The 143,104-nt window shown below is 37.0% G+C and overlaps 4 protein-coding genes, 6 long non-coding RNA genes and 1 pseudogene across 11 annotated transcripts; 6 read left to right on the top strand and 5 right to left on the bottom strand.

Moving 5' to 3' along the window:
* The first annotated feature begins 42,522 nt into the window (after window positions 1–42,522).
* Window positions 42,523–44,484, top strand: LOC141644003 (uncharacterized). The gene is made up of 4 exons (XR_012543820.1): window positions 42,523–42,537; window positions 42,684–42,769; window positions 43,017–43,931; window positions 44,309–44,484. It is a non-coding gene; the product is annotated as an uncharacterized LOC141644003 (long non-coding RNA).
* A 1,758-nt stretch (window positions 44,485–46,242) lies between these two features.
* LOC141644002 (uncharacterized) lies at window positions 46,243–47,841 on the top strand. Its single transcript, XR_012543819.1, has 2 exons — window positions 46,243–47,492; window positions 47,703–47,841. It is a non-coding gene; the product is annotated as an uncharacterized LOC141644002 (long non-coding RNA).
* A 46-nt stretch (window positions 47,842–47,887) lies between these two features.
* LOC141644001 (ceramide synthase 1 LOH3-like) lies at window positions 47,888–52,087 on the bottom strand (annotated as a pseudogene).
* On the top strand, window positions 52,087–55,484 carry LOC141644000 (3-hydroxyisobutyryl-CoA hydrolase-like protein 1, mitochondrial). The gene is made up of 9 exons (XM_074453417.1): window positions 52,087–52,182; window positions 52,322–52,407; window positions 52,650–52,774; window positions 52,882–52,942; window positions 53,143–53,241; window positions 53,349–53,450; window positions 53,775–53,816; window positions 54,549–54,670; window positions 54,846–55,484. Exons 4-9 carry the CDS (start codon window positions 52,883–52,885, stop codon window positions 54,901–54,903), a joined length of 483 nt encoding a protein of 160 aa, XP_074309518.1. The 5' UTR covers window positions 52,087–52,182; window positions 52,322–52,407; window positions 52,650–52,774; window position 52,882; the 3' UTR covers window positions 54,904–55,484.
* A 9,229-nt stretch (window positions 55,485–64,713) lies between these two features.
* On the bottom strand, window positions 64,714–65,903 carry LOC141631946 (uncharacterized). 2 transcript variants are annotated; one of them, XR_012537734.1, is made up of 4 exons: window positions 65,594–65,903; window positions 65,256–65,448; window positions 65,049–65,153; window positions 64,714–64,958 (listed from the first exon to the last, which is right to left on the bottom strand). It is a non-coding gene; the product is annotated as an uncharacterized LOC141631946 (long non-coding RNA). The 2 variants fall into 2 exon arrangements; XR_012537735.1 differs by having other exon boundaries at window positions 65,256–65,369.
* A 6,289-nt stretch (window positions 65,904–72,192) lies between these two features.
* LOC141641820 (uncharacterized) lies at window positions 72,193–75,982 on the bottom strand. Its single transcript, XM_074450466.1, has 3 exons — window positions 75,865–75,982; window positions 75,133–75,340; window positions 72,193–74,218 (listed from the first exon to the last, which is right to left on the bottom strand). Exons 1-3 carry the CDS (start codon window positions 75,980–75,982, stop codon window positions 72,193–72,195), a joined length of 2,352 nt encoding a protein of 783 aa, XP_074306567.1.
* A 6,291-nt stretch (window positions 75,983–82,273) lies between these two features.
* LOC141641819 (3-hydroxyisobutyryl-CoA hydrolase-like protein 1, mitochondrial) lies at window positions 82,274–87,055 on the top strand. The gene is made up of 6 exons (XM_074450465.1): window positions 82,274–82,392; window positions 85,857–85,917; window positions 86,117–86,215; window positions 86,346–86,447; window positions 86,761–86,802; window positions 87,032–87,055. Exons 2-6 carry the CDS (start codon window positions 85,858–85,860, stop codon window positions 87,053–87,055), a joined length of 327 nt encoding a protein of 108 aa, XP_074306566.1. The 5' UTR covers window positions 82,274–82,392; window position 85,857.
* A 623-nt stretch (window positions 87,056–87,678) lies between these two features.
* LOC141631943 (uncharacterized) lies at window positions 87,679–88,115 on the top strand. The gene is made up of 2 exons (XR_012537733.1): window positions 87,679–87,765; window positions 88,015–88,115. It is a non-coding gene; the product is annotated as an uncharacterized LOC141631943 (long non-coding RNA).
* Window positions 88,116–90,866: 2,751 nt separating this feature from the next.
* Window positions 90,867–91,640, top strand: LOC141641817 (uncharacterized). Its single transcript, XM_074450464.1, has one exon. The coding sequence runs from the start codon at window positions 90,867–90,869 to the stop codon at window positions 91,638–91,640; it is 774 nt and encodes a 257-aa protein (XP_074306565.1).
* A 6,562-nt stretch (window positions 91,641–98,202) lies between these two features.
* Window positions 98,203–98,894, bottom strand: LOC141631939 (uncharacterized). Its single transcript, XR_012537732.1, has 3 exons — window positions 98,814–98,894; window positions 98,575–98,625; window positions 98,203–98,454 (listed from the first exon to the last, which is right to left on the bottom strand). It is a non-coding gene; the product is annotated as an uncharacterized LOC141631939 (long non-coding RNA).
* A 328-nt stretch (window positions 98,895–99,222) lies between these two features.
* LOC141631934 (uncharacterized) lies at window positions 99,223–101,782 on the bottom strand. The gene is made up of 7 exons (XR_012537731.1): window positions 101,584–101,782; window positions 101,226–101,390; window positions 100,852–100,933; window positions 100,537–100,761; window positions 100,041–100,130; window positions 99,587–99,627; window positions 99,223–99,475 (listed from the first exon to the last, which is right to left on the bottom strand). It is a non-coding gene; the product is annotated as an uncharacterized LOC141631934 (long non-coding RNA).
* Between the last annotated feature and the right edge of the window lie 41,322 nt (window positions 101,783–143,104).

Genomic DNA, 143,104 nt, shown 5'->3' with positions numbered 1-143,104 from the left:
AGTGTACCAAGTTCACATATATATTTAGTAAGACATCAAATCAAATATACTCCGTATCATTTTTCGTCAAATTTCGAATTTCATAGTTTACTTTTTTCTATTTCAAATAAAAAATGGTAAAAAGGTGACATGATTCTATTTTAATGCAAAATCCTATTACAAATTAAAGGAAATAAGTCTAAATGTGTAACCAATCTCATGTATAACCTTAAAAAAAATAACTTGTCTGATTCGATTAGTTCGTTGAATTTTTTTTTTCCTCTTAATTGACAAAATAATTCGAAAGACTTAGATGCCAATTCTTGTGGTCTTATGTTGGTATTAATGTATTATAGGTGTTGTTGGACCTTTAGTCCTAATTAACCTGGCTGCTAAAGGTCGTCGACAAATTACTAAATATCGTCGACAATTTTAATGAACTTCCAAATTTGCCCCTCCCTCACACTCCCCCTTATATTTTCCTTTTTATTCAATAACAACCTTTAAAATTCGAAATTTTGAAAACAAAAAAAACCCGACTCAAATTTCAACAAAAAAACGTATCGACCGCATAATTTCCGTCACGAATTCAAACATTCAACAAGGTATGTGATTACTATTAAAATTTTTTTTGAAGTATTTTGTTAAGGTTGTAATTTTGTGACGGAATTAGGATAGATGCCAAATTAGTGACGGAATTAGGATAGGTGCTACGATTTCAATCGGATTTAGTCGTGTTTAGCGAAAATCAAACGCAATTATCGTAATCGAAAAACAAAAAAAAAAAAAAAAAGGAATCGTGAAATCGGGCTTGGACGAGAGTTCTTCGTCAACACCGGCCCGACGAAGGATTCTCTCGTCTGTTATGGGCTTTGGACGAAATTTTCTTTCGTCTGGGCTTGGTGATGGACGAAGAAATCCTTCGTCTGGCCCAATTTTCACGTTTTTTTTTTTTTTTTTTTTTTTTTGTTTTTGTTTTAGAAATTGTCGATACTTTTTTTTTTTTTTTTTACAAAATAAATTTTATTCCGTCTTGTTTTGTTATCGTTATAAAGTAATAAATTATTAATAATAAATGTCGTTCGTGGCGAAGTCGTTGTAAATATATATTTTTTCCGTCTCGTTTTGTCGATGTAAAATATAAATTAATTATTACTAATAAACTTCTTTTGGGGATATTTTGTTTTTATATTTATTTTTTAATTTACATAAACTTATATTTGTAAATTCTTTGTTTTATTAATTTAAGTAATCAAGTTGTTGTAAAATAATTTTTGTTGCGTCTCGTTTAGTTTACGTAAAATATTAATTAATTATTATTAATAAACCCCGTTCCGGGTTATTTTGTTTTTTTTTTTAAATTTTTAATTTACTTAAACTTATATTTATAAATTCTTTGTTTTATTTTTTCGAATAGATGGCCGGTGGAGGAAATGACCGTCACGTTCGAGCTCGAAAGGGGCTCCAGTTTGAGTCTGAGGTTGGAGATGGTAGTACCGATTCGTGGACTGATGAGCGGGTGGAGGAGTTGGTTCGGTCTGGTGATGTGATAGGTGAGGAGGAGGCGGGTATTGAGCGAGTGCGTAGGGTGCCACGTAGACGGAATGAGGAGGGGCGTTTCCAGCGGAGGTCGGATGGTAGTTCTAGTAGTGTGGTGGCTCCGAAGAAGAAGTCGGGTAAGGATGTCTCTTGGTTGATCGATCATCGTGTTCCTGGTGGTCCTGACTTTCCCCACGTGATTCCTAGCTTTGGGGGCCACATTGCCAACACCTTATGGTCGACTCCTAATGAGGTCGGTCGACCAGTTTTGACGGGTTACCACCGGTTTGGTAAGACGAGGTTGTTGAGTTGTTGGCAACTCCCTCCGGCCGTTAAGACTATTTATGATGGTACTGGTCTTTCTCACCTATTAGATTCCATGGCCGAGAATTATAACATGCCCTTTATTTCTGCTTTTGTTGAGAGATGGCAACCCGACACCAACAGTTTTCACATGCCTTTTGGGGAGATGTCCATACTCCTTCACGATGTTGCGCAGATCTTAGGCGTTCGGGTTGATGGTAACTGTTGTAAGGTGGAGAGTAATGACGGGACGTTGGCGGATCCCCTTATGTATGTTTGTGGCTTTTTTGGGATTTCATCAGAGCAGTTGAGGTTGCCGTTAAACTCTAAGAAGAAGGTCCCTATTTACAAGAGTGGGGGTATATTGGTAGATGCAGTTTGTGAAACGGCGAGAGCTAATTGTGATGTTGTTTTTGCTCGGGGTTTTTGGTCAGGTGTTGGGGTCGACACTTTTTGTCGACAAATCGGTGATAGGTTACGTCCTCGCTTGTTTCCTTTTGTGTATGATGCTGATGGTGTACACGACTACGCTTGGGGAGCCGGTGTACTTGCCTTCATGTACCGACAGTTGGGGTGGCTTCACGTGCTTGTGTGAAGACTATTGGTGGTTGCTTGACTTTGTTGCAATCGTGGATCTATGAGTATTTTCCTATGTTCAGACCCGGTCCACCTTCGGCAATTGACCCTACTCAGCCTCGGTCGTGTTCTTGGAGATCCGTTGGTCCCTTCGCTCAAAATGCGGAGAAATTGTTGGAGTATCGGAGGTTGTTAGATGGGCTTACTTGTGCTTCCATTAGGTGGGATCCGTACGGGCCGCGTCAGGAGGAGTATCATCCTCGTACTTTGTATACCGGTTGTATTCGTTTCATGGACATAGCGGAGCCGTACCAGCCTGATCGGTGTTTACGACAGTTTGGGTATGTGCAGATCATACCCAATCCCATTATGAGATTGACAGCGCATCGTCCAGCTTCGGGGATAGGGTACGAGGTTAGGGTTGGGGTTGCGGAGACTGATCATCTTTGGGATTGCTGGGAGGATCACGTGGTTCAGCTTTCTCGTAAATCGAGACCAGTTAGTTTCCCGGGTGAGACGGAGCCAGATTATGTGACTTGGTATAATGAGAATTCTCACCCGTTGATCATTGATCCCGACCACCGTGATGCCCCCGCGCCACAGGATGATTTTGATATTCCTGCTGAGGTAATAATATTACTTACAGTTCTTGTAATTATTGTTTAACTTTCTTACTGTTCCTCGATAATGTTTATAATGTTTTAGTTGTTCTTGTCAATTTGCGGATCGCACGTGCTTTAATGTTTCGTTTTTTTTACGAGGCCAAAAAAATTAAGGATGACAAGAAACAGCTTGCCTTCCTCCGCAAGATGATGAAGAACGTCGACCCATTGATTGAGAGGGTGGGGATATCATACGTCGGCGAGACCTCGTCAAACACCCGGTGATGTTGTTCGGCGTAGATCGATGGTGTGTACACTGATAGCGATGAAGAGGATGATAAGTAGTCGGGAGACTAGTTTGTGTTTGTTTTCATTTATGTTGTACGGTTTTGAAGACATTTTTTATGTTGGATGATTATGTTAGTTGACTATTTGAACGTTGTTTATTTCAAAAACATGACGGTTTTAAATTAAAATTTCTTAAATTTTTTAAATTTCTTGAATACATAGCAACTGATGCAAATTCATACATTTCTGGAAATAGTAACTACTTCATGACAATGGCCAACATAATGAAAACAAACAAATACAAGATACACTTGAAATAAAACTTCATCATCCTTGTCATTTTCGAAATCTCCTTTTTTATACCTATCACTTGCTCTTTCATGACATTTCCACTTGATGCATCATCACCTTCATCTTGACATGCTATATTCAACTTTTTTGTTATTGTTAAATGATCTTCAGTCAACCACGACACAAAATGATCGCAAGGTACGCACTTAAAAAAAGCTTTCTTCGGATTAGTAGTCAACAAAATCTTGATAATAGCGTTTCTTTGACAACGATTGCAAATTTGATTCTTAAAATCAAGGCCTTCAATTGGTCGGGTTCCCCACATTGAGGATGATGTTGATATAAGTAAAGATTTGAAGAAGAAAATGGAAGATGATGAAGATGATTGGAAAATAGAAAAGGTTGAAGATGAGTGCAAAATTACAACATTATGTAGATGTTTATATAGGGAAAAATGTGACCGTTATAATTCAAATTTTACCGTTATAATTCAAAAATAGCCGTTATAATTCAAATGTTACCGTTATAATTCAAATGTTACCGTTATAATTCAAAATAACCGTTACAATTCAAAAACAGCCGTTATAATTCAAATGTGACCGTTATAATTCAAATTTTACCGTTATAATTCAAAATAGCCGTTACAATTCAAAAACAGCCGTTATAATTCAAATTTTACCGTTATAATTCAAAATAGCCGTTATAATTCAAAATAACCGTTGTAATTCAAAAATAACCGTTACAATTAATAGGTTATAAATAGGCCATTCTATGTCAATTTCAATCACAACATCCAAATCATCTTCACTCACTACAATACTAATTATTCACTCACAACATCCAATCCTGAAATGGTTCTCACAAATGCTCAAAAAATCAGAGTTTATCAAATAAGAATCGATTTAATTGTTCAAAATTTACCAATTCTAATTGAGCGTCTTGAATCAGTGGTTCCCAGTGACACTGTATGGCACATGCTTGAAGAACCTCCAATTGGGACCCTCTGTATATATAATTTTACAAGGAAACCCGGATCATGTTCTAACTCCAGCAGTTAGAGATGAGGTTGTTTCTGATGAAGTACTAAACGAGAAGATGTGGGAGTTTCGTAGGTTGAAAAGTGATATCTTCACATATTTTTAGCGCATTCTCACCGTGATCGATTACCCAAGACTATCAGACTTATGTGCTGGTAGAGTGCCGGGGCAAGGAATTTTTTATCTCTACTTGAATGATTTGTTGACTCAATATATGTCTACCCAACCTGAAGAAATTGAGATTCAAGATCATGAAGAAGATAAGGAATCGTCATCTTCATCATCGGAAGATAATTAAGTTCGGGGTTTGGGGTTTGGGGTTTGGGGTTTAGGGTTTGGGGTTTGGGGTTTGGGGTTTGGGGTTTAGGGTTTAGGGTTTAGGGTTTGGGATTTGGGGTTTGGGGTTTAGGGTTTAGGGTTAGCTATTTAGGGTTTGGTATTTAGGGTTTGGTATGTTTTAACTATGTTTTTATTGGTTTATGTTTTAATTATGTCAAAACGCGTTTTAAGGAATGTTTTAATTAAAATATGTCAAATTGTGTTTTAAGGATTGTTTTAATTAAATTACGTTTTAAGTCATTTAATCGGATGCAGAAGATAATAAACTACAATAATCGGATAAATAAAATAAAATATAAGGTACAATATTCGGATATATAATATAAAAGATACAATAATCGGACAAATAAAAGCTAAGATGAACTCGCGAAATCGCGCCATACACGAAACTGATGTCGATACAGGCCATTATAATGAGCTACGCTTGCATCATGTACCCAACAAGGGGCTAATGGAGGCATAGGTGACAAGGGGCGTACCCGGAGCCGCAAATAGTGGTTTCCCGCATGTAATACCCATAAGACACCATATGGGGTACGTACTCCGGGGGGGCTCGTAAAGGCAAATAAGTAAAACTACCATTCCAATGTCGCTGACTTTCTCGATCGTCAAATGCAGAAATACAACATATCACCCAATTGTACATCGTAGCATAACCATATAGATCGAAACCGTCCATCCAATGACCCGAGCCACACGGTATCTGATCCATAAATGTAATTCTAGCTACCTCCGCATCAAATCTCGCTGGGCCATAGATATGATCACGGTAATCGGGACTACGAATTTCCCTAATTAAATCTGTTCTAGCCATCGTGAAATGAGATTGGTCACCCCGAACAGCATGTGAGATAACTCGAAAACCACAATGACCGTCTCCGTAAGGATTAAACCATGCTTCTACATACTCGTGAAAAAATGAAGGCAGGAAGTCACGATAAGGAAAATACCTCAAATCACCAATGGTGTAGTCGACCTCAAGAGGTGCGCAATACGTTGTGCCGAAACTCCCCGTAGTCATGGTAGCGGTGGTAGACGGTGTCACGGGGCCCGTTTGAGTGGACCGGGGGTTCTATACGGAGTAAAACGAACCGACGGAGTAGAACGGGGAGTAGACGACGGAGTAACAGGAACCGTCGGAGTAGAACGGGGGGTACTAGACGGAGTACGTTGGGAAGACGGAGTACCTACTCGAACACGAACCCGTGCAAGCTCAACGGCGGACGGATCTCTACGAGTTCCCCTACTCGGACGTCCTCTAGGGTTCTCGTTCACCCGAGGCTCGTTTACATCCTCCTATTGCGGATGTATCTGAGAGTAAAGGGCATCGAACATGGATGATCTCATACTCGGATCTGCATTCCGAATTTCATCGAATAACTCCTCCAATCGATCATCGTCATAAGTCGGCATTGCCTCCGAACCATCGTACTCCAACTTCTTCCAAAATGCATGTAACACATCAACAGGAACCCGAGATCCGTTTCTAGCAATGCGATGAAGTGAACAAGCACATAACAAACCAAGTGTAGTAGCCTTTACACAACCGCAATCGATCATCAAGGCATCTTCCGTCATCTTGGCACCCCTTTCGTATTCTTCACGCAAATCAATGATGGCATTCTTTGATATTTTATAGGATAGTCTGGAAAATAATCTCTGAATCCCCGTCAACCGCTTCGTTCTAGATAACTCCAACAAGTGTCGGATCTCAACATGTTGCGTTTCCATCAAAGAATGAAACCGAATCCAGATGCTATCAATCGCCGGTTTCGCTATTCAGCCATCTCTTCAAATTCGCATGAGCCGACTCAACCCGGGATGTAGAAGTATTCCCAAAATGACTTATCTTGTTCGTTCTATACTTGGCCCATTTTTCCAAGTGCGGGAACCATTGCCTCTCAATATAAGTCGCCACTCCCGCCCATTCCCTTGCCAATTGACCCCACGCAACATTAAACTTTTCTTCGGTCTCCGCCTCGACAACCGCAGTAAACAAGGTAAAAGTTATGTGCTTAGCCCAACCATCTTGTTTCGTGATATCAAGTGCTTTCGTCTCCACGTTAGAATATATATGCCAAAGACATAGCAAGTGAGACGAATCTGGAAAAACAATGGGAATCGCGTTCAACAAACCACCCTCGCAATCAGTAACAATAGCATTAGGTTGAACGGCATCATTGAGCAGGGCCTTCAGTTTCCGTAGTACCCACAGATATTTCTCCTCGGACTCATGCGTCACAAGAGCATACGCGATGACAAAGCTCTTCCCGACGGGTGTGACTCCAACCATCTCAACAAGCGGAAGACGGTATTCATTTGTCTTGTACGTGGAATCGATCTGTACCACATAATAGTATGATCGAAACATCTTAACGGCTTCTGGATGAGCCATGAACACGTGGGTTAGCTCATCGGTCTCATGATCAGTGACCCAATAATGAACGTACTTATGCTGAACCGCAAGTGCTAACATCTCAGTCTTGGGTTTCTCCCTTCTCTTTCCTCGCGCTTACTTTCGAGAACGGTTGTAGATTTGTCGCCGATTAGGTCTTGACTTTTCCGGATTCCGCTGATGCAAACCCGCACTAATAATTGCCGGTCTAACGTGAGCTCTAACTTGGGCATCGATATAAGCCAACTCCTCGTCATCAAACTTTGCAAAGTATCTGTCGCCGTCACAATACAACGTTAAACCATGATTATGAAACCCGGATCTCATCACAAGCTGCCACTTATTCTCTTCTAATTCAACAACTTTCATTGAAAATTTGCAATTGCACCACGCGGTAGCGGTGTTACCCCTCATTAAAGAATCGGCATCCTTATTTACGGGACCTTTTCCACCCATCCGACAAACAAAATAACGTTGTCTCAAATTCGTGTTACGACCAACTTTCTTGTTTCTTGCTCTTTTTATACCAAACCCGAGTCGGAGCCCGATCTCATATGCCCAATTAAACGCTTCAATACTAGATGCAAAAAATCTGGTTGTCGTAAAATGATCTGAGTAATCAACACCGTCTCCATCGTTAATCACCTGCGCACGCATTTCAATAAGTTAGTTATTAATTAATTATTTGCTACGAAACGAGTCGAAGTAAATAAAAAATAATATAAAATTAATACAAACACGGTAATAAGTTATTTTTTACAAAACGAGTCGGAAATGTTAAAGATAAAAATTTCATATAAAGACGGTAATTAATTAATTCAATTGTTTTATAATACAAAAACGGTATTTAATTATTTTATACACAACGAGTCGGAAATAACGGAAATTAATTATTTGAATTGTCGGAAACTATAAAAAATAAAAAATTTTAATACAAAGACGGAAATTAATTATTTTATACAAAACGAGTTGGAAACAAAAAAAAAAAAAAAAAAAAATATACGCAATTTGGGCACGACGAAGAATTCCTTCGTCCATAATGGGCCTTGGACGAAGGAATTTTTCGTCCGGCCCAGGTCTTGACGAAAAATTCCTTCGTCCAAGGCCCATTATGGACGAAGGAATTTTTCGTCCAAGACCTGGGCTGGACGAAAAATTTCTTCGTCCAGGCCCAGTCCACGTATTTTTTTTTTTTTTCAATTGCTTTTTCATATAAATCCGTCACAAATTCTATCATAAATCCGTCTACATTCATCGCATCTATCCTAATTCGGGATTCAAACGATAATAAAACATAAATTTTTAACAAAACTAAATCGTAAACTAACCTCGTTACTAGCTTCATTGTTGGAATCGTTGTTAAAATCGTTCCCATTCATGTTGTTAATTACAAAACCCGACTTTTTTTTTTGTTTGAAATATTTTAGTGAGACGGTGACTTGTGTTTTAGTGAGACTGAAATTGCATTTCTGTTTTGAGACGGAAATTGCATTTTGGTGAGACGGATATGGAGTTATGATATGGAGGGCAAACTTGGAAATTTACGTTAATTGTCGACGATATTTAGTAATTTGTCGACGACGTATAGCAGGACCCCTAATTAATTGTTTTGATAATGACAGTAATGATTTGTATGTGGACTTAATATTATAAACATATGCGTGTAATTGTGTGCTTAAGTCTTAATATAGAAAGGAACAATTACAATGACGCAAGCTTGAAGTTTGGACCAAGGAAGTACAACTTCAAAGACACTTGATCGTTGTATTCAAGCAAGATCAAGATCAGAAATCAACCACGAGACTCAAGATGAGAGACTTGTGAAGAGACGATTCATTTACTGAAGATCTACTGAAGATTAGATAGTATAGGTCGTCATCCGGTAATGGTTTTACTTTGTTTGATTTAAAGGTTAGTGAAGTTATGACCTCATAGCCATAACTTCATTGCTAGACAAAAATGATGCGTTAATTTTTGGAAAATATATTTTTAATGTTTTATAAAAATAAGAGAGTATTTATATAATTGGAATTATTTAATAAGAATTTAAGTTGAATAAACTATTGGTTTGTAACACGATATTTATGTCGTCATGCAACCTAGGGTTTCAACTAAATTCTATCTCGATTTGTTGTGGGCTATGGAGGCCGAATGGACCGAATGGAAACCCTAGGGGCCGAAACCCTAGAGGCCGAATTCTCCACACCCTTGCCTCCTACTTGTTCGTCAAGTCATTTAGGGTTTTGCACCTTCCAGAATATTCCTAAACCCTAATTCCCTACACCTATAAATACCTCTCTTCATTCAACATTTATTTGTGACACATATCTACACTTTCAAGAGAAAAATATTTAAGCAAAAATTATTTGAGCCTTAATTCTTATTTTACAAATTGCTTATACAAAAGTTGCGCATCATATTTGTCAATCACTCAAAGAGAAATCGTTATAGGATACTAAGTACACAAAGATATTATACTCACTCGCATAACGTGAGATTAGTATTTATCGTTGTACTTTTCTTATTAACGTAAGAGCAATCTAGAGTATTTAGCGATACTCAATCTGAGTTATAATCATATAGTTGATTATACGAGTGGATTGATAATTTTTGTAATCCGTAAAAAGGTACTAAAAATTATTAATCGAGAATAGTGGACGTAGGTTTTGACTTGTGAAACTGAACCACTTCAAAAATCCTGTGTGTCTCTCTTTCTCTCTTTCTATATTTTCGTTATTTCGTTTTTGCGCTTATTAGTGAATTAATTAGTTGATTTTAATCAATAAAATCAAATAATTAATTTTACATCATATATTTCGAAAAAGTGGGCATCGTGTTTAATACTCAATTCACCCCCCCTCCCCCCTCTTTCGTATTCGATCAATAGACTCCTCAATTGGTATCAGAGCCTCGTGCTCTTGATAGCCTAACAGTTAGAGTCTAATCTTTTTTTTTTTTTGAGTCTATTTATCGTTTTTCCGCTGCATTTATTTTTTTTATCAAATGGATTCCAAACACCTTAAGTGTCCTATATTCAATGGGAAGAACTATGGTTTATGGAAAAATATGATGACCTATTTCATTAAAGGTAACGATTGGGAGTGCTGGTTGATTATCAAGAATGGTCCGAATAAGATCTTACTTGCAACCACTAATGGCACTACTGTCGAAAAGAATGAAGAGGATTATATTGAGGCGGATTATAAAAAGGCTGAGAAGAATTCAAAAGCAATAAGCTTATTGCAAAACGGTATGATTGCAACTGAATTCGATCGTTTCTCAACCAGTTCATCTGCCAAGCAAATATGGGATGGTCTAGAATTAGCCTATGAGGGAACCACTGTTGTCAAAAAGCAACGTATGGCATTACTAATGCGAAAATACGAGCTGTTTGCCATGGAGCAAAACGAGTCAGTTGACAGCATGTCCTCTCGCTTTTCTAGTATCATCAATGAGGTAAAGAATTTAGGAAGAACATTTGACTCTGAGGAAATTGCTAGAAAAATTCTTAGAAGTATGTCTCGCAGATGGAGACATAAAGTGTCTGTCATAGAGGAATCTAAGGACCTAACTTCGTTATCCTATCAGGAGCTACTCGGAACCTTAATGGCTCACGAGATTACTCTGAATCGGGATGAGGAGGAAGCTGGCACAAGCAAAAAGATGGCCTTACAAGCCGAGCAGAGACGAAGCTACGCCTGGGCCGGATGGGCCATGGCCCAGGCGATAATTCTAAGAATAAGTAATAAATAAGCAGGTTATTGTACATCAAAATACATATGGCACAGTGGTAACTGATAAAGTGGTAACTACATCTATGTGTTTTCTTCCCAAGGTCACGTGTTCGATGATGTAGCCTGCATTTTTTAAGTTTTATTTATTTTTTTGTTAACAATAGTTCTTTTGCCCAATAATTATTTACACTATTTAAAAATGGAAGGACCCATATTTAATCAAAGTACTATTTATACGACTTTGGCCCAATTTATCATAAAGCCGTCTTATAAGAGATTTATTATTGTTTATGTTAGTAATTTTATTCATCGCTTAAGCTAGTATTAAGAACGCTTTATAAATATTGAGTAAATTAATTTGTTGGAGAAAAAGCAATACATAATTCAATAATTATACAAGAATCAATACTAATTCAATAAGTATGTTTTATACTCCCGTAAAAATCCTATTAAATATAAAAAACGTTGACATAATGGTGTGAGGTCACCTTAATGAATGAGTATATATGATAAAATAAAAATCGGCCCAGGTACAAATTTTGTCCTAGCTTCGTCCCTGAAGCCGAGTCTAGCAAGATTGATGATTCTTCAGATATTGAAGATGAAACTGCGTTGCTTGTTAAACGTCTTAAGAAAAGGTCTTTCTTTCAAAATCAAAATAAGACAAATAACAAATCAAAGCAAACTCCCAAGAAAACTCCGGAGTCAAAATGGTCTTTCTCTAACCCTGGATGCTTCAAGTGTGGTGATAATGATCACATGATCAAAGATTGCCCAACATGGAAGAAAATTAAAGACAAAAATCAACGTGACAAAACAAAGAGGGAATTCAAGCAAGTTATGATGGCATATTATTGGGGAGACTTGGACTCTGAAGATGGCGAATCCGAAGATGAAGAAGAAACTGCCAATCTTTGCCTAAGCAGCGTCAGTCTTGACCTATTCTCCGACAGCGACAATGAAAGTAATGCTTCAAATGCTGAGATGTGTCTTGTTGGAAATTCAGATTCAGATTCAGAGGATGAAGAGGTAAGTTTTCTTGAACTCAAAAAGCAAGTTAAGAAACTTTCTAAGAATAATTTAATTAAGTATTTTGAACAATCCCTTGATCATTGTTATGAACAAAGTCTAGAGTTAAAAGACCTTAAGGAACAAATTCTAGACATTGGTGAGGAAAACCAACTTCTAAAAGCCAAAGCCAAAAAGCTCAAATCTAAAGTTATGGCTACCCCAGCTATGACTTCAGACATGACAAATGCTGAGAAAAACGCTCTTGAATCAAAAGTTAAGGCTAGTGATGCCATAACTTCAGAGCTCAAACTCAACATTAAGCATCTTCAAGCTAAAGTTACAGCTAGTGATGTTATAACTTTTGAGTTGAAGAAAGTCAATGAGATTTTAAAAGATGAACTTAATGGCAAAGATAGCGTGGTTTCCGAACACAAGAGAGAAATTATATTTCTCTCTAAGAAATTGAAAGACGCTAGTGACAGTATGTCTGAACTTAAGGAACAACATGAAAATGAGAAACGTGTCTTGAATGAACGTTTTGATAAATTTCGTGAAGATTTTGAGAAAGGTAACTCTTCCAAGGATTCAAGTGTAGATCATTCGAAATGTGAAAAAGAAATTGAGTCCTTGAAAGAATTACTCTTACATGCACGAAAAGTTCATGATAAATGGGAAGGAAGCACAAAAGTTTTAAACTTCCTTACTGAACAATCTGATAATAACCTGAAGATGGGACTTGGTCATGAATGCTATAGCCGTAGAGACCATGATAAATGCATATCTAATCCTTCTGATCACGATTTCAGAAAAAGAAAATATGTTAATCTTCCAGAATACTTGATTTGCAATTACTTTGGCTGGCTCTCTGGACATATTCAAGTCAATTGTGTCAAACTTGCTTTGGATAAGCAAAAGAATGTCGAAACTGTTAAGACTTGTGATTTCATAGTGGAAGATGATGTCTCAACTATAGATGAATCTAACGATAATGAAGAACGTAATAATGAGTTTAGATGGACTTATGATATGGCTTTTGATTACTCATCTGTTCCTTCAAAATCAAATAAAATAAATGAGAATCAAAAGCATACATTCAAACCTAAAGTTCATAACACTAAACCTAGAGCGTCTCATGAAGGTACTAGACCCAGAGCTACTTTTGTTAGAACAAAACCTAGAGTACCCTATGCTCCGATTGTTAGAAAAAGACCAAGACAACTCAATGTTAAAGCCAAAAGAATAATAAGACAAGTATGGGTTAGAAAGGATCAAATATACAGAGTTACTAACCATAAAGGACCCAACTTAGCTTGGGTACCTAAAAGTTGTATTTGATTCATTTGCAGGTAGTAGTGAAAGAAAATAATCTATGGTATCTCGACAGTGGATGCTCGAGACACATGACAGGAGACAGAAATCTTTTTCTTTCACTAGAACCCTTCTTTGGTGGCAAGGTTACTTTTGGAGATAACAAGAAGGGTAGGATTATTGGTGATAAGCGGGGTAGAGGTCGTCGTACCCGATCAAATAATTTAACTCAACTAGTAAGGGTAGTCGAGGTCGAACCACAAGGAGATCAAGTTTGAGTATTAGTTTTGTCTTAAATTATGAGTTAGCTACGTGAATCAATAAGTTGAGAGATATAGTAAACTAAATGACTAAACTAAATTAACTAACTTAGACTAGTTAACTAAGTAAAAAAGGTAATGAAAAGTTATTTAAACAATAAAGGAAAGCCTAGGATCCGATCTCACCTCCGACATGTTCATTTATTATCATAATCCCGTTATTTAGTTATTGAGGTAATGTGTAAGGAGGAGACGGCTTTAATTCGCCAAGCACCCCCCTCTCGGGTTCGCACTTGGACACTAGCTATCCCTACCAACCCCTCTCTCGGGTTCGAAGGTCGGTATCCTTAATTTAACACCCGACTACCCCAAAAACATGCATATTCCCAAGGTAGCCTAACATTAATTAAGGTCATTAGGCCCACATCAAATTCCGGGTCATCCCACTCCCTCTCTCGAGGGTCGATTTCAAACCCAAGACTAAAGGTGCCCTCTTTTGGCTCTCCCTCTCGGTCTCAACCAAAGTTGACAATTAGGCTTAAACAAGGTAACCAAATCCCCAACCTAATTGGTTCTCACCAATGGACAAGGGTTAAGAATTAACATTACCCACAAATAAACCATCAAAAATAGTCAATCCTCTAGTCAACCCTTACTTATTTCCCCAACAACTAATTAAAATAGGATTTAATAAAGTAACTTACACATGTTGGGGTTAAATCGAATTCTAGTGAAAATACTACTCACAAATCATTACTAATCTAACATTAAATATATTTTTAACTATACTAAACATGGTGCTAAGAATAATAGAACAATAAAGATTGAGACTTTAATCTAATTTAATAACTAATAAAAATGAATAAACTAACATTAAACAAGGTAAGACTAATAAAGACTAAAACATTAACTAATTAAAAACCTAACAAGAAAAAGAGAGATGAGAAATTAATACCAAAACTTGAATTTAAATAGAAGGGAAATGATAGATCTTCATACAATTGTTGTGAACCATAATTACTCACTAAATTAAGCTAAGAAAGGTAAAGAAATTAGGAATTCTTATTGATTTTTAGAAAACTAATCTAACTATACTACTCCTACTCTTGTTCGTGCTCTCTGCTCAGCCAAAGACGGCTGCCCAGTTGAAAAACCAAGAACAAGAAAATGAATGCCTTCCCTTGTCCCCGGTAACATTACTTACATATGGTCCTTCTATTCGAAATATTCGTCGAGCCCAACTTTCAAAACAAGGCTACATTGGTCCACTGATTTGTTCAATTGATGCCTGCATTATATCAACTCAAGGAGCATGGAAATTGAAGGCACGTGCTACTAGTTGCAACTTGTGTAAAGAATCAAAAACAAGTGACTCCAAATAAAGAACACGGTCCTCATTGTCTCGACCCGCTTCTTCTACTCGATTATAACTCGAGTTGGTACCTACACATATAAAACATCAAAAAAAAGTACCAAAACCCGACAAATAATATACATTGACACCAATTAACATAAAATTACTAATATTCTACTTTATTTCAAAATGAGTGAATTAGACAAACCAAGCTATTTATTCCGACAAAATAAGAGATAAAATATGGGTTGAAAGTACGTAAAATATTGAGTTATCAATTGGAGTAGGAAAAATTGGAATTTCAACCTCCTATTCAATCGATAACGTATATCTGGTAAAGTGGTCTTAAACATAACCTACTTAGTATCTCTCAATTATGTGACAAAGGTAAAAAAGTTGTTTTTCATGCCAATGTTTGTCGTATCATAATTGAAGGTACTATTAATGTTTTACTTGAGGGTCACCGTATGAGGAATGTGTATATGATTGACTTAAATGTTGTCAATACAAATTCCTTCTCGGGTATGAAAGCAACCTCAGATGATTCTACTTAGTATCTCTCAATTAGTTGAAGGCTTGCCCTCAATTAAATTCGAGCAAGAGACAATGTGTGACTCATGTGCCCGCTGCAAACATGTTAGATCCTCATTTAAACCTAAAAGAGTAGTCAGCACTAAACGACCAGTTGAGATGGTACACATGGATTTATGTGGACCTATGAAAGTTAGAAGCCGTGGTGGATCAAAGTATATATTTGTTCTAGTCGACGATTACTCAAGGTATGTCTGGCCAATCTTTCTTTCCTCTAAAGATGAAACTTTCGATGAATTTGTGGTATTAATGAAGCTTGCCCAAAATAAATATGATAAAAAGCTTATCTCGATTCGGACGGATCACGGCACAGAATTTGATAATCAATTGTTTATAGAATTTTGTAGGGAAAATGGTGTGGGGCATAACTTCTCCGCACCACATACCCCACAACAAAATGGTGTCGTGGAACGTATGAATCGAACCCTAGAGGATATGGCTCGTACTATGCTTTTGTGTAGTGGCCTCCTAGAAGTTTTTGGGCGGAAGTCATTAGTACCGCATGCTATGTGCATAATAGAGCTATGATCCAACCTATTTTGAAAAAGACTCCCTATGAACTCTTAAGAGGGAGAAAACCCAATATATCACATCTCCGTTGCTTCGGGAGCAAATGCTTTGTTCACAATAATGGAAAAGACAATTTAGGAAAATTTGACCCCCGAAGTGACGAAGCTGTTTTTCTGGGATATTCGGATCATAGTAAAGCTTACAAAGTGTTCAATAAAAGAACCTTGCGCATAGAAGAAAGTGTTCATGTTCGCTTTGACGAAGATAATGTGTTTGATAAAGTTGAACAGGAAGAAGAGGATCCAGATGAGCCTGATTTTTTTTTGCAAGAAATGAGCCCTTAAATGAAGATGAAGATATTCAAGGTATCAATGATGAACTAGAAAATTCTGCAAACGATCCTAAGAGAAGTGATGAGTCCGTAGTTAATGATACTATTGACCCTTCCTTAGATAAGGAAAAAGATCTTGAAGTTATACTTAATGATGTTGTAACTTCCGATCCAAATCATGATATTTCTAATGAAGTTAGTGATACTTCTGAAGAAAATCCCGAGTCCAACTCAGGGGGAACAAGTCATGATTCTTCGTCTGCAGATGATGCTAGTCCATCAAATGATAATGAGCCTAGAGTTCTCAAAAAGTGGAAACATCAAAGCTCCCACCCTTTGGACAAAATCCTAGGGGATCTAGAACAAGACATTAAAACTAGAAGGTCCTTGAATAATTTCTGCTCGTTCTTTTCTTTTCTGTCAACCATTGAACCTACCAATATTAAAGAAGCTCTTGCTAAACCTGATTGGATAACTGCTATGCAAGATGAGTTTCAACAATTCGAACGCAATAAGGTATGTCACTTAGTACCACGACCTAGTGATGGAACTGTTATTGGTACAAGATGGGTGTTCAGAAATAAACTGGACGATGTAGGACTTATTACAAGAAACAAGGCACGACTAGTTGTCCAAGGCTACAATCAACAAGAAGGGATCGATTATGACAAGACCTTTGCACCTGTAGCAAGACTTGAGGCCATTCGTCTCATTATTGCCTTTGCTGCTCATAAAGGAATGAAATTATTCCAAATGGACGTTAAGACTGCATTTCTTAATGGTTATTTGGAAGAAGAAGTTTATGTAGAACAACCTCCCGGATTTTTAGATGGCAAGTTTCAAAACCACGTTTATAAATTAGACAAAGCTTTATATAGTTTGAAACAAGCTCCACGGGCATGGTATGACAGATTATCCAAGTTTTTATTACAAAATAATTTTATAAGAGGATCTGTCGATAAAACCTTGTTCCTAAAACCCGAGGGTTCTAATTTACTTGTTGTGCAAATTTATGTAGACGATATAATATTCAGTTGTACTAATGAAAAATTGTGCAAGTATTTTTCAGATCTAATGACTTATGAGTTTGAAATGAGCATGATGGGAGAATTCAAGTACTTTCTAGGTTTACAAATTCAACAAACAAAGGATGGTATAAAGATTCACCAACAGAAATATATCAAGGAACTGATTCGAAAATTCGGTATGGAAAATGCAAAATCTTACGATACACCTATGGTACCTGAAAAGAAGATAACTATAGATGAACATGGTAAGTGTGTCGATGAGACTACATATCGAGGTATGATTGGTTCACTTTTATATTTAACTGCAAGTCGTCCGATATAATGTATAGTGTATGTGTACATGCGCGATATCAATCGTGTCCTAAAGAGTCACATATGATTGCAATTAAACGTATCTTGAGATATTTAATTGGTACATCAAATTTGTACTTATGGTATCCACTTGAGTGTAATTTCGATCTAGTAGGGTATTCGGATGCGATTATGCGGGATGCTCTTTAGATAGGAAAAGCACTTCCGGGTATGCAACGTTTGTTGGACCTTGTATCATCACATGGGGATCAAAGAAACAAAATTCATTGCAATGTCTCTTCTTTGAAGCCGAGTATGTATCTGCTGGACTGGTATGTTCTCAATTACTTTGGTTAAAGCAACAACTATGTGATTATGGTATAAATGTAAGTCGTATGCCTATTATGTGTGACAATACGAGTGCTATAGTAATTTCTAAGAACCCTGCTCAGCACTCGAGGACCAAACATATAGATATTCGACACCATTTTCTACGAGATCATGTAGAGAAAGACAACATTTCACTTGAATTTTGTAGTACCGAAAGGCAATGGGCTGATATCTTGACTAAGCCGTTAGCTAGAAAGCGCTTTGAGTTATTGAGAGTAGAGATTGGTTTAATTAGCGATAATTAAATCCGTCATAATTATGTCTGGGAACCTGAATGACTGGCTAGGAAGATGAGATTGTACGATTGTGTCCGTATATTTTTGTTGCAAGTTTAATTATGTTAAATAATGTTTATTTTACGTGTTATATCTTGCTTATGTGTGTGGTAATATTTTATATTCTGTATAATCACATATTCTTACAAAAATTCGACAAAATCTACAATAAAATGCCTAAATATAATAAAGATATTTCTATCTTATTATATTCCTTCACACTCCTACCTAAACACAAACTAGAGGATTCTTTTCTTATTCTTATCCTATAAGAAATAGGAGATAATACCAAAAATAAAAAAAAAAGTGCGAAAAAAAAAGCACGGAAAAAAAGGAAAGTGCCGAAAAAAAGGGAAGGCACCAAAAAAAAAAATAATAAGGAAATTGGTATTATTTTCTATCCTTAAGAATTCTATTGTTACCAAAACACAAACTCCTTAATACTATTTAAACCCTCTTAACCCCTCCATAATTCTCATCAATTTAATCATCTTCTTCCCTAAATACTTTTTTCTAAACCTTCAAGATTAATAATGGCAAATCAACCTACAACCCGTTTTCAATCCAAGAAACCTGTTGTTGTTAGAAAGAAGGTAACCCAATCACCCCCGAGAACCACCCGCTCCGTCACGCCGCCCGAGACACCTCGGTCCCCTCGGTCCTCCGACCTACCCGACAACCACAAGAAGAGAAGAAAATTGGTTAAGGGTAAGGGAAAATTGGTTTCGGAAATTGAGGTAAGTTCGAAAACTGAGAACTATATACTTCAAGATGGTTCTTCACGTGTTCTTTACGCACAACATATGGATGATTACACTAACAATGGACTGAATAATCTTCGATTAACTCAAGTAGAGCGAAGGAATATCAATCAAGTTGCTCAATACCGCATTCACGCAGGACGAGTATATTCGGTTGATTGGTTAAAACAATATAAAGCACTTGGGTTTTTCAGGAATTTTCTCAAAGATCAAGGATGGGAAAATATTGTTGCTGTAAGTGGTCCAGTCTTTCCTATTGAGGTATATCAATTTTATGCTACTGTTCAATTTAAGGAAGGAAATTTACTTGCTGTGGTTAATGAGACTTCTATACGTGTCTTACCTGGTGATTTCTGCGACTTGGCTCGAGTTCCTAGAGGAGGAATCGAAATTAATCCAAGCGTAGAATGGGGAAGTATGTCACCTGATGACAGGTTAATAGTGAAACGGTATTTCAAACAAGATGCGACTTAAATGCCGAGACTATTTTAACAACTAAATTGTCGCCATCTTTGAGGTTCTTTTTGAACTTTATTTGGACTACCATTGTTCCTCGAAAAGAAGGTAGAGATAAATTCGGGGTTCATGAGATGATTATTATGAAGGCTTGGCTTGAAGGAGAAAAGGTTAGTCTACCTATGCTTGTGTTTCATAAAATTATACAAGCTAGTGTAACGGCTAAGATGGATGATTTAGCTTCTACTTTAAGTTTGCCTTATGGGAATTGGATCTCTCGAATTTTAGAGAAGAAAGGAGTTATTGGGATGCATAGTTATGGAGTTATGCCAAATGATGAGATGAGCGATCTTTATTTATCTTATATGAAGCTTGTTATTAATGGCCCGGAATTATGTTTTGACATAAAAGGAGAAAAGGAGAAAAAGGAGGAAAAAGCAATGTGAGTTTTGAGATGTTGGATTCTAAGATGGAATCAAATTTTACTTCTATTCTTGGAAGGATTAATGAGCAAGACAAGAAATTAGGTGAGTTGTTTGATCTTATTAAAAAGGAAAGAAGAGTTGATTCTAGTGGACCAAGTAGTATTAGCCTGGCGCGTCTAAACACCGTGTTGTCACGGTTTGACACAAAAATCGACAATGCTCTTAAGGCCGCCGTGCGAACACACTCCGAGTCTACTCTTATGAGGGAAGGTTTGGATAGTTTGGTTAAGTTTGGTGATGAGCTATTGCAATCTGGAAAGGAGATGAGGTCTGAGATGCATACGATATATGAAGCAGTTAAAGCTATGACTTTGAGGATTGGTAACTTCGATACTCGATTGACCGCTCAAGCTGCACTCCTAGACCATTGTCACGCGCGACTCGAGGACTTGGAATTTCGGACCCGTCCTAGGTCACGACCACCGAGCCCCCATTACCCGTGACCATCTCGCCCTAACCCGTCCAAATTTCCCATCTAGCCTTATCTTTTTACTTCCTTTGCTCACAATAAAAATCCATTTTTATGAATATTAGCCTTTTCATTTCCACATTTTATTCCTTGTGTGATTGCAGTTTTATAATATTATTATGCTAATTAAGAACTAGATTGCGTTTAATATAATATGTTTTTCATGATTAATTCTTGTCTCATAATATATTATTCTAGTTGTTTTATGTTTGTTCTCATCTTTTCAATGATGCCAAGAGGGGGAATTGTTTTTATGATTTGCGACCGTCTCAAGTTAATTATCTCAAGGCGTTCTATAGTTATAACTTTGAAAAGATTATTAGTTTCTTCTGCGCTCAACTGCTCTATAATTTGGGAAGTATTATGTTGAGAGGGAACTCACTACTACAAAATAGCCAAAGAAACCGGTTAAAAAAGGCCTTAGAAACCGGTTTATAACAGGTCTCTAGCTCACAGGTGTCTTAGCCTAAAGAGACCGGTTATTAAACCGGTCTCTTTGATTTTGTGAAAGAAACCAGTTGTGTGCAGAAATCGGTCTCTTAGATTATTTAAAAGAGACCAGTTGTGTGCATAAACCGGTCTTTTTGCTTGTTTCAAAGAGACCGGTTATTGACCATAACCAGTTTCTTTGATCTTATTTTTGAAATCTGTGATTGACTAAAACCGGTTTCTTAGGTTTTTCTATACAAAAAAAAAAAAATACGATTCAATAAATTAAGACCTGGAAAAATTTAATCAAAAATTAAAATTATATTACATCGTCACCATAAACATATAATATCAATCAGTCTTATTATAACTTTCTGAAATATGGTACAAAATTCATATAAATCACAATCATTAAAAGGAATAAATCTAACAAAATAATAAGTCTATGAGTTAAACTTGTCAAAAAAATCATCTAATCTGTACCCAACTCGGAGTCTTCAAACAAGTCGTCGCTGGCCTCAATGTTGTACGGAGAAAAAAACAAGCAGTAAATTGACTGGGATTCATCAAAGGAGTCATCACTGGCCTTGCCACGGTGCTGTTAGTGCTGTACCATGAACAAGCAGTACTATGTTAATAATTAATACTGGATGTTTCCATGTAACATATAGTGAACATACACATGATATTGTTTTTAATTTTGAAAGAAAAAAGATGTAAGGCACCTTACGTGTAAGAACTCGCCATTCCGTCTGCCAAGAACACTATCAAGAGCTTCTAATCCACTTTTACTTCCACACTGACAAAACAACAGACAAACCAGACCGCACAAAGAAATTCTCAAGTTTCATAAAAATAGCAAATAACCTATTTCGAAGATGTGAGTGGTGACAGTAACACCAACCTGGCTAAGTTGTTCAGATTAACGCCACCGAGCATTAGATTCACCTCACGTTCTTCCTGAGGAGCAGCACTCTAAAGGTTAGCAAATATCATAACTATTTTACTGACTCTACGCTCTACCACAAGCTATTTCTAACATATAACTAGCTTGCTAGTACAACGTATAAGAGAACGACTTTGTCCCTATGTGAGACAAAGGGAATAGGTGTAAAAACAAAGGCAGCCTAGCACAAAGCAAAATCAAGCAAAGGAAATGATGAAACATTATGAAAATTCAAGTTCCAGGTTACATCCTTAGGACTAGCACATAACAAAATCAAGCAAATAAATGGTGAAATATTCTGCAAACTCAAAATCCCATATTACATACCAAACATCAAGACTGAGATTAAGCACCAGTGGGAGAAAAAGCAATATCTTGTTTGATACTCAAAGATAGTTCTTAAAGAGAAAGACTGTTATTAACGATGAAACACATGATGGATCAACCAAATGATATGGAATCGAAGGAGCAAATAAATTATCAAAGACGGATAGTCAGATATCACTGCCATTCTAAGGAATTCCATAGTTAGTTATCTGCACAAGTCATATGTCACACTCCTTAATCAACCACGACTAATAGTGCGACTAGCAACCATACACAATGTGTGAAATACAGTAATATTATAAAGAAGCTCACCAAAATAAAATGTTTTCGAAGCGTAATTAAAGAAAACGAAACCAATTAATGCAAACCAAGTTAACTAAAATCCAACAAGTAGGGCATTGATCAACAAGAAACAAAACGAGCACTAAAGTAATAAACTCATGTACACACACTTGCACGACTATCAAACACACTGAACTTATTAACATTAAACATGGTAAAAAAATTATGCATTAATCAATGTATATATGAAGTTAATTAAGTATAAGGGTCTGATGCAAACACTCCCCAAAGAACACAATCATTGTTAATTATTTGATCAACTAGACAACCAACCCACCAACCCACGACATAGTTATGCCTCCGCGTAGTACGCCAACCAAGCTAGCCGTGTTTGCCCATGGGAAACCCGTTTTTTTCGTACGCATAACAGAGCACCCACAAGTAGCCATTCCATATCCAAACCTCATAAGCAGCAACATGGAAGGAACGAGAATAAAGAATAAAGCAATTCTGTCCAGTTCAAAATTAATTGGAACAAATTTGATGGCCGACATATGGTAAATGAAACTTGAAACAAAAAGTTAAAAGATGATTCCTAGCATCAACAGAAGAAAACACAATCAATCAGTTCTATCCTGCTTAAAAAAACAAAATCAAGTAGAACAAGTTTCAAACATAACAACGCCGTGTTAGTAAGCAAGTGATTAACCAAGTACCAATACAAGTGGACAAATTAACAAAAAACTCTTAAGCATGATAGGCAGGAAAGAACAAAAAAAAAGAATCATGTAACGATGATTAATGTAAATGACTATATGTAAACTTATTTGAATCCAAAACCCTTAAATTGATCGACCCTATCTAATTAGCAAGTCTAACCATTTAAAGTTTGATACTTCAAACGCAATAATAATAAAGCTATATGTATCCTTCTACAACAACCCAATTAAGAATAAATCGAACAACTCATCATAAACCCTAAAAAAATTAAAATAAAATTGATAAAAAAATGAGTACCTATTATCGACGAATTGGCTGGAAGGAGGAGCAAGCAATAGTTGGCGGCACCGGTCTTGTTAGGAGTGCATTTGGTGGTGGCGATGTGCGGCGAGGCTAGGAGAGTAGTGGGGGTGCTAACTGCTAACCCATGCTATATGGTGCTATACTGCTAGGAAACGAAATGAATAAAAGAGGAATAAAAAGATTTGTAATTGAGGTTAAAAATATCTAAAAAGCTAAGAGCAAGTTCAATGGCGAGCTATAAGTTTCTAGCTTGGTAATTCCATATCATATTTCAAGCCACAATCCTTAAACCATTCCAATGATAAGCTATAAGTATCTAGCTTTGTTTTTGTTTAATAAATAAAAAATTAAGAATAAATCAAACCTAAATTTATTTAACTAAATTTCTATTGGTTGATTTGTGATAGTGGGCCCATTCAAGCTACTAGCTTCATTAAGCTAGTTGCTTAAGGTAAGTCATTCTACATGGTCATCTCCAATGGTGTAGCAACTGACTTATAATTTTAAGAAATTGCAAGCAAGTCCCTAAGCTACACCATTGGACTTGCTCTAAGAAATCGGTTAGATTCAACACGGATTGTTAGCTTATTTTAAGAAACCGGTTTTAAAAAATCAACGGTTTCTTATGTTAAGAGACCAGTTTGAGAACTTAACCGGTCTCTTATTAGTGATCTCTTTGCTATTTTTTGTAGTAGTGACTAGACTTAGACACAAATCATAGGAGACTTGTCATCATCAAAAAGGGGGAATTTGTTGGACCTTTAGTCCTAATTAATTGTTTTGATAATGACAATAATGATTTGTATGTGGACTTAATATTATAAACATATGCGTGTAATTATGTGCTTAAGTCTTAATATAGAAAGGAACAATTACAATGACGCATGCTTGAAGTTTGGACCAAGGAGGTACAACTTCAAAGACACTTGATCGTTGTATTCAAGCAAGATCAAGATCAGAAATCAACCACGAGACTCAAGATGAGAGACTTGTGAAGAGACGATTCGTTTACTGAAGATCTACTGAAGATTAGATAGTATAGGTCGTCATCCGGTAATGGTTTTACTTTGTTTGATTTAAAGGTTAGTGAAGTTATGACCTCATAGCCATAACTTCATTGCTAGACAAAAATGATGCGTTAATTTTTGGAAAATATATTTTTAATGTTTTATAAAAATAAGAGAGTATTTATATAATTGGAATTATTTAATAAGAATTTAAGTTGAATAAACTATTGGTTTGTAACACGATATTTATGTCGTCATGCAACCTAGGGTTTCACTAAATTCTATCTCGATTTGTTGTGAGCTATGGAGGCCGAATGGACCGAATGGAAACCCTAGGGGCCGAAACCCTAGAGGCCGAATTCTCCACACCCTTGCCTCCTACTTGTTCGTCAAGTCATTTAGGGTTTTGCACCTTCCAGAATATTCCTAAACCCTAATTCCCTACACCTATAAATATCTCTCTTCATTCAACATTTATTTGTGACACATATCTACACTTTCAAGAGAAAAATATTTAAGCAAAAATTATTTGAGCCTTAATTCTTATTTTACAAATTGCTTATACAAAAGTTGCGCATCATATTTGTCAATCACTCAAAGAGAAATCGTTATAGGATACTAAGTACACAAAGATATTATACTCACTCGCATAACGTGAGATTAGTATTTATCGTTGTACTTTTCTTATTAACGTAAGAGCAATCTAGAGTATTTAGCGATACTCAATCTGAGTTATAATCATATAGTTGATTATACGAGTGGATTGATAATTTTTGTAATCCGTAGAAAGGTACTAAAAATTATTAATCGAGAATAGTGGACGTAGGTTTCGACTTGTGAAACTGAACCACTTCAAAAATCCTGTGTGTCTCTCTTTCTCTCTTTCTTTATTTTCGTTATTTCGTTTTTGCGCTTATTAGTGAATTAATTAGTTGATTTTAATCAATAAAATCAAATAATTAATTTTACATCATATATTTCGAAAAAGTGGGCATCATTTTTAATACTCAGTTCACCCCCCCTCTTTCGTATTCGATCAATAAACTCCTCAGGTGTTCTATAATTATATATTAAGACGGTGTAGTATCAGTGGCGGAGCCAGGATTTATATTTAACGGGGCAATAAATTTTAGGGGGCGCAAATAAATAAATTTATAAAGTACATTAAAAAAATTTCGGAAATTTTAATTAAAAACTAAAAAAATCATGTCCGCCGGGGAGGTGATGGCCCTGCTAAACAACACCCCCCGTCCTGGTCAATTGTTGTTCTTTGATTTTGGCACAATTGCCAAGGAAAGAGGAAGGGGTCAATTATCAAATGACAAGTGAAACAAACTGAGGGTGAATGATCAAATTATTGATCAAGTTCACTCTTAAAATAGACCTCATGCGCTGATTATGGCAACGTCCTTTTCAAAATATTCTTCCTAGTAAAACACTTGACTATAATACACCTCTTCAAATACTTTACAACAAAAGTCCATCGTACTCTCACCTTCAGGTCTTCGGTTGTTTATGCTATCCCCGTCTTCCATCAACCATAATTAATAAGCTCCAAGCTAGGTCCACTCCATGTGTCTTTCTTGGTTATCCCGAACATCATCGTGGGTATAAATGTTACGATATTACTTTTAATAAAATCATTATAAATCGTCATGTCATATTTGATGAATCCCAATCCCCATTTGCTCGGATTTCTCGCCCTGACTCGCACCCATATGATTTCTTAAGCACTGACATTTCCCCATATCTAGTTCACCACACAACCAACAACTTGACACCACCCGAGCACAATCCACCCGAGACCAATCCTGAATCACCATACCAAAACACGACCCCCCTATCTCCCCTCAGTCAGCCCCTTGCGACTCCCTCTGCCCATATACCGAGCCCAACATCAGCCATATGTGACCCACATAACTCGCCCATACCACGACCTATAGCGTCTAAAGCCGTCACAAGAGATGATCATGGTATTTGGAAACCAAACCCGAGGTATAATCTCAATACTACCGTGCCCATTTCCCCTATACCTAAGACTCCCCTCTTCGCGCTTAAAGACCCGCATTGGAAATTGGTCATGGCCGACGAGTATAGTGCTCTAATTAGCAATAGGACATGGGAGTTAGTCCCGCGTCCATCTAATGTGAATGTTATACGGTCTATGTGGATTTTTCGTCACAAATTTAATTCTGATGGTTCCTTTAAAAGGTACAAGGCTCGTCTTGTAGGTGATGGCAAAACTCAAGAAGTCGGCATTGACTGTGGCGAGACTTTCAGTCCGGTCGTTAAGCCCGCTACAATTCGCACCTTTCTAAGCTTGGCTCTCTCACAAAAGTGGTCCATTCATCAACTCGATGTAAAGAATGTCTTTCTCCATGGGAATCTCAATGAAACCGTCTATATGCATCAACCCATTGGATATTGTGACCCACGGTTTCTGTCTCATGTATTTCTTTTGAAGAAGTCGTTGTTCGGTCTCAAAAAAGCTATGAGATCTCGGTATCAACGCTTTGCTGATTTTGTTTCTAGCTCGGGTTTGTTCAAAGTAAGTGTGATCATTCTCTGTTTATTTACCGTACTACCTCCAACACAATGGCTTATCTTCTTCTTTATGTTGATAACATAATATTAACCGCCTCATCAGAATCCTTTCGCAAGTCTCTTATGGCTAGCCTTAGTTCCGAGTTTGCCATGAAAGACCTTGGGTCATTAAGTTATTTCTTGGGAATTTCCGTCACCTCTTGTCGGAATGGTCTTTTCTTATCACAAAAGAAGTATGCGAAATCCATTTTAGAGCGTGCTGGCATGGCAAAGTGTAAGGCCTGCCCAACCCCGGTGGATACTAAGTCTAAGCTCAGTTCCACCTCGGACACAGCTTATGATGATCCGTCCATGTATCGTAGTCTTACAGGTGTCTTACAGTATCTCACGTTTACTAGGCTCGACATTTCCTATGCGGTTCAACATATATGTCTATTTATGCATAACCCGATGGAGTCACATATGCATGCTTTAAAACGGGTCCTTCACTATATAAAAGGAACAACCCATTTTGGTCTTTACCTCGGTGTTTCCCTTCCTATCACCTTGACATCGTACACCGATGCCGATTGGGGTGGTTGTCCGGACACTCATCGATCCACGAGTCACTATTGTGTGTTCTTAGGTGATAACCTCGTCTCGTGGGCCTCAAAACGGCATCCAACGCTTTCCCGCTCAAGCGCTGAAGTGGAATATAGGGGTGTTGCCAATGTTGTGTCAGAGTCATGTTGGCTTCGTAATCTACTTGGAGAGCAACATCATCCCTGATATGTGATTAGTTTACGCCATTTCACTTCCCGTTTCCCATGCATTTCGACCTCTTGGGCACGTTTTTAGCTCACTCTCGCTCATGTTTTGCCCTTTATTCCATGTACCTCGATATTATGACTCCCCGTGCTCTTTTGTAGGGGATTAGCCTTGAAAAAGGGAAGACGGAATGAAACCCGAGTGACGGAGCTAACCCGTGTTAGCTTGAGAAGAAAAAGAGGTGAAAAATGCTGAGAAGCGTGTTCTGCCGGCAGACCGGCAGCCGGTCTGGCCACCGGCAGAACACCCCCCAGACAATGCCAAGAGAAGAAGGAAGGGAGCTGAAGGTTGTGTTCTGCCGGCAGCCGGCCCACCGGCAGAGCACACCAGCACAAGCTATTTTGGAATTAGAAGAAATTAAGAATTTGGCCTCGCTACCGGTAGACACACCGGGAGCCGGCCAACCGGTAGAGCGCACCACAAGAAGAATTTGAAGAAGTTGAAGACTGTGTTCTGCCGGCCCTGCCGGCAGCCGGTCCACCGGCAGAACACATTTGCCAGCTATTTCCCAAAATTCCAACTTCAAAATTATTTGACCTCGCTACCAGTAGGCGGACCGGTAGCCGGTCCACCGGCAGGACGCAGCAGACTAACGGATTTGGGCTTTTCTTCTCTTCTTTTCTAAATCCAATGAAAGACTATAAATACCCCCTCCCTTAACCATTTGTACACACAACCCTAAATCTAATTTATTTCCCATTTCCATGTTTTGAACTTTACTAATTACTTTGTTAATCTTTCCTTAATTAGAGCAAGTTCTTCAATAATTAGACTATAATTAGTGTTAGAAATTGGGTTGTAAGAAGATTGAAGGCATCTCCTTTCTTATTTTCAATCCAAGTTCTTCTCTTTGCTATTGAGTTGGTATAATTTCTCCTCCCAATTTCATTTGTTTACATTTGCTTTTCTTTCAAGTTTTGTTTAATTGTTTATGTTAGAAATTCAATCTTAGTTGTTTGATTGTTGTTATTCTCTCTCTTGCTCATCTTTTCTTTGTTCACCATTGTTGTTTACACCCAAAGATTGAGTCTTTGATTTTCCTATGTTAAAGATTGGATTTTTGAGTTACTTGTGTTAAAGGTTGTGTCTTTTAGTTTAATCCTCATCATTTCTTAGATTAAATTGTCCTTCTTCATAATTGTGTTGGATTATTGCATGATTAGTAATAGAATTTATTATTCCATCATGTTTATGTAATACCCGTCCTTTTAGGGACCCGTTGACCAACGTTGACCGACCTTTGGGGGCAGGCAATAGTCCTTAGTGATGCGTGCCGGAGTTACCTTGTGCCTTGATTCCTTTTAGAAGTGAGTGGTATTCGATAGAGTAGAGGCTACTCGATCGAGTAGCTTGGGTACTCGGTCGAGTAGGGGCCACTCGATCGAGTAAGTGGGTTACTCGATCGAGTAGCGTCTTTTCAGCGGGGGTTTATAATCGTGTTTTGTTAAAATCGCAAATCATTTCCGCCTCTTTCCCAAAACCTAGATGTCGTCTCTTCCTCTTCTCTTCACCATAGAACATCTCATGGGAGCCTTTAAGGGCATTTGTGCCATAGGAGTGGATTGCTTGAGTCGGATAGCGGTCTTAACGCCGTTGTGAGATGCGTAGGTATGTCATCGTCATCATCTTTGTCTATGTTGTCCCTTGTAAGGTTGTTCTGGTAGTAATAGGCTTGATGTTGTTTGTATAGGGATTTCTTGCTTGGTTTATGTCGTATGGTTGATCGAGGAATCGCTGCTTTTGGTTAAAGGTAGGTTCGCCTACTCAGTCTCTGTTGGTTGTTAGAGTGTCGGTTGATGTTGTCGGTTGTTGTTGTCGTTGCTGTGGTTGTTGTTGTTGTTGTCGTTGTTGTGGTTGTTGTTGTTGTGATATAGCTGTTTGTGACTGATTTTCTGTGGTTCTCGAGGTGCGTCCTCGGCTGAGTGGAGTCACTTGTGGGAGTGGCTTCACGCCCTAGTTTCGCCCTCCGTGGAACCCGCCACGGAAGGGGATGTGCACATTAATGGGACAGGGTTATCGCTCGGTATGATGAGCGGGGATTTGGTGGGTACGGCTGCGATCCCCCACTGGCAGGGCTGGTCCAGTGGACAGTCGGTGACGGAGATTAATTGGTGTGGGTGTGACTGTGTGTGTGTTTGGTTGTGTTTGTATTATGCGATGGTTGATTGTTGTGTCTTACCTCAGTTACTGACCTTGTGTGGTTGTCTTGTTTGTTTTGTGTGTCTGTCGTGATCCCTTATGGTGAGCAGTCCGTCTTAGCAGGTGTTGTCTTGGATGCTAGCTGGAGTCCGGGTTGGGATGAGTCCTCACGAGTAATGGCAGAAGTAGTATATATTTATGAGTTGTATCTTCCACTTATTAGCTTAGATGTAACACTTGTAACATAACTGTAATTGTTCTTTTATCGACTTTTGATAATTACTAACCTCGGAAAACCGAGATGGTGATGCCCTTATATGCTAAGGAAGGCCTAGCTAAGGCTCCTCGGTATATGAGGGTGTCACAAAGTGGTATCAGAGCGACGATTTTGGAACCTGTAACAAATGAATCTAATGAACGTAGTGAGTCTAATAAAATGAACCTGGTGTATGTATAATAGGAGCCCCAGCTGATGCTAGATTTTGGGTGAGTAGGCGCCCTCATTTCAAAATCTTGGCCCCATTGTGCTTAAACCAGTCACTGGGTATGGGAATGATGAGTCGGTAATTAGATGCCTAATGTGTATGGCGACTATGCTAGAATTGATCGTGGTCGAGTCTCTGTTGAAGTTAGCATGTGCATAATAGTTAAGTTAGAATTATGTCTGGTGAAGTTTTGATGGAACTAATATATGTGTGCGATGATAATGAGGAACGTGAAAGGTTTATTACGATAGAAATATGTGAGAAGAGTAGAAACGTGTGACGTGATCTGCAACGTGATAACGGCTATAATTGCTTCAGCATGTTAGTAATGGTAGTTTTATACGATTTTATAAGTCCATAATAGTGCTAATGGTGGTAATTAAAATAGTTATAGGATTGTAATGAGAATTATAAACTGTTAATGGATGAATGTGATACATGTATGGCTGAAAGCTTCCGCATATGATATGATTAATTTGAGTAGATTAGTTGCTTAGGTTGAAGCGTGATCATGTTGCTAGTACACTTGAATGATGCCTGTAAATTTGATGTTAAAGGAGCGATTAGAGTAATGTGTTTATAAGTTTATTAGCGGAATGGTAGCCAAAGGTTTAATTATGAGGTAATACATTATATATATATATATATATATATATATATATATATATATATATATATATATATATATATATATATATATATATATATATATATATATATATATATATATTATATATATATACATGAACGATTTAATAATGTGGTAAACAATGTCGTGTGAAGTTCGTTATAGAATAATATGATATGAGTCCTAGTTGGTGAAACCGTTGCAATACAATTGAGTAGTAAGGGTATAATGTGAATGAATATGATAATAAGTGACGACTTCCGGACTTGGTTTGGAATCGACACGTGCTGTTGTTTTGCAGGAATCTTCAGTTAATCCGGTAACTTTAACCGTGTACCCAACCTTACTTGACCGAGTATGAGTGCCTGCTAAGACGACTCCATCTAGTTAGGAAGCTATGACGTCGAGGGTGTAGGAATTTCCTACGGATACTCGATTAAATAGCGCCTACTCGATCGAGTAGAGGGCACTCGATCGAGTACCCAACATACTCGATCGAGTAAGCTACAGTACAGGAACTTCCGCGGGATTCATAAACCCTTTTTCTTTCTCATTCTTCCTATTCTTCTTCATAATCTCGCAAACCCTAACCTCCATATCTCTCACCTTGCTCTCAATCTTGTACTTGTGGTGATTTATTGGGTGATTCCTTTTGCTTATAATTGTTCTTTTACTTCCTATTTGATCAAGGTATGAATTTTTCCTCCTATTTTAATGTTTTTCATCAATTAGAAACAATTAGGATGCTAGAAAAATCTGAAAAATCGATTTATATGTGACAAAATTCGTTTATAATTGTTGTAATAGGATTTAGATGCTTCCCTTTTATGGATATTGTTGTTTATAATACAAAACTCAAATAAAAATTGCATATGTAGATACCGAATTTTCTAGGGATTGAGAAATTGAATTGATTTTTGGTTGTCTTTTACATGTTAAAGGATGAAATTTGAGTAGTGTATGTTGTACATATCAGGTGGGGAGTTGATTTTTGTGATTTTCACCTCAAAATTTGTCTTAAAAACTCCGTCTTAAAAGTGTCTTAACCTGAAATTCGTCTCATATAATTGGAAATTTGAGTAGTACATGAATGTAATTTGAAGATTTGAGTCCTAAAAGTTGTAATAGCTGAGTTAATTTATGTTAATCATGCCAAATTTTCACAGCTGTAAAGACCGTCGGAACTTTGAAAATTGGAATTTTTACTTGGCAATTGGGAATTGTTGGTGATAGTGTGTACTTAGATGAATCTTTCATGATTTAATATGTGTACTTTGCATGTTTTGGTGAATATGTGTTGGTATATTTACGTGGTATGTTGAAACAGATGCCGAGACTAAACTTAGGGACCAGGCAAAACAAGAGGGGTAGGGCTTCTCAGCCCGAAGTTGGGGAGGGTAGTGGACCAGTAGTCCCAGCGGTACCTGAGTACCCATTAGTGGTGTTCATAGACTTTAACCAGCGAGAGAGGTTTGTGGCTTTACAGTCTCGCAAGATGAGGCCGACCCGTTGTGTTGACACGACTATCTTAGAGGACCTGGGTATTGAGACGGATGTCCGTCACACATTTGAGATTTTGGGGTTCACAGGGTTATACCGTTTACGGAAACATTCATATGCTTTTCTGACTCTTGAGTTCATGAGCTCGTTTAAATACGAGCCGGTTGAGCAGACTGTGCAGTTCCGTCTTATGAACACCAGTTTTATGCTAACCATGGACCTGTTTGCTTCCCACCTTGGTTTGGCTAAGCCTCCCAAGGATGCCCTCCGTGACATACCGTCTTAGTGCGGGGTTTGCCGCCTTATGCCCTGCATTACCGGGAAATCTGCTCCCACCGCTAGTAACATGTTGATCAACGATGTGCAACATGTTACCTTGAGGATCTTTCTTCGTGCTGTGTCGTGTCTCCTTTACGAGAGGTCTGATATGAGTAAGTTAAACTCCCACGAGTTGTTGCTTCTGATGGCTTATCTTGACCCTGAGCGGACGGAGAGAGTGGTCTTTAATGCTCCCGTTATGGTTTGTGCCAGTCTTGCTTTGATGGCCTCCTCTAGTACTAGGACCTTGAGTTGTGGTGTTATTGCTACCCGGTTAGCTGAAAAGCTAACTTCTTTTGAGGCTTCCTCCGAGTACGTTCCCTTAGCCACCCCGGTGCCTACCATGGATAGAGATTATTTCCTCGACCTGAAATGGTTGAGAATCTTGGCGGATGGTAGCCTAGCATGGAGGGTGTGGGGCATGAGCTGGATGAGGATACCGGCTCCTGAGCACCTTCCACCGACTGAGCCTGTAGCTGCGACTGTGGTAGCTGCCGACTCTGATGAGGAGGAGGATGAGGATGCACCTCCGGCGAGACAGACGTATTTCATTGACCAGACGATCCTTCAGGTTATGCCCGAGCCGAGGAAGGGGGAGAATGTGAGAGCTGCGGAGGACAGGCCCAGGATAGGGAGGGGACCACGCCGCGTGAGAGAGAGGATGACTGAGACCCAGCCACAGCCGGCAGCACCACCACAGCACCCATTTCCTTGTTACCCTTACCTTGATACCCCAAATGACGCGTGATGGCACTACAGCGGCGAGAGTGTCCTCTACCTTGACGCTCTGGAACATGCACGAGATGGCATATGCTCAGGGTATTGGGACCTCGGGACCGCATCCAGTTTGGTGGAGAGGAGTTGGGGACTACAGCGGGGTTTTCCACTCTTACAGGGTGGATGCGTCCACATGGGGAGCACCTCAGTCTTATCCTTACGGCGGTTTGACCCCATGGTACGTGAGTCCAGAGGTTGGAGCAGGGGATGATGCGGGACTTGGGAATTCAGGTGGTGGTGGAGATGAGGATTATGTCATGGATGATCAGCAGCAGCAGAAGGAGTGATACTCCTTTTCCTATCTTGTTCGTAGTTGTATCGGATGTTAGTTTGCTTTGGTTGGAACTTTTTCATTTCGTACTTGTTATGTTCGGTTTGTATTGGTGGCCATAAGGCCGTACTTGCTTTTCCTAGACTTGTTTGCAGGATTTTTGGTCGGGTTACCATTCCGGCTCGCGGTTATGCGACCGTATATATATATATATATATATATATATATATATATATATATATATATATATATATATATATATATATATATATATATATATATATATATATATATATATTGTGTTGTGTTAGGAAGGTTGTGGAGTAGCATTTGACCTGTGGCCACTCGACCGAGTGCCCCTCACTCGATCGAGCAGCTGCAGGTGTGGCAGATTGGGAGTACTCTGATTTCAGGCTACTCGATCGAGTAGCTAAGATACTCGATCGAGTAGGGCCAGCTCGACCGAGTGCCTAACCCACTCGATCGAGTGGCACTGTTACAGGAACGTTTTGAAAATCAAATTGTTTAAATGTTTCTTTTTTTTTGCATATTTTGATACTTATAATGGTTATTGAATGTTAGTGTCATGTTTGAGTCGACTTATTAATTATGCTTGGGTCCATGCTTGACTTATAAATGATATTTTGTGGGATTAGATGTGACACAAAGGTTTCTTTTATTGCTTTCACAAGCAAGCCTAACTTATTTATTATCGAAAAGACTTGTTAATTATTTCGCAGAATTTCCATAACTAAATTAGATACAATTGATATGTGCATGCTTTATGGTTCTTAGCAATTATCCTCGTAAGGTAGTATATATATATATATATATATATATATATATATATATATATATATATATATATATATATATATATATATATATATATAAGGCTATGTTAGTCGTGATTAATGAGTAATGTCGACAAGGTGCAGTTTGTGTTAGAAGATTTATTTGATGGTGAACTTCGGGGACGAAGTTCCTTTTAGAGGGGAAGAGTAATGTCGCGAAATAAAAAGGCCAATATTATAATAATTTTGTTGTATACTATACTAATTTGGTTGTTTGTTTGTAATGCTCGCTATTGTCTCTGTTATAATTCTAGCATGAAGTTATAATTGTTTTAATTGTTTTGATGAGTAATTTGTATGTTTAAGTAAAAGTTGAGTAATTTACAATGAAAATATAGTCATAAAGAGATGAGTATGTCGGGAACGAATTTAAGGGTTAGAATCATGCAGTGTAACATGATCGTTGTGTGGCATGTTTTGGTGTTAATAGTTGTGTACTAGTGAAAGTATAGTCTCATAATGCGTGGCTAAGAGTTTGGATTAGTAGTATAATCGTTGGTCGTGTTGGTACATGTCGTGTGATTGGTACTCCAAGTTGTGGGTTGTAGAAGTCGGTCTATATGGTGTGTCGGACAGTGATGATGATGACATAGTGGGGTAATACTTCTAGAGAGTAGTGACCTGTGTCGGGAGAACAGTGCTGTCAATCTTGGTTTCTTGTCGTGCGGTTGGGGAAGGGTGAGTTGAACTTCGGGGACGAAGTTCTTTTTAAGGGGGGAAGACTGTAATACCCGTCCTTTTAGGGACCCGTTGACCAACGTTGACCGACCTTTGGGGGCAGGCAATAGTCCTTAGTGATGCGTGCCGGAGTTACCTCGTGCCTTGATTGCCTTTAGAAGTGAGTGGTACTCGATAGAGTAGAGGCTACTCGATCGAGTAGCTTGGGTACTCGGTCGAGTATGGGCCACTCGATCGAGTAAGTGGGTTACTCGATCGAGTAGTGTCTTTTCAGCGGGGGTTTATAATCGTGTTTTGTTAAAACCGCAAATCAGTTCCGCCTCTTTCCCAAAACCTAGATGTCGTCTCTTCCTCTTCTCTTCACCATAGAACATCCCATGGGAGCCTTTAAGGGCATTTGTGCCATAGGAGTGGATTGCTTGAGTCGGGTAGCGGTCTTAACGCCGTTGTGAGATGCGTAGGTATGTCATCGTCATCATCTTTGTCTATGTTGTCCCTTGTAAGGTTGTTCTGGTAGTAATAGGCTTGTATGTTGTTTGTATAGGGATTGCTTGCTTGGTTGATGTCGTATGGTTGATCGAGGAATCGCTGCTTTTGGTTAAAGGTAGGTTCGCCTACTCAGTCTCTGTTGATTGTTAGAGTGTCGGTTGTTGTTGTCGTTGCTGTGGCTGTTGTTGTTGTCGTTGTTATTGTTGTGATCTAGCTGTTTGTGACTGATTGTCTGTGGTTCTCGAGGTGCGTCCTCGGCTGAGTGGAGTCACTTGCGGGAGTGGCTTCACGCCCTAGTTTCGCCCTCCGTGGAACCCGCCACGAGAGGGGATGTGCACATTAATGGGACAGGGTTATCGCTCGGTATGATGAGCGGGGATTTGGTGGGTACGGCTGCGGTCTCCCACTGGCTGGGCTGGTCCAGTGGACAGTCGGTGACGGAGATTGATTGGTGTGGGTGTGACTGTGTGTGTGTTTGGTTGTGTTTGTATTATGTGACGGTTGATTGTTGTGTCTTACCTCAGTTACTGACCTTGTGTGGTTGTCTTGTTTGTTTTGTGTGTCTGCCGTGATCCCTTATGGTGAGTAGTCCGTCTTAGCAGGTGTTGTCTTGGATGCTAGCTGGAGTCCGGGTTGGGATGAGTCCTCACGAGTAATGGCAGAAGTAGTATATATTGATGAGTTGTATCTTCCACTTATTAGCTTAGATGTAACACTTGTAACATAACTGTAATTTTTCTTTTATCGACTTTTGATAATTACTTACCTCCGGAAACCGAGATGGTGATGCCCTTATATGCTAAGGAAGGCCTAGCTAAGGCTCCTCGGTATATGAGGGTGTCACAGTTTATGCTTAAAGACTCCATCTTTGTTGTTTCTCTTGCCTTTAGAAACATGATTAGTGAGTAGTCTTCTACTAGGACTCGGTTTGACCCGACATGAGTAATTTCACTAATTGATTCTCATAAAGGCTAATTGTTTGGTGAAATTGGTGAGGGTAGTTTAGAGGAATGACATGGTTTATGGATTAATTTTGGGTAGCGTCGATTTGTAACCCTTGTCCGCCAACGAGAGTTGGTTAGGTTGTAAATTGGGTACCCGGAAATTGGTCTTATCACTAACCTAGGTTGAGACCGAAAGGGAGAACCAAGGGAGGGTACCTCTAGGCTAGCGTTTGAAATCGACCTCCGAGAGGAGGAGTGGGATGACCCGGAATACGATGAGTGCTTAGTGACCTTGACCACTTACTTGACCACCTTGGAAAAATGCATGTTTTTTGGGTAGTTGGGTGTTGAGTTAGGGATTCCGACCTTCGAACCCGAGAGGGGGGTTGGTGGGTAGAGCTAGTGTCCTATTATGAGCCCGAGAGGGAGTTAGTAGGCGAATTAGAGCATCTCCCCCTTACCTTTCTACCCCTTAAGGTTAGCCTAGAGAATTGCTATGTGAAATTACGAATAGTCGTGGGAGAACCGAGTTCTAGCCTTTCCCATCATTTGATTAACTTTTAATCTCTTTTAGCTTGATTTTACTTGTCTTGTTTAATTGCTTCTTAATTTGCTAGTTTAGTGTTAGATTACTACCATTACTCTATTATCGTTTGACTTAGCTAAACTCGGGAATTAGAACGATTAGTAGTCTACCAACTCCTTGTGGGATCGACCCTCAATAGTGTATGACAAATCGTGCACTTGCGAGGTTTAATTTGATAACCATCAATCCCCTCGACAAGGCTACCCATGTCTATATTGATAACATCAGTGCGATTTATCTCGCTGGCAACCCCGTCCAACACCAACGTACTAAACACTTTGAACTCGACATTCATTTTGTACGAGGGAAGGTTGCGTGAGGTGATGTACGAGTTCATCACGTCCCATTTCGTTCTCAAGTGGGTTTTATCTTTTTCATGTTATATGATTTGTCATAAATTATACACAAACCAATGCAATTAATTCATATATTAAGAATTTCTTTTCTTATTTAATTAGTTTCTTAAATACAACCCATTGAGTTGTATATATCAAAACGCAAGAGTGGCAATTGAAACCCTTAAGTTTAACTAAAAGTGAAATTAAGCCTCCTAACTTTCATCACAAAATCTCATTGAAGACGGCGATATCCGTCACAAGCTTGTGACGGATACCGTTTACTCTCACAAAATATCCATGAGAGGTGAGTGGGGAAGCACATGGGAGGTGCCCCACCTTGTCCCCTCTCCCTTTTTGCGAGAGGTCTTCTGTGACGGGATTAGTCCGTCACAAGCAAGATGCTTTGAACTTTCATATGTAGCAATTAACCCCCCTAAAGGTAACTAAGGGTGAAATTCAACCCCTTGCCATCTCCTCAAAATCTCATGAAAAAATTAACTACTACCCTATATACTCTTGAGTTTTATACGTATAATTTAAGTATACAATTAAATCATACACAAAGGAAGGTTTCAATTACCCAATTCAAGATGTCATGGTAAAAGAGAATGTAAAGTGATGATTACAACATTAAGTAATTTTTTTTTTTTTTTTTTTTTTTTTTTGCCAACGCATCATCAAGTAATTGAAAACTAAAGTTATGAGTTTTTTTCATATGATTTTCCCTTCTTTTATGCTACACTTCTATTGATTTAAGATTGTAGTTAAATAATCAAGCTCAAGAAATTATTTGGTGTCTTTAAGAGTGATATGTGGGAGTTAGACTCAAGGATAAAAGAGAAAAGAATTGTCAGTGTATATGCCGTATACTGAAATTATACGTATAAAAATCAAGAGTGTATAAGGTAGTAGTTGATTTTCTCGTGAAATTTTGAGAAGAAATTGGCAAGGGTTGAATTTCACCCTTAGTTAAACTTAAGGGGTTAATTGTTACGTTAAAAGTTAGAGGGCTAAATTTCACCTCTAGTTAAGCTTAAAAGTTTTAATGGCCACTTTCGCGTATATCAAAACCTTTTAAAAAAAGGTATTCCCGTATAAAATAAATTTTGCCTACGCACAAAATGCGGCTCATTTCCTTTTTATTAAAATAGGGTTCAAACTTAAACTATGTTACAAAGTAGGACGAGTTTAAGTTTGAAAGTATTTATCTATACAGATTTACATTTTTTCATCTATAAGTATATTTTTCTCCCAAGTGCATCCACACAACCAAGATTGAGACTTTCTTTCCAAAAAAGAATTAAGTAATTATAAATGATAAAATTATATGTGCATATGGCGGATCATGCAAATTGCTCGGTATGATTTATGTGTATATTGTTCCGTATAACATATATGGTTTAAATGAATGACGATAATAATAGCACTCTCTTGATGAAAACCCAGGTGTACGTGTACATAGGAATTTCACGAAAAATTTACTACCTTATTTGGTTAAACCCAAATTATGCGTTATTAACTCAATTCAAACTTGGCAAATTTCTTGGAAAATCTCTAACATTATCAAGGATGTGAAATTAGACCTTCATTTTTTTAGATGAAGTGATAATTAAACATTGTTTACGTGAAGCCAACAAGATTGCTGACTTTATGGCTTCTATTGGACATTTATGTCCAACTCTTTCGAGGTGGTTTGAAAGTCGGTAACTTCAACTTACCTCACTTATTCGAAAGGATTAGATAGGTTGGTCCTACCCCAGAGGATCAATCTAGTTTTCTTACCTTATAAAAAAAATGTGGGTCGACTCGTTCTTGCTAGTTCTGGCATACCTATCAGTTATCGGGCCTCATTTCCCTCTAACGTTTTTGTCCAAACCAAACTCTAGCCTGTTAAGGTATAAGATTACTGAGACCTCAATCATCAGACATCACCTTAAAATTTTGGTTGAAATAATCTTCTTACCTGGTATCAAAACTAGCGTGCATTATCCACAATTAAAGGATAAGATTATTGGCAATACTCTTCTAAGGGCTTGCTTGAAATAAGAGTAATTATTAAGGAAGTAATGAGAGATAAATTAAGAAGAAATGTGAGGAGATTGATGCTTTGTGTTGGTTGTGGAGGGTGGAAAGAGGAGGTTAGGATAGGTAGGGAACAATTACTCCCATAATGGAGTGATTATTACGCTATATTTCCCTATTTCTATCTCCAACCCACACTCCTTCCCTCCATTTTTTAGTTCATTTTAGCTTTATTAGTCCCTTAATAATTACTCTCATTCCAAGAAAACCCTAAGTGTTAAACCTCTGTTACATCACATTTTCACTAACTTTTATTATTTCTTTATTGTTCAAACTCACCTAGGGCTTAACTTTTCCACTTCACCTTTTTTTTACAAAAATAAAATGACACATGAGATCGGGTCGTGTGGACTTCGTGTTCCTATCACTTGTAAACAGGTCACGAACGCATCAACCCAGACCTAATTAAATCTCGTATCGTGCTCATATTGAACCACTTATATACATGAGTCATCAAGCCTCAACTATAATCTGTTAATTTTGTGTCGGGTTTGTGTCGTATTTCCGTATCATGTCAATATTTGAAAAGTATATGTATATTTATGTGACGGAGGATCAAGAACAGTTAAGATTAATTTAGTAAATATGTCATTCATATTGGGTTCGTGTCTAGAGAGCTCAACCCAAACCCGTCCCAGTTAAATCATGTGTCGTGTTCATTTCGACCCACTTAGACAATAAATAGGTCATAAAACCTCGATCTAAACCCGTAAATTCTGGATCGTGTTTTAGAGCCGTGTCGTTGTTTGTCGGGCCTACCCGAACGTGACCCGTGTTCACCCACAATTAGAGAGTCTGAAAAGTTAAACGAGACTCAGTACTACTTCCTCCATTCAACTCCACTCTACCATATTTCCTTTTTCATCCATTCAACTCCACTCTACCTATTTCCTAAAAAAGAATGACAAATGACCATTTTGTCCTCCTACCTCATTATTTATTTACAATATTTGCCACTCATACCCCACTACTTTTACATCAAACTCCACCCTTTTCCACTCATACCCCACTTATTTACACCATACCTTATTACTTATTTACAATATATTCCACCCAACCCCACCCTTCTTAATATTTATGCAAAACACAAATAGGTAAAGTGGAGTTGAATGGAGGAAGTATTTAATAATGTTATGTCGCTCTCCATGATGGGGAAAGACGGTAGGAAAGATGAATGATAAGAAATGAGAGGAGACCCACCACGTGATTGATAGATTCATAGATAAGCTTTAGCAAGATGATAAAAGACAGATAAGTGGAAAATGAAGTTTGTGGAAGAAATATAACTGACGAAATAAAAGGGCATTGAAGCATTAATTAAAATAATAATTACTCAGCTGTATGTCTGAAGTAGATGGCCAGTTGTAGGGCAGAGTACGGATCGGGTATCCGATCCAAAGTGCTAGTTCGGATCGGATATCCATATCAAAAATCCTGAAATTAGATATTCAATATCCAAACCAAATATTTTGGATATTCAATGTTCGGGTATCCAAAATAATCGGATCGGATGCGGATATCCATACTTTTGAATTTACTTTAAAATTAAGTTTGAAACACGATTATATTCATAGTCTTATATGATGATTTTCTTTAGTATTCTTACTCCAATGTTTTCGACATAAAATTTAAGTACCACTTAATTATTTCTCTAATATTTTAAACATTAATTAAGTTGTTGTATCAAATAAAATTTTATTTTCTCGAAATTATACTAGAAAAATATAGTTTCGGATCGGATCGGATATCCAATTATTTTAATTCTAATATCCATATCCAAACCAAAACCAAAGATTTCGGATCAGATATCCAAACCAAACTTAATTTTCGGATCGGATATCCAAAAGTTCGGATCAGATTCAGATCGGATATCGGATCAATTTGAATAATCGGATTTTTTGCTCAGCCCTAGCCAGTTGCCACGTCTCCATGTAAAAGATTTATCATGATACGGTTAGTCTTCTTTGGCATTCAAGCATTAATTAAAATAAGAATCTACTTTAATAATAAAATGAGTTGATATATCACAAATTCTTATTAATGACGGACAAAATCTATCACGTAGCATTCCTACTATTAGAGGTAAACATGTTTATTAGAATCGGAGAGGGAGAATTGCATAGTAGTAACTGTCGTATTATTGATATTGTTCGTTCGTACTTCTAATTATATTGTACTACCGAAGATCACATAATATCTAACCTGCAAATATATCGTTTATCTAGAAAATCACAATATTATTGTTTACCATATATCACAATACCGTATGATGTTCATCTCTCATTAACATTCATAACATTAATTTAGTGGGAGACGGTCTCCCAGGAGACCTACTGATACGTATATTGTCATGATCAAAGTTGACCTCGTTTGACCGTTAAATATATTCTTGCAGGAATTTTCACTTCCTGAAACACAAATCGGTCTGCATCCTGATTCCGGTGCATCCTATTACCTTCCCCGTTTACCCGGTTATCTTGGTGAGCTATATAACGTAACATAAATATCGTTTTAAACTTTTAATTTGTTTATCGATTATATATCGTAATTACAATTTACAAATATCTACTGATTTATTACTAACAACTTCAAAAAAATGTTCCGTTTCGGTATTGTAAAATTTCAGGGGAATATTTGGCCTTAACCGGAGACCGTCTCAATGGAACAGAATTACTTGCTTGTGGACTAGCAACTCACTTTGTTCTTGCAAATGTTAGATTCTTCTACGTTTTTTTGCTACATGTTTAATACGGAGTATGTTCTATTGAATTGTTTACGTTTTTAGAAATTTTCCTCACATATTATGGAGAACGTAAACAATACAATGGGACATTGGAAGTACTTTAATTTTGAAGTTGATTTTCATGTTTGACTAAATTCTTAAGACCGTCTTACCTAATTTTTTTTTTCTTTCGGAGATCCGTCCCCAATTTTCTATATGGTATGGTTTTCCTTTCAGAAAATTCCCTTGATTGAGGAGAAGCTTGCACAACTAGAGACTAATGATGAATCAGCTGTACGCCGTCTCCTTGACAATTACAGTGACGATCCAGCACACCTTCACGCGAAAAGTATCCTCAATAGGTATACAAATACACACAACCTGGGGCGAGGCCACTAAGGCCTTCGGTATCGCAGCCGCTACATTCTCTTAAATTAAAAATATGACTTATAGTCAAAAATTTTAAATATGCCATAATATAATACTCCCTCCAATTTCCTTATATCTTCCCTCTTTCCTTTTTCACACAAGTTTGATTATCTTCCCTCTTTCCTTTTTTGGTAAGTTTCATTCATTTTTTATTAATTTCTCTCTCCTAAAAAATCAACAACTCTCATTACTTTATCTATTCTTTATTCATCATTCATTCTTTATTATTTTCTCTCACCTATAAATTTCACAACTTACAATAATTTATTCTACTTTATTCCTTCTTTCTTCCCCTTTCTTAATTTTTGTGCCCAAAAGAAAGGGGAAGATATAAGAAACTTGGAGGGAGTACTTAATTATGGATTTTCTGACTAAACATGGCATTTGTCAACCCATATAATATGTTGGAATACTCAAACGATACGTTGAAACGTGGAAACGATACTTGTCAACCCATATAATATGCATGCATACGTGGAAACGATACGTGGAAATGCAAATAATTATATATTTGTTGATGAGACCATCTATAAATAGCGGGATGAGAAAGAAATCATAGCAAGCAGTGCACAAAATCAAGCAAAGCAAAGAAAATAGTGTTGATCATACAAGTTAAGTCCATTTAGACTTTCTGTGAAAATGACTGCTATTTCATCACTCGACTCTCTCAACCTAAGCTATACTACCCCTATCGGGACTACATTACCTTTTCCCCCATTTCAGGTAATAACTCTTTATCTTATTTTTATTGTCCTCTTCTTTCTCTAAACTTATTTCAAAATCATTGTTTCTTTCTTTCTATATTTAGTGAGAAAAATTTGTAAACCCTACATATACTGGCTATAGAGAGGGTATGGTAACCTTGTCAAGTATATTAAAATAATCATCATCTAATGGTACAAATTTATTTCAATTTTAATTTACATTTAACAATCTTTCTACTAAAAGAATAGGTGAAACTAGAAATTTCCCATCAAATCACTCTAATCTACAAACTTGGCCATTAACATAACTTTGGTTATTCTCAAATGTTGGAATTCACGCTAGTTATTGTGTCAATCAAATAATAGTGTAAATGTTGGTGGTTGGTGTACGTGCAGGAGGCGGGGAATGGCGATGAAGCTTCCGTCCCGGTGTAGCATGCGTTCCTTTCCTCTTTGGCCTTTAGATAATTCCATTGTACCTTTTGTGTGTGTTTTTTTACGCTTTTAAGTCGGTCTATGTACCTTGACATTATCATCATCAATCTTCAATAAAATCTAAAGGCTTTTTTCAACGTCTGCGTATGCTTTATATACTCCCTCCGTCCCGATCATTTGTTGTCCTTTGGTTTTGGCACAAAGACCAAGAAAAGAGGAGGGAGTCAATTATTAAAGGACATGTGGACCAAATTGAGTGTGAATGACCAAATTGTTCATCAAATCTATTCCTAAAATAGAAAGGACAACAAATGACTGAGACACCCAAAAATAGAAAAGGACAATAAATGACCGGGACGGAGGGAGTATATGTTTGTTACGGAGTATTTGTTGTTTGTTTAATTTTTAATTGTTTAATTTTTTTTGTTCGGCTTATTTACAGTCATTGGGTGGGGATGAACAAAATTGGGTAACCGATCCTCTTTGTAACTTAAACCGGAACCGAAATGTTTTAATTTGGGTTTTCGCTTTTTTTTTTTTTTTTTTTTTTTTTTTCATTTTTCAAACTGGAAAGACCATTTACATAAACCCATGCAACATTTACTTCATCTTAGTTTCGGGTCTTCCTCACCAATTATATATATACTTCGTCTACCTTACATTAAACTCGCTCATCAGTCATCACCTTCCGACTTTAGCGAGAGTAATCTGAAATCGTTTTAAGCATACAATATACAAAGTTATATTCCATCCGTCCCGGTCAATTGTTGTCCTTTTCTTTTGACACAAAGATCAATAAATGAGAAATGAGCCAATTATTAAATGACAAGTGGTTCATTGATACAAATGTATGACAACCAAAACAGGATCAAATAAACAGTCTTCCCACATAGTGGTCCATTTATTCCTATGAGACTACATGCTTATCACCATAATAGTCTTCCCAACGGAAGATACGATGTTCATTTGTACGATTAATAAATGATAATAGGTTTGTCGCACTCCCCAAATCAAACAAATAACTCAACTAATGTAGTAGGGTAGTCGAGGTCGAACCACAGGGAGATCAAGTTTGAATACTAGTTTTGTCTTACATTATAAGTTAGCTACGTGAATCAAGAAATTGGTTGATATTAAACTAATTAACTAAATTAATAACTACTAAAAAAAATTAAAGTAAGAAAGCAAGTAATAGAAATGGCAATTCAACAAGAGAAGTGAAAATGAGCAAGAAAAGATTAAGTTGTAAATCAAATGAAAAGGCCTAGAACTCGGTTCTCCCACAACAATTCGTAATTCCACATACTAATTCCCTAGGCTAATCACTCGGGTAGACAAGCAAGGAGGAGATGGCTCTAATTCGCCTAAGACCCCCCTCTCGGGTTCGAAGTAGGACACTAGTACTACCCACCAACCCCCCTCTCGGGTTCGAAGGTAGGAATCCCTAACTCAACACTCAACTACCCCAAAATCATGCACAATTCCGAGGAGGTCAAGAACTTGGTCAAGGTCATTAAGCCCCCATCGTATTCCGGGTCATCCCACTCCCTCTCTCGAGGGTCGATTTCAAACGCTAGTCTAGAGGTACCCTCCCTTGGTTCTCCCTTTCGGTCTCAACCTAGGTTAGCGATAAGACCAAATTCCGGGTACCCAATTCCCAACCTAACCAACTCTCGTTGGTGGACAAGGGTCACAAATCGACATTACCCAAAATCGGTCCATAAGTCAAGTCATTCCTCTAAACTACCCTCACCAATTTCCCCAAATAATTAGCCTTCATGAGATTCAATTAGTGAAATTACTCACGTATCGGTCAAACCGAAAGTCCTAGTAGAAGACTACTCACTAATCATGTTTTTAAAGGCAATAGAGACAATAAAGATGGAATCTTTATGCATAATCATAATGGAAGAATAAATTCTACTACTAATCATGCAATAATCCAACTTAAATTATAAGGAAAGACAATTTAATTCAAGAGACAATGAAGATTAAACTAAAGGCACAAACTTTAACTCAATAAACTCAAAGACTCAATCTTTAACATGAGAAATTCAAAGATTCAATCTTGTAAACAACAATGGTGAATAGAGAAAATATGAACAAGAGAGAGAATAACAACAATCTAACATAAACAATTAAGATAAAACTTGAAAGAAATACAAATGTAAACAAATGAAATCAAGAAGAGAAATTATACCAACTCAATAGCAAAGAAAGGAACTTGGATTGAAATATGGAAGGATTCTTCAATTCCCCAAATACAACCCAAAATTACTAATTGTAAACTAATGAAAAGAGAAGAACTTGAATGAACAAAAGAAGAATTAAACTAATAATTAAAGAAAGATAACAACTTTTTATTGAATAAAAATAAGAGAGGAAATATGAGGGTTTTACAATATTGAGAGAGAATAAGATGAACTAGTCTAATTTCAAAGGTAGTAATTGTAATGGGGTTGTGTAAAGTAATGGGTGTGTTTTTTTATATTAGTGGTCCAATGATAATTCTAATAATAATAATAATTAATAATAATATTAATAATAATAATGATACTAACAGTCATCCTAAATGACGACCAAAACCCAAAAGACAAAAGGGATTTTGGGGAATAATTATACACAAAGCAAAGAACAACTAAATCAGCGAAGTGTAAAACAAAACGAATCACGTAGCAAGGGATGCCCAGCCGGGTGGCCGTCCGTCGGTGAAGTCACCGGCTGGGAACTCTCTGGAAAACTTGAGGAATTTTGGTGGTATTCCCAGCCGGGATGTGGGGCGGCAGACGGTGCCCCGTCTGGGAGTACAATTTGATGCGAATTGATATTGCGAGCCGGTTGGCCGGCCACCGGTGCTAAGGCCGGCAGGGAGTTTTCTGCTAATGAAGGTGAAAACATATGTATTCCCAGCCGGTAGGGGAGTCGTCGGTCGGTTGACCGGCTGGGAAACAATTGTTTCCAATTAATGATGTTGATGGCGGAAATTGGGCAGCCATGGTTGACTGGGGATGATGGTGCTGCTGGTGATTTGAATTGGTGATGAGGAGTGGTGGTTTCATTGGTGAAGATGAAGAGCGACAATGGTGATATTCGAAAATGGCGGTGGTGGTGTCGGGTTGCTGATGGTGAATTGCATGTGGATATGGTGATGAATGATGGTGAAGGAAATGGCAAGTAGGATTATTGTGATTGAACTGAGCATTAATGGTGGTGGTGGCTGTTGAAGATGATACAGGTGGTGGTCGTGATGGTGATGCAGGGGATATGTGGATTGTCGGAGTTAAGCCGAGGATGGTGGTACGAATTATGGTGTGAATTGGTGAGTTGCGGTGGTGCTGAGTTAAAAATGGTGAAGGTGATGAATGAATGAAGCTTGGCTTGTTCAATTGGTAGTTTGGCAATGGTGAAACATGATGAATTAGTTGATAATTGCCATTGTCATTGAAGTTGCAGAGAAACAAAGGAGCAGTAAGAATGTATGAATATTTGGTTTTCGTAGAGTGTTGGGTCAACTTTGACTTTTGCTTTGTATACTTCCCATTTAGCTCATAGCTTTGACCCGTCTTTGACTTGTCTCAATTCCGCCTTGATTTATTGTAAATCGAATCTCCTCTTTATTACTTCGCGTTACCTACAAATTATTATAATAAAGTAATATTAATAATAATATTAAATAAATATCCGACTAATTAATAAATAAAACTAAGACGGCTAACTATTATAAATTAGTAATTAAATGAGCTTATTAGACAATTAAGCACACAAAATCGAGTCAGAATTAGGTATAAATGCGGGGCAAAATGTAACCAAAATACGACTCATCAATAAACCATTTTATATCATACGTATCCAATTTATAACATCTAATACTAGTTTTATTTTAAATCGTAACAAGTCTTTCAAGTTTCAATTAGTTAGTAAGAGACTGTTCTTTTGGAGACCTACTAAATTGCGATATTTCTTATATTTAATGGTTTTGTGAAAGTTTTAGTAACTTACAGGTTTACACAAGTACCTAACTAGGAGATGTGGGTAAATAAACAGTAAGATCGTTCTGTTAATCCAGTGTAACCGTCACTTGAACATTGTTAACACTGATTACAGTGAAACTGAACATGGTCAGTCAAGACTACTACATTTCACATATTCACCCGATAACAAATTAACTCTTATAAATAGTAGCAAAATGAGAAAGATGAATTACACAAGAACGATCACGACACGAAAGCAAATTCTCACATGGTTTCGACAATTGAGGGCTTTTAATTAGTTGTTCACTAGTTTAATTTCAAGATTAATGTTCGTTTTGTGTTATTTCCGTCTCAATTGCTCCATACGACCTGACTACACGTACAATGCCGACCTCAACAAGATCAAGCTTCATGCTTGTCTTCGCCTTCAGAGTCTGCATCGCAAAAGTAGACAGTCCGTTAATTGATGCTTGGTGGCCAATTTTCCCACTGCCTCACTTTGCGTAAAACAAAACAGGAAGTAATATGAATGTATAATAACTAGTGGCTTACCAGAACGAACATCGTCAGTAAGTTTCCCTCTTCCGCGGATTTTCTTCATCAGCATACGAAATATTAGTACTCCCCAGTATATATTCAGGACCAGCAACCAGTACAGAAGTGTGTTGAACATATAATAATAGACAGGTCCTTCCACAGGATGCTTCTTCATATCAAGTATCGATGTTGAGTTTATGGATTCAAGTACCTAAGAGGGGGAGGGGGTGAATTAGGTACTATTTTAAAAATTTATAACTTCAACTTTATTGAATTAAAGTGAGTTACAAGAACAAAAGAGATTAGAGGATACTTTGAATAATATAGAAAGATTGAACAAGTATCACGATGAATGTTTGCTGAAGTATGAAAGCAACAATCGTTCTGACTGTATCTATTTGTCTAAGTTTGTGGAATATTACTGCACACCAAATGCGACAAAGATGATGAATCACATTACTTCTAAGTTTAAAAACAAAACAAACAAACAAAGTATAAAGCAAATGGAAATAAAGTAAACACTTGAACACGAGATTTTTGAATTGGTTCGGCAAGAAACTCAAGTGCCTACGTCCAATCTACCTTTTTATTACTTTTCTTTAGTGATCTACTCCGACAACTAAAAGACCCTTGTAATAAAAGACGCCAACCTACTCCGGTTGCAAAGCTAGTACAAGAACTACTCCGTTCTTATGACAAGCTAACTCGCAATCTACTCCGATTGCCAACTCACAACCTACTCCGGTTGTCAAGAGTTAAAGACTACTCCGTCATAAACTCTACTAACACACTTAGAATGTTATAGGATCAAGTTTCCACTAACACATTCTTAACAAAGAATAGAGGTGGACAACTTTTACAAGATCAACAATTCTTAAGCAAGAGAATTTAGTATAGAAAAGCAACAGTGGCCACGACTGTAGAAACTGAAGACACTTGAAGACTTTTAAAGGATTTTGCAAAGAACACGGTTTAAAGCTTTTAAAACAATTTGCAAAACATGAAAGAATTAATTCAGAAAAGTCTTGGGAAATAATGAAGGAGGGACTCGGTATTTATAGAGGAGGTGAGTGAAGGGGTTGCTAGGGTTTTGAAGGGTCAAAGACCTCACATGTGAAGGGCAATAGCAACCACCTAAAAACTTGCACCAAAAGGGAGTCTTTTGCAATGGTAAGAATAGAGAAAGAAGGTTTGAAAGATAATCTTAAATGCTCATGCAAAATCAGAAAACAAAGGATGTGAGACAAGTCACATGATGACAAGTTAACACAAATATGGCAAAAAGCATTTTTTGTTTTCTTAAAGACCAAAGGATTGAATTTGCACAAAGAGAAATATTTTGAATAATTCAAACCACTCTTTATTGGATACTACCTCCTTAATAAAAATCTGAATTTTTATCTTTGAAAAATATGAGTCACGTGAAAGCATTTGAAAGATAAAAAGGAAGCTTCAAGTTTTTACGAGTTGTGGCATAGTCCACTCAGCTGTTTACTTGTTGAAGCAACATCATCCGGATTTTTTCTATTACTCTACTATACTTAACTTTCTTGCTTGTACATTAGATGACACACGACTAATTACAATGGGATAATAAACAACTTCAACACTTCTTAATCCAAGCTTGATTACATCATTAATCCTGAAAAGGTAAACTAAGATAACACAAATCAAATGGGCATGTTATCATCAACATAAGGAACCCAACAATCGATATAACTTCGTAGCTGCCATACAAAAGAGGAAGTACGAATCAGACAAAGGTATATCAGAAACCAAGAGGAACGAGTAGAAATGAGTAGAAGGTCGGGAATTGCGAACCTTGTACTCTAGAGGATCCAAAAAGGGTAATATGTTAGGCGAAGCACAACCCACGATATTACAAAGAGACCGAAGGAGATGCTGGCAATTGTTTCAGCACCACTATAAGTGGCCATCTTCGCAACCTCAAGAAACACGTCATTGGCATCATGGATAGCTAACACCACGGAACCAACACGAGAAAATTTGCATGAATGAAACAACATAAGAGTCCAATTATGTGTCGATATTCTTCAAGTCTGTCTGTAAACCGAAATTTGACAGAAAATAGAAGACTGAGACTGAAAACGCAACAACTAGTTCAGTATAAAGGATTACAATTGAAATTTTGGCCTTTATTTATGCGCAGCAGTAAGAAAATCGGTTAATGAAGAAAGACTCGAATATCTTACTTCATTTTCTGATCAGGCCAAACCTGATCTCCAGGCCCTTGCCAAAAGTACACAGTGTTACTGAACCACGGTTCATTATAAGTTACTGATAGAACAAGAATTTCTGCTGACAGATGGTATACGCATTTCCACGCTGATTCCTTAAACTTTCTTCACTTCTTTTTTCTCTCGACCAATCTTTTTCCTATTTTCTAGAAACAACAACAACAACATCAGAGCCTCTCAATTCAGCAAGCTCGTAAGAATTCAGGAAGGATGAAAACTAAAAATTACCTCAAACACAAATCTATCCAAGATTAAACGAACCAAGGGGAAGAACAGCGCGGACAATGGAAGAACAGCAAAATCATTAGATGTCGGGTAGGATTGGTGTTGCCAGTCGAGAGAGTGCAGCACATCCCTGAAACCCATATAAACCATATTGAAATTTTATGAACCAACAACTAAAAACGTAAACAATTCAATAGAACATATCCAAAAGTTCGGATCAGATTCAGATCGGATATCGGATCAATTTGAATAATCGGATTTTTTGCTCAGCCCTAGCCAGTTGCCACGTCTCCATGTAAAAGATTTATCATGATACGGTTAGTCTTCTTTGGCATTCAAGCATTAATTAAAATAAGAATCTACTTTAATAATAAAATGAGTTGATATATCACAAATTCTCATTAATGACGGACAAAATCTATCACGTAGCATTCCTACTATTAGAGGTAAACATGTTTATTAGAATCGGAGAGGGAGAATTGCATAGTAGTAACTGTCGTATTATTGATATTGTTCGTTCGTACTTCTAATTATATTGTACTACCGAAGATCACATAATATCTAACCTGCAAATATATTGTTTATCTAGAAAATCACAATATTATTGTTTACCATATATCACAATACCGTATGATGTTCATCTCTCATTAACATTCATAACATTAACTTAGTGGGAGACGGTCTCCCAGGAGACCTACTGGTACGTATATTGTCATGATCAAAGTTGACCTCGTTTGACCGTTAAATATATTCTTGCAGGAATTTTCACTTCCTGAAACACAAATCGGTCTGCATCCTGATTCCGGTGCATCCTATTACCTTCCCCGTTTACCCGGTTATCTTGGTGAGCTATATAACGTAACATAAATATCGTTTTAATTTGTTTATCGATTATATATCGTAATTACAATTTACAAATGTCTACTGATTTATTGCTAACAACTTCAAAAAAAATGTTCTGTTTCGGTATTGTAAAATTTCAGGGGAATATTTGGCCTTAGCCGGAGACCGTCTCAATGGAACAGAATTACTTGCTTGTGGACTAGCAACTCACTTTGTTCTTGCAAATGTTAGATTCTTCTACATTTTCTTGCTACATGTTTAATATGTTCTATTGAATTGTTTATGTTTTTAGAAATTTTCCTCACAAATTATGGAGAACATAAACAGCTCAATGAGACCGAGGAAGTACAAGTTATTTTTCCATTATAGTACTTTATTTTTGAAGTTGGTTTTCAAGTCGTCGTACCTAATATTTTTTTCTTTCCGAGATCGGGTCCAATTTACTAAATGGTATGGTTTTCCTTTCAGAAAATTCCCTTAATTGAGGAGAAGCTTGCACAACTAGAGACGAATGATGAATCAGATGTAGGCCGTCTCCTTGACAATCACAGTGACGATCCAGCACACCTTCACGCGAAAAGTATCCTCAATAGGTATACAAAAACACGCAACATAAGTTATTAATCTTAATGTTTCATATCTATTTCTTAAAATACGAAGTAAAATTGACTATTGACTTGTGTATTGATCACTGTTATAGGATGGAGATGATAAATAAGTGCTTCGGATGTGATTCAGTTGAGGGTATTATTGATGCCTTGGTACGAATTTTTGCCTTTCACTTGAAATAATACCTCGTAGGAATATGAGATGACGACACTGATCAGTGTACCCAATCTCGATATGATACCACCCTCTCACATGCAATAATGATGCCATGGGCCTACATAAGAGCATGTAGGAGAGTGGTACCGAGATTGAATATAGCGATATTAACAGTCGTCATGAATTAATTATTTAGGAAAACAAAGCTAGTGGAGCAGACAAGGTCTGGAGTAACTCAGTTGTAAAGAAGCTCAAAACAGCCTCACCTTTATGCTTAAAAGTTGCCCTTAAATCGGTGAGTATAATTGTTCAATTTCTCTTCAATGTTAATTTTTTCCAAGAGGATTAAATACAAGTGAGTCTAACATTCTATGAAAACTGAACTTTAATTTGGTGATGCAGATTAGACTAGGTAGATCCCAAACCATTGAGCAATGCTTGGTTCGTGAATATTGGATGACCGTCCAAGCCTTTCATGGTCTCGTTTCCAAGGATTTCTATGAGGTATGTATGCTTCTTTTGTTGTGAAGATGTAAACATGGTTAAAAATGTCGATAGCACAAAATGTCAGCTGAGTTAGTAAAGTCATAAAAAATGGTACTCATGAGTCAAAATCTGAGTTCAAATCTCGTCAGTATTAAAATCGTCTTTGTGACACCTTTTATACCAATTAAAAAAAATGTCAACTAATTAAGCTAATATTATGGTCTAAAGATCATTTTCAAAATTATTCTCCTGCTTGATTATTTATTAAAAGTTTACAAGTTTCAATCAAAGCTACAATTTTAATTATTGTATTATGTTAATAATCCAAATTGATTATTGTAGGGTGTTCGATCGCGATTAGTGGATAAAACATTTTCACCCAAGGTAATTTTATCAAGAACGATTATTCACTAGATTTTTATTAACAAATATAATGAAGGTAATGTTGTTTAGCAATGTTAGGGTGCAAACTCTTGTCCCACATCGGTAGAATAAAGATGAAAGGTCATCTTTATAAGTATCTACTAAATATAATAGTACGAGGCCTTTTGGGAAGGAGCCCAAGAGTAAATCCGTGAGGGCTTGGCCCAAAGCGGACAATATCGTACTATTATGGGTTGTGGACACAGATGCAACAGAGGCCCAACACAGGGATATTCACGCTTCCGCACAACAAGTGGTATCAGAGCCCAAGGTTCGACTTGGGCTAGACACGAGGACGCATCAGCAGGCCCAAGACTTGAAGGTGGACTTACACTATAAGACGTGGAATTCCTATAGCTCGGGGGAGAGCTAATATGTTCGCGAGAAGCGACATGGTATAATAGTACGAGGCCTTTTGGGAAGGAGCCCAAGAGTAAATCCGTGAGGGCTTGGCCCAAAGCGGACAATATCGTACTATTATGGGTTGTGGACACAGATGCAACAGAGGCCCAACACAGGGATATTCACGCTTCCGCACAACAAGCAATATAGACCTTCGAACCCCTTTATCCTGCAATCTGCGAAATCCATTGAAACAATGGGCCTGATGTTATTATTGTACGCTGTTGTATAATGAAGGAATCAATTTTACGGTCATAACGTATAATTTGTATTTTGTTTTGAAAATGACAGTGGAATCCAGCATCGTTAGACCAAGTATCTGAAGAGAGGGTGAATCAATATTTCTCGGCATTGAGTCCGACTGAACTACCTCTTGAACTACCCGTCGATATCTTGCAACCTTCAACGATTAGGTAAATGTTTGATTATTACCTTCTTGTACTATAGTAACTATTTTCAGTAATAACACGGTGGAATCTCACTAAAAGCGAAACTGAAAAGATATTTTCAGTAGTAACTATTTTCATTTCTTCATTGTACGCAGTAATTTATTCTAACCTGGTGATAACTTGTGTGATAATTTTGCAGGTTTGAGAACTGTTTTGGTTCCAAGAAATCTTACAATCTTGTACAAGCAAGACTATGAGATAAGTAATATATTGGATACGGAGTATATTCTACTACAATGCAATAAGTTTTACACAAATTCTTATTTCGATCAGACCGCAAGATCCGTCTGAAATAATAAGACCGACCGCTTCCTCTCACAAAATACCCATTTAGGAAGTGAGTGGGAAAGCACATGGGGTGTCCCACCACCCATGTGATTTCCACTTGTGAGAGGTCTTATTGTTTCAGACGTATCTTGCGGTCTGAAGCAAGACGAACTGTAAGTTTTAACATGTACGGATTACTCAGTAACTAACTATGTTAATTTATTCTACTACAATGCAATAAGTTTTAACATGTACGGATTACTCAGTAACTAACTATGTTAATTTATTCATGGTGACGCCCTTCAAATTAATCTTATTTATTATTCACATAATAGAATACGTTAAAGAAGAAAAATGTTGCGATGCATAAAACAATACTCCGTATATGTCTTGAACCAGCTATGATAAAATAAGGAGCATCAACAGCCGTGGGGATTATGATTATCTAAAGGCCAAAGAGGGAAATTAAGACATTCTACACCGGGGCTGCCGACGTCTCATCATCCATCTCCTGCACACCATTCACCAACACCGGCATTAGTGTTGATTGTAATCATCAATTGTCCTAAATTAAACATACTTCCTTTATTCTCATCATTTATTTGTTTTGATATAGAGACCAAAAAAATGACAAAGATGGGTGAAAAGTAATCATAAACTAAAGACTTATAGATTCTCTATCCACACAAACCCTAGATTCTCTCCACAACCTAGATTCCCAATTCCAAACCCTAGATTCTCAATTCACACAAAGAATTCTATCACATAGTCACTTGCTCACTTCTATTGTCCACTTACGGCTTACCCGCTTATATAAACTTACCAAAAATAGAAATAAATAACAATTAAGTAATATACCCAAAAATGAAATAGAGAGTACCTGACAAGCCCAGGCTCCAGGAATGTTGAAAGTTGGGTTCAAAGATTCGAGGGTCGAAATAGCAGCCATTTTCACAGAAACTGTAACTGGAACTATTTGATTTGCTTGATTTTGTGTATTGCTAATTTGCTATGCGTTCTTTGTTTATCGTCTCTCTATTTATAGAGCTTCTATATCTAATTATTTAATTATTTTAATTAATAAATTTAATTCAAACATACAAGCATACAACACGTGATGCAATCAATGAGTAATTATTGCGGAGTATCAACTTTTATGATCATCAAAACTTAACGTACACCAAAAACATACTCCCTCTATTTTTCTTTATATGACTTTCGAAATGACATTTCGAGACACACTTCTCTCTTCAATATCTCTTAAATGGTCGAACCTTGGGCTCTGATACCACTTGTTGTGCGGAAGCGTGAGAATCCCGTGTTGGGCCTCTGCTGCATCTGTGTCCACTGTTCATAATAGTACGATATTGTCCGCTTTGGGCCAAGCCCTCACGGATTTACTTTTGGGCTCCTTCCCTAAAGGCCTCGTACTATTATATTTTCTGGATACTTATAAAAATGATCTTCCATCTTTATTCTACTGATGTGGTACAAGGATTTACACCCTAACACTACTAATTCGCAATATTTATTTTACTTTATTCCATCGAATTGTGAACAATTCGAGTACTTTGATATATAGTGACAAGGCATTGCAATTTGCAAGTGACGTCAAGAAATACACACTAGTTTTATTTGTTAATTTAGATTAAGAAAACTGCATTTTTTACACGGGAGTAAAATTAATAAAATAGATAAAACTAAATAGTTGATGCGAGTCTGACCACACGTAGTAATAACAAAATCAATTTAGAGTGGACACAAATTTTATTATATGGATCAAATTTAGAGGGGACCGGACTTGATTTGAATGATTGCAAGGGCGGGTCTGACTGACCACACATAGTAATAAAGGCTCGTTATGATGAGTCGAGATTATACTCCGTCTGATCCAGACAGATGTAAACATAAATAAAAAGTGTGTATTTAAGAAAAAGTAGAAAAGTGAGAGATTATTGCATTATTATGAAGCTTCTCACATAATAAGGTGAAAAAGTTATTAAAATTTTTTTCCTTGATATATCTCCCACTAATTTAGTGGGAGACGATTTCATAAAACCTACTGTTATAATTATCAATAGGTCTCGGTATAGACGGGTGGAGCGTATAGACGGGTAAAGACCTCTAATAAAATGGGTAGGGGGGACAAGGTGGGGCACCCCCATATGCTTCCCACTTCATGGCAAATGGGTATTTTGTGAGGGGAAATGGTATCCGTTTATAATGAGAATTTGTGTATAATTATAGGGTGGTTTGCATAATTGCACAAGTGGGTCACACTGGCCACACGTAGTAATAACAACATCAATTTAGAGGGGACACAAATCTTATTATATGGATCAAATTGAGAGAGTCCCCGACTTGATTTGAATGATTGCATGGGTGGGTCTGGCTTACCATACATAATAATAAAGGCTCCTTGTGATGAGTCTGAATGGAGTATGAATCAAAATCAATAATAATTATTATTATTATTAGTCATGAGTGACAGAAGCAAAATTATTTAAATAGTTATATTGTTGATGAAACAATATGTTGGACGGTAGATTTACACGAGGTGTATGAGACTTTTATACACCATCAATTACGGCTGAGCAAAATTATACGATACGGTTTTATTATACGTATTCGATACGATATACAAATTTAATTATACGGATATCCGATACGAATTTCCGGATATTCGATACAGTTCTTTAAAAACCGTATCGGATAAGGATCGGCTAACATGAAACCGGATATACGGTATCCGATACGGTTGCCTTTTTTCTAGAATAAAATATTAAAATATATACATAAATCACAAAATATCTAATATGTCGGTGATTAAACCTTCTTGGTATTAAACTTTATAAGTTATTTACTCTGATACATTTTTAAAACACTTTTAAGTTACTAAAAAAATCAACAATTACATATAGAAAAGAAAAAAAAAATATATCAATTTACATAAGTGAGGTTGAAAACCGGATGCCGGATATACGGTTTCTGGATATACGAAAAAACCGGATATGCGGTTTCCGTATATACGGAAAAACCGTATTGGATAAGGATACTAAAAAAGGAGATTTGAAAACCGGATATCCGATACGATTACAAAAACCGTATCGGATATCCGGTTTTGCTCACCCCTACCACCAATTAATCAAATACGAAGTAGAGTAGGTCTCCTGAGAGACGATATCTTAATAAGCTTTATTGAGAGATCATTGTATAATTTTAAGAAAAAGTAGTACTAAAGGTAATAAAATAGGTACAAACCATGATTAATGATAAAATGAGTACATTTATTATGTAAATAGGTCGAAATTACTATGTTACGATCAAAAGCAAAAGGGGTACGAAATACAAATAAAAGGGTACGAAAGATTGGTCTCTCAATAACTTAGTGAGAGGCCGTCTCTCTTAAGTTTTAGTGTACGAAGTAATATTTACTTATCTACTATTAAACAATGTTAGGAAATTAGTGTCAATCTCCCACGCGCAACGAAAGCAACCAATTGACAAGTAAGCCGTAAAAGTAAATAAATGTAAGCAATATTAAGATGAGACGATATTTCAGGGTAAAACCCATGGCAAAACCTTCCAAACCGATAGTAAAACCCACTAGCCAAATAGACTAGAATCCACTATAATAATATAGTACCAGTACAACGTAACCGTCCCGAATTAATACCAAATCGAAACCCACAATAATATAAGATAACAATCTCTAGCCCTCCAGTAATATTAGTTAATGCCACTAATATCACCCCTAGAGTAACCTCCTAAATTATTGTATAAAAACACCCGTTATACTGCCTCTCACCCTCAAACCCGACTTGCTATTTTCTACCAAGCTAAGTCACCTTGTTTGATATTTTGTTGTGAGATGCATTTTCCAAAAGATTTGGCATCCTTTATATAGCTACGTAAAATAACGTTGGATTTTAAAATCATAAATTATTCTACGTTAACAAAACAAATGAATTAAATAATTCATTCGTTTTCACCAAACAAGTAACTTTCACGGAATTCAATCAGCATTCTCAATTTTATGCTTTGGACCAACCAACTCGCGGATCTGCCCCTGAAAGTAATGTTAAATAATGAATTAACATACATTTAACATCACCAAATGTTACATATGCAATGTGACACTTTCCCATTAAAGCTTGTGTTGGATGTTTTAACCCAACAAATCTCCCCTTTCAACACAAGAGACCATAACCGAAGAATCTACCATTGGCCTTATGAAATCAGCAGCTGCACACCCGAGTTAGTATCTGGTCCTCACCCTAACTCACTATCACGGCCAATGCACCGTGTACAACCTAAACCCAGTCAATGACGTTACTTGACTCCGAAGAGAAACCTCTTGCTCTCCACCTTTCTAATAGAAGAAATTTTACCTTTGCGCCCATGCTGTAACCTGAAAACAATCTACCTTCGTCGCCTCTTCCGCAAACGAAACACGTGCACGACTTTTCCGTTTCCAGCTATCCTTTGAGGTTTTTACTGCATATGCATCCATACGGTATAAACCACGACGTAGCTCCTCCTTCATGAGGAACAGAAATGGGTTGAATTACAATTTCTGCGTCGGCTCGAATCCGACCGGTTCCTACAGCGCCAATAGCCTCGGCTTACAAGCCTTGCTTGCCCAATGACGGACATGTTCCTCGTCCTTTTGCCTATACCTAATCCGGTCTACTGGAGCTACCCATTTCGATCAATTAGCCAGTGAGCGAATGTGTGTAAGCCTAGTCAAACATGAGGGTAAGGAACTTTGGATGAACTAATGCGAATGGGGGAAACCACGGCTTAGGACGTTTCACCCCTGCAATTACTCCCCCATGAGCTTTACACCCATAACCCTCGGAGTCTAGTTGACTAAGTGAAATTAAATTCTGCCGCAACTTTGGAACATACAAAATACTCCCTCCTATTCTAAATTACTCTCCCTATTTCTTTTTCCGTCTATTCACAATACTCTCCCTATTTCCTTATTTGACAAACTTTTATACTTATTTTAATCACCCTACCCCACAACAATACCTCACAATACTCATACTTTATCTTATTTTAATCCCCTTACCCCACAACAATACTTATTTTAATCACCTTACCCCACAACAATACTTATTTTAATCACACAATACCTTCCCCCTCTCCAATCTCCTACCCCACTAAAATACCTGACCATATAATACTCCCCTCCCTTAATTCTCGTACCCTCCATGAAAGAGGAGGTTATTATTAAGAATAAGAGGGAGTATATAACTCCACTCACACATGGAAGAGGAGCCATAAAAATATACCTAAAAAAAATTCACTAATAATACACACCAATCAATAGGTGTTAAGATTATAGTGAGGGAGATGAATGTATAAGGGAGAATGAATTGTATTATTGAGTTGTGTGTTACATCGATATGGTGAGGTATTATATAATACCTCCCAACTTAACCCTAACCCTGATATGGCAAACCCTAATGGTAGCCGGGCTTAGTATAAGCCCAATCTCCTAATACCCTCCCGCAATCGTAAAGGCAGTACGTAGTACGAACTTTACGATTGGAGAATTACAAAAAAAAAATATAAAAAGAAATCGTCATCTATTCTTCATCTTCGTGACAAAAAAATCAAAATCTTCATCTCTTCATCTCTTCTCCATCTTCATTAATTTCTTCGCAAGGTTGGTAAGATAAACGAGTATTAAGACTCGTTAGAAATTTTCTCGAACAAGAACGTTAATTTTTTCGGACTTGTCGAAAGTATGAGTTAATTTGCAGGAACCCTAATCGAACCTGACAAATATCAATAAAACGGAAAATTATCCGTTAATTTCAAGATTTGGAGAACGTTGAGCTTTTCGAACTCCATATATATCAAATTAAATTGGGAGGTATTATATAATACCTCACCATATCGATGTAACACACAACTCAATAATACAATTCATTCTCCCTTATACATTCATCTCCCTCACTATAATCTTAACATGGTATCAGAGCCCAAGGCAAAAAAAAGACCTGGGTCTCGTGTTTAAAACTGAGCCTTTATGTGCACCGACCCGCCGTGAGGATGTCCAGTCCCTCCGGTTTCAGCATGAGGAAGTCCAGTCCCTCGGGTCGAGTGAGCATTGTGACGGCTGTGAGGATGTCCAGTCCCTCCAGACCGATCTTTAAGTGGGCTCACAAGTGAGGAGGTGTGTTGGAGTATAAATCCACTTGTGAGTCCCACATCGGTGAAAAAGAGAGAGATTGTCTATCTTATAAGGCGTATGGGTGTTTCTCCCATTGCCAATTGGTTTTGGGAGATAAGAGCATTCTTGGGCTTGTCAGTTAGACTTCTCTCTTCCATCGCGGGTAAGGCCAGGCCCATCTCGTGTTTATTATGGTATCAGAGCCCATGGCTAAAGACCTGGGTCTCGTGTTTAAAACTGTGCCTTTATGTGCACCGACCCGCCGTGAGGATGTCCAGTCCCTCCGGTTTCAGCATGAGGAAGTCCAGTCCCTCGGGTCGAGTGAGCACTGTGACGGCTGTGAGGATGTCCAGTCCCTCCAGACCGATATTTAAGTGGGCTCACAAGTGAGGGGGTGTGTTGGAGTATAAATCCACTTGTGAGTCCCACATCGGTGAAAAAGAGTCTATCTTATAAGGCCTAGGGGTGTTTCTCCCATTGCCAATTGGTTTTGGGAGATAAGAGCATTCTTGGGCTTGTGAGTTAGACTTCTCTCCTCCACCGCGGGTAAGGCCAGACCCATCTCGTGTTTATTAATAGGTCTTCTGAAAGACCGTCTCAGGACGGATGAAATACTTCCACCGCTCAATTGCTTTTTTACGTTTTCTACTTTAGGTTCTTCTTAATTGTTTACTTTTCAATTTTGTTAAGTATGCATATGAAAGTAGAGATACGCCACTAACTTGCACTTTTTTAATATCTGTGTAAAAATTAAAGTAAATGTAAAAAATTTAATATAACAGAAAAAATATTATTTTATTAAATTCTGGTGTTATGACATTATACAAAATGTGGCTATTTCACTAGACTCCCAATGCAAATTTTTTGGAATTTTTTTCCAATATAGGGTTTTCTAACAAACAAATTAGCGAAATGGGTTGATTTTCAAACTATTTTTCCAAAATGGGTCCACGTAGGATCCGATTTGGCGAAGCTGGGTTAAGAATTCAAGTCGCTGCATCGGTGAATGGTTTTACATTAAGTCGCTCAGCCACTAAGCGACCATAGTGAACGCCAAAAAAACAATTCAAAAATGAAGTTAGCTGGAATCAAACTCAAGACCTTTCGCCCAAATAAGGGTCATAATGTGTACTAATCTACCAATGCTATACGCATATCTCTATGCTGAAATGTAGCACTTAAATAGTTAAATACCGTAATTAGTTGTCCCTGTGTTATTTGCATTAGATTAGTTTTTTTTTTTGTAATAACAGGCGGTTCCACTCTTGCGGCTCTATAGATTGTGGGAGACAGACCCTAATGTAGGAATCGTTCTTCTAAAGGTATATGATTACCCTAATTTAACACCATCTTTGTTTCGTAACTCGTTGAAATTTATTTAATTTCTCTCTTATAAAACGGTTTTACAGTGTTAAAAAAAAACTATTAGCAGTTGCGCTAATAATTTTTGTTTGTTGTTTTTTGTTACTTATAGGGAAATGGCCCAGCTTTCTCTGCGGGAGGGGATGTTAAGATCTATTACAAACTGATTGCAGGCAAGAATTTACTATAAAATTTTCATGTCCCAATTATTTGTTTAACTTGATTACTGTAAAATCTTGTAATTGTATGAAGGTGAATATGTAATTGTATGATTAAGAATATGAATGTGTAACAATATTAACTGAATGATACTGATTTGTATATTATAATTGTGTGATCAATATAATGAGCTCTCTTAGTATATATAGGGAGAGCTATAACAGAATTTGAGCTAACTAATTCTTAACAAACATAGTTTGAGTAACTACGGTTAGTTGGAGGAGTTAGTTAATTCTAACTAACTGTATTATATCTAATATACCCCCCTCAAGCTAGGTATTATTCAAGGACAGACCTAGCTTGCGTACAAAAAAATTATGCTGATCTGCACCTAAAGCCTTTGTCATAATGTCAGCAACTTGTACACCAGTTCTGATATGCCTGGTAGAAAGAAAGCCTTCATCTTGTTTTTCCCTCACGTAATGACAGTCGATACTGAGGTGCTTTGTACGCTCATGGAAGACTGGATTTGCGGATATATGGAGGGCTGCTTTATTGTCACAATATAAAGGGATTGGCTTAGGTACCTTTATCCTTAGATCAAGTAGCAATCTATCCAACCAAACAAGTTCAGATGTAGTAAAGGAAAGACATCTATACTCTGATTCAGCCGAGCTCTTGCTAATAGTCGGCTGTTTCTTTGTCTTCCAAGAGATTAAAGAGTCTCCTAGGAAGATGCAATAACCACTGAGGGATCTGCTAGTGAACTGGCATTGACCCCAATCAGCGTCACTATATGCTGTCACTGCAGCAGCAGCCTGAGATTTGTAGTACAACCCTGCATTCACTGTCCCTTTTAAATACTTTACCACATGTAAAGCTGCCTGGAAGTGGGGCACTCTAGGTGTACTAACAAACTGGCTAAGGTGCTGTACAGTGTAGGACAGATCAGGTCTTGACAAATTCAAGTAAAGTAGCCTGCCTATTAATCGCCTGTACTTTTCAGGATCATCCAAAAGTGCACCTGAATCTGTAGATAACTTCAAACCTCTTTGTAAAGGAAAAGCTGCAGCATTACAATCTTCCATCTGTAGGTCCTTGAGAATGTCCAAAATATACTTTCGTTGGTTTATCATAATACCACTTGTGTTTCTTGAGATCTCTAAGCCCAAAAAATACCTCATAAGTCCCAAATCTTTTATAGAAAATGTCTCATCCAATCCTTTCTTGACAGCACTTATCTCTGATAATGATGTCCCAGTTAATAAAATGTCATCAACATAGACTAACAAAACTGTAAAAGCCTCAACCTCAGGAGTATACTTGGTAAACAATGAATAATCTTGCTTAGATTGTTGATATCCCAACTTTAGTAAATATCTTGTCAATTCCTTGTTCCATTGCCTCGAAGCTTGCTTCAAACCATACAAGGATTTCCCACTAGTAGAAAAACCCCCTATAATGGCGGTCATAAATGGCCTTTTTATGGCGGTTTTTATAAATTATGGGTGCGCCGTATATCACGGGGTTGTTTAGCCTTTACGGCGGTTGTACAACCGCCACAATAGCTTAGCTACAGTGGCGGTTTTTCAACAAAACCGCCATTATAGGCTTAGATAAAACGACGGTTCTTACACAAAACCGCCACTGTAAGTCATATATAGTGGCGGTTATTGTTTGAAAAACCGCCACCATAGGTATTTAAATAATATCATATTGCACCACTATAGGTAAGCACAACGACGGTTGTTTTAATAGAACCGTCGTAAAAGGTAAAAAAACGACGGTTGTTGTTTCAGAACCGCCATTATAGGTAATTATAACGTCGGTTGTTAGGCGAAGAACCGCCAATAAAGGCAAAATATTTTTGAAATATTTAATTTTTTCACGTCGTTTCTGAAGGAACCGTCGTAAAAATTATTTATATTTTTTTTTAAATAATAATTAATTTTCTACGGAAATTTCAAAGAAGACTCCCCCCATAAATTTGATAATTCCAAATATTATATGAACACAATAAGACATGTCAAAAGAAATGTAACCACATTTATAGTATTCCTAACAACACACGTCCAGCAACAAACTTACATCAATCTCGCATCACATCCAACATAAAAATAACATCAATATCATTATTATCAAAGATGCATATCCAAGTGTATGAAAAATACATGCCTTAGTTGATAAACTAATCTATAAGTTCTCTAAACATTTAGTAGCCCACTCTTCTTTGATCTCATGAATATCGCCACTTGACATGCTTGATTCCTCCATAAGCTATAGTTAACAAATAGGTCAATTAGTAAGAACATAAATCAACAACTAGCTAGATAAATAAATCATACCAAGAACGGAAAAAAGATATACCTTCACAAATTCTTCTTCCTTTTTACTTGAAAAGTAAAAAGTTATGTTATACATCCATTTCATAACATAATAACCACACTCGTAATCCTTTGGTTGTTGAGGACACTAAAATTTATAGAAAAAATATGATATTAGTTATGTAATATATAAAATGTAATTATAATTCAAAGTTAGTTGTTAAAATATAGGAGATCATATTTCACTTACCAAGATGTCATCTTTGATGATGAGTTTATTATTCTTTCTATTGAAATTTCGCCTTCCGCCTTGCATGCAATGTATTGACCAAGCGTTTTGGAGTCTTTTTTTTATGTCCAATCTCTTTGGATTTTTTCGATCCGAATCCAAAATATAAATAGTGTTTAACCCCAAGCATGTAACGATCAACATCCAATGGTTGCTACACATGACATATAAGTTCATTTGTTGGAATTACTATCATTAAATAACCCTTAATAATAGTTTGGAGTATTATCATTAAATAACCCTTAATAATAAATCTTATATTATTAAAGTAATAAATTAAAAACAAATAAAATTATTACCTCTCATGAAATGCGCCAATGATGTAATTCTTTTCATCTTGAATCTTCCAAACATGAACAATATAATCTTCACATTCTCGCCCCCTATGCATATATTCACAAAGTTTCACCGGACACATGTATCCTACCAGTTTTGTTGCTTCGCTTTGAGTAGCATATTGATATAAGAAACTACATCGATTATATTAGCAAAGAAAGTATGAGTGAACGAAGAATGATACATAACGAACAAGTACAAAAAGTCCAAGCATACGAAAAAATATTAAGGTTTTATATAAATACATACCTTCCCCAAATTTGAAGCATAACAACATTTAGCCATTTATTTCTGAACATCTGCCTAATCTCGACAATCGTCAAAAAGCTCCTTGCGCTACCTTCTTTATAATTATAAACGGACTCATCTATCACCATCTCGATTGTGGCATTTTTCGACAAGGAACACAACTTATCTTCTAAAGAACAACAAAAAAAACCTAGTTTCTCAACCTCTTCCGCGCTTAGAGGTGTAACGTCGTCTTGTTCTTCACCACATGACGCCTTATTATTACCTTTTACCATAGCTTTTTCAACGGACTTAGCATTTAAAATAAAAACAAGTTAAATTAGACAAATGAAGTAATATAGCAGCAACCCTAAGCTATAAAAACGATAGATAAATTAACAAGCTCCAAACACATAAACTAATCTCAATAGTGCTTAAAGAAAGTTGGGCAGAACAAAACAATGACGAAATACAAGAATGTGTACACAGAGACCACTTATTTTGCCCAACAATGAAGAAAACACCAATTCTGTTCATAGATAATATGTGTAATTGTTGGTTGTATTGGTAGTTAAAACCGAGTTTAGAGTATTTTGAGAATTATTGCCATAGATTAGAGTATTCATATTAAATAACCCTATAAGAAATGATGATACTTACTTGCTTTCGAACTTTATTAGGGGACTCGCCCGTGTTTTTGGACGTGTTCTTGGAGTTTTCTTTTCTCTTAGGCTTTCGAGTCTTCGAATTGACCTTAATAATAAGAAAAAAAAATCATGGACAACGTAATATTAGCACATTAGTATATACTTTAATGGGTTTTTCTCATGTGTACCCCTTAATTTTTATGTTTTCTCATGTGTACCCCGTAATATTAGCACTTTAGTATATACTTTAATGGGTTTTTCTCATGTGGGTTCAGTCAAGTTGGAAGGCAAAGTCCAAGTCATAAGTCATCAGCTATCTGAGGAGTTAACAGAAGAATTGACGTTTGAAATTTTAATGGTCACGGATGCGATTAATTATAAAGCACAGGGGTATGAGCGAGAATTGTGAAAAAGAAGGGGTATATGTCAGATTATGACCTTATGGGTTCATTCTAAATTCACTATATTTTTAAGAGAAGAAAGTAAGAATAAATTTTGTGTACTTACCTCGTTTTCTTCTAATAAAATCAATGATTTGGGCCATTGAGCAAAGCTACCCTGTGCATCGCCGACCATTAAGAATCCAATCCACGGCAACGGAAGTGGTACATCCCCGCGTATGACTTTGTCGATGCAAACATGAGCGTTCTCCATGGTTAACAGTTTGTTGTGTACCATTTTACCCTCTACCCATGGGAAAACCATTCCTTCAGCAACAACGGTGAACTCCTTGTTCACATGTACAGCAAGCCGACAACGAACAGATTCCTATGATCATTAACATGATCAATAATATGAACATTTACGATCCATTAACATGATCATCCATTCTTGTACGAGAAAATAGAATTTGGATGCAAAAATAAGGTGAAAAACAAAGATAATCAACTACTTGAGATGAAGCAAATAACATCAAGAAGCCTGACCAGGAGGTTTCTTTATCGTTATGACATAACTTTTACACACTACAAGCTTTCACATTGTACATTGAAATACAATAAATTCAATGAAAAAAATTGGTAAATAAATATGTTGATATTACCTTTAATTCAACAAAAGGGTCAATTTGATGAGTAGAAATTTGATGAGTAGAATGACAGCTACTATGATCTCTTCGATGCATTGATGGATCCTGTAATGAACCTCCAGTAATAACATCTATATGAGACGTTTTTCCTATCAATTCCGCCCATTTCTTCTCCATCAGCACGTTCACTTCATCCATGGTTTCTCTCTTAGCCTCCTCCTTTGCTTCCCTCGTTACCTTTTCAATAAGCAATTGAATATCATCTTTAGAATAATTCTTTCCGTTAGTACTTCGACTTGCCGGTTTTCCAAAATATTTCTGGAGACCAACAAAACCTCCGACACCTCTTGTTCTGCCATTGTGTTCCGGCTTTCCTAATGCTTTGGTCAATGCATCTTCGAGTCTTGTAGGAACAAACTCTCCTGTCTTCTCCTTTTCCTTCCAATGTTTCTAAAAATAAAGTTTAAAAAATTAATCAAGACTATGAAATTTAATTAAATATAAGCTTTAATAAGAAATTTAACAAAGTTCCTATCAAATTACAGAGTTGACTCATGTTTGATTGTCTGCGAGCAGGAAGCCAGGAACAATGTCTACCACAGAGGATCCTGTGAAATTACTCGAAAACAATGATCAAATTCCAAAGTGAATTAATTTTATTGTTCATTAATTTAGTATAAATATCTTTGAAACTTGTCAAAATGAATTATAGCTGAAATGACTTAAATCTTAATCGTAGCTAACATTAAGGCCGTCTTAGGACGGGGATAGGAATGGGGCACGGATAGAACAAACAATTAAATGATTTCTCCTTCCAAATTTTTCCTATGTTGATTCAGCTTCTAGCCTAATTGGCTAACCAAACAAGGAAACTTGCAGCCCTCCCAGTTCCTCCAAATCTTCTATCGTAGTTCGGATGAGCATAATCGCATAACGTATGCATCTCACCTTATCCCCTATGTATGCAAATTCTAAAAAAACTTCAAGACACAACACCACTTTGGCTCTATCTAAATCATTAGCCTGTCTTATAATTCCTAAATGCAGAGCTCATCTAAATACACATATATGCAATTAAACCACTCTTATAAACTAGCTCCGATCACACCTAGTCAACTTGAACCCACAGTCGCACAGAAAATATGAAAGACTAAAAAAGGGGCTGAGTTTACAAACATGGACATAAACCAGATGCTTAGAGTGTTCAGTACGGAGTACTTACTACTCAAGTATAGAAAAGCAAAACGGGAAGTGTCTATAATAGCCAATTCAGTGAAGCACTGTCAGGGTGATAGTTTATAAAGTTCATAATTTTGATATTTATACTAAATTAATGAACAATAAAATTTACTTACGTATTCTTCTATCACGTTCAGTGTTTGAGGTAGAGGAGCATTAGATGATGGAGTATGTGCTTTAATCCATAAATAACCCCGATCATTGATGCGTTTAGTTACTGAACTAAACACTTCTTTCACAAGAAGGGGATCAGCATCATCATTATCCAATTTCTTTTGCCTAAGTTCTTGCACAAGTTCTTCTTTGTACCATTTTTCTCTCTTTGCGGCATATCCAGATCTTCCCAAAAAATGTGGATGCTTGTTATGCCTTTGGGAGGCCTGAGCCTTTGCACTTTTTTCCTACAATTTGGTCACATATAATTTTGCATCACAATACAAATTACTTTCTTTAAACAGTAAATAACTTAACTATTACTTTAATCAATACTCACCAAGAAGCTCTTATTCCTGCGTTGCTTTTTAAATTCTTCCCAAACATCTGGCTTAATTTGATCATATTTACCAACAGGAGTATCGCCGACTACTTTTCCATCCTTATGTTTCATGGTCTTGGTAATGTAAGTGCGTGTTAATGTACACCTGAATTCTCTGAATGCTTTTGACATAATCTTTAGAACATCTGTTTTATTCGTGTCATCTTTAATCTTCCATGTGATCTACACAAGAAAAATAAAAATAATATCCAACCGATAATAAATTTCATACCAAACTCAGTAAGACAAAAACTAAACATTCAAATTATCAAATTTATTTGTTTTTCATACCTTTACTTCTTTCCAAAGTGTTTCTTTTTCGCCCAATGGTACCTTTCTCCAATCATTGTATGTGATCTTGATATTTTTAGCTAAAACGCCGATGTCAGTGACAAATTTGTCATGGTATTTTCCCACTGGCTGACCATACTCATTAAAATCAATAGACAGGTCTGTTGGATTTACTTCTTTTAAGTTCTTTCCAGTTGTCACGCCTCTCGTTTTTTGCCCTGGACCAGAGTCATTGACCTCATTTTCACTCACCTCATTTTCACTCATCTCATTTTCACTCATGTCGAGCACCTGAAATAAATGCACAATTGTTACTGCTACAGAGAGCCAAGATAAAAGATGCAGGGAAAAATAAAGGACATGTGGAACTCCTGGCTTGCTTACTGATAATATGAAACTATCATGTGTATATGAAAAACTCTGTATGGTCCGAGTATCAACCTGCTGCTATGAATGGATTCGTGACAGGAAACCTCAGGTTGAGTGGTATAGGTCTATTAGGTGTCCTATGGCGCAACCCAAGCACTCTTTTATTTCTTGGTTGGTCTCTCATCAGGCCCTGATGCTGAAAGATAAGCTGATGCAGCTCCAGGTTGATGTTGCTGCAGATGATCTGTGCTGCGTGTTTTGCAATTGATTTGCCATTTCAGTGAGTCTGTTTTGCAATTTGATGGAGACTTGCCATTTCAGTGAGTCTGTTTTGCAATTGATTTGTTTGTTGGCTAGGGATTGATCTACTGCACACTAACATTCTGAATGTTATGGCTTATAAGTTATGATCATGCTAAATTGCTAAGTACTATTTTTACTGTGGAAGTGTGAAAAATCAGTAGGGTTTATATTCTTCTAATTCGCTCAAAATAGATATAGGCATATAGCTATCCAACTATCCATCCATGTCAGACTTGAGAAGTTCGCACATTGATCAGTTTCTTGTGGACATGAATTGTTCAGGGTCTGGACCTGAAAGTTGTCAGCCTGCAGAAGATGGAGCAGACTCAGGAAGAGTTAGTCGGCCTGTGGCTATAGCTCTGACTATTCAAAGGATGCTTCAGAATAGATTTATTGAATGTAAACCTCGAGTTATCAGTACTAAGGATAGCCTATGGTTGTGTAGGATGCAATTTCTTTAAATATGAGCTTGAAAATTTGTAATGTGGAAAATACATGTTGACATGTAATTGCGGTTTTATAATGAAAAGCTTACATTTTAGCGAAAAAAAAAATGCCTTATAGTAATAAACTGGCCCTGGATACAGTGAAGACAAAGATTACTAGTGTCTGGTTCAGGCTATTTATTATGTTGTTCAGGCAATTTATTGATGACATGAATATCTAATCTTTTAAAAAGAAAAACAACTATTTCGGGTTATCAAACCATATTCCCTCGTCATGATCTTCACGCAAATAAGTTTCATCACGTATTACTTGCAGATTTTGGTAGTTTGTAGAAATAGGAGAAGGTTCATCAAGTTGGTCGTATTCTTCTTCATCAACAACACCATCCACCCCGAGAATGCGCCTTTTACCATAAAGGACAATTGAACGTTTATTGTCCAAAGGATCTTCCATAAAGAAAACTTGTTTCGCTTGAGATGCAAGTATAAAAGGATCATCAATATGGCTAATAACATTGAAGTCAACCAAAATGAATCCCATGTCATCAACCTGGACGCCTTTCTCACTGTCAGCCCATTTACATCGAAATAAGGGCACAGAAAAATCCACATAATCAAGCTCCCATATATCAAAAATTACCCCGTAATACGATCGTGTTATATCCACTGGTTGCTTACCCCTTCCAACATATTCTACCGATGATGCAACAACTGTAACTCCGCTATTCTGCATTGTACTTTTCTGATCTTGACGACTCGTGTAAAAGCAGAACCCATTGATATCATATCCTTCATAAGAAGAAATGTTAGCCTTTGGTCCATTTGCTAACCATCTCAAATTGTCACTAATCTTGGGTGTTTTCTTTGATAACTCCGTCGTTACCTTTTCTTTAAACCACTGTGCAAAACATCGATTCTGTTCACTTATTAACCAAGCTTCACGTTTATTTGGATATTGACTTTTCAATATGGCAAAGTGATTCTCTAAATATGGATGAACCTCCGTCATGTGTTGCAAAACATACATATGGGCCTTGTCAAATAAAGCACGATCAACGGTAATGACATTTTTTCCTAAAGTACCCTTCCCTTCAAGCCTTCCTTCATGTCGAGATGTAGGAAGTCCAAGAGGTTGCACATTATTCAAATAATCTTGGCAAAATCCAAGTGTCTCAAAAGCAACCGTTCCTTCAATAATACTGCCTTCAGGACGATATCGATTCTTCATTCGTCTCTTATAGGTTCCCATCTCTCGCTCCATCGGCCACATGCTTCTCTGAAATACCGGTCCACAAAGTTTTATCTCTCTCACCAGGTGAACAATTAAGTGAACCATAATGTCAAAGAAACTAATTGGAAAGTACATTTCAAGCTCACAAAGTATCACAACAACATCGGCTTGTAAATCATCCAAAGAATATGGATCAATGTCTTTCGCGTTTATTGCATTAAAGAATTTACAAAGCTTTGTGATGACTTATCTGACATGCTTAGGCAAAACAGATCGGATAGCTATAGGCAATAGTTGGGTTAACAAAACATGGCAATCATGAGATTTCAATCCCACTAACTTCAAATCCTTCATTGAAACAAGGCTACTTATGTTGGAGGAATATCCATGCGGCACCTTCACTCCCTTTAAAGATTCACACATCACCTTCTTCTCATTTCTGGACAAAGTCGTGCAAATAGGGGGTAAGTAGGTACGCTTCCCCTTCTGAATTGGATTTACTTCGAAACGACCCCTAGCAACCATGTCATGTCTCGCTTTGACACCATCTTTAGTTTTATTAGGCATATTCAACAAAGTGCCAATAATACTATCAAACACGTTCTTTTCTACATGCATGACGTCAATACAATGCCTAACCGACAAATGCTCCCAATAAGGTAGGTCCCAAAATATAGACTTCTTTGTGTGATATACACCGTTTGGTGGAGGTTTGTACGGTTTTCCAAACTCTGTACGGATGTTTTTAACCCGTGCGTGATACTCTTTTCCACTTAGAACTAAAGGGGCTGACCGGTGTTCAGTTTTACCATAGAATGCCTTCTTCCTCTTACGATATCCATGGCCCGGGTCAAGCCCTCGACGATGACACATGTACACATGTTTCCCGAGTGTGCTCCAACCATTCGACTCGGTGTCATCACCACATACAGGACACCCCTTATCGGTCTTCAGCCTATAACCCGAGAGGTTACCATAAGCAGGGAAGTCATTGATAGTGCAGTACAATATAGCACGCATTTGAAATTTTGAACCGCTGGCTGCATCAAACACCTCCACTCCAACATTCCACAACATTTTCAAATCCTCTATCAGTGGCTCTAGATACACGTCAATATCATTACCCGGTTGTTTAGGACCTGATATTAACATGGTCAATAAAATGTATTTGCTCTTTGTAGTAAGCCAAGGAGGGATATTGTAAATTATCAACATTATTGGCCAAGTACTATGTTGGGTACTTAGAGTTCCGAAAGGATTAATTCCGTCAGTGCAAAGCCCTAATCTTAAATTTCTAGGTTCACTACCAAATTCCGGGAAATCTCTATCGATTGTCCTCCACTGAGGAGCATCGGCGACATGTCGTAACTTGCCATCTTTCTTCCTCCCTTTGTCATGCCATAACATATACTCTGCATCTTTCGGATTTGCAAACAAACGGTTAAACCATGGTATTATTGATAAATACCATAAGGTCTTTGCCGGACCCCCTTTTTTACGACCTTCTTTAAGCTTATACCTTGACTTCTTGCATCGTGGGCACTCATCTAAGTCGCTGTAGTCTTTACGGTACAAAATGCAGTCACTCGGGCACGCATGGATTTTTTGGTAATTCGTAGCGAGGGGACACAGCACTTTCTTACATCGATAAGTGTTAGTGGGAAGGTCATTACCTTTCGGCAACATATCGGACAAGAGTCTCAATAAAGCAGTAAAACTTTTATCGCTCCACCCGTTCCCAGCTTTTAAGGTGTACAACTTCAACACCGCTGATAGACGGGTAAATTTAGAGCAACCCGGAAATAACGGCTTTTTTGAATCAGCAACCAGCATTTGAAAAATTTCCGGACAATCAACAAAATCTTTTTCAAGATCATCCATCATCTGATCGACATTATCACACTCCTTATCATCACTATGCTCATTAACCTCATTGTTATTACAATCCTCTCCAATTACCTCATAATCAACCATAATATTATCAACTTGTTTCTCAACATTTACGGCGTTAGGACAATTAGGAATATCATTCTCTTTCTCTCCGTGCCATATCCACACAGTATAATTTGGTTTAAACCCCTTTAATATCAAATGTTCTCGCATTTCACTTCCAGAATTCACCTTCTTTCGATTCTTACATGCGCTACACGGGCACATGAGTTGTGCATCATCCCCTTGTTGTCTTTGATGTTCAACTGCTTGAGTAATAAATTCATGGAGCCTTTCAAGATACTCAAAATCACGCTTTCCATACATCCAACTTCGATCCATGCTATAATTAATTCAAACATATATATCGTGAAATTAGTAACAATTATTTAATAGTGTAGGAGTTTCTTTATATTAATTCAAAAACTAGGGTTTCTTAATTTCTGGGCAAATTTCAATCTTTCTTTTTCTGTCAACTTGGATCTTATATGTGTTTATTGGGTTAAGTAGACTAGAAGTTTAGTCATTATACACTTTGATTGTGTCAATTTTGATGTTTAAGTCCCTTTAAGATGGCTTTCAATTCGAGCTATTGAGATTGTGCTACGTAGATATCCGACAATATTTTTTATGTTCCTGGACACCCCTTAAACTAAAAGAATAAGAGATCTCCCAAATTTTCCCGCCTAAATGAATTTGGCTATAATTGGGATTTCATTGTATCATATCTATAGTTGAGCTTTTATTATAACATATCTGTAATTGGATCTTCATTATATTATTTTTACAACTAGATTATACTAAACATTCCCTACAATTTCCATATACTTTTTCGACATGGAAACTGCCTGCAGACGAATACAATTACTCCGGGGTTGAGCTACCAGTATTAGACATTGATCTAGTCACCAAACTTCAAAGTTCTCGAACTAACCTGCTCCTAATCGTAAACCAGGTTACCAAACACGACCTTAAACGTTCCACTCCATTCTAGCAATTAGACACTAAACATTATGTACAACTGTGTAATAGCAAACATGTGCTTGGTACAAAGACAAGCTTGGTTAATGTATATTAGTAGTCAGTACTGTTAACTTGTGTAAATCTTATTCTCCCAGGGATAACCATCTTGTATGAAGGTATTGTTTTTATTAGTGTCTAGTTTCGGAATTTCCCTCATTACAAAGATTTCTATTTTTTCATAAACAAGTTCTTATATCGCAAAAAAAAAAACAAATAAACATACTATTAACACACGTGAAAGAAACTTTAGCAACGTTCACAAATTGATGCAATGCAGGAACAGGCAAAACAGCACAGAACAGAAAGCAGAATTTGACCATATCCTGAACCTCAGACTGGTTTGAGAGAAAATTGAAATGGCACAGTAGACAATAAGTGAAATGGTATAAAAAGAAACAGAATCTAACATATAGTTCAACACCATGCATGAGGCCTTCTTGAACTGAATTACCAAACAAAAACGAACTGAACTAAAATGAAATTAACTTCACTTAAACTTCTCTGAAATTAAGTCCAAAAGAATAGAGGCTGATTCAACTAGTATAGTTAGTATGGTCAATGAGTGGTGTACTCATGACCTGGGGTTCAAAACCCATCACTGTCAAAACAGCTGGTGTTGCTCTCTTTTCGTGTAAAGAATAAAGCCCCACAGTTCAGAATAATATTTCTATGAACCCATTTTTCTCTGTTATAAGGATTTCAGGATTTCCTGAAAGAGTAATTAAATATGGTTAACATTTAAATGTTCCAGAAAATATACTGAATACAGTTGCATAATAACTCAATAACCATGAGTCCATGACGAAATGGTCTATAAATCAAAAACATCTGAAACTTTCCCACGACTAACATAGTTAGAGCTTTAAAGCATGATCACTGAAATAAGGGTTTGATCGGAGGTGTCGCAATCGGTATAAAGTTAATTTACTCATTCCGTAACCAGAAACAGTACATAGTTACACTAACAGTTATCATCAGACATAACTGCATTATGCAAAGCTATAGATTTATGACTCATTCCAAATCTGTATGTGGCATTGCAGTGAAGATGGTTGCAATGTGAAAGGGTATTTCGCGTGGTCATTACTGGATAATTGGGAATGGTCAGCATGATATACTTCAAGGTTTGGTCTGTACTTTGTGGATTACAGAGACAATCTCAAGAGGTACCCAAAGAGCTCTGCACTTTGGTTCCAGAACTTCCTTAACTTCACTGTGTAATTTTATAATTGTAGCTTTGATCCTTTAAAGCTAATATTTAGTTTGTAATAGTTACTGTGCTTAATGAGATTTCTTACATTTAACAAAAAAAAAAAAAGAAGCACAACTCTATTCTTACCAGTCAGACAACTATGGTACAAAGAGGCAATGCAAACACATAGACCAAACGCCCGATCTAGAGACTCGCATAGAGCTTATTAAGACTCTTAACAGTGTATCAGCAGGGAAGGTAAATATGTTCGCTTAGGGATAGATATATGTTCATACTCATAGTTCCAAATGTTTCCAGACAGTCTTGGGAGTATGGTTTATACCGTCTTTGTATTTTGTGCAGATATATGTTGAAATAGAAAGGGCATAGCCTACCCTAAATCAGGACAATAACATATGATCGCAAATTCCCAACCTAGACAAAGTAACTAAAGCATACCTACACACCCAAATTGGTTTCAATCAAATACCAAATCATCTCATAACAGTGCCATGAATCAGAAATTCTTGTTTAAGAAGCGCATATCCTTTTTTAAACTTAAAATGGTCTGAATATGATAGATGACACAAAAGCATAATCCCTAGCGAATAGCAAAAAACTAGTCCCATCAGCTATCTAAGTGGCGTGTTATTTCACCCGTTTTATCCTAAGACGGATATGCCATCTTAAAATACACCAACTGGCCATGGATATATCACATTTACTATATATGCAATTTCAAGTATGAAACCTACAAAGTAAACAACAATTCACCAGCCAAATGTGTTAATCTCTTCACTCAAATACAAAGTCGTCTCATATCCCATTAATATAACCAAAGTGCCGTTCATACCTAATAGCTATATACTGCTTCGACAACAGGATTGCAGGAGGATGTGAGACGGAAAATACCGTTGCCCTAAACCTGTACTATATTCTGTATTAATGAAACCAACTAGAACAGAGGATTCACTGCTACTTATCGGCCTCTATTTCAACTCTAAAACGTAATGAAACCCATCCTAGATTCATACCCTTCGAACCCTTTAACAACCTCTATCAACACAGTATAACTCGACACAAAATAAGCCCCAAAAACGGCTCATACCAAAACGAACAGGGGCAGCAAATTCAATAATTCAATAATTCACAATTCATAATTCAATAATTCATAATTCATAATTCAATAATTCAAAATTCAGTAACACAACAATACAATAACGATTAATTTGATGATAGTGATAAAGATTTAAATGAAGAAACTGTAATTAGTAGAATAGAGAGGAGTTCGAAAACGGTACCTTGTTGTTGCGGATAGCGTTGGCTTTGTATCGTTGCTTGTGCGGTGTAGCAGGTATTCGATTGCTGGAGTTAAATTGCAAGGGGATGTGAAGTTTTGGCGTTTGAATTGAAGAAGACGAAGCAGCTTTGCAGAATATGCTATGGTGAAGGGCCTGAAGGGTTTTGGCGGTCAATGATGAATACGTGTGTTTATGCTGAAGGTTTTGGGCCTTTTTGGCGGTTTGTATTTTTATTTTTATAATTTTTCTATTAACGTCGGTTTTAGTTAGAACCGACATAAAAACATATCATGGCGGTTTTTTACTTCAAAAAATTATAACTTTGTATTAACTTTTAGCGTCATTCTTAACGTCGGTTGTTAATAGAACCGCCACTATTAAACTATGGTGGCGTTTCCTATTTAGAACCGCCATAAAAAGCTTATGTTATCACGGCGGTTCTTACTTAAACCGCCATTTATTGGGCTTTTCACGTCGTTTCTATTAGAACCGCCACGATAACTGTGTCGTGATAGGGCGTTTTTCTACTAGTGTCCTTAATCTGCAAACTAAACCTTCATCAGCAGAATATCCTTCAGGTACTTTCATGTAGACCTCCTCATCCAAATGCCCATGTAAGAAGGCGTTATTAACATCTAATTGATATAATGGCCAATCTTGCATTGCTGCAACAGCTAAAAGTGTTCTGACTGTAGTTAGCTTTGCAACAGGAGAGAAAGTATGTGTGAAGTCCTTGTCTTTGACTTGGTTAAAGCCCTTGGCAACTAACCTGGCTTTAAACCTTTCAACTGTACCATCTTGCTTATACTTGATCCTATAAACCCACTTGCATCCAATTGGCTTTTTATCTCTTGGTAACTTAACTAAATCCCATGTCTGGTTACTCTCCAAGGCTTGTAACTCAGCATCCATAGCCTTGACCCATCTTGGATCCTTTTGTGCCTCAGAGTATTTATATGGTTCTTGTTCCTTGAATACTATTGCTAAAGAAGCAACATATGCAGGATCAAACTCATGTAACTGATCCAAGACAGTAGCATGTAATGCTGCTGACTGTCCAGGAAGCTTGTGATTACAAACAAATCCCTTTAGTCTGGAACTTATCTGCCTTGGACGAGCAGATCTTCTGAGCAGATCTTCTTGTGCTAATATACCATCTTCAGAACCAGCAGAACCAGAACCAGTGTTGTCTGGTATGCCAGCAGTAAAACAAGGTCCCTCTGGACTCTCAACTTCTTCATTTTCAATGGGATGCTCAATGTGTTCATTCCCAATAGGACTGGCTTCCTCATTATTATTATGAGTAGACCCTCCATTAGTGCCAACAGTAGGGACAATGATATGTGATGAAGTGACTGGATTGACCAGTCCACTTGGGGTGATAATTAAATCCTCAGTTGTGGAAGAAGTGAAATAGAACTCCTGCTCCTTAAAAATAACATCCCTACTAACAAATACTTTGTGCAACAATACATCATAAAGCCTGTATCCCTTTTGATTATGGGGATAGCCTATAAACAAACACTTTCTTGCCTTGTTTCCAAACTTATCAGAAAAGGTAGGGGGCATGGTAGCATAACATACACAACCAAAAACTCTTAGATGATCATATGTTGGTTTTTGGTCAAATAAAAGCTCAAATGGGGTGTTATTGTTAATGACAGAAGAAGGCATGAGATTTATCAAATAAGTTGCAGTTAGTAAACAGTCTCCCCAAAACTTAATAGGCATATTAGCTTGAATTTTAAGTGCTCTAGCAGTCTCAAGAAGATGTCTATGCTTTCTTTTCACTCTTCCATTTTGTTGAGGTGTTCCAACAATGCTAGTTTGGTGTAAAATGCCTTTAGATTTGAACATAGTGGAACAATACTTTTGTAAAAACTCAGTCCCATTATCTGAACGTACTGTTCTTATTATTTTATTAAATTGTGTGTGAACATAAGCAAAGAAATCTCTAAGTAAACCAGGGACTTGATCCTTATTTTGAAACAAAATTGTCCATGTGTTCCTTGAGTAATCATCAAGAATAGTTAGAAAATACTTTGCACCAGTCATTGATGGGACTTTATAAGGCCCCCAAACATCTATGTGTATAAGATCAAAACAAGAAGCAGCTCTTTTAGAACATAGCTGAAATGGCAACCTATGATGCTTTGCTAAAACACAAGTTTCACAAGAGTAATCAGAATTTATTCCAGCTTGAATATCAGGTACATACTTAAAACGTTTTACAGACATGTGACCCATCCTATTGTGAAACAAACTAAAACTTTTATGTCTTACAGAAGCATTTGATAAGGCTAAACTATTTATTACAGAAGGAAACTTTGAAACAACAGCTTGTTTAACAAGATTAACAATTTTGGTATGAAAACTAGAGCTGGCACCAAATTGAATCCTATATAGATCACCAACTCTTCTGCCCTTAGCAATGATATTTTTATTTGAATGGTCCTGAAAGAGACAATCATTTTCATTGAATATAACATCCAAAGAATTATGGTCAATCAATTTGCTAACATACATTAAGTTTTGCTTGAAATCAGGCAAAAAGAACACATTGTGCAAACTTAACAATTCATTTAATTTGACAGTGCCAGATTTGTGTACTAATTTAATTGACCCATTTGGCAGGCCTACCTTAATTGGAACAACAAAAACTTTTATGTCAGTCAAAATATCTAAGTTATATGTCATGTGATCGGATGCACCTGTGTCAACAATCCAATCAACAGTAGATAATGATGTGTTTGCAGCATTTACAGAGGAAGGAGAAATGATACCTGCAAACTGAGATGAGGATAGACCAGATTGAGAAGAAGAAACTTCAGGCTGTTGCTGTCCAGACATTCTCTGCATTACTTGGCTAATTACATTAGAGATGATGCCATCAAGAACATCAGAAGAAACCATAGAACTGTCAGCACTTGTTGCAGCAGCAGCATTAGCTAACACAGAATTGTCAAGTGGTGAATCATGAGAACCAGTGTCTGCAGCATTAGCAGTCCTCTGATATGGACCTCCAGCAGCATGACCAGCTTTCTGAGTAGCAGCCTTAGACTTCCCCTTATTCTTATCACCAGGAAAACCCTTAATAACAAAACAATTAGCAGGGTTATGACCATACTTATTGCAGTGAGGACATTTGTTCAACCCAAAGCAGGTTTCTCTTGTATGCCCCTTCTTCTCACAGTGATCACAATATTTCACAGCAGCTTCAGAAGGATTTGACTGAGATTGATTCTTCTTATCAGGATATTTGTAGGTGGCATAAGCATTAACTTCAGTTAAACTGCTAATGACATCCGTGATTTGTTTTTGCCTCTCTATTTTCTGAAGCAAACCCAAGGCCCTGTTAATGGAAGGCAAAGGCTCCATTGATAGAATCTGAGACCTAATTGTATCATAACCTCCATTCAATCCCATCAAGAATTGGATCAGTTTAGCTGTATTCTCTCTCTCGATGAATTTCTTGACCAAAGAACAAGAACACTGATCAATCTTACCACAAGTGCAGGAAGGAATGAGATTCAAGCCATCTAAAGTTTCCCATAAATTTTTCATTTTGCCATAGTAATCTACCAAAGAAGAATTATCTTGAACAACAGCATCTAATTCCTTTTTCAGTTGGTAAATCTCTAAAGCACTCGCCTGCCCGTATCTCTCCAATAATTCTGACCAAAGTTCTTGAGCAGAATTCACATACTTCATATTATCCTTGATAGACTTAACCAAAGAACTCAAAATCTAACTTTTCACCATGAAATCACATCTAATCCATTGATTGTGTTTCTTATCAGTTTTAGCTGGTTTTGGAAAAGACCCATCAACAAAACAGTCCTTGTTTTTAGAAACCAAAGCCATAAAGGCATCCCTCCTCCAACCCAAAAAGTCGTGTCCATCAAACAAAGAAGTAACCAAGCTAGAGGTGGGTTGTTTTGATTGTGCTAAAAACAATGGATCATCATAATACTCGTAAGAGGATGGGGTGGGATTAACAGTTTCAGAAGCAGGCATATTGTAATTCTTCAATAGAACGTAAATCAGATGAATATTGTAGCGGAAGCGTAAAGAATTTGAACAAAAGAGAAATGAAATACAATCGAGGATACCTACGAAGCTTGAGAGAAGGAATGATCACCCAAGAACAGATGAATATCCCCAATCGAAAAAGAAACCCAGAAAAAAATATTACCACTGATACCATGTAAAATCTTGTAATTGTATGAAGGTGAATATGTAATTGTATGATTAAGAATATGAATGTGTAACAATATTAACTGAATGATACTGATTTGTATATTATAATTGTGTGATCAATACAATGAGCTCTCTTAGTATATATAGGGAGAGCTATAACAGAATTTGAGCTAACTAATTCTTAACAACCATAGTTTGAGTAACTACGGTTAGTTGGAGGAGTTAGTTAATTCTAACTAACTGTATTATATCTAATAATTACTAACAACTTCTTAACATGCATAATAATTTTTGATATTTAACATGTTGTTCTGTTTTGGTATGGTAAAATTTCAGGGGAATATTTGGCCTTAACTGGAGACCGTCTCAATGGAACAGAATTACTTGTCTGCGGACTAGTAACTCACTTTGTTCATGCAAATGTTAGATTCTTCTTCTTTTCTTTTTGCTATATGCTTAATATGTTCTATTGAATTGTTTATGTTTTCAGAAATTTTCCTCACATCGTATGGAGAAGTGGAGAACGTAAAAAATTCGATGGGACACTGGAAGTACTTTATTTTTGAAGTTGGTTTTCATGAACTCATTCGACTAAATTCTTATGACCGTCTTACCTAATTTTTTTTCTTTCCGAGATCCGTCCCCAATTTACTAAATGGTATGATTTTCCTTTCACAAAATTCCCTTAATTGAGGAGAAGCTTGCACAACTAGAGACTAATGATGAATCAGTTGTACGCCGTCTCCTTGACAATTACAGTGACGATCCAGCACACCTTCACGCGAAAAGTATCCTCAATAGGTATACAAATACACGCAACATTGCAGACGATAAAACAGATTTTGATTTGGAAACATTGCAGACGAGAAAATAGGATGGAAATTATGAGATTGAATATAATAACACGGTAATATAAACAATAATAATATGATATTAGTGGGGAATAGATGCATTGTATTTATCGTAAAATGTGGGTCTTTGTAAAAGATACAAAAAAAATCTAATCATGAGTAACTCTTCTTCTCCTCTATTAACAAGCTAGTAAATTAATGGGATTTAGGCATTTAATAGAGAGTATTTTTAATGTATATGTTGAACGAATGACGTTGCTCATTGCTCTGATGATTCATGATTTATGCTAACTCGTAATTCAGTAATGATTTGCATTCTCAATTCATCATACTCAAATTAAATAGTCTAATTACATGTATATAGACATAAGTTGTTTATATATAAATCAATTATTAATACTTATACATGGGTTATGTATTATGTAATTTCAAGATATTGGTGCTCCGGAGATTGAAGATTTTCTTAACCGCCAATTTACCAAAGGCGGTCAAGTTTTTCCCCTTCAATAGGTAAAAGAAAAATAGTCTAACAAAGTGAATGAAGTAAGACTAATATAGTAATTGAATACATTGAATACGTGTCTCTCGATTTCAAATTTAATTATCATTTGATGGTTTTTTTTTCTCTTGTTAGATTATCCGTCGATGTTGTGTCGATACTATCACTACAACTAAAAGTCCAAGAATAACTAATAGGTTAAAAACCTTAGTATAATTATTGGAACAAAAATAGATAGGCTAATATCAATTAAAATGATCAACGGCATAAAAATACATCCTCAATATGGTGATTACTCCATTCATAAGCTTCAGATTTGATCATCCATATGAACACATCCTCCAACATTAAATATCGTGTTAACTGGTATTGAACTAATATCTGAAATAAAAAAAAAATTGATAATTCTTAAATTGTGTTCTGTACTCACCGATTGTCATGTATTAATAATTAAAATAGGAAAATCTCCCAAAAAAAAAAATTCCAAGAAAAAAATGAGAAACACCATGCGACCTCTTAAAAAATCCACATACTTGTCGATTGTCATTTGCACGTATTGATCTCCAAGTATGTCATGCTCCTGAAAATTCAATCAATTGTACAAATTAGTATTATGCCAAAATCATTTGTACACGAAATACAAAATTGCATAAGATATACCAAGTATATGTAAAATATTATCAAATGAGTTTGTATTAATAATTAAAATAGAAAAATCTCCCAAAAAAAGAAATTCCAAGAAAAAAAATGAGAAACACTATGCTACCTCTTAAAAAATCCACATACTTGTCGATTGTCATTTGCACGTATTGATCTTCAAGTACGTCATGCTTCTGAAAATTCAATCAATTGTACAAATTAGTATTATGTCAAAATCAATTGTACACGAAATACAAAATTGCATAAGATATACCGAGTATATTTAAAATATTATCAAATGATTTTGACCAATATAGTAAAATTTTATAATGGAAAAGAGAACATGAGAAAAACGAATAAGCTGTAGGCTAATAAAAATGCATGTCTATTGTTATACTCATGGAATAAACATTATCATCTCAAGAAAAAAAAGTAGTAATTAAGAAGTCATAATATCATCAAATGATTTAAGGTAAACTAAAAGTATGAATCATTATAAAGAAACTTGAGAAATGAGTTATGGAGAAAGAATATGAAAAGTATGGTTAAATCCTTGAGGTGAATTGAATAAAGTATTAAAGTGGAAGAAGATAAAAAGTTTATTGTCTTCTTTAATTTTTTCTAATATTGTAATTGTAAGAATAAATATTAGAGGACATTAAAGAAAATAATGATGATATGATGCAATGGAGATCCACTGTCCCATTTCGTGTCTCATCTTGTGTCCCATCACTTCTGATGATGACACATAAACACCTTGTTATTTATTATTGCCATTTTTATCCTTTGAAGTATGATGTGTCAAGATCTCAAGGTAATGGGACACAAGATGGGACATAAAAATGGGACAGGTGATCTTAACTCGATATGATGAGACTTGTAATATGGCTTCTTGAAATCATGTGGTTATATCACATGTCATTTAAAAGTGTACTAAATGTTAGGTTTTTTTATACTATTTATTATATTGATTTTAAAGAAATAAATAAATATATACTTTTATTTTATGAGTTGTGTTAATATGAAAAAATTTAATCGATTCGCTAACATCTATGTTCTCTTCCAAAATTTCAATTAAACTGCGAAATATAATTGTAAATTATGAAACTTTTATGTGAATTTTGGTAAGTTACATCTTTTTTTTGGTTTTTTTTAGCTCATCAAATCTTTAATATATACATTTAGTTTAAGAATATTAATTATGTCTTTTGATTTTCTTTATTTGTATGTTATACAATATGTAATGATATTTTTGTAAGGACTTTTAGTAATCATTCAATTTTTTTAAGAATCATATCAAATAACTAATAAACAATAATTAAACAGTCAATAAAAATTAATGGAAATTATGGGGTATAAAATATTAAATGCTAATGCCATGTGAAATTAAATTAAATGATTTAATCTAACCTTTTAACTATATTGTATAGATTTACTTAAATATTTACATAATTTGTTTGTAAATTACTTAAATTAAATAAATATTTTCTTTTCCATATATTTTATATTTTCAAAAACCTTATCCTTTACGTGAAATAATTTCATGAACTAAATACGGTATTTCTACCCTTTTAAAATTATATTATTAGTGTTTAATTTCACTTAAGTATTTACAGAATTTGTTTGTAAATTACTTAAATTAAATACATATTTTCTTTTCCATATATTTTACATTTTCCTAATAAAATATTTTATATGATCTTTAATACTCATTTGTCGATTAATTAGTTCCGTAAAACATCTTCTATATACAATAAAGTTATAGTAACAATAATAGTGAATTAATGCCTTTTAAAAATTAGTGAATTAGTGACAATACAATTTTTTTTGTTTTCAACTTCATTTATTCTTCTTCGTTCTTAATTTCTTATGTATTCAATTTTTTTTTTATTCCGAATACATATAATACTACTCCATATGAAATATCTTGAAATTATTAACTTATAGTTAATGCGTATTTTTTTATTGTAGTTTTTTTAGTTAATTAAATTTAAATCTAATGGAATATGGATAGATTTTTTAAGTAAATAAGTGAATTAAATTAATGCAATATAATAATAAATTGGATAATCTACGTCATATTAGTTTGCCAAGTCACATTGTTATTGTGTAAGTGGCTTTTTTTCATCCAATGTGGCATTGTCTATATGACATTTTTAGGCTAGCCTTTTAATAATATTTATAGATTTTCGGTCTAATAAAATCTTGTTACATATCTATTTCTTAAAATACGAAGTAAAATTGACTATTGACTTGTGTTTTGATCACTGTAATAGGATGGAGATGATAAATGAGTGTTTCGGATGTGATACTGTTGAGGGTATAATTGATGCCTTGGTACGGATTTTTGCTTTCACTTGAAATAACTCGTAGGAATATGAGATGACAACACTAATCAGTGTACCCAATCTTGATACCACCCTCTCACATGCACTAATGATGAAATTACCATGGGCCTACATAAGAGCATGTAGGAGAGTGGTACCAAGATTGAATATAGCGATATTAACAATGTCGTCGTGAATTGATTATTTAGGAAAACAAAGCTAGTGGAGTAGACAAGGTATGGAGTAACTTAGTTGTAAAGAAGCTCAAAACAGCCTCACCTTTATGCTTAAAAGTTGCCCTAAAATCGGTTAGTATGATTTTGTTCAATTTCTCTTCAATGTTTTTTTTTTTTTTTTTTTTTTTTTTTTTTTTTTTCAAATAGGATTAAATACAAGTGAGTCTTACATTCTATGTAACACTGAACTTTGTTGATACAGATTAGACTAGGTAGATCCCAAACAATTGAGCAATGCTTGGTTCGTGAATATTGGATGACCGTCCAAGCCTTTCATGGTATCGTTTCCAAGGATTTCTATGAGGTATATATATGCTTCTTTTGTCGTGAAGATGCAACATGGTTAAAAAGGTCGATAGCACAAAATGTCAGCTAACGTAGATTTTCAACTAGTTTAGTTGCTAAAGTCATAAAAAATGGTACTCATGAGTCATGACCTGAGTTCAAATAATCTCGCCAGCATTAAAATCGTCATTGTGACTCTTTTTAGACCAAATAAAAAAATGTCAACTAATTATCCTAATATGGTCTAAGGATCATTTCTTAAAATTTACAAGTTTCAATCAAAGTTACAATTTTAAGTATATTATGTTAATAATCCAAATTGATTATTGCAGGGTGTTCGATCGCGATTAGTGGATAAAACATTTTCACCCCAGGTAATTTTATCAAGAATGATTATTCACTAGTTTTTTATTAACAAACATAATGAAGGTTATGCTGTTTGGCAATATAGACATTCGAACCCCTTTATCCCGCCGCAATCTGCGCAAACCATTGAAACACTAGGCCTCGGATGATGTTATTTTTGTACGCTGTTGTATAATGAAGGAATCAATTGTACGGTCATAACATATAGTAATTTTTATTTTGTTTTGAAAATTACAGTGGAATCCAACATCCTTAGTATAAGATATGTGAACTGTTGTATATTGAATGAATTAATGTAGAGGAGATTACAAGCTATTTATAATTACACTTAGGAGTAGAGGACTAAGTAAATAACTAACCCTAAATAAGAGGAGGAAGACTAGGGAAGTTAGCAACAGCATACAAAGGAATAGGAGCAAGAAACGTACAACAAGTATCCTATATACAAGCAAACTATGACTTAGTAATATCTTCAATACTCCCGCTCAAGATGGACGGGCGAAGCCGAAGGCCAATCTTGGATGACAATTCGAGGAAGCGAGGTTTATGCAGAGGCTTGGTTAGTGTATCAGCCAATTGATCACTGCCATTAATATGTTGCACACGAACATTACCAAGACGAACTTGTTCTTTGACAAAATGAAACGAGAGTGCTAAATGCTTCATCCGTGAGTGGAAAACTGGATTTGCGGAGTAGTGAGTGGCAGATAAATTGTCGCAATATATAACTGGAGGCTGAGAGACACGAATGTCGAGCTCGTGTAACAGGGAGATTAACCAGAGAAGTTCGGATGTGGTAGCTGACACAGCTCGAAACTCCGCTTCAGTAGATGAGAGGGAGAGGGCTCGTTGTTTCCGTGAAGACCAACTGATGAGAGGGTGAATCAATATTTCTCGCCATTGAGTCCGACTGAATTACCTCTTGAACTACTGGTCGATCTTAAGCAAACCTTGCAACCTTCATTGATTAGGTAAATAATGTTTGACCACCTTCTAATATAGTAAATGGGAAAATGAAAAAAAAAAAAAAAAAAAAAAAAACAATCTCGTTGAATAAGGTGTACGACTAATTGACTATACGTCTATACGATAACTTAATATGGCGAATATATATATCTACGAGACTGTGTTTAAATGTACATAAATTGTGACAATTATTGTCATTTGTTCATTGTTTTTAGTCTAACCTCTTGATAAAGTGCGTGTGTATTATTTTGCAGGTTTGAGAACAGTTTTGTTTCGAACAAACCATACAATCTTGTACAAGCAAGAATAAGATCGAGTATGTAGTACTACAATTCAAGAACTCTTCAGTGTTAATTAATAAAAAAAGAAATTGACAAACTTGAATTATTAGAAAAAAAAACCTGTTACATTGCATGTACAATAGGTCCCAGGTTCAAATCCCTCCTCCCCTCTATTGTAATGCAACTAAAAAAATGTAAATTGAGTTAGTCGTGTTGAATGTAATAAGAGAAGACATATACTAATAGAAGTGCCTTTAGATTTTATTGAAGAGGTTGCTGATGATGCAGGTACATAGACAACATAGTACGACTTAAAATAAAAGCATAAAAACGAACAAACTGAAACTTAAAAGACGATAAAATAAAAGAACGAAGATGACGATAATAAGGAGCATGCATCAACAACCGTCGCGTAGGAATTATCTAAAGGCTAAAGAGGATAGTGAAGACATGCTAGACCGGGACGGATGCGTCATCAGCGGTCTCCTGCATATAAACCAATCACCTGCACTTGCATTAGTATTTAATCACGATTATAATCGTCACTAGATGATTATAAATATTACAGAGTATTATACCTGACAAGGACAAAATGGTTCTGCTTGAGTCCAGTAAGTTGGTTTCAACTTGTTGAGGGTTGAAGTAGCAGCCATTTTTCACAGAAAATGTCTCGTTATTTATAGATAAATAGATCAGTTGGTCCTCATTCAGATGGACTATTTTGGTCTGAAATAATAAGACGGGATTTTGTTACTGGTTGACAACCAAATGTGACCACTCCTGGAAAACAAGTTACCATAAGCTGCAACACTCACTAAACCATTGTGCTTACATGTGACCATAAAATGGTCACAAAATCCGGTCTTATTATTTCAGACCAAAATGGTCGTCTGAAACAAGAATTTGTGTAAATCTATTTACTTGGTCTATCTCAAACAAAAAGATAAGAAAATGATCGGAACAGAGAGATTATTATAATAACAGTAATAAGTCTTTCTTTAAGACGATATTATTTGCCTTAAGCTTAAATCGGGTGAAGTATATAGACCTGTATATATAAAAATGCATAGAAAAAATCAATATGTTTGTCTTATATACTCCTTCCGGTCAATATTTATCACCCCATTTATCCATTATATGTGAGAGGTATTATATTGAATTGGGGTAATAAATGTTGAATTAAGGAATACATAAATAAATTATACTTGACCTTTCTTTAGTTTAAGACAAATAATATCGTCTTAAATAAAAATTCGTGAATATATAAATATCTAGTTGTGTTATTATGAATCGGCCTATCTGTATTTTGTCGGGTGTATTTCTTCTAGTCAGAGTACTGATCGGATATCCGATCCAAAGTGCTGGTTCGGATTAGATATTCATATTAGAAATCCTGAAGTTAGATATCCAAACCAAATGTTTCGGATATCCAATGTTGGTGTATCCAAAATAATCGGATCGGATGCGGATATCCATCAGATATCGATACTTTTGAGTTTACTTTAAAATTAAGTTTGAAACGCGATTATATTCATCGTCTTATATGATGATTTTTTTTAGTATTCTTAATCCAATGTTCTCAACATAAAATTTAAGTACCACTTACATATTTCTTTAGTATTTTTGAAACCAAATAATATATACTAAAGAAATATGTAAGTGATACATTAATTAAGTTGTTGTTTCAAATAAAATTATCGAAATTATACTAGAAAACTATAATTAACATATCAAATTCAAAACCAAAGATTTCAAATCGGATATTCAAACCAAACTTAACATCCGGATCGGATTGGAAAATTGGTTTTTTTCTCAGCCCTAATTTTTTTCACATACTTACTCTTAAATTACGTAAGCGTGAGCATACTAAGAAAAAAAAAAATTACGTAAGCGTGAGGCAATAGGAGTAATTATTGAGGAGTACGTCAGTATGTGTCGCTCGTGACTCGTCGGCTACATTTTGTGCTAACTGCAAATAATCATTTAAAACATGTCAAATAATAAGGAAAAGATAAAGTTAAAAATTTTTGGGAAAAAACAAAGAATTTGTATTACTTGATCAATTAGTCTTGCTGAAGACGGGTCGGAGCAAGTGACGGGTAATGCCACTCACAAAACGAATAGGGGGGACAAGGTGGGGGCACCTCCATGTGCTTCCCTCTCTCCTCTATTTGGGTCATTTGTGAGAGAAAATGGTATCCGTCACTCCAAAGTGACGGATACGTGCCGTCACAAATGAGATTTTGTGTTACTTGATTGAAAAACTTTCTTCCCTCTAAAAAAAACCCTAGCTTTCATGAATTAAATTTAGGGTTTTTATCGACCATTAACTGATAGTACGCCCCTTAAGCAGTTTCATTTATCAATTATTAGTATGAATTAATCAATAAAAATCTCCCTTTTAGTGAGATCCGTTTTTCCGTCTTTATTTTTGTAGTTTTTTCAGTCCTTGTCTTTCTAAGGTTTAGTATTATTATTGGAATACTAGATAGTAGATAAGAGTAGTCATCACAAGAACGGTTTGTTGATGATTTATCATACGACTCTACAATGGATATGCGTTATTCGCCAGCGATCTATGGTGCGCGTAGAAGGTAAATTTTCTCCATCAATGAATCAAACGAATGATCCTTTAAAATCTACATGAAGAGAGCGATACAAGTACGAGCCGAATTGTCATATTATGTTTTGATATACGTAGTTTTATAGAAAAATTTGTCCTTTGGTTTCTATTAGAATGGTTTTCGATTATACATTCTTTTCTAAGTGCCATTTGACGTTTTATTAATGAATGGATCTTTTCCTTCAAAAAAAAAATAATATTAATGAATGGTTCGTTGTGTTTTGCTCATGACCAACGGGCCAAGGGTGACAAGTTCGCCAGTCGTAGTCGTAAGTGTGTTTTTATGGGGTATCCCATGGGAAAGAAATGTAGGTATTTGTATGACCTCGACACAGAAGGGTTCTTTGTGTCCCGCGATGTGGTATTCTACGAAGACCAATTTCCATTCAAAAATGATGTCGCACCTCATTCGTCCTCTACTACTTCGTCTAATGAGTATGTTGTCGATTGGGAGTGTGACGATGTCCCGGATAGTCAACCCACTACCACGCGTGTTCAAGCCGAGGAGCCTGGTACGGTAGTGCATACCGGTGTAGACATCGCTCCTAATACAGCTGCTGGGGAAGGTGAGGTGTCCGGTAGTGATGGGACCGTTGTTAATAACAATGGTTGTGGTGAAACGGTGCTGGGTCGTGGACATCGTACTAAGATTCCCAACAAGAATCTCCGTGATTATGTTCTTGATAGTACTCTCCAAAACAGTCCATCCGACGCTCTACAGGTCACCGTTCCATCATCTGTCTCAGGTATGTCGTATCCCTTAGTTAATTATATTGTATGTAACAAGTTTTCTGTGGAACATCGCGCGTACTTGGCAGCTATAGCTTCGAATAAAGAACCACGTTCGTTTAAAGAAGTTGTCAAAGATGAAGGTTGGCGTAAGGCGATGGAAACAGAAATGAATGTTTTGATCGAGAATGGTACTTGGACCTTAGAGCCGCTACCTGCGAGAAAGAAAGCACTTGGTAGCAAGTAGTTGTACAAAATTAAGTACAAGTCGGATTCTACGATTGAAAGACTGAAGGCTCGGCTCGTTGTATTTGGAAACCATCAGACAGAGGGTGTTGACTATGAGGAAACATTCGCTCCGGTGGTTAAAATGAGTACAGTTCGTACTTTTCTAGCGGTTGCAGCTGCTAAAAATTGGGTCCTTCATCAAATGGCTGTACACAATGCCTTCTTGCATGGGGATCTTAGTGAAGAGGTACATATGCGTTTACCGACTGGATTTCACTCGCCAACCAGGTATGGTGTGTCGTTTACGCAAGTCTCTGTATGGCCTTAAACAAGCCCCTCGATGCTGGTTTGCTAAGTTAGAGGTTGCACTGAAAGAATATGGGTTCAAACAAAGTTACTGTGACTATTCATTATTTACATTTGTTGACAAAAATGTACAATTGAATGTCTTGATTTATGTCGATGACTTGATAGTTTCGGGTAATGACTTGTCTGCGGTTTCCAAGTTCAAAGAGTATCTTCATTCGTGTTTTCACATGAAAGATTTGGGTGTTCTAAAGTATTTCTTGAGTATAGAAGTGGCAAGGAATTCAGACGGTATTTTTCTATGTCAGCGCAAGTGTGCCCTTGATGTTATAGCTGAAGTTGGATACCTCGGAAGCAAGCGGGCCTCTACCCCGATTGAGCAGAACAATCGGCTGTCCATCTCTACGAGTCCTCTAATGGCTGAGGCGGAAGCACACCGCCGCTTGACTGGTAGGTTGGTTTACTTATCAGTTACTCGGCCCGATCTCACCTATGTTGTACATGTTCTGTCTCAATATATGCACGCCCCTAGACAAGTTCATTGGGACGCTGCACTTCGTGTCGTTCGTTATCTTAAAGGTACTCCAGACCAAGGCATTCTGCTTCGTTCAAATGCCGACCTAAGCTTGGAGGGGTGGTGCGATTCTGACTATGTTAAGTGTCCTATTACTCGACGTTCTCTCACTGGTTTGGTGGTGTTCTTAGGATCACCCGTTGTGTCCCGGAAAACAAAGAACCAACACACCGTCTCACTTTCGTCTGCTGAAGCTGAGTATCGTTCATTAGCTGTCGTCACTTGCGAGATAAAATGGTTAACTGATCTGTTGCACGATCTGGGAGTTTCACGTTCCGCTGCTGTACCCGTTCGTTGTGATAGCCAGTCTGCTTTACATATTGCCAAAAATCCTGTCTTCCATGAGCGTACTAAGCTTCTTGAGGTTGACTGTCACTTTGTACGTGATGCCATCACTGATGGACTTATAGCACCATCCTATGTTCCGACTGCTTTTCAGCTTGCTGATGTACTTACTATAAAAAAAATATTGTGACATTTCATTTCTTACCGCATTTTCAAAGGCGTTAGGTGTCACAATTTGTCTCGTTAACTTCCAAGTTGGGCATCTATAATCCGTATGCTCCAACTTGAGGGGGGTTAACGAGGCCCGTTGTAGTATGTCGTATTACTATTATTGGCATAGGGTTAGTTGCCCTAGCTATGATTATGTATCCTATATATATACGTTCGTATGATGAATAATAAAGCAAGTCATATTGTTCCGTCGTATTTCCTTTTTAATATTTTGTGCTTGATTTTTCAAAAGGTATTATGAATTTATGATTAATTGCACACATACAATTAAGCCTATATATACACGTAATTTGTACACTCTACTAGAGAAGTTGAGTGGGAATATATGATCTACTTTGGATTAAAATTAGTATACCAAGTTCACATATATATTTTACTAAGACATCGGATCATATATATCATTTTTCGTCAAATTTCGAATTTTATAGTTTACTTGTTTTCTATTTCAAATAAAAAATGGTAAAAAGGTGACATGATTCTATTTTAATGCAAAATCCTACAAATTAAAGGAAATAAGTCTAAATGTGTAACCAATGACCAATCTCATGTATAACCTTAAAAAAAATAACACGTCTGATTCAATTAGTTCGTTGAAAGTTTTCCTCTTAATTGACAAAATCATTCGAAAGACTTCGAAGCCAATTCTTGTGGTTGTATGTTGGTATTATAGGTGTTCTATAATTATATATTAAGACGGTGTAGTATTAGTGGCGGAGCCCGAATTTATATTTAATGGGACGATAAATTATAGGGGGGCGAATAATTAATTTTATAAGGTACATTCGAAAAATTTCGGAAATATTAACTAAAAATTACAAAAATCGTGTCCGCCGGGGAGGTGTCCCCCCTCCCCCCGCGCTCCACCATTGTGCAATATGACCGATCGATCGCAAAATCAAGTCTTAATTTCTCATTCATTTTATCAAGTACTCCCTCCGTCCTAGTCAATTGTTGTTTTTTAGTTTTGGCACAAAGACCATGGAAAGAGAAATGAGCTAATTATCAAATGACAAGTGAAACAAATTGAGGGTGGATGATCAAATTGTTAATCAAGTTTATTCTTAAAATAGAAAGTACAACACATAATTAAGACATTCCAATATGAAAAAGGACAACAAATGACCGGAACAGGGGAAATAGTGCCATATAGTGCTTTTTCTACTATTAACACAATTTTGTTATGCGATATAATTACTTTGTTGCTTTAGTTTATGGTATTGCTATAATAATTGCATTTAAACAAATGAGTTAAATGTCATCTGTATAAGGTTTATAATTTTATCTTTGCCAAAAAAAATACTATAGTAAAAGGGAAAATGAAAAACATTCTTGATAACATAAGTAATAATTTTACTTTATTGAATTATATGTGAATTGAAATCAATACATTATTGATAACTAAGAAACAAATGTATTTGTATGGTAGATTTCCTTGTCTAACTCTTTAGAACATCGATCAACAGCCGCTGCAATATTGTTCGTCCACAATGCAAGGGCCGCACAACTCGGGGCAATCGGCATTAGAACGACAATGATGTCTACCATTAACTTTCTGAGCAGGTGGAGAGAGGGAACAATGACATAGGCCTTTAATACATTTTGTAATCGTCCATCCTTCACCACAGTACTCTTTGCAATCGCTATCTACTTTGCAATTTCCTACCTGTGCTGTACCCGTTGTCACACCTGCTTGCGCATTCATATATATTAGAGATTATCCTAAGAGGGTTTCGGGTGACAAGTCAGGTCGAATTGGATGTAACATTGAGACATATTGATAAGTTGAATTATAGCAAACAAATTAAAATAACAAATATAAGTTTATTTTAAATACATTTCATTTTTGACTTACGATGATGTCATGCACCATCTCCTCCCTACAAATACATTTCATTTTCGACTTTTTGTACATACATATGAACTATGATGCATGAAAAGTTGAAAACAATAAAATAAAAAAACACACAAAAATAATTAGGTATCTAGAAATATAGTCAAGGTTTAACCCGACAACATAATTCAGACAATACGAGTAATATGTAAGAAAATCGACAGATTTTTATTAGAAAAAAAAAACTTCGTTACAACCAAGATTAGTTTATCATGAGACGGAAAAAAAAAACAAGATAAAATAGGTTAAGAACTAGAGGCTAACATGATGCAATAACCAAAATGATTAGAATCGAAGCGATTTTGATTGAGGCTCCCTTCATCTTTGGTCGACGAATAAAAAATGACTGATTAAATTTTTGAAAGTGGTTTATTTTTTGTGCTTGATTTTCAAAATGTATTAGGAGTAATTGCACATATAAAACAAGGCCTCTATGCACACAATTTATGCACTCTACTGGAGAGGTTGAGTGGACATTTCTGATCTATTATGGACTAAAATCATTATAGCAACATTCTTATATATAATTAGTAAGATATCAAATCATATCCATCATTTTTGTCAAATTTAGAATTTCATAGTTTTTATGTTTCCTATTTCAAATAAAAGATGGGAAGAGTTGACATTATTCTATTTCAATACAAAAAAATATATATATTTTAAAGTAAGCTGAAACCTAAAAAGGTAGCTGAAAACTGTAAAATTAGGTGAAATCTGAAAAGATAACTGATAAGGCAGCTGAAAATTAGGAACTGATAAGGTAGCTGATTATATAAAAAAGTGTTTGGCAAACTAACTGAAAGATAACTGATTTTGATGAAATGACGTAAAAGGATATATGATAATTATTTAATAGTATAAATTTAAGGGGTAAAAACGGAAAAGCAAATCAAATCAGGTACCTGAAATCTCAAATGCTACTCTAGGTAGCATTTCATTTCAGGTAGCTTATTTGGTTAAATAAGCTATTTGTCAAACGCTTACAAAAAAAAGGTACCTGAAATTTTAGTCAAATAAGTTATTAACCATATCAGGTACCTGAAATGTCTTGTCAAACGGAGCCTAAATGTGTAATCAATCTCATATATTCATAACCTTAAAAGAAAATAGATTATTCTACATGGTAACCTTGTGTTTTCAGAATTCTACATTTTATCCCTTATTTTTCCAAAATATCACTATTGCCCTTAAATTTAATGAAAACCTCTCAAAATACCCAATACACTAATTTGCCTCTTTCAAACATTTATTTTAAATTTAATAAGTCTCAATGTGTAATCAATAAGTTTTGACATGTAACTAACAATTTTTATTCTATTAAAGTAAGAATATTTTCTCAAGCCCGTAAAGATGGAGTCTAGTGGTTAAAACTTAGGTGAAATTCTCAGAGACCTAGGAGACCTGGGTTAAATCTTCCCAAAGAGCAAAATCTTGTGGATCATTCTTGGTCTGAGTTCATACCTTAGACTTTGAGTCTGTCAATGGAGCTAATTAATGTTGCATACCCGCTAATTTATTTCGGTCAATTGGTAGTAGTTATGTAAGTGGCGGAATAATTTTGTCTTTGGGCGTGATAGTGAAATCCGTCAGAGTCGCGTGCTTTTCTTTATCAGCAGTTCGAGAACACAAAAAAAGCTTTTGACAGATTTGACATTTGTATCCCACAGCCGATACCTCCGAATGTTGAAATTTTCGTCGGTTGGCTTCCTTCACCTCATAATTGGACTTAATTAAATACAGACGGAGTTTCCAAAACTCAGCCCAGCTGGAGGCGGAGCGATATTTCGAGATGAAACTGGTAATTTCATTACAGCTTTCTATCTTCCATGTGGCTTTTGTTCGTCTATGAAGGCCGAGCTGCTCACTCTACTAGTTGGACTAGAAAGGGCAAGATCGTTGCATATGAAGAAGTTGATTATCCATATGGATAATTCCCCTTCTGTTAAAGTCATTAATGAAGATCACCTCGTCAGCAACAATTTGAAGTTTATAGTGAGACGTTGAAAAGAATTAGTCAGGGATACCCAATAGACCGTCAAGTTACAGCACACCTATAGAGAATCGAACAGAGCTGCAGATTTATTAGCTAATCGTGGAATTAGTTCGAGTACTCTTCTGAGTTCCGACCACTAGTAGAAAAAAAAACCCCTATCGTGACACCTTTATCGTGGCGGTTCTAATAGAAACGTCGTAAAAAGCCCAAAAATTTGGCGGGAGCGCATTTTTCATGGTGTAGGAGGTCTATTGTGGCGGTTTAAATTAAGAACAGATGTAATAGTTGTAGTTATTTATGGCGGTTTCATATAGGAAATGCCACCATAAGTCAATTGTGGCGGTTGTATTAACAATCGTCGTTATTAACGGAGCTAAAGCCATAATACTTGACAATACTTTTTAATAAACAAACCGCCATCATATGTTTTTATGGCGGTTTTAACGAGAACCGACTTATACAGCCACTCCAAAAAATAAATCTAAAACCCTTTGATATTCTCTAATACTCTGTAATTAACTGATCACCGTGAAATACCTCGTACTTTTCTCTAAAATCCGACATACTCTTCCAAACACTTGACTTTTGTCTTCGCCACTTATCAACCCACCCCTCAATAACACCATTACGCTTCTTCACGATGCACGCTGAACTCACCATCACTAACGCAAACATCATGCCAGTACGCCACTGTCAACTCTTTGTCACGAGGTTAGTCGAAACTTTATTTCATCAATTTTATGATTTAGGGTTTAATCGATTTTGCCTGATGTCGTGCACTCTTATCATCCCTATCACTCTTATCATCCCTATCATTGCTGCTTCCATTCAACTCTTCGACCATGGCTGCCACTGCTCCCAAACACACCGCTGGTATAATTCAAAATCCTAAATTAATGATCTCGTTTTAATCTAATTCAAACCCTAATTCATTATCCCTATACTCGAAACCCTAATTAATTTTTATTTTTAATCTAATTTGATTGTTTGTTACCACTACTACAAAACTTGTGATGGACATCGGACTTTTCGCTATATGGACATCGGATACACAACCGATGTAGAGTTTGGTCATGTCCATTGTGGATTAATGGACATCGGATTTTAAACCGATGTCCATTAAAATTTGCACATCGGATTTTTAGGAAAACTGATGTCTATTTGATCAATGGACATCAGATTTTTAGGAAAACCGATGTCTATTTGATCAATGGACATCAGTTTTTTGTAAAAATCCGATGTCTATAATTATTATTTTTTACAAAAAAAAAAATATTACGATATTGCCCATATTAGTCGTACACATGATGACAATGCAAAATGATTTCATAATCAACAAAAAATATCTGTATACAATCAATCGGTTATCCAAAGCCAATTACAAAAAAAATTCATCTACATAATGTGTCAAATTTACTTAGACGACTAACCTATACAAAAATATAAACTGATATGTAAACTGACTAATTGTTTAAAAAACAAGGCCGAAGAGACAAGACTACTTGGCAGCCTCAGATTTGCTCATCTCCCATTGCGCATATTACCAAGAGAATCTGGTTCAACACAACAAAGTTAACGAGAAAACAAAATATCAACATAGAAGATCCTATATAACTAACGAGACACATACATTACTGTATTTTAAGTATCACAACTACTAGCAATACACTCACCTGAATGTGAGGAGCAGACAAGTCGAGGAGCATCGTATGTCCTAATCTATACTGCAAAATCGTTAGTTAGACAAAAATTAGCTAAGTTTTAACATTAATGATGATGACGATGATTTTCCATCTATTTTAGCTTATCGCACCCAAATGAGAAAAACTAGTGAATCAATGGTCACATCAAAATGCAAACTCAATAAAAAGACTAATGAGAGTCCAAGGGGAAAGACTTAAACAACACTTGCCTGTATTAATGTTGTTGCATCTGCAATGACGAAAGGCACATGTAGAAGGGGCCATTGTAAAAGGTGCTCTGATATGGTACCAGCCTGAAGTATTGACATGCGCATTCAACAAATTTTATAATTATAGGTGAAAATGAAAAAGAATAAATAAATAATTACGTTCCCATATCGTAATAAGTACCTTTAAGTATTTGCTGCCATCAACAAGCGAAGTGGCTTAAGCGACTGGTGGGATTGATACATTGTTGGAATATTTAGAAGACTATAATTAAAACACCAATGTTAAAAAAAAATCTTAAAGAACCAGTATCAACATTCTACCCTAGTGCTGATACTAATAAGGCAAGCAAACCAAGTGTACAACGAACCTGCACCAACATTCGATGCGGCGGCCAATGAAAAGGTGACATACACACCAAAAATTAGCTCCAGATGAACAGAAAAGAAAACATACTAAACCAACCAAATACAAAAAATGTCATTAACTATACCGTGTTAAATTTATTTTGATAGACGATAGTTCAATTAATGACAACCCCGTCATCCAATCAGCGTTTAACAAACGCAATAAAGAGGACGAATCAACATACATCTGATCAACTCCTTATCCCACCCATGAGTTTCCGCTGATAAGCCTGAATCCTCAAAGCTTTAGCATTACACTGCAAATTTACAAGGTCACAATGTCAATATGACAAACCACTCACAAACAGATATTATGATAAGCTATTAGTTGCCAACTATTGTGGAGATATTTGTTCATACAAACTTACAAAGGAATGTGGATGGATGCATATATGGTAACAAGAGCTTTCTGAAAAGGGAAAAAAGAAGACTGATAAGAATACTATTCTCAAAACCGCTAATTTCATGGAACACATCAAAACCTCGGCAATTAAACCACGAAACAAAAAAATTTAAACAACCTAAATGACACTTGATATAGCTTGAAAGAGGGTTTTGAACAACAGGGGAGGTTAGTTAAATGAACCGAAAATAATCCATTCTTTTTACTCAAAGCATCATCATCTTTTTACTCATAACAATCAGGCTTGGTGTTATCTCATTGACGCAGAAAAACTAATCATAATGAAACATCTAAAAGGTTGTTTCCATATATTATGAAAAAAAGCCTCATCAGACGGATAAAGTCATGCCCAGTCTCAAGCCAAATTACTCAATGAGGCATAATATAAATATGGAATAATAATGCAAAAACTGAGATACCTCTGAGTCTTGCCAAAATGATCTTTTATCGAGTTCTGGAATCACAAGAGTTGCTTTAATAATACGAGCCACAGCCACCATGTCACAAATCTGCAATAATATAAAGACAATCAACCTTTGCTCAACCTCAAAAGAATATCACTCACAGGGGTGAATCTGTTATAAGGGGAATCAAGTCGTTGTGGACATCCGTATGGCCAGTGACGACTTCAAAGATCAAGTGTAAGACATTATATGCCTTCTTCACATGAATAAATATTTGCTAGTTGTATCTTTATAACCACAACAATAGGAATAGTCTCCAACTCTCCACATGTAAAGAGCTATATATCATTCAGGAAAAATACGCTGCAAATATACTTAATAACCAAATTCATTAGACCAATTATATACCATGACAACATTAGTCTCACATAAACAGTCAAGACTTGGCTCTATACAAACCCGAGCAGGAGGTAAGACAAAAATCTGAAGCATCTTTGTATGAGTAAGAAACCTGCAAAAGTGTGTAACTACTCTTTGCTGCTATAAATGTGTACTCATTTGCTTTATTCTCACTTATGAAAGCCTTGTTTTGTAACTAACTTGCCCAGTTGAATGCCAACTAACTCTTTAGTGCAATACACAATTCAACTGATGCTTTTCTTCAAATGTAACATCAGAAGACCCCTTCCAATGCTTTAGGGATAATTCTTGACAACTTGCCTTGCCTGTCAGCAGACTATAAGCCATTTAGGACATCACTTATTAGATTGCATATGGTCTAAAACTATATATATTGACATTGCATGTTATGAGAGTCAGTACATACATAGAGTGTTGGATTGCTTGATCTGCAGCAAATGCAAGCAGAAACTCATCAACGACAACTTCCCTGCTCTCATTTTTCTTATCTGAGAAAATTGTCAAGGAGAAGAAATGTGGGCTATATCGACTATCAAGTATGAGCTTTTATTAGAGAGCTACACGATGCAGTACCGTTGAACGATCAAACTATCGTATATTAATGAGAAATTAATCAATTAACCGTCAGTGCAAACTTCATGTGACCTTCAAAGTTAAACAAGGACGATATAATGACATGAAAAAGAACTACTAAAGAGAGAAGGTAGAGGGATTTCATGGCTCAAACTAATGACATGCAAGTTAAGAAACTTCAAAAAGGTAAGCAAAATGAAAGGATACAGTCTTCAAAAAAATGGCGAATCTCAGTCAAAAGATGGGGAGGTAGCTACTTGTTGTCCTTGTAATGTTCCTACTCAGGATCATTGGCACAAACAACAATTATCTTATCATCTTTCTCCTCCTGATGGGGAGGTAGCTGAATACCCTTCATAGAAAATGAATTATCTCAAAATTAAAATCAAATTTAATTGCAAACCCTAACCCAATTTCTTAATTGTACCCTAACATGATAAAAATAATTGAATCCCAAAACGCAAACATCATAGAAACCCCAAAATCAGTGACAAATGAAAACAATTCCTCTAAAAAACATATGAATTGCGATGAATTTAAAGATAATTGAAATTAAAAAACATACCTGAATAAAGATTGCGAAGTGTAAGGTTGACGAATTCCGCCGAGATGGATATGGGTCGTCGGTGAAGAGGTGGCTGCCGACAATAACACGGTGGTTGTCGGTGACGGGTGGCTGGTGGTGGTGATAAGGTCGTTGTAGAAGCTAGCATCGTATCTCGTATATAAGAGTTAGGTTTTGGGTGTGTGACGGTGGTCAGAGTAATAAGAAGAATATAAGACGAGTGATTAATTTCGAGACTCTTAATGGTTTTTTGAGACCGATATTTTGTCGGTCTCAATTTTGAGTCCGACGAATATTTTTTGAGATTCAAAATAGCGGTCTCAAAAACGGTTATTTCTTGTAGTGGACGAGGAGGAAGAACGGGGTTGAGGACGGGGTTGGTAGCCGGAGGGAGGGAGAGTGAGTACGGGGTTTTGGGGGTTAGGGTTTGGGAGTGAGAGTGAGGGGTCATTTGGGGAAGAATGTATGTAGTCGAAATTATAAGTGATGGCGGTGAGGCAAATATTTTTGCCGCCTATAATTTTCACTTTAGATGCACATCGGTTAAATGCAATGTTCCATGTCCATGACTTTTATATAGACATGGGTTTTATTAAATATCACATGTCCTTTAAAATCAGAAATAATGGACATGTGTTTTTTAACGCAACCGATGTACATATAATTATATGCACATCAGTTTTTTGCAAACAACCGATGTGCATGTTATGTACATCGGTTTTCCAGATAATCCGATGTCCATCGACTGATGTCCATAACGAGTTTTGTAGTAGTGTACATACTCTTTTAAATGGCATCAATGTGAGTTCATTACCTGCTCGTTTAAATCTAGCATTAGTTCGGTTTTCATTTCTTTGGGACTATGAGTCTATGTCTATGTTATCAATTTATTATCGAGTCACTCTTTTCGCCTCTCACCGGTTGATTTTGATTACTCGAATTCCATGTTATATCGATTTGTAAGTCATCTTCCTCTTTACTGCAATTTTCGCAGCTAACTGATAGCATAATTTTTCTATTAAACCCTAAATTTTAATTATATTTTGTTCAGTTAATTGGTTTTAATTGATAATAATTGGGTAGGGGGTAGAACTTCTGAAATGTCTGCAGTAGATCTACTTCCTGCTGCACTTCAGGTCAGTTACCTTTTCAATTGGCGTTAAACATTCATTTTTTTTACTGAATTTACATGTATGTGAAACATTTGTTCTTCAGGGAATTGACATAAGAGAAATGCTAGCTGGTGCAACTCTGATGGATAAGGCTACCAGGGTCCTTAATATAAGTTTTCATATGCTAGTGTTATAGTTTTCTTTACGTTTCGTCACTTTGATTGTAATTGAGTAGTACGAATTTTTTATGTTGCTCGAAATAATGAGAGTGATGTTGGACTGCATGAACCATGAGACTTCTACTCTCTCTCTTTTTAAGATATGTTCTATTTGTTTGTGTAGGATTAAGTTAATTATTCATAGTTTTAGTTGGCATTGTTGTTAGTTTTAAGTTAAAGTGGAATATGCTTATTTTGAGTTCTTGAGAATAGCTTATTATTGGAGTTAACCACAAAGACAAGGACCCGAACTTTCATATTTTTTTTTCCGTTAAGGATGTCAGCTTTCATTTTGTACAGTTAAGGGACTGCCGTCAAACTTTTCGTTTTATCTATGTTCCTTTTATCATGTAGGACAAAAAAACATTATGATGGAAATTACAAAAATAGTGTTTATTTCAAAATATTTATAAAAAAATGGGTCCACGTCATTAATTTCTAGTTGACCAATACAACGAGATACATACAATGTTGGATAGCTTCTAGTTGATCAATACAAAAATAGGATCTCAACTTTCATTGTGTTTTACTTCTTTCTCGCTCTCTCTATAGTGACATTCTCGATAGCTTCTACCTAAGTTCTCTATTAGTTTCTAGTTGACCAATACAACGAGATACATACAATTTTTTTTAAAAAAAAAATGGAAATTGTTAATAATTTATTTTTCACAATTTACTAATGTGAATATGCTGGTGGGAGCAGCATTTTGGAAAACAGTAGAGTGAGCCTTAATCTGCTGTTTCAATATGTCATTTACCAAATACTCAAATTAGTATATTAGTGAGTCAAACATGCTAAAAGACTTAAATATGCTGAAAATTTACCGATCCCTCGTTTACCAATCATTCCCGATAATGTAATTATAAGGCGGATATATCTACCAGTCTGTGTTTGAGAATGTACATAAAGAAAGTGTGACAATTTTCATTTGCTCATTGTTTTGACTTTTGATTCTAATCTGCTGATAACGCTTGTGTTTTATTTTGCGGCTTTGAGAATAGTTTTGCTTCCAAGAAACTATACAATCTTTTAGAAGTATGACATTAGTATGTTTTAAGGGTGAAGGGCCTGAAGGCCACAAATCGAATTGGAATCACATCCTCTTACTACTAATCGCAATTTAAAATATTGAAACATAATACTCCGTAATAATTTTACTTTATTCAATCATATTTTAATTGAAATCAATACATTATTGATAACTAAGAAACAATAGTAGATTCTCATGCATGTCTAACTCTTCATAATATCGATCAACAACCGCTGCAAAATTGGTTGTCCATGCAAGGGCCGCACAAGTCAGGGCAATCGTCATTAGAGCGACATTGATGTCTAACTTTCTCAGTAGCTGGTGGAGGGACTTCACAATAACACTCAGCCTTTATAACATTGTAAACAGTATTTTGGGCAATCGCTATCTACTGTGCAAGGTTCTCCTGTGTAAACATTATTATTATCTCAAGAGGGTTATAAAGTTACTGTAAACTGTTACAGGTACAGGTACTGTAAACATTATTATTGATCATGCATAATTAATTATTTTGGGCAATCGCTATCTACTGTGCAAGGTGCCCGTTGTCACACCTGCATGCACAATCATATATGTTAGAGGTTATCTCAAAAGGGTTTCGGGTGATAAGTCAGTTCGAATTGGATATGACATTGAGATAAACATATTGATAATTAAGTTGAATTATAGCAAACAATTTTAATTAACTAATATAAGTTCATTTTAAATACATTTCATTTTCGACGTATGACGATGTCACAGTGGCGGAGCCAGGAATTGACCTCAACGGAAGCGAAAATCTCAGCGGGGGCGATGTGGTAATGGTGTAAAAGGAACGCGAAAAAAGTTGCATATTTTAACCAAAAACTTTGAAATTTCCGGTCTTCAGTGGGAGCGACCGCCTCTACTAGCCCCCTAGATCCACCACTATGTCACCATCACCTCCCTACAGATACATTTCACTAGGTAGTATCCCGCGCTTCGCACGGCCTGTTTTAAAATTTTATTATTATAATTGAAGAAAAATAACATAATTTATATATGACCTTTAATATTTTTACTTATAAATAAAAAAAAATTAATTTTTCTCAAATTTAATTTTTTTATGTTTAAATTCAATGTATAAAAAAAAATACATACGATTTTAATTAAAACTAATAAGTGATAATAAATTATGCATGATCAACGTTTTATAAATTATTTTGTGACTGATCAAATATCATATTAATTAAAATAAAATTTATTCAAATAATGCAACAATCAACATTAAGTTCTCAAATTATATCATTTCACGATTTGTTATGTTCCAAATCAATTAATATTTGTTCAGAATGATGTGAATATAACTTTATGTAATTTTAGTTTTTTATGTATAACGTGTGATATTTATCTATCAAACATATAGAGTTCAAACTCAACTTATTCAAATGTTTTGAGTGTGTCTTGCATGTATTAATGTATTATGTGTCAAACATATCTATTATATAAGAATTGCATCTTTTGTATTTTAAAATAACTATATATAAATAACGTTTTAGAGTTTGCCTGTAAATAAAATAGGTTAAACTTTCTCAGATAATATTTTATGATGTTTAACTTCAAAGTATTTAAAAGATAACATATAAAATGTTTACCTAATAGTAATATTTAGATAGTCATAATCAATATTTATACTTGACGTATATATATTTTAATTGAAGATATTAAAGTAAAATGTAACATTTTTTTTCTATTTTTTCATGTCGTTTATAGTACAGTATATATTATTTAATAATCATTACTTTTATTTTGATTATTCAAATGCACTCGCGACCACCATGTACATGCATACTTGTTATCACACTATATAAACCTATCAAAATTTCATATGTATTCAATTTCTCGCAATATATTTTTTTTATTCTCATATAAAATCTTATCTCCTACCAAAGTTGGCTGGTGTGAGTGGTAAGGGCTCTCATCTCTTAAACAAGTGGTCAGGGGTTCGATTCCTGACTCTTGCGAATGAAAAAACCAAACTTGGGAGAGGTCAACCCATTAAATTGCCTTCAGTACCCCGAAGGAGATTGCCCCAGCTGTCGGTAGGGAATACTCCTGGTCAACACCAAAAAAAAAATATAAAATCTTATCTCTTAGTAGTTTTCTTTAAGTTATGTTTTTAAGAAATACAACGACTCTTCCAAATATATTTTTCTTAATATTTAATGGTCTAATTTTTATAACTTTTTCAAAATATCTTTGTACGTAAACATAGAATATTATGAGACACTCACTTTAATCATCTCTACATATAAAAAATATTTCAATAAATACAATGAAAAATATACTCTATTTGAAGCATTTTTCGCAATGAACGTAATTACTTACATTTTAGAATTTTATATTTTTTTAATAAATTTAGAATCAAATAACATATTATTTAATGTAATTTTATAATATGTACCAAAAAAAAAAATGTAATTTTATAATAAAATTTATTAAGATATAATTAATATTTTGCTGAGATTTATACAGCATTTATTATGTTTATATTTAATGTTCTGTTGTAATTAATACTGTAATACCCTGACTTTTAAATAAATTATTATAAGCCGATCATGTTATGTCGCGAAATAATATAATATTACAATATAATAAATAAATCACAAGACGGTAAATTTAATCATGAAAGTAGGTACATACTTATGTTACTCAGTGTCGGGATAATACGGAAGTATTCTCGTAAGTTTACGTTTCACATAAGATAATTAAATATAGGATTCGGGAATTGGTTAAACACAAATAAGAAACCAATCGGACCCAAAATAATTATGGGAAACCGTATTAGGGTGGTGTTTCGTGCCCATGAGACAAGTAATGGCATGCTTGATTATTTTTATAGAACTTATGCATCCCATACTCTCTTGTTCACATCAATTCCCACACCAACTCCACGCCTACACCAACACCCATACAAACCATACACCATTGTTCTTCTCCTTCCTTATTAAAACCGACCACCCTACCCATTTTCCTTCCATTATTACACACCCTACGGTGCAAGTGAGAGAGAGAGAAGGAGTGCGGCTGTTGACGGTGCAGCAGGGACGACCAAGGGACTATTGTCGACGACCTAGGGTAGCCGTGGTGGCCGTAGTGGTGGCAAGAAGGTAATGAAACAACCTCCCTCCTCTGTTTTAGTATTAATGTCGAATTTTGGTTGTTTGTGTCGTGTCTTATATTGTCGTCTATGGTGGTTGTTGATAGAATATAAGGGTAGAGTGGTAAAGGACGAGAGAAATGGTGGTGGTTATGGTGGCCTTAGGTGGTGGTGGTGGCAGAAAAGGGCAGCAGCGATAGGGGTGGTCAAAACGGGTTTGTATATGGTTAAAGACGGGTTTTTAGATGGGTAGGTTTTGGGTGGCACCACCGTGGACTAGGGGGAGGTCGAAACGGTGGTGCTGTGGTGTCTGTGGTCGTGGGTTGGCGGCGAGCAGGGTCGTGGCTGTTGGACAGGAGTTTAGTGATTGTTGCGGTGGTGGTGAGTCAAGAACAGGGGGGTGTTTGGTGCAGCGTGGTGGCGAACCAGGCCAAAGGGCGGCACTGGTTTGAGTCGCCGGCGAGAGTCGACCCCAGTAGGGGTGGTCGTGGGTGGCTAGGTCATAGTGGGTGTTTGGGCTGGTGGTTCTCGCGGCCTTGTGGTGGCGCGTGGGAGTGTGGGGGTGCGTGTGTAGGGGAGGTGTTGGTGACGAGCGACTTTAATGGTTGAAACGGGTTTTGGCATTGTTAATCAGTAGAATTCATTAAGTTATCATATTCTTAGCTAATTAATTAATTCCCGTGTCATTAAATAATTGAGTTAAGTTAATTCTCGAGTTATTTAATATAATTAGAGTCGGGATTGTTCGAGTTGTTCAAGTGTTGATTCGTTTCACCATATAATTCATTTAAACCTTTAATTATCGTTTTGGTTCGAGTTCCGAGTTATTTAAAATAAAATAATAATTAATAAAGAGTAATTAATTAAAGACGGGTTTTGAGCCGGGTTTGTTAAAAGAGAAAAGTTTCTATTTTGGGCAAGGCTACTATTTCGGGAAGTTTCCATTTTAGGAAACTTTCCACTTTTAGAAAGTCGCTATATTCGGTATCATTGCTATTTTAGAATGGGGGATAATTGAAGGAATAATAATTGAATAAATATTATATGTTTAGGTGACGGTTTTCGCGTGGAGTATTTTTAGCAGCTGTCTGGATTGTCATTCGGCAATTTGAGGTAGGGGAAATACACTTGTCCTATTATCGTTATTGATCGAATTGTGTTGACTGGATTTCTGGTTGTCGATTTACATTATCATTTATATTCGGAAAGGTAATTGACTGGTTTGACCGTATAGAGTATGATATCACAACATCGGGTAACTGGCATGATTTTATGATTCATCAGTTCATTGATTGATATATATTGTGTTGCATCAATTTCCTTTGATCATTCATATGCATTAGAGTTGGAGGATGGTGTGGAGATTATTCAGGGTCTGTGATATGGTGTGGAAGTTATTCAGGGTCTGTGATATGGTGTGGAAGTTATTCAGGGTCTGTGAATCTGTGATATGGTGTGGAAGTTATTCAGGGTCTGTGATTCTGTGATATGGTGTGGAAGTTATTCAGGGTCTGTGAATCTGTGATATGGTGTGGCAGTTATTCAGGGACTGTGATACGGTGCGGAGATTATTCAGAGTCTGTCTGTGATATGGCGAGGTGGAGGATGTGACTAATTGGAAATGGAGTTATGTATTTTGTTGTCGTACTTATTTTGTTTTCCCTACTCAACCTCGTGGTTGACCCTGTGTATTCGTGAACACCTGTGATGATCCGTTTTATGGGGAGCAGACTTGACAGGTTTAAGAGATAGGACGGGAGCTTGATGGGCGTGAGACATTGGATCAGACGACTTAGTGGCTAGATCATCACCTAGAAGACTTCCACTTTTAATTATGTCAGTTCTTGTAATTCGAGTTGGAAAGAGTATTTGTAACAATTAAGTTGAAAATATTACATAAATTGCCTTGGAGTTTAATTTGTTATTCACTACCTCGGGAAACCGAGATGGTAACAGTCCGTTTTATTAGAGAATGTATTGACGAGGACTTCTTTAATAAACCGGGGTGTTACAAATACTTGTATTTATGGCTGAGTTGACACGTGGCGCATCCACAGCGCTTCAACCCAGTTTTATATATATACTCCCTCCTATTTTAAATAAGTGTCCCATTGTCCATTTCCGTCTATTCACAATAATGTCTCATTGTTCATTTTTGGTAAGTGTCGTGTGGTCCAAATTCAATTCAATTTCCGTCTATTCACATAATTGTCCAATTGTCCATTTTGTGTGGTCTAAGCTCACTTTCTTAATTCTTGTGTCATTTTCACAATGGGACAATTATCTAGAATAGGAGGGAGACAGGGAGTATAAGATAAGATTTTTGACTTTTTGTACATACACATGAACTATGAAAATCTATGATGCATAAAAAGTTGAAAACAATAAAAACAAAAACACACACAAAAACAATTTTGGTAGAAGGTTATATATTTATATAAATTTAATATATATATGCATTAAACTAAATCGAAATAATTATGTAATATTATATATAAGTGGAATGAAAGAGTTTTTTTGGTAGAAGGTACATGGCAATCACTTTGCACACAACCCGCAGGTACCTAACGTTATTTATCTTGCCCAAAAGTAACTAAAGTTTATATGTCATTTATTAACAAGTACCAATTAATATTTTCCGTAAAAAAAAAAGGTTCATTCTGGGGATGGACTTGACGGAAAATTGTGATTTATTTTATTCTCTCCTTAATCCATTTCCATAAGTTATTTAATCACATAATTTAAATCTATTGATAAGAGTTGATATATAAGATATTATAGGTGGGGAGGAGGAAAAAGAGTTTAAATTATGTGATTAATTAGTTTTAAAGAGAGGGATTAAACAGATAGTAAAATAAATCACATTTCCCATCAAATCAAACCCAAGGTCAACTATTTTTGACCGGAAAACGTTCATTGGTAGTTGTTAACAAAAGAAATATAAATTTTAAGTACTTTTGGGCAAAAAAAATGTTAGGTACTTGCATGCAAAATGACCTAAAATTAGGTACCTTCTGACAAAAAATCCGGAAAAATATGAGTAATACATTTCTTTCAATTATTTGAATTTCTTATCCATTTTACGAAATATTTTCTCCGTCTTAATGAGAAGCTATCTATTTTCATTTTATGGTATATTAGTCAATAGTTATATTTTTTGATTTTTTTAGCTGTCTAAAATCACTCATTTTATTTTACTTGGTCTTTGTGCTAAAAGTAATAGATAACTATTGATCGTAAGAAAGGGAGTATATACGGAGTATTATATAGTGCTTTAAAAAAATTGCCTTTTGAGTAAAGTTGTTAAATCTATTGTTGAGTCCATATATATTTTAGAGGATTGGGCCGGCCCCATGTGAGCTTGGGCATTGAATTATGTCGGGGCAACAAAATTGGCCCATATGAGTGGGCTAGGCTGGCAAGGGTAACAAAATGGCCCATACGAGTTATTTGGGTCGGGCCAATTGTGAGTGTGTCTATGGATTTTGGCCATTTAATCCCACTAATATTTTTACGAATTCTTGAAAAAAAAAAAGAATCTAGTAGAATAGAAGAGATAAAAATAAATACAACATATTTAAAGATTATCAAATTAACTTGTCTTATCTATTTAAGTGGGGTGCTGTATTTCTATTTAACTGGTTATGATCGTAAGACGGGTATTTCCGTCGCTGATGCACATGATATACGGGTAGAGGTCGTCATACCCAATCAAACAAATTCTCAACTAGTAAGGGTAGTCGAGGTCGAACCGCAAAGAGATCAAGTTTGAGTACCAGTTTTGTCTTAGATTATAAGTTAGCTACGTGAATCAGAAAGTATGGTTAAGTTTAAACTAATTAACTAAATTAATAACTAACTAAGACAACTAAGTAAGAAAGCAAGCAATAGAAATAATAAATAATAAAGGTCTAAACAATAAAGAAAGACCTAGGGTTCGATTTCTCCTCCAACGCACCATGTTTATACTCATAAATCCCATTAATAAGTCATTGGGTAATAGTTAGGGGGAAACGCCTCTATTCACCAAACACCTCCCTCCCGGGTTCGTAAGTCGGAATCCCTTATCCTAAGATAAGGTCAATAAGCTCACGTTATCTTTCCAGTCATTCCACTCCCTCTCCCAAGGATCGATTTCAAATCGAAAATTAAAGGCACCCTTCTCAAGTTCTCCCTCCCGGGTTCAACTCAAGTTGGCGATTAGTCTAAATGAGGTGAGGTGACTTCTAACCTAGCCAACTCCCGTCAACGATCAAGGGTCAAAAGTCAACAACAGTTTCAAATAAAACTAACAAATCAAATCCTATAATTAACCCAAACTATTTACCCAACAACTAATTAATTATGGAATCCAATTAAATAAACTTGGCATGTTAGGGAATTAATCGAACCCTAGTGAGAAACTTACTCACTAGTCATTACTAATCTAACATAAGACACATCTATAATTACTCTAGACATAAGATTAAGCATAATTTAATAATAAAGATTCAAACTTTAAGCAAATCTAATGACTAAATATGATTAGACTAACCCTAAACATGATAAGAGGATTAAAGACTAAAATTTTAATTAATTTAAGAAGACTAAACTAATTAAAAGCATAACATTAATTTAAATAACAATAAGTAAAAGGGAGAGAAGAAATTTATACCCAACTTATAATTAAATGAAAATGGATGATAGATCTTCATACAAATCTTATAAATCGTAATTACTAACTAAATTGCACTAAAAAATGTAAAAAAATGGAAGGGTTTTTGATTTTATAGAACAACAAGACTAAACCTAATTTTACCTATTCCTACCACTTTCCTCCTGTTTTCGTCTTTCTCCCAGAATTCCCTCTGCCTCCCAAAAAACAAACCTTAGACAAAAAAGTAAGATTCCCTTTGTTACCCACTACCGTCTAACAAAAGTCAAGGCTCCGTCTTTTGTGCTCTCTTTTCCTTTGTCTAAAAATTGTGGAGCTGCAAAAGGGCCCAATGTGGTATTCTGCTTCGTTCCCTCATTTATTGATAAGCCCACATTTCTAAGATTGAAGCCGTATCAAACATGATTACATGACTCTTGGAATTTCTTAATTGAAATGTGTAGTATAAAAAATGACGGGTGAAATCTTCAAATGGCTCAGCTTCTTTTGATATTTTCTTGATCCGCTTTTCTCCTCTATTTTCACTTGACTCGGTACAAAAATACGAGAGCAGTACTAAAATTCCGAAAAATAACGTGGAATTACTTTATTTAAAACTAGTCCGCTAATGTACGATATAAGACTAAAATTAGTCGATAAAACTAACACGAGTTATTAATTAGAAAGAATAAGGGACAAAATGTGGGCTAAAACTCCGTAAAATATGGTGTTATCAGCACAATAGCGCCACAAACTACAAAACCCAAAGTACGGCTCTATTATTGAAATGATGAAACATAATACGGAGTATGAATTAGGAAGTACTCGTTTTCTATCATTGTAAAAATTAAAATGTCTACTATAGACGATTGCTAGTTATGATGAGAGTGTATATTAAGATTTAGGACCGATCCTTCTATTTTCCCAATGGCCAAACCCCAAAGCTAGTTCTTTTTCTCAATGTTACGTATTCGGCCCAATGATTGCTATTGTTATTTTCAATATCTCAATTACTTGTATACATGTGATTAAAATAATTCTCGCATATTAAAACTAAACAAATAAGTAAAACAGCAGGAGTATATAAAATTCTGTTGATCACATAGGAAATCCTAGCTAAAACAAAAACAAAAACTTCAAAATGACGTCGCATATGAATTTCATAAGGTATCTATATTATTCAAATTAAACCAATAATAGAATTTTCGATACAACCAAATTAAATACTCCGTATATAATTCCTTTACTATAACTTGTGGATGGCTTAACAAAATGAGAATCAATCCGTTTTAGAAACAGATGAAATATCGGCATTGACGAGAGGACAATAGCATTCTCCATTGGAACAATGCATTTGAAGCCTTGGTCCTACGCAATGCGGCACGCAGTCGTGTACGTTTTGGCATGGAAATGCACTCGCTTGTGGCACTATTACACCTACAATCACACATATAATATGTTAGTTAACATAAATTTTAAAAACTAGTACTCCGTCTGTCCCAGTTATTTGGGACGGATGAATGAAGTATATCCTCATTTTGTTAATTTTGTGCGTATTTTCTAAAATAAAGATCCCGCTTTTGTATAGCATCTATAATATCCTTAAGACAGATATATCTGTTTTATCACTGAAACGGACCAAAATACCACCACATGCATGGTGATACTGATAGTAGAGAGAAATGGTATCTATATAACCCCTTTTAAAGTTTAAACCATAAATAGGTATGGTTGTTTTAAACGAGAATTTGTGTTAATACAAAAACGAAAAAATTGAGAAGATCTTCGAAAATGCGACTAACTTGATGAAATAACCAAGATGAAGAGAACTATTGAAAAAAGTTTGATTGTGGCTCCTTTCATTTTGTTTGGTTGATAAATAACAAGAAAATTCTGATTGATTATTAATGGTGTAAGTATATCCCTCTAGGCTATTATGTACTTGTATTTATACTAGTAAAATTGATTGAGAATAATTGCAAATTGCTAACCTTCTTAAAATGTATATTTCGAAATATAATTATGAAATCAAAACACTATTTGTTAACTTAAATATGTTAATATGAGTGATATTTGTCTCCATATTTAGGCCTCGCTTGGTTCATACGTGAATCGAATTTATGTGTCAATTTGCCATGCACATAAGTTTAATTCCTAAATTAAAATTCACCTGAATTAGAAAAATCCGTTTGGTTGTCAACTTGTCATGTTGGAGTTTTATTCTCCTAAGAGTTTCCAATAACCATGAGGGGGTAGGTAGTTAAATTCCCTCATCATGTAGGACTTAGGAGTTGAAAACTCATTGGAGTTTTAAACTCCCTCATTTTAAAAAAAAAATTGGGGTAACCAAACGAACTCCAAAAATCAAAATTCATGGGATTTTAGAATTCACATGAATTGAATGGGCAACCAAACGAGACCTTAGTATATCTTTTCTCAAAATATCATAAAGAATAGAGATATCAAAATATTTTTTTCAAATTTAAAGTTGTTAATTAATCAGTGATATTCGTCTCCATATTTAGTTAATATTTTATTATCTTTTCCAAAATATAATTAAGTATAATCAATATATTTTGTCAACTTTAAAATTTTAATTTAAGTAGTGTTAACTGTTTCCAAAACATTTAATCCCTAACTAGTTTAGTCCCCGTGCATATTATATACGATACTTAAAGTTAAATATTTTTATAAATATGAGTAATACATTTCTTTCGATTAGTTGAATTTCTTATCCGTTTTACGAAGTATTTTCTCCATCTTAATGACAAGCTATCTATTTTCATTTTATAGTATATTAGCCAATAATTATATTTTTTGATTTTTTTTAGCTGTCTAAAATCACTCATTTTATTTTACTAGGTCTTTGGGCTGAAAGTTATAAATAACTATTAATCGTAAGAAAGGAAGTATATACAGAGTATTATAGTGCTTTAAAAAAATTGTCTTTTGATTAAAGTGGTTAAATCTATTGTTGAGTCTATATATATTTTTGAGGATTGGGCCGGTCCCATGTGAGCTTGGGCATGGAATTATGCCGGGGCAATAAAATTGACCCATATGAGTGGCCGGGCTAGGCTGGCAAGGGTAGCAAAATGCCCATACGAGTGATCTGGGCCGGGCCAAATGTGTGTGTCTCTATGGATTTTGGCCATTTAATCACACTAGTATTTTTACAAATTCTTGAAAAAAAAAAAAAGAATCTAGTAGAACAGAGAAAAAAAAAATACAACATATTTATAGATTAGCAAATTAACTTGCCTTATCTTTTTAAGTGGGATGCTATATTTTTATTTAACTGGTTATGATCGTAAGACGGGTATTTCCGTCGCTTACGCACAGTAGCGGTACAAACTACAAAACCCAAAGTACGGCTCTGTTATTGAAATGATGAAACGTAATACGGAGTATGATTTAGGAAGTACTCGTTTTCTATCACTGTAAAAATTAAAATGCCTACTATAGACGATTGCTAGTTATGGTGAGAGTCTATATTAGGATTTAAGACCGATACTTCTATTTTTCCAATGGCCAAACCCCAAAGCTAGTTATTTTCCTCAATGTTACGTATTCGGCCCAATGATTGCTATTGTTATTTTCTATATCTCAATTATTTATATACCTGTGATTAAGATAATTCTTGCATAATAAAACGAAACAACTAAGTAATTAAAACAGCAGGAGTATATATAATTCTGTTGATCACATTGGAAATCATTTAGCTAAAACGAAAACAAAAACTTCAAAATGACTCGTATTTCGCAATATGAATTTCGTAAGGCATCTATATTATTCAAATTAAACGAATAATATCATTTTCAATACAACCAAATTAAATACTCCGTATTTAATTCCTCTACTATAACTTGTGGATGGCTTAACAAAATGAGAATCAATCCCATTTAGAAGCAGATGAAATATCGTCATTGACGAGAGGGCAATAGCATTCTCCATTGGAACAATGCATTTGAAGCCTTGGTCCTACGCAATGCGGCACGCAGTCGTGTACGTTTTGGCATGGAAATGCACTCACTTGTGGCACTGTTACACCTACAATCACACATATAACATGTTAGTTAACATAAATTTTAAAAACTAGTACTCTGTCCGTCCCTGTTATTTGGGACGGATGAATGAACTATATCCTCATTTTGTTAATTTTGTGCACATTTTCTAAAATAAAAATCCTGCTTTTGTTTATCATCTATAATATCCTTATGACGAATATATCTGTTTTATCACCGAAATGGGCCAAAATACCACCACATGCATGGTGATACTAATACTAGGGACAAATGTATCTATATAACTCCTTTTAAAGTTAAAACCATAAACAAGTATGGTTGTTTTAAACGAGAATTTGTGTTAATACAAAAACGAAAAAATTGAGAAGATCTTCGAAAATGCGACTAACTTGATGAAATAACCAAAATGAAGAGAATTATTGAAAAAAGTTTGATTGCAGCTCCCTTCATTTTTTTGGTTGATAAATAACAAGAAAATTCTGATTGATTATTAAGGGTATAAGTATATCCCTCTAGGCTATTATGTATTTGTATTTATACTAGTAAAGTTGATTGAGAATAATTGCAAATTGCTAACCTTCTTAAAATATATATTTCGATGTATAATTATGAAATCAAAAAACTATTTGTTAACTTAAAAGTGTTAATATTAGTGATATTTGTCTCCATATTTAAGCCTCGTTTGGTTCATACGTGAATCGAATTTACGTGTTAATTTGTCATGCACATAAGTTTAATTCCTAAATTAAAATTCACCCGAATTAGAAAAATCCGTTTGGTTGTCAACTTGTCATGTTGGAATTTTATTCTCCTAAGAGTTTCTAATGACCATGAGGGGGTAGGTAGTTAAATTCCTCCATCACGTACGACTTAGGAGTTGAAAACTCCCCCATTTTGTTTTGATAAATAATTGTTAAACTGAAAATTAGTTAAGAGAATTGAGTAATGAATTGAAAATATTTTAATGAAAGTATTTTGTAGCATAAAGCTAATGAGTTTCAATTTATATTTTTTTTCCATTTATTTTGTCACGAAAGTTATATCAACATTTCTGGTTTTGTTTTACTAGTATTGGTGCCCGGCTTCGCCCGGGCTACCTCTACTTACCATTAATTTTTTTTTTCATTAAATAAAATTACTTAATGTTGCATAACTCATAAATTTATCATTAATATATTTTTCTATTACATATCTTAAAATTACAATGAAATAAATTTTGAGACAATTTCACTTCGCCCGCTATTAATATTTTACTCTTATTAATGAAACAATAATAATAACATTTCACTACTTGCCCGTAATTATTGTTACTTTTACTACTCCCGCCGTAATTATTGTTACTGTCAGTACTGCCACATTAATATTGATAATTTCACTACTTCTGCTGTATTTATTGTTACTTTCACTATTGTCGCATTAATATTGATTATTACACTTCTCTCATTGTTATTTCTACCACTTTCACTAATCTCGTTGATAATATTGTTACTTTTACTATTCAAATGAGTGATTATTATCATATAACTATATTCAATGTTATTAAAAATCTTTTCTTTACTGTTGAAATTAATACAGAGGCATGCAATTTTAAGAAGATTATATATTTATATAAATGTAATACATATATGCATTAAATTGAATTGAAAAAATTATGCAATATTATATATAAGTAGAATGAAAGGGTTTTTTTTTGGTAGAGGGCACCTGACGGTAACTTTGCACGCAACCCGAAGGTACCTAACATTATTTGTCTTGCCCAAAAGTAACTAAAGTTTATATGTCATTTGTTAATAAGTACCAATTAATGTTTTTCGTAAAAATAAGATTCATTCTGGGGATGGACTTGACGGAAAATTGTGATTTATTTTATTCTCTCTTTAACCCCTTTCCATAAGTTATTTAATCATATAATTTAAATCTATTGATAAGAGTTTATACATAAGATATTATAGATGGAGAGGAGAAAAAAGAGTTTAAATTATGTTATTAATTAGTCTTTAAGAAAGGGATTAAGGAGATAGTAAAATAAATCACATTTTCCCATCAAAATAAACCCAAAGTCAACTATTTTTTGACTAGAAAACGTTCATTGGTAGTTGTTAACAAATGAAATATAAATTTTAGGTACTTTTGGGCAAAAAAAAAAATGTTAGGTACTTGCATACAAAGTGACCTAAATATTAAGTACCTTTTGACAAAAAAATCCGGAAAAATATGAGTAATACATTTCTTTCGATTAGTTGAATTTCTTATCCGTTTTACGAAGTATTTTCTCCGTCTTAATGAGAAGCTATCTATTTTCATTTTTTGGTATATTAGCCATAGTTATATTTTTTGATTTTTTTTAGCTGTCTAAAATCACTCATTTTATTTTACTTGGTTTTTGTGCTAAAATTATAAATAACTATTGATCGTAAGAAAGGAAGTATATACAAAGTATTATATACTGCTTTAAAAAAATTGTCTTTTAAGTAAAGTGGTTAAATCTATTGTTGAGTCCATATATATTTTAGAGGATTGGGCCGGCCCCATGTGAGCTTGGGCATAGACTTATGCCGGGGCAATACAATTGGCCCATATGAGTGGGCTAGACTGGCAAGGGTAACAAAATGGCCCATACGAGTGATCTGGCACTACTACAAAAAAAAATGGCAAAGAAACCATTCGAAAATAGCCAAAGAAACCATTATAAAGATGGTATCTACCTCAAAGGTCTCTTAGGGTAAGAGATCCTGCAAACAAGAATGATTTCTTTTGAAAAAGTTAGAAACCAACTTTTCTAGATAAATGGTTTATTTGCCTACTAAAAAAGAGACCATTAAAGTAAGAAAAATGGTTTCGTACCTGACTATTACAAACCATGCAACATAGATAGATGGTTTCTTTTCTGAAACCAAGGATTAGAAAAGTATCACAAATAATATCCTGCAACTAGTTGTATAATAGCTATGTACAACCGCGTCAAAGTTATCGAGCTCTCACACAAATTGTTGAGTTATTTTACAAGTTATTGAGCTATTTTACGAAGTTATTGAGTTTAATAATTATTCTGTTAAACTCAACAACTTTGTATCATAACTCGATAATTTTGTTAATAGAGCTCAACAACTTTGTAACGAAGCTCTACAATACTGAATAAGTTGTATATACAACCGTTTGTATAATACATTAACTTGTAAAGTATGGTTTCTTTGATTTTTTTTTGCTTGACTTGTTTCATATGCATTATCAGTTTCACTAATGGCGCCAGAAGGAGTCAATTTTGCGTACATACATGTTTCAAGGAACATAACTATTTAAAAAATCATCATATATATAAAGAAAAGTGTATTTGTTTTTATAATCACTTCAAGCAATTAATATCTTGTGCCATTAAAAAAATGACTTTTTTTTTCTTAAAAAAATTACAAAAAAAATTACAATAATAAATAAAATCTAACTCTCAACATTTCCCTAACCTAGTCAAGCATTTCTTGACAGCCCCATATCTGCTCGTCGATTAGCGAGTCAATAAGTCTTGCTTGTGACAGACATTATCTGTCACAAGCTGAAGACGGATAGTGTCCCTCTCATAGTAAGGCAAGTGGGAGGGAAATGAAGTATCCTATAGATAGTGTCACTTGCATATTGTGAGAAGGGCACTATCTGTCTTTAACTTGTGATGGATAGTACCCGTTTTCAATAAGAAATTGTGTTAGCGAGTAAGCAACACAGTTGAGATGTGGAACCTGCATAAGTAATCAAATTGTCAATATAGAACCTTCAAAACATATGCCATGATGAAGGCATGTGGACCTGCATAAATTTAAGTTGTCAATAGGGAACATACATCCTATATACGAAGTATATATAAGTCATCAATGATATGGCATAAGTAAGATTCATATGTAGTACATCACAATTGTATGATAAACCCTATTTCTTTTTTGAGAGAAAAGAACAATTCATTAATAGAACGTCATACGACACTTATAAAGAATAATTATAATCGAAAACAAATCTAATGGAAACCAAAGAAAAATAATTTTCTTATAAACTAGGGATCTCAAAACAGCATCTGACAATTCGGCTCGTCCTATTATCGCTATCTTCGTGTAGCTTTTGAGGGGATCCTTCGTTTGATTTATGAGATAAAATTTACCTCTGACTAGTCCAAAGATCGTTGACAAATTATTTTTACCCTTTGAAAGAACACGCTGCAAACCATCAAGTGTCCTAATTTTATAAAATATAACGGGGATATGGCGAAATCGGTAGACGCTACGGACTTAATTGGCTTGAGCCTTAGCATTGATGTAATACCCAGGATATTTAAGGACCCTGTTGACCGACCCTGTTGACCAATAAAGACATTAGGGAGGAATGGGTGAGGGGACTAAGATTGGAACACGAACTTGGTAGGATTGGTTACTCGACCAAGCAGAGGCTACTCGGCCGAGTATCATCTATACTCGACCGAGTAGAGCTACTCGGCCGAGTACGCCTATGGCTGCTGTTGACGTGTTAATATAAAATGCAATTTCGCGAGATTCATTTCATTTCTCATTTTCTCGACAGTTTCTCTTTCTCTAACCCTAACTTGCCACTCTCTCCTATCACCCCTACCTCCATACATTCTCATGTATAATAGCCTACACCTCCACCATGGGAAAGACGAGATTCGCTTAGGAAGGTTGCGTGCGTGGTCGTCGCCGTGTCATCGTCGATTCGCGTTATTAAGTAAGTCTCTGCCTTGTATCTCTTTTAGTAGATTATCGAGGATAGTTGTATAATAGAGGATGGCTATCGTTGTAGGATGCGTGTCGGAGTCTTGCTTGGCTGTGTGTGGATGTTTTTTATGATTTGCGACGAGGTAGGGTTTCCCCCTACTCAGTACTGTTAATTGATTAAGAATGCTTTTGTTTCATAATTATTGTAATCTGCTGATCATCGGAGGATGGGTGTTGTGGTGACGGTGTTGATGTAGTTGTGTTGTGATGGTTGTGGTGTTGTGACAGCTGTGATGCTGTGGTGTGTGTGATTGTGGTGGAGTCACTTGCGGGAGTGACTTCACACCCTAGTTCACCCTCCGTGGAACCCGTCACGGGAGGGGATGTGCACATTAAGGGACAGGGATTGTTAGTCGCTCGTTGAGGAGCTGGACTTAGTGGGGATGGGCTGCGGTCCTCCACTGGCGGAGTGGATTACCTGTTGCGATGGGTAATCTGGCAGGGCTACACACTTCGGTGTGTAGCCAGTTACTGTGGAGGATGATTAGTCGGTTTCATTATTTGTTTGATCTTATTGATTAGTCAGTACTGACCCCGTGTTGCTGTTTTGTTGTATCTGCGGTGATCCATTCGGGGATGGTGAGCAGTTGGCTTAACAGGTGCAGTTGGTTGTGGCTGTTGGGCGTGGAGGGATCGAGTTATCACGCTATCGGTCTAGAAGTGCAGAATCACGAGTTATAATAGTTTATATCAGTATATGTAATTAGATTTGTATCGAGTTGTAAAGAGTACGGTAATGTATTATTAATATCATTAATGTTCTTTTATTGTCTATTTGATCTACTACCTCGGGTAACCGAAATGGTAGCACCTTCTTATACGGGGATGGTCCTTGGTAAGGCATCTTGATGTACGGGGGTGTTACAAAGTGGTATCAGAGCCGACAATTTTGGAACCTGAATCAATGAATCTAATGAATGTGGGGTGTCAACTAAAATGAACCTGGTGTATGTGCGTTGGGAGCCCCAGCCGATGCTAGATTTTGGGTGAGTAGGCGCCCTAATTTCAAAATCATGGCCCATCGTGCTTAAGCCAGACACGGGGAAAAAGGGTAGCTAGTAAGAGTCGTTGTTTAATGATGGTTGGTGTGTGCATCTGTGGTTAGAATAATGTGTATCAATGTACGTGAAAAGCCTAGAATCGGGGAGGAAGAAGATGATGAATATAAGGGGCAATTAGTCTTATTTAAGACTTAACTATCCGTCTTATTAATAAGACGGGTTATTTTGATATCACATCCTACAATATGGGTCATGTGGCTAAAAACGGATTGGCGAGTGTAATCAATAAAACAAAGGCTAGTAATAGTAGACAACGGTAGGCATGCAAAATTGTGTAGGATTATTGATAGCTTGACATGGCTACACAATTCTATTTTATCAAATCTTTTGTATCCTACACACTATCTCCCACTCTTTACTCCAACCACCTCACAATTGGTACGAGATGGGTCTTTCTAAATAAGCTCGATGATGTTGGAGAAATTGTAAGGAACAAAGCTAGACTAGTGGTGCAAGGTTTTAACCAACAAGAGGGAATTGATTATGATGAAACTTTTGCACCGGTAGCTAGGCTTGAAGCCATACGTATGCTTATAGCTTTTGCATCTCATATGGGCATAAAACTTTTTCAAATGGATGTCAAAACCGCTTTCTTAAATGGATATCTTGAAGAAGAAGTTTTTGTCGAGCAACCATCAGGCTTTATAAACAATGAGTTCCCCAACCACGTTTTCACACTTGATAAAGCACTTTATGGTTTAAAACAGACTCCCAGAGCTTGGTATGATAGCCTTTCAAAGTTTCTATTGGAAAATGGTTTTTTACGTGGTTCGGTTGATAAAACATTGTTTATCAAGTCACAGTGCGATGAACTGTTGCTTGTGCAAGTATATGTCGATGACATTATTTTTAGTGCAACAAATGACGTCTTTTATAAATACTTGTCTTATCTATTTAAGTAGGGTGCTATATTTCTATTTAACTGGTTATGATCGCAAGACGGGTATTTTCGTCGCTTATGCACAGTAGCGCCACAAACTACAATACACAAAGTACGGCTCTGTTGTTGAAATAATGAAACGTAATACGGAGTATGAATTAGGAAGTACTCGTTTTCTATCACTGTAAAAATTAAAATGCCTACTATAGACGATTGCTAGTTATGGTGAGAGTGTATATTAGGATTTAGGACCGATACTTCTATTTTCCCAATGGCCAAACCCCAAAGCTAGTTATTTTTCTCAATGTTACGTATTCGGCCCAATGATTGCTATTGTTATTTTCAATATCTCAATTATTTATATATCTGTGATTAAAATAATTCTTGCATACTAAAATGAAACAACTATGTAAAACAGCAGGAGTATATATAATTCTGTTGATCACATTAGAAATCATTTAGCTAAAACGAAAACAAAAACTTCAAAATGACTCGTATTTCGCAATATGAATTTCATAAGGCATCTATATTATTCAAATTAAACCAATAATAGCATTTTCAATACGGTAAATACTTCGTATATAATTCCTCTACCATAACTTGTGGATGGCTTAACAAAATGAGAATCAGTCCGTTTTAGAACCAGATGAAATATCATCATTGACGAGAGGACAATAGCATTCTCCATTGGAACAATGCATTTGAAGCCTTGGCCCTACGCAATGCGGCACGCAGTCGTGTACGTTTTGGCATGGAAATGCACTCACTTGTGGCACTGTTACACCTACAATCACGCATATAATATGTTAGTTAACATAAATTTAAAAAACTAGTACTCCGCCCGTCCCAGTTATTTGGGACGGATGAATGAAGTATATCCTTATTTTGTTAATTTTGTGCATATTTTCTAAAATAAAGATCCCACTTTTGTATAACAGCTATAATATCCTTAAGACAGATATATCTGCTTTATCACTGAAACGGACCAAAATACCACCACATGCATGGTGATACTGATAGTAGGGACAAATGGTATCTATATAACCCCTTTTAAAGTTAAAACCATAAACAGGTATGGTTGTTTTAAACGAGAATTTGTGTTAATACAAAAACGAAAAAATTGAGAAGATGTTCGAAAATGCGACTAACTTGATGAAATAACCAAGATGAAGAGAATTATTGAAAAAAGTTTGATTGCGGCTCCCTTCATTTTTTTTGGCTGATAATTAACAAGAAAATTCTGATTGATTATTAAGGGTGTATGTATATCCCTCTAGGCTATTATGTACTTGTATTTATACTAGTAAAGGTTATTGAGAATAATTACAAATTGCTAATAACTTTCTTAAAATGTATATTTCGAAATATAATTATGAAATCAAAACACAATTTGTTAACTTAAAAATGTTAATATTAGTGATATTTGTCTCCATATTTAGGCATCGTTTGGTTCATACGTGAATCGAATTTATGTGTTAATTTGCAATGCACATAAGTTTAATTCCTAAATTAAAATTCACCTGAATTAGAAAAACCCGTTTGGTTGCCAACTTGCCATGTTGGAGTCTTATTCATCTAAGAGTTTCCAATGACCATGGGGGGTAGGTAGTTAAATTCCTCCATCACGTAGGACTTAGGAGTTGAAAACTCCTTGGAGTTTTAAACTCCCCCATTTTACAAAAATTGGGGAAACCAAACAACCTCCAAAAATCACAATTTATGGGATTTTAGAATTCCAATGAATCGAATGGGCAACAAAACGAGACCTTAGTATATCTTTCTTCAAAATATAATAGAGATTAAAGATATCAAAATATTTTTTTCAAATTTAAAGTTGTTAATTAATTAGTGATATTCGTCTCCATATTTAGTAAATATCTTATTGTTTTTCCTCAAAATATAATTAAGTATAGTCAATATATTTTGTCAACTTTAAAATTTTAATTTAAGTAGTGTTAATTGTTTTCAAATCATTCAATCTCCAACTAGTTTAGTTCTCGTGCATATAATGCACGATACCTAAAGTTTAATATATTTATAAAATGACTTATATAATATTGGTACCTTATAATTTTTTACATCTCTTAGCATTGTATTTTGTTTTGGTAAATAAATGTTAAAACTGAAAATTAGTTAAGAGAATTGAGTAATGAATTGAAAATATTTTAATGAAAGTATTTTTGTAGCATAGAGCTAATGAGTTTCAATTTATTATTTTTTCAATTTATTTTGTCACGAAAGTTATAACAACATCTCTGCTTTTTGTTTTACTAGTATCGGGCGGCTTCGTCCGGGCTACCTCTACTTACCATTAAATTTTTTTTTCGTTAAATAAAATTACTTAAAGTTGCATAACCCATAAATTTATCATTAATATATTTTTCTATGACATATCTTAAAATTACAATTAAATAAATTTTGAGACAAATTTATTACTCCGGCTATTAATATTTTACTCTTATTAATGAAACATTAGTAATAACATTTCACTACTTTCCCGTAATCATTGTTACTTTCACTATTTCTGCCGTAATTATTGTTACTGTCACTACTGCCGCATTAATATTGATAATTTTATTACTTCTGTCGTATTTATTGTTACTTTCACTATTGCCGTATTGATTATTTCACTACTCCCGTTGTTGTTTCTACCACTTTCACTAATCTCGCTGATAATATTGTTAATTTTACAATTCAAATGAGTGATTACTATCATATAACTATATCCAATGTTACTACAATTCTTTTCTTTATTGACGAAATTACTTTTACTACTTAGGCATACAATTTTAAAAAGATTATATATTTATATAAATGTAATACATACACTTCAATTTCAGCCGTTCGGAAGGTCGTACCGGACACTGTTTCTTTTTCTCCCTGTTTTTCAATCACGCGTCCGAGCTCATTTCAGGAATCAACCTGTTCGATTTCTGGAATCAACCTGTTCGATTTCAGCTTCAAATAACGAGTTTTAACACATTTTTTCACGATAATCCGAGTTTCGGCGAATGCTGGTTTGTGGCACACCAGCACCCCCAAATGTCTTCCGTTGGTGCTCAACTTTGCGTGGCCGATTTATCTGACCCGAGGAACTTTCTATGTGATTTCCGGAGAATTTTGTTCTGAGACCCCGGAATCCCGAAAAACCGTGTATTATACATTTCAATCTCAGCCGTTCGGAAGGTCAGACCGGACACTGTTTCTTTTTCTCCCTGTTTTTCAATCACGCGTCCGAGCTCATTTCAGGAATCAACCTGTTCGATTTCTGGAATCAACTTGTTCGATTTCACCCTCAAATAACGAGCTTTAACACATTTTTCACGATAATCCGAGTTTCGGCGAATGCTGGTTTGTGGCACACCGGCACCCCCAAATGTCTTCCGTTGGTGCTCAAACTTTGCGTGGCCGCTTTATCTGACCCGAGGAACTTTCTATGTGATTTCCGGATAATTTTGTTCCGGAACCCCGGAATCCCGAAAAACCGTGTATTCTACACTCCAATTTCAGCCGTTCGGAAGGTCGTGACGGACCACTGTTTCTTTTTCTCCCTGTTTTTCAATCATGGTCCGCGCTCATTTCAGGAATCAACCTGTTCGATTTCAAGAATCAACCTGTTCGATTTCAGCCTCAAATAACGAGCTTTAACACATTTTTCACGATAATCCGAGTTTCGGCGAATGCTGGTTTGTGGCACACCGACACCCCCAAATGTCTTCCGTTGGTGCTTAAACTTTGCGTGGCCGCTTTATCTGACCCTAAGAACTTTCTATGTGATTTCCGGAGAATTTTGTTCCGAGACCCCGGAATCCCGAAAAACCTTGTATACACTTCAATTTCAGCCGTTCGGAAGGTCGTACCGGACCCTGTTTCTTTTTCTCCCTGTTTTTCAATCACGCGTCCGAGCTCATTTCAGGAATCAACCAGTTCGATTTCAGGAATCAAACTGTTCGATTTCAGCCTCAAATAACGAGCTTTAAAACATTTTTCACGATAATCCGAGTTTCGGCGAATGCTGGTTTGCGGCACACCGGCACCCCCAAATTTCTTCCGTTGGTGCTCAAACTTTGCGTGGCCGCTTTATCTGACCCGGGGAAGTTTCTATGTGATTTCCGGAGAATTTTGTTCCGGGACCCCCGAATCCTGAAAAGCCGTGTATTATACACTCAATTTCACCGTTCGGAAGGTCGTACCGGACCCTGTTTCTTTTTCTCCCTGTTTTTCAATCACGCGTCCGAGCTCATTTCAGGAATCAATCAGTTCGATTTCAGGAATCAACCTGTTCTATTTCAGCCTCAAATAACGAGCTTTAACACATTTTTCACGATAATCCGAGTTTCGGCGAATGCTGGTTTGTGGCACACCGGCACCCCCAAATGTCTTCCGTTGGTGCTCAAACTTTGCGTGGCCGCTTTATCTGACCCGAGAAACTTTCTATGTGATTTCCGGAGAATTTTGTTCCGGAATCCCGAAAAACCGTGTATAGACACTTCAATTTCAGCCGTTCGAAAAGTCGTACCGGACCCTATTTCTTTTTCTCCCTGTTTTTCAATCACGCGTCCGAGCTCATTTCAGGAAAATCAACCTGTTCGATTTCAGCCTCAAATAACGAGCTTTAACACATTTTTCACGATAATCCGAGTTTCGGCGACTGCTGGTTTGTGGCACACCGGCACCCCCAAATGTCTTCCGTTGGTGCTCAAGCTTTGCGTGGCCGCTTTATCTGACCCGAGGTACTTTCTATGTGATTTCCGGAAAATTTTGTTCTAGGACCCCGGAATCCCGAAAAACCGTGTATTATACATTTCAATTTCAGCCGTTCGGAAGCTCGTACCGGACACTGTTTCTTTTTCTCCCTGTTTTTCAATCACGCGTCCGAGCTCATTTCAGAATCAACCTGTTCGATTTCTGGAATCAATCTGTTCGATTTCAGCTTCAAATAACGAGCTTTAACACATTTTTCACGATAATCCGAGTTTCGGCGAATGCTGGTTTGTGGCACACCGGCACCCCCAAATGTCTTCCGTTGGTGCTCAAACTTTGCGTGGCCGCTTTATCTGACCCGAGGAACTTTCTATGTGATTTCCGGAGAATTTTATTCTGAGACCCCGGAATCCCGAAAAACCGTGTATTATACATTTCAATCTCAGCCGTTCGGAAGGTCAGACCGGACACTGTTTCTTTTTCTCCCTGTTTTTCAATCACGCGTCCGAGCTCATTTCAGGAATCAACCTGTTCGATTTCTGGAATCAACCTGTTCGATTTCAGCTTCAAATAACGAGCTTTAACACATTTTTCACGATAATTCGAGTTTCCGCGAATGCTTGTTGTTGGCACACCAGCACCCCCAAATGTCTTCCGTTGGTGCTCAACTTTGCGTGGCGGCTTTATATGACCCGAGGAACTTTCTATATGATTTCCGGTGAATTTTGTTCCGAGATCCCGGAATCCCGAAAAACCGTGTATACACTTCAATTTCAGCCGTTCGGAAGGTCGTACCGGACCCTGTTTCTATTTCTTCCTGGTTTTCAATCACGCGTCTAAACTCATTTCAGGAATCAACCAGTTCGATTTCAGGAATCAACTTGTTCGATTTCAGCCTCAAATAACGAGCTTTAACACATTTTTCACGATAATCCGAGTTTCGGCGAATGCTGGTTTGTGGCACACCGGCACCCCCAAATGTCTTCCGTCGGTGCTCAAACTTTGCGTGGCCGCTTTATCTGACCCGAGGTACTTTCTATGTGATTTCCGGAAAATTTTGTTCTAGGACCCCGGAATCTTGAAAAACCGTGTATTATACATTTCAATTTCAGCCGTTCGGAAGCTCGTACGACACTTAATCGTTCTTTTTCTCCTGTTTTTCAATCACGCGTCCGAGCTCATTTCGAAATTAACCTTTTCGATTTCTGAATCAATCTGTTCGATTTCAAATAAATAACGAGCTTTAACACATTTTTCACGATAATCCGAGTTTCGGCGAATGCTGGTTTGTGGCACACCGGCACCCCCAAATGTCTTCCGTTGGTGCTCAAACTTTGCGTGGCCGTTTTATCTGACCCGAGTAACTTTCTATGTGATTTCCGGGAAATTTTGTTCCGGGACACCTGAATCCCGAAAAACCGTGTATTATACACTTCAATTTCAGCCGTTCGGAAGCTCGTACCGGACACTGTTTCTTTTTCTCCCTGTTTTTCAATCACGCGTCCGAGCTCATTTCGAAGCAACCTGTTCGATTTCGGAATCAATCTGCTCGATTTCAGCTTCAAATAACGAGCTTTAACACATTTTTCACGATAATACGAGTTTCGGCGAATGCTGGTTTGTGGCATACCGGCACCCCCAAATGTCTTCCGTTGGTGCTCAAACTTTGCGTGGCCGCTTTATCTGACCCGAGGAACTTTCTATGTGATTTCCGGAGAATTTTGTTCTGAGACCCCGGAATCCCGAAAAACCGTGTATTATACATTTCAATCTCAGCCGTTCGGAAGGTCGACGGACACGTTTCTTTTTCTCCTGTTTTTCAATCACGCGTCCGAGCTCATTTCGAATCAACCTGTTCGATTTCGAATCAACTTTGTTCGATTTCACTTCAAATAACGAGCTTTAACACATTTTTCACGATAATCCGAGTTTCGGCGAATCTTTGGTTTGGGCACACCGGCACCCCCAAATGTCTTCCGTTGGTGCTCAAACTTTGCGTGGCCGCTTTATCTGACCCGAGGAACTTTCTATGTGATTTACGGAGAATTTTGTTCTGAGACCCCGGAATCCCGAAAAACCGTGTATTATACATTTCAATCTCAGCCGTTCGGAATGTCGTACCGGACACTGTTTTTTTTTCTCCCTGTTTTTCAATCACGCGTCCGAGCTCATTTCAGGTATCAACCTTGTCGATTTCGGGAATCAACCTGTTCGATTTCAGCTTCAAATAACGAGCTTTAACACATTTTTCACGATAATTCGAGTTTCGGCGAATGATTGTTGTTGGCACACCAGCACCCTCAAATGTCTTCCGTTGGTGCTCAACTTTGCGTGGCCGCTATATATGACACGAGGAACTTTCTATATGATTTCCGGAGAATTTTGTCCGAGACCCCGGAATCCCGAAAAACCGTGTATACACTTCAATTTCAGCCGTTCGGAAGGTCGTACCGAACCCTGTTTCTTTTTCTCCCTGTTTTTCAATCACGCGTCCGAGCTCATTTCAGGAATCAAACTGTTCGATTTCTGGAATCAACCTGTTCGATTTCAGCTTCAAATAACGAGCTTTAACACATTTTTCACGATAATTCGAGTTTCGGCGAATGATTGTTGTTGGCACACCAGCACCCTCAAATGTCTTCCGTTGGTGCTCAACTTTGCGTGGCCGCTATATATGACACGAGGAACTTTCTATATGATTTCCGGAGAATTTTGTCCGAGACCCCGGAATCCCGAAAAACCGTGTATACACTTCAATTTCAGCCGTTCGGAAGGTCGTACCGAACCCTGTTTCTTTTTCTCCCTTTTTTTCAATCACGCGTCCGAGCTCATTTCAGGAATCAACCTGTTCGATTTCTGGAATCATCCTGTTCGATTTCAGCTTCAAATAACGAGCTTTAACACATTTTTCACGATAATTCGAGTTTCGGCGAATGCTTGTTGTTGGCACACCGGCACCCCCAAATGTCTTCCGTTGGTGCTCAAACATTGCGTGGCCGCTTTATCTGACCCGAGGAACTTTCTATGTGATTTCCGGAGAATTTTGGTCTGGGACCCCGAAATCCCGAAAAACCGTGTATTATACACTTCAATTTCAGTCGTTCGGAAGGTCGTACCGGACCCTGTTTCTATTTCTTCCTGGTTTTCAATCACGCGTCTAAACTCATTTCAGGAATCAACCAGTTCGATTTCAGGAATCAACTTGTTCGATTTCAGCCTCAAATAACGAGCTTTAACACATTTTTCACGATAATCCGAGTTTCGGCGAATGCTGGTTTGTGGCACACCGGCACCCCCAAATGTCTTCCGTTGGTGCTCAAACTTTGCGTGGCCGCTTTATCTGACCCGAGGTACTTTCTATGTGATTTCCGGAAAATTTTGTTCTAGGACCCCGGAATCCCGAAAAACCGTGTATTATACATTTCAATTTCAGCCGTTCGGAAGCTCGTACCGGACACTGTTTCTTTTTCTCCCTGTTTTTCAATCACGCGTCCAAGCTCATTTCAGGAATCAACCTGTTCGATTTCTGGAATCAATCTGTTCGATTTCAGCTTCAAATAACGAGCTTTAACACATTTTTCACGATAATCCGAGTTTCGGCGAATGCTGGTTTGTGGCACACCGGCACCCCCAAATGTCTTCCGTTGGTGCTCAAACTTTGCGTGGCCGCTTTATCTGACCCGAGGAACTTTCTATGTGATTTCCGGAGAATTTTATTCTGAGACCCCGGAATCCCGAAAAACCGTGTATTATACATTTCAATCTCAGCCGTTCGGAAGGTCAGACCGGACACTGTTTCTTTTTCTCCCTGTTTTTCAATCACGCGTCCGAGCTCATTTCAGGAATCAACCTGTTCGATTTCTGGAATCAACCTGTTCGATTTCAGCTTCAAATAACGAGCTTTAACACATTTTTCACGATAATTCGAGTTTCCGCGAATGCTTGTTGTTGGCACACCAGCACCCCCAAATGTCTTCCGTTGGTGCTCAACTTTGCGTGGCGGCTTTATATGACCCGAGGAACTTTCTATATGATTTCCGGTGAATTTTGTTCCGAGATCCCGGAATCCCGAAAAACCGTGTATACACTTCAATTTCAGCCGTTCGGAAGGTCGTACCGGACCCTGTTTCTATTTCTTCCTGGTTTTCAATCACGCGTCTAAACTCATTTCAGGAATCAACCAGTTCGATTTCAGGAATCAACTTGTTCGATTTCAGCCTCAAATAACGAGCTTTAACACATTTTTCACGATAATCCGAGTTTCGGCGAATGCTGGTTTGTGGCACACCGGCACCCCCAAATGTCTTCCGTCGGTGCTCAAACTTTGCGTGGCCGCTTTATCTGACCCGAGGTACTTTCTATGTGATTTCCGGAAAATTTTGTTCTAGGACCCCGGAATCTTGAAAAACCGTGTATTATACATTTCAATTTCAGCCGTTCGGAAGCTCGTGCGGACACTTTGTTTTTTTTTCTGCCTGTTTTTCAATCACGCGTCCGAGCTCATTTCAGAATTAACCTTTTCGATTTCGGAATCAATCTGCTTCGATTTCGACTTCAAATAACGAGCTTTAACACATTTTTCACGATAATCCGAGTTTCGGCGAATGCTGGTTTGTGGCACACCGGCACCCCCAAATGTCTTCCGTTGGTGCTCAAACTTTGCGTGGCCGTTTTATCTGACCCGAGGAACTTTCTATGTGATTTCCGGAAAATTTTGTTCCGGGACACCTGAATCCCGAAAAACCGTGTATTATACACTTCAATTTCAGCCGTTCGGAAGCTCGTACCGGACACTGTTTCTTTTTCTCCCTGTTTTTCAATCACGCGTCCGAGCTCATTTCAGGAATCAACCTGTTCGATTTCTGGAATCAATCTGTTCGATTTCAGCTTCAAATAACGAGCTTTAACACATTTTTCACGATAATACGAGTTTCGGCGAATGCTGGTTTGTGGCATACCGGCACCCCCAAATGTCTTCCGTTGGTGCTCAAACTTTGCGTGGCCGCTTTATCTGACCCGAGGAACTTTCTATGTGATTTCCGGAGAATTTTGTTCTGAGACCCCGGAATCCCGAAAAACCGTGTATTATACATTTCAATCTCGGCCGTTCGGAAGGTCGACCGGACACTCGTTTTTTTTCTCCCTGTTTTTCAATCACGCGTCCGAGCTCATTTCAGAATCAACCTGTTCGATTTCGAATCAACTGTTCGATTTCACTTCAAATAACGAGCTTTAACACATTTTTCACGATAATCCGAGTTTCGCGAATCTTTGGTTTGTGGCACACCGCACCCCCAAATGTCTTCCGTTGGTGCTCAAACTTTGCGTGGCCGCTTTATCTGACCCGAGGAACTTTCTATGTGATTTCCGGAGAATTTTGTTCTGAGACCCCGGAATCCCGAAAAACCGTGTATTATACATTTCAATCTCAGCCGTTCGGAATGTCGTACCGGACACTTTTTTTTTTTTCTCCTGTTTTTCAATCACGCGTCCGAGCTCATTTCAGTATCAACCTTGTCGATTTCGGGAATCAACCTGTTCGATTTCAGCTTCAAATAACGAGCTTTAACACATTTTTCACGATAATTCGAGTTTCGGCGAATGATTGTTGTTGGCACACCAGCACCCTCAAATGTCTTCCGTTGGTGCTCAACTTTGCGTGGCCGCTATATATGACACGAGGAACTTTCTATATGATTTCCGGAGAATTTTGTCCGAGACCCCGGAATCCCGAAAAACCGTGTATACACTTCAATTTCAGCCGTTCGGAAGGTCGTACCGAACCCTGTTTCTTTTTCTCCCTGTTTTTCAATCACGCGTCCGAGCTCATTTCAGGAATCAACCTGTTCGATTTCTGGAATCAACCTGTTCGATTTCAGCTTCAAATAACGAGCTTTAACACATTTTTCACGATAATTCGAGTTTCGGCGAATGCTTGTTGTTGGCACACCGGCACCCCCAAATGTCTTCCGTAGGTGCTCAAACATTGCGTGGCCGCTTTATCTGACCCGAGGAACTTTCTATGTGATTTCCGGAGAATTTTGGTCTGGGACCCCGAAATCCCGAAAAACCGTGTATTATACACTTCAATTTCAGCCGTTCGGAAGGTCGTACCGGACCCTGTTTCTATTTCTTCCTGGTTTTCAATCACGCGTCTAAACTCATTTCAGGAATCAACCAGTTCGATTCAGGAATCAACTTGTTCGATTTCAGCCTCAAATAACGAGCTTTAACACATTTTTCACGATAATCCGAGTTTCGGCGAATGCTGGTTTGTGGCACACCGGCACCCCCAAATGTCTTCCGTTGGTGCTCAAACTTTGCGTGGCCGCTTTATCTGACCCGATGAACTTTCTATGTGATTTCCGGAAAATTTTGTTCTAGGACCCCGAAATCCCGAAAAACCGTGTATTATACATTTCAATTTCAGCCGTTCGGAAGCTCGTACCGGACACTGTTTCTTTTTCTCCCTGTTTTTCAATCACGCGTCTGAGCTCATTTCAGGAATCAACCTGTTCGATTTCTGGAATCAATCTGTTCGATTTCAGCTTCAAATAACGAGCTTTAACACATTTTTCACGATAATCCGAGTTTCGGCGAATGCTGGTTTGTGGCACACCGGCACCCCCAAATGTCTTCCGTTGGTGCTCAAACTTTGCGTGGCCGCTTTATTTGACCCGAGGAACTTTCTATGTGATTTCCGGAGAATTTTGTTCTGAGACCCCGGAATCCCGAAAAACCGTGTATTATACATTTCAATCTCAGCCGTTCGGAAGGTCAGACCGGACACTATTTCTTTTTCTCCCTGTTTTTCAATCACGCGTCCGAGCTCAATTCAGGAATCAACCTGTTCGATTTCTGGAATCAACCTGTTCGATTTCAGCTTCAAATAACGAGCTTTAACACATTTTTCACGATAATTCGAGTTTCCGCGAATGCTTGTTGTTGGCACACCAGCACCCCCAAATGTCTTCTGTTGGTGCTCAACTTTGCGTGGCGGCTTTATATGACCCGAGGAACTTTCTATATGATTTCCGGTGAATTTTGTTCCGAGATCCCTAATCCCGAAAACCGTGTATACACTTCAATTTCGGTAGTTCGGAAGGTCGTAAATGCCGGACCCTTTTCTTTTTCTCCCTGTTTTTCAATCACGCGTCCGAGCTCATTTCAGGAATCAACCAGTTCGAGTTCAGGAATCAACCTGTTCGATTTCAGCCTCAAATAACGAGCTTTAACACATTTTTCACGATAATCCGAGTTTCGACGAATGCTGGTTTGTCGCACACCGGCACCTCCTAATGTTTTCCGTTGGTGCTCAAACTTTGCGTGGCCGCTTTATCTGATCCGAGGAACTTTCTATGTGATTTCCGGAGAATTTTGTTCCGGGACCCCGGAATCCCGAAAAACCGTGTATTATACACTCCAATTTTAGCCGTTCGGAAGGTCGTACCGGACCTTGTTTCTTTTTCTCCCTGTTTTTCAATCATGGTCCGCGCTCATTTCAGGAATCAACCTGTTCGATTTCAGGAATCAACCTGTTCGATTTCAGCCTCAAATAACGAGCTTTAACACATTTTTCACGATAATCCGAGTTTCGGCGAATGCTGGTTTGTGGCACACCGGCACCCCCAAATGTCTTCCGTTGGTGCTCAAACTTTGCGTGGCCGCTTTATCTGACCCGAGGAACTTTCTATGTGATTTCCGGAGAATTTTGTTCCGGGGACCCAAATCCCGAAAAACCGTGTATTATACACTTCAATTTCAGCCGTTCGGAAGGTCGTACCGGACCCTGTTTCCTTTTCTCCCTGTTTTTCAATCATGCGTCCGAGCTCATTTCAGGAATCAACCAGTTCGATTTCAGGAATCAACCTGTTCGATTTCAGCCTCAAATAATGAGCTTTAACACATTTTTCACGATAATCCGAGTTTCGGCGAATGCTGGTTTGTCGCACACCGGCACCTCCTAATGTTTTCCGTTGGTGCTCAAACTTTGCGTGGCCGCTTTATCTGATCCGAGGAACTTTCTATGTGATTTCCGGAGAATTTTGTTCCGGGACCCCGGAATCCCGAAAAACCGTGTATTATACACTCCAATTTCAGCCGTTCGGAAGGTCGTACCGGACCTTGTTTCTTTTTCTCCCTGTTTTTCAATCATGGTCCGCGCTCATTTCAGGAATCAACCTGTTCGATTTCAGGAATCAACCTGTTCGATTTCAGCCTCAAATAACGAGCTTTAACACATTTTTCACGATAATCCGAGTTTCGGCGAATGCTGGTTTGTGGCACACCGGCACCCCAAATGTCTTCCGTTGGTGCTCAAACTTTGCGTGGCCGCTTTATCTGACCCGAGGAACTTTCTATGTGATTTCGGAGAATTTTGTTCCGGACCCCGGAATCTCGAAAAACCGTGTATTATACACTTCAATTTCAAATGTTCGGAAGGTCGTGCTGACCCTGTTTCCTTTTCTCCTGTTTTTCAATCATGCGTCCGAGCTCATTTCAGAATCAACCAGTTCGATTTCAGGAATCAACTGTTCGATTTCAACCTCAAATAATGAGCTTTAACACATTTTTCACGATAATCCGAGTTTCGGCGAATGCTGGTTTGTGGCACACCGGCACCCCCAAATGTCTTCCGTTGGTGCTCAAACTTTGCGTGGCCGCTTTATCTGACCCGATGAACTTTCTATGTGATTTCCGGAGAATTTTGTTCCGGGACCCCGAATCCCGAAAAACCGTGTATTATACACTTCAATTTCGGCCCGTTCGGAAGGTCGTACCGAACTCTGTTTCTTTTTCTCCCTGTTTTTCAATCACGCGTCCGAGCTCATTTCAGGAATCAACCAGTTCGATGTCAGGAATCAACCTGTTCGATTTCAGCCTCAAATAACGAGTTTTAACACATTTTTCACGATAATCCGAGTTTCGGCGAATGCTGGTTTGTGTCACACCGGCACCCCCAAATGTCTTCCGTTGGTGCTCAAACTTTGCGTGGCCGCTTTATCTGACCCGAGGAACTTTCTATGTGATTTCCGGAGAATTTTGGTCTGGGACCCCGAAATCCCGAAAAACCTTGTATTATACACTTCAATTTCAGCCGTTCGGAAGGTCGTACCGGACCCTGTTTCTTTTTCTTCCTGTTTTTCAATCACGCGTCTAAACTCATTTAAGGAATCAACCAATTCGATTTCAGGAATCAACTTGTTCGATTTCAGCCTCAAATAACGAGCTTTAACACATTTTTCACGATAATCCGAGTTTCGGCGAATGCTGGTTTGTGGCACACCGGCACCCCCAAATGTCTTCCGTTGGTGCTCAAACTTTGCGTGGCCGCTTTATCTGACCCGGGGAACTTTCTATGTGATTTCCGGAGAATTTTGTTCTAGGACCCCGGAATCCCGAAAAACCGTGTATTATACACTTCAATCTCAGCCGTTCGGAAGGTCGTACCGGACACTGTTTCTTTTTCTCCCTGTTTTTCAATCACGCGTCCGAGCTCATTTCAGGAATCAACCTGTTCGATTTCTGGAATCAACTTGTTCGATTTCAGCTTCAAATAACGAGCTTTATCACATTTTTCACGATAATCCGAGTTTCGGCGAATGCTTGTTGTTGGCACACCAGCACCCCCAAATGTCTTCCGTTGGTGTTCAACTTTGCGTGGCCGCTTTATATGACCCGAGGAACTTTCTATGTGATTTCCGGTGAATTTTGTTCCGAGACCCCGGAATCACGAAAAACCGTGTATACACTTCAATTTCAGCCGTTCGGAACGTCGTACCGGACCCTGTTTCTTTTTCTCCCTGTTTTTCAATCACGCGTCCAAGCTCATTTCAGGAATCAACCATTTCGATTTCAGAAATCAACCTGTTCGATTTCAGCCTCAAATAACGAGCTTTAACACATTTTTCACGATAATCCGAGTTTCGGCGAATGCTGGTTTGTGGCACACCGGCACCCCCAAATGTCTTCCGTTGGTGCTCAAACTTTGCGTGGCCGCTTTATCTGATCCGAGGAACTTTCTATGTGATTTCCGGAGAATTTTGTTCCGGGACCCCGGAATCCCGAGAAACCGTGTATTATACACTTCAATTTCAGCCGTTCGGAAGGTCGTACCGGGCCCTGTTTCTTTTTCTCCCTGTTTTTCAATCATGCGTCCGAGCTCATTTCAGGAATCAACCAGTTCGATTTCAGGAATCAACCTGTTCGATTTCAGCCTCAAATAATGAGCTTTAACACATTTTTCACGATAATCCGAGTTTCGGCGAATGCTGGTTTGTGGCACACCGGCACCTTCAAATGTCTTCCGTTGGTGCTCAAACATTGCGTGGCCGCTTTATCTGATCCGAGGAACTTTCTATGTGATTTCCGGAGAATTTTGTTCCGGTACCCCGGAATCCCGAAAAACCGTGTATTATACACTCCAATTTCAGCCGTTCGGAAGGTCGTACCGGACCTTGTTTCTTTTTCTCCCTGTTTTTCAATCATGGTCCGCGCTCATTTTAGGAATCAACCTGTTCGATTTCAGGAATCAACCTGTTCGATTTCAGCCTCAAATAACGAGCTTTAACACATTTTTCACGATAATCCGAGTTTCGGCGAATGCTGGTTTGTGGCACACCGGCACCCCCAAATTCTTCCGTTGGTGCTCAAACTTTGCGTGGCCGCTTTATCTGACCCGAGGATCTTTCTATGTGATTTCCGGAGAATTTTGTTTCAGGACCCCCGAATCCCGAAAAACCGTGTATTATACACTTCAATTTCAGCCGTTCGGAAGGTCGTACCGGACCCTGTTTCCTTTTCTCCCTGTTTTTCAATCATGCGTCCGAGCTCATTTCAGGAATCAACCTGTTCAATTTCAGCCTCAAATAACGAGCTTTAACACATTTTTCACCATAATCCGAGGTTCGGCGAATGCTGGTTTGTGGCACACCGTCACCCCCAAATGTCTTCCGTTGGTGTTCAAACTTTACGTGGCCGCTTAATCTGACCTAAGGAACTTTCTATGTGGTTTCCGGAGAATTTTGTTCCGGGACCCCGGAATCCCGAAAAACCGTGTATTATATATACACTTCAATTTCAGCCGTTCGGAAGGTCGTACCGGACCCTGTTTCTTTTTCTCCCTGTTTTTCAATCACGCGTCCGAGCTCATTTCAGGAATCAACCAGTTCGATTTCTGGAATCAACTGTTCGATTTCACCTCAAATAACGAGCTTTAACACATTTTTCACGATAATCCGAGTTTCGGCGAATGCTGGTTTGTGGCACACCAGCACCCCCAAATGTCTTCCGTTGGTGCTGAACTTTGTGTGGCCGCTTTATCTGACCCGAGGAACTTTCTATGTGATTTCCGGAGAATTTTGTTCCGAGACCCCGGAATCCCGAAAAACCGTGTATTATACACTTCAATTTCAGCCGTTCGGAAGGTCGTACCGGACCCTGTTTCTTTTTCTCCCTGTTTTTCAATCACGCGTCCGAGCTCATTTCAGGAATTAACCTGTTCGATTTCAGCCTTAAATAACGAGCTTTAACACATTTTCACGATAATCCGAGTTTCGGCAAATGCTGGTTTGTGGCACACCGGCACCCCCAAATATCTTCCGTTGGTGCTCAAACTTTGCGTGGCCGCTTTATCTGACCCAAGGAACTTTCTATGTGATTTCCGGAGAATTTTGTTCCGGGACCACGGAATCCCGAAAAACCGTGTATTAACATTTCAATTTCAGCCGTTCGGAAGGCCGTATCGGACCCTGTTTCTTTTTCTCCCTGTTTTTCAATCACGCGTCCGAGCTCATATCAGGAATCAACCTGTTCGATTTGAAGAATCAACCTGTTCGATTTCAGCCTCAAATAACGAGTTTTAACACATTTTTCACGATAATCCGAGTTTCGGCGAATGCTGGTTTGTGGCACACCGGCACCACCCAAATGTTTTCCGTTGGTGCTCAAACTTTGCGTGGCCGCTTTATCTGACCCGGTGAACTTTCTATGTGATTCCCGGAGAATTTTGTTCCGGGACCCCTAAATCCCGAAAAACCGTGTATTATACATTTCAATTTCAGTCGTTCGGAAGGTCGTACCGGACCCTGTTTCTTTTTCTCCCTGTTTTTCAATCACGCGTCCGTGCTCATTTCAGGAATCAACCTGTTCGATTTCTGGAATCAACCTGTTCGATTTCAGCCTCAAATAACGAGTTTTAACACATTTTTCACGATAATCCGAGTTTCGGCGAATGCTGGTTTGTGGCACACCGGCACCCCGAAATGTCTTCCGTTGGTGCTCAAACTTTGCGTGGTCGCTTTATTTGACCTGAGGAATTTTCTATGTGATTTCCGGTGAATTTTGTTCCGGGACCCCGGAATCCCGAATAACCGTGTATTATACACTTCAATTTCAGCCGTTCGGAAGGTCGTATAGGACCCTGTTTCTTTTTCTCCTTGTTTTTCAATCACGCGTCCGAGCTCATTTCAGGAATCAACCAGTTCGATTTCAAGAATCAACCTGTTCGATTTCCGCCTCAAATAACGAGCTATAACACATTTTTCACGATAATCCGAGTTTCGGCGAATGCTGGTTTGTGGCACACCGACACCCCCAAATGTCTTCCGTTGGTGCTCAAACCTTGCGTGGCCGCTTTATCTGACCCGAGGAACTTTCTATGTGATTTCCGGAGAATTTTATTCAAGGACCCCGGAATCCCGAAAAACCGTGTATTATACACTTCAATTTCAGCCGTTGAGAAGATCGTACTGGACCCTGTTTCTTTTTCTCCCTGTTTTTCAATCACGCGTACGAGCTCATTTCAGGAATCAATCCGTTCAATTTCAAGAATCAACCTGTTCGATTTCCGCTTCAAATAACGAGGTTTAACACATTTTTCACGATAATCCGAGTTTCGGCGAATGCTGGTTTGTGGCACACCGACACCCCCAAATGTCTCCCGTTGGTGCTCAAACTTTGCGTGACCGCTTTATCTGACCCGAGCAACTTTCTATGTGATTTCCGGAAAATTTTATTCAGGGACCCCGGAATCCCGAAAAACCGTGTATTATACACTTCAATTTCAGCCGTTCGGAAGGTCGTACCGGACCCTGTTTCTTTTTCTCTCTGTTTTTCAATCACGCGTCCGAGCTCATTTCAGGAATCAACCTGTTCGATTTCAGGAATCAACCTGTTCGATTTCATCCTCAAATAACAAGCTTTAACACATTTTTCACGATCATCCGAATTTGGCGAATCTTTGGTTCGTGGCACACCGGCACCCCCAAATGTCTTCCGTTGGTGCTCAAACTTTGAGTGGCCGCTTTACCTGACCCGAGAAACTTTCTATGTGATTTCCGGAGAATTTCGTTCCGGGACCCCGGAATCCCGAAAAACCGTGTATTATCCACTTCAATTTCAGCCGTTCGGAAGGTCGTACCGGACCCTGTTTCTTTTTCTCTCTGTTTTTCAATCACGCGTCCGAGCTCATTTCAGGAATCAACCTGTTCGATTTCAGGAATCAACCTGTTCGATTTCATCCTCAAATAACAAGCTTTAACACATTTTTCACGATCATCCGAATTTCGGCGAATGCTGGTTCGTGGCACACCGGCACCCCCAAATGTCTTCCGTTGGTGCTCAAACTTTGAGTGGCCGCTTTACCTGACCCGAGAAACTTTCTATGTGATTTCCGGAGAATTTCGTTCCGGGACCCCGGAATCCCGAAAAACCGTGTTTCATACACTTCAATTTCAGCCGTTCGGAAGGTCGTACAGTGTAACACCCCGGCCCAAACCGGGTCGGGAGCGGTTACTTATGATAGCTCACCAGGCTGTGTACATGGTCCACAGATCAACACGGGTCCTTTACAGGGCATTTTTTCCTCACTCATGCGCATCCCGGAAACCTTTCCACGAAGTCACCCATCCTAACACTACTCCCAGTCAAGCACGCTTAACTTTGGAGTTTTTTCGCATGGATAACCATAAAAGAAAGTGCACTTTGTTAATATGAGTAGTACTTCCAATCCCTTTAAACACTAGTCATTTAAGCCTATCACTGAACTTCTTCAATTACTGTGGGGTGTTACAGTCACCCCCACTTGAAGAACGCAACGTCCTCGTTGCGCCTGGGAGCAGAACCGCTAACCCAGAATACTCCCCCACTAGGTGTGTGATCACAATGGAGCGTATAACAACTGCCTCCAGGAGCGTATAACAACTGCCTCCGTTCACCACACGGTCGCAGGGTTGCTCTTATACCACTTGTAACACCCCAACCCAAACCGGGTCGACAGCAGTTACTTATGATAGCTCACCAGGCTGTGTACATGGCCCACAGATCAACACGGGTCCTTTACAGCGCATTTTGTCCTAAATCATGCGCATTCCGGAAACCTTCCCAGGAGGTCACCCATCCTAACACTACTCCCAGTCAAGCACGCTTAACTCTGAAATTCTTTCGCATGGATGACCATAAAAGAAAGTTCACTTTGTTGATATGAGTAGTACTTCCAATCGCTTTAAGCACTAGTCATTTAAGCCTATCACTGGACTTCTTCAATTACTATGGGGTGTTACATACAGGACCCTGTTTCTTTTCCTCCCTGTTTTTCAATCACGCGTCCGAGCTTATTTCAGGAATCAACCTGTTTGATTTCCGCCTCAAATAACGAGCTTTAACAAATTTTTCACGATAATCCGAGTTTCGGCCAATGCTGGTTTGTGGCACACCGACACCCGCAAATGTCTTCCGTTGGTGCTCAAACTTTGCGTGGCAGCTTTATCTGGCCCGAAGAACTTTCTAAGTGATTTCCGGAGAATTTTATTCAGGGACCCCGGAATCCCGAAAAACCGTGTATTATACACTTCAATTTCAGCCGTTCGGAAGGTCGTATAGGATCCTGTTTCTTTTTCTCCCTGTTTTTCAATCACGCGTCCGAGCTCATTTCAGGAATCAACATGTTCGATTTCCGCCTCAAATAACGAGTTTTAACGCATTTTTCACGATAATTCGAGTTTCGGCGAATGCTGGTTTGTGGCACACCGACACCCCCAAATGTCTTCCGTTGGTGCTCAAACTTTGCGTGGCCGCTTTATCTGTGCCGAGGATTTTTCTAAGTGATTTCCGGAGAATTTTATTCAGGGACCCCGGAATCCCGAAAAACCGTGTATTATACACTTCAATTTCAGCCGTTCGGAAGCTCGTACCGGACCCTGTTTTTTTTCTCCCTGTTTTTCAATCACGCGTCCGAGCTCATTTCAGGAATCAACCTGTTCGATTTCAGCCTCAAATAACGAGCTTTACCACATTTTTCACGATAATCTGAGTTTCAGCGAATGCTGGTTTGTGGCACACCGGCACCCTCAAATATCTTCCGTTGGTGCTCAAACTTTGCGTGGCCGCTTTATCTGACACGACGAACTTTCTATGTGATTTTCGGAGAATTTTGTTCCGGGACCCCGGAATCCCGAAAAATCGTGTATTATACACTTCAATTTCAGCCGTTCGGAAGGTCGTACAGGACCCTTTTTCTTTTTCTCCCTGTTTTTCAATCACGCGTCTGAGCTCATTTCAGGAATCAACCTGTTCGATTTCAGGAATCAACCTGTTCAATTTCACCCTCAAATAACGAGCTTTAACACATTTTTCACGATAATACGAGTTTCGGCAAATGGTGGTTTGTGGCACACCGGCACCCCCCAAATGTCTTCCGTTGCATGGCCGCTTTATCTGACCCGAGGAACTTTCTATGTGATTTCCGGAGAATTTTCCGGGACCCAGAAATTCCGAAAAACCGTGTATTATACACTTCAATTTCAGCCGTTCGGAAGGTCGTATCGGACCCTGTTTCTTTTTCTTCCTGTTTTTCAATCACGCGTCTGAGCTCATTTCTGGAATCAACATGTTCGATTTCAAAAATCAAGCTGTTCCATTTCAGCCTCAAATAACGTGCTTTAACACATTTTAAACGATAATCCGAGTTTCG

This window comes from Silene latifolia, chromosome 2, assembly GCF_048544455.1.
Source record: "Silene latifolia isolate original U9 population chromosome 2, ASM4854445v1, whole genome shotgun sequence".
Taxonomy (NCBI): Eukaryota; Viridiplantae; Streptophyta; class Magnoliopsida; order Caryophyllales; family Caryophyllaceae; genus Silene; species Silene latifolia.
This window is presented reverse-complemented; position numbering and strand designations above follow the sequence as displayed.

What these genes read in the sequence shown, in the direction of transcription:
- LOC141644000 (XM_074453417.1), top strand. Translation starts at nt 52,883, where the DNA reads ATGGAGATGATAAATAAGTGCTTCGGATGTGATTCAGTTGAGGGTATT. An exon ending in AGGGTATTATTGATGCCTTG is followed by an intron (nt 52,943 to 53,142) that starts GTACGAATTTTT and finishes TTAATTATTTAG; the next exon opens with GAAAACAAAGCTAGTGGAGC. An exon ending in ATAAAACATTTTCACCCAAG is followed by an intron (nt 53,817 to 54,548) that starts GTAATTTTATCA and finishes TGAAAATGACAG; the next exon opens with TGGAATCCAGCATCGTTAGA.
- LOC141641820 (XM_074450466.1), bottom strand. Translation starts at nt 75,982, where the DNA reads ATGACCACGCGAAATACCCTTTCACATTGCAACCATCTTCACTGCAAT. An exon ending in AGTTATGTCTGATGATAACT is followed by an intron (nt 75,341 to 75,864) that starts GTTAGTGTAACT and finishes TTGGTAATTCAG; the next exon opens with TTCAAGAAGGCCTCATGCAT. An exon ending in GTTGCTAAAGTTTCTTTCAC is followed by an intron (nt 74,219 to 75,132) that starts GTGTGTTAATAG and finishes AATTAATTATAG; the next exon opens with CATGGATCGAAGTTGGATGT.
- LOC141641819 (XM_074450465.1), top strand. Translation starts at nt 85,858, where the DNA reads ATGGAGATGATAAATGAGTGTTTCGGATGTGATACTGTTGAGGGTATA. An exon ending in AGGGTATAATTGATGCCTTG is followed by an intron (nt 85,918 to 86,116) that starts GTACGGATTTTT and finishes TTGATTATTTAG; the next exon opens with GAAAACAAAGCTAGTGGAGT. An exon ending in TAAAAGTTGCCCTAAAATCG is followed by an intron (nt 86,216 to 86,345) that starts GTTAGTATGATT and finishes TTGTTGATACAG; the next exon opens with ATTAGACTAGGTAGATCCCA.
- LOC141641817 (XM_074450464.1), top strand. Translation starts at nt 90,867, where the DNA reads ATGAATGGTTCGTTGTGTTTTGCTCATGACCAACGGGCCAAGGGTGAC.